Source organism: Corylus avellana, chromosome ca8, assembly GCF_901000735.1.
Source record: "Corylus avellana chromosome ca8, CavTom2PMs-1.0".
Lineage (NCBI taxonomy): Eukaryota > Viridiplantae > Streptophyta > Magnoliopsida > Fagales > Betulaceae > Corylus > Corylus avellana.
The window spans coordinates 25,434,670-25,571,245 of record NC_081548.1 but is presented as its reverse complement, the minus strand read 5'-3'; the positions used below and the strand labels follow the sequence as shown (position 1 = coordinate 25,571,245).

At 37.3% G+C, this 136,576-nt stretch overlaps 18 protein-coding genes across 30 annotated transcripts; 9 read left to right on the top strand and 9 right to left on the bottom strand.

Annotated features, from left to right (window-relative positions):
• The first annotated feature begins 1,655 nt into the window (after nt 1-1,655).
• LOC132190427 (uncharacterized) lies at nt 1,656-2,950 on the top strand. The gene is made up of 2 exons (XM_059605419.1): nt 1,656-2,078; nt 2,241-2,950. Exons 1-2 carry the CDS (start codon nt 1,718-1,720, stop codon nt 2,720-2,722), a joined length of 843 nt encoding a protein of 280 aa, XP_059461402.1. The 5' UTR covers nt 1,656-1,717; the 3' UTR covers nt 2,723-2,950.
• A 1,343-nt stretch (nt 2,951-4,293) lies between these two features.
• LOC132189104 (squamosa promoter-binding-like protein 14) lies at nt 4,294-10,397 on the bottom strand. Its single transcript, XM_059603628.1, has 11 exons — nt 9,881-10,397; nt 8,921-9,553; nt 8,599-8,795; nt 7,673-8,511; nt 7,475-7,549; nt 7,253-7,360; nt 7,051-7,168; nt 6,713-6,848; nt 6,480-6,624; nt 5,772-6,374; nt 4,294-5,417 (listed from the first exon to the last, which is right to left on the bottom strand). The coding sequence occupies exons 2-11, from the start codon at nt 9,505-9,507 to the stop codon at nt 4,989-4,991; spliced, it is 3,237 nt and encodes a 1,078-aa protein (XP_059459611.1). The 5' UTR covers nt 9,508-9,553; nt 9,881-10,397; the 3' UTR covers nt 4,294-4,988.
• A 7,611-nt stretch (nt 10,398-18,008) lies between these two features.
• LOC132189163 (uncharacterized) lies at nt 18,009-25,090 on the bottom strand. 2 transcript variants are annotated; one of them, XM_059603747.1, is made up of 8 exons: nt 24,868-25,090; nt 21,879-24,721; nt 21,633-21,791; nt 21,337-21,516; nt 20,899-21,093; nt 19,486-19,584; nt 18,816-19,406; nt 18,009-18,679 (listed from the first exon to the last, which is right to left on the bottom strand). In XM_059603747.1, exons 2-8 carry the CDS (start codon nt 24,705-24,707, stop codon nt 18,320-18,322), a joined length of 4,413 nt encoding a protein of 1,470 aa, XP_059459730.1. In that variant the 5' UTR covers nt 24,708-24,721; nt 24,868-25,090; the 3' UTR covers nt 18,009-18,319. The 2 variants fall into 2 exon arrangements, with proteins under 2 accessions (XP_059459730.1, XP_059459731.1); XM_059603748.1 differs by having other exon boundaries at nt 21,879-25,090.
• A 9,500-nt stretch (nt 25,091-34,590) lies between these two features.
• LOC132190607 (chlorophyll a-b binding protein 7, chloroplastic) lies at nt 34,591-38,864 on the bottom strand. Its single transcript, XM_059605642.1, has 6 exons — nt 38,653-38,864; nt 38,408-38,574; nt 37,247-37,393; nt 36,307-36,439; nt 35,477-35,569; nt 34,591-35,039 (listed from the first exon to the last, which is right to left on the bottom strand). Exons 1-6 carry the CDS (start codon nt 38,806-38,808, stop codon nt 34,737-34,739), a joined length of 999 nt encoding a protein of 332 aa, XP_059461625.1. The 5' UTR covers nt 38,809-38,864; the 3' UTR covers nt 34,591-34,736.
• Nucleotides 38,865-39,271: 407 nt separating this feature from the next.
• LOC132189362 (DExH-box ATP-dependent RNA helicase DExH12) lies at nt 39,272-47,487 on the top strand. 2 transcript variants are annotated; one of them, XM_059604076.1, is made up of 4 exons: nt 39,272-39,363; nt 39,554-42,559; nt 43,142-43,531; nt 44,117-47,487. In XM_059604076.1, the coding sequence occupies exons 2-4, from the start codon at nt 39,605-39,607 to the stop codon at nt 47,303-47,305; spliced, it is 6,534 nt and encodes a 2,177-aa protein (XP_059460059.1). In that variant the 5' UTR covers nt 39,272-39,363; nt 39,554-39,604; the 3' UTR covers nt 47,306-47,487. The 2 variants fall into 2 exon arrangements, with proteins under 2 accessions (XP_059460059.1, XP_059460058.1); XM_059604075.1 differs by having other exon boundaries at nt 39,273-39,363; nt 39,557-42,559.
• Nucleotides 47,488-47,772: 285 nt separating this feature from the next.
• On the bottom strand, nt 47,773-48,486 carry LOC132189361 (calvin cycle protein CP12-3, chloroplastic). The gene has a single exon (XM_059604074.1). The coding sequence runs from the start codon at nt 48,365-48,367 to the stop codon at nt 47,987-47,989; it is 381 nt and encodes a 126-aa protein (XP_059460057.1). The 5' UTR covers nt 48,368-48,486; the 3' UTR covers nt 47,773-47,986.
• A 1,072-nt stretch (nt 48,487-49,558) lies between these two features.
• Nucleotides 49,559-53,856, top strand: LOC132189360 (mitotic spindle checkpoint protein BUBR1). The gene is made up of 11 exons (XM_059604073.1): nt 49,559-49,877; nt 49,961-50,020; nt 50,533-50,677; nt 50,785-50,942; nt 51,735-51,816; nt 51,903-51,969; nt 52,037-52,091; nt 52,765-52,927; nt 53,068-53,153; nt 53,389-53,466; nt 53,570-53,856. The coding sequence occupies exons 1-11, from the start codon at nt 49,672-49,674 to the stop codon at nt 53,631-53,633; spliced, it is 1,164 nt and encodes a 387-aa protein (XP_059460056.1). The 5' UTR covers nt 49,559-49,671; the 3' UTR covers nt 53,634-53,856.
• A 430-nt stretch (nt 53,857-54,286) lies between these two features.
• LOC132189506 (splicing factor U2af small subunit A-like) lies at nt 54,287-58,091 on the top strand. Of its 4 annotated transcripts, none has more exons than XR_009441045.1 (3): nt 54,287-55,449; nt 56,885-56,963; nt 57,677-58,091. XR_009441045.1 is itself a non-coding variant. In XM_059604248.1 (2 exons), exon 1 carries the CDS (start codon nt 54,577-54,579, stop codon nt 55,411-55,413), a length of 837 nt encoding a protein of 278 aa, XP_059460231.1. In that variant the 5' UTR covers nt 54,287-54,576; the 3' UTR covers nt 55,414-55,449; nt 57,677-58,091. The 4 variants fall into 4 exon arrangements, 2 of the variants coding, with proteins under 2 accessions (XP_059460231.1, XP_059460230.1); XR_009441044.1 differs by having other exon boundaries at nt 57,033-58,091; XM_059604248.1 differs by lacking the exon at nt 56,885-56,963.
• Nucleotides 58,092-59,596: 1,505 nt separating this feature from the next.
• Nucleotides 59,597-62,997, top strand: LOC132190534 (bZIP transcription factor 60). Its single transcript, XM_059605553.1, has 3 exons — nt 59,597-60,237; nt 60,754-60,977; nt 62,572-62,997. Exons 1-3 carry the CDS (start codon nt 59,795-59,797, stop codon nt 62,808-62,810), a joined length of 906 nt encoding a protein of 301 aa, XP_059461536.1. The 5' UTR covers nt 59,597-59,794; the 3' UTR covers nt 62,811-62,997.
• A 2,761-nt stretch (nt 62,998-65,758) lies between these two features.
• On the top strand, nt 65,759-72,711 carry LOC132189385 (pyrophosphate--fructose 6-phosphate 1-phosphotransferase subunit alpha). Its single transcript, XM_059604117.1, has 19 exons — nt 65,759-65,987; nt 66,581-66,753; nt 66,845-66,957; nt 67,329-67,403; nt 67,497-67,610; nt 67,694-67,761; nt 67,946-68,029; nt 68,265-68,318; nt 68,518-68,598; nt 68,715-68,808; nt 68,905-68,978; nt 69,150-69,260; nt 69,383-69,427; nt 69,513-69,569; nt 70,129-70,233; nt 70,325-70,441; nt 70,610-70,713; nt 71,009-71,174; nt 72,347-72,711. Exons 1-19 carry the CDS (start codon nt 65,898-65,900, stop codon nt 72,467-72,469), a joined length of 1,848 nt encoding a protein of 615 aa, XP_059460100.1. The 5' UTR covers nt 65,759-65,897; the 3' UTR covers nt 72,470-72,711.
• Nucleotides 72,712-74,609: 1,898 nt separating this feature from the next.
• LOC132190504 (protein FAR1-RELATED SEQUENCE 5-like) lies at nt 74,610-79,424 on the top strand. Its single transcript, XM_059605513.1, has 2 exons — nt 74,610-77,055; nt 78,818-79,424. The coding sequence occupies exons 1-2, from the start codon at nt 74,923-74,925 to the stop codon at nt 78,980-78,982; spliced, it is 2,298 nt and encodes a 765-aa protein (XP_059461496.1). The 5' UTR covers nt 74,610-74,922; the 3' UTR covers nt 78,983-79,424.
• Nucleotides 79,425-80,052: 628 nt separating this feature from the next.
• LOC132189280 (cell division control protein 2 homolog D-like) lies at nt 80,053-82,683 on the top strand. Its single transcript, XM_059603947.1, has 8 exons — nt 80,053-80,363; nt 81,192-81,333; nt 81,422-81,483; nt 81,601-81,712; nt 81,820-81,913; nt 82,023-82,092; nt 82,187-82,325; nt 82,406-82,683. Exons 1-8 carry the CDS (start codon nt 80,119-80,121, stop codon nt 82,496-82,498), a joined length of 957 nt encoding a protein of 318 aa, XP_059459930.1. The 5' UTR covers nt 80,053-80,118; the 3' UTR covers nt 82,499-82,683.
• A 113-nt stretch (nt 82,684-82,796) lies between these two features.
• Nucleotides 82,797-87,740, bottom strand: LOC132189279 (protein PIN-LIKES 3-like). Of its 4 annotated transcripts, XM_059603945.1 has the most exons (12): nt 87,586-87,740; nt 87,209-87,323; nt 86,784-86,956; nt 86,443-86,522; nt 86,221-86,345; nt 85,252-85,373; nt 84,638-84,832; nt 84,417-84,509; nt 83,786-83,886; nt 83,425-83,477; nt 83,118-83,303; nt 82,797-83,005 (listed from the first exon to the last, which is right to left on the bottom strand). In XM_059603945.1, the coding sequence occupies exons 3-12, from the start codon at nt 86,916-86,918 to the stop codon at nt 82,881-82,883; spliced, it is 1,215 nt and encodes a 404-aa protein (XP_059459928.1). In that variant the 5' UTR covers nt 86,919-86,956; nt 87,209-87,323; nt 87,586-87,740; the 3' UTR covers nt 82,797-82,880. The 4 variants fall into 4 exon arrangements, with proteins under 4 accessions (XP_059459928.1, XP_059459926.1, XP_059459929.1 ...); XM_059603943.1 differs by lacking the exon at nt 87,209-87,323; XM_059603946.1 differs by lacking the exon at nt 87,586-87,740 and having other exon boundaries at nt 87,199-87,374.
• A 2,973-nt stretch (nt 87,741-90,713) lies between these two features.
• Nucleotides 90,714-96,468, bottom strand: LOC132189107 (DEAD-box ATP-dependent RNA helicase 42). 4 transcript variants are annotated; one of them, XR_009441007.1, is made up of 4 exons: nt 96,294-96,468; nt 92,630-96,081; nt 91,267-91,634; nt 90,714-91,029 (listed from the first exon to the last, which is right to left on the bottom strand). XR_009441007.1 is itself a non-coding variant. In XM_059603632.1 (3 exons), the coding sequence occupies exon 2, from the start codon at nt 96,070-96,072 to the stop codon at nt 92,632-92,634; it is 3,441 nt and encodes a 1,146-aa protein (XP_059459615.1). In that variant the 5' UTR covers nt 96,073-96,081; nt 96,294-96,468; the 3' UTR covers nt 90,714-91,634; nt 92,630-92,631. The 4 variants fall into 4 exon arrangements, 3 of the variants coding, with proteins under 3 accessions (XP_059459615.1, XP_059459616.1, XP_059459617.1); XM_059603632.1 differs by having other exon boundaries at nt 90,714-91,634; XM_059603633.1 differs by having other exon boundaries at nt 90,714-91,395.
• A 1,929-nt stretch (nt 96,469-98,397) lies between these two features.
• Nucleotides 98,398-107,284, top strand: LOC132189318 (AT-rich interactive domain-containing protein 6). The gene is made up of 14 exons (XM_059603999.1): nt 98,398-98,733; nt 99,216-99,652; nt 99,760-99,893; nt 100,004-100,043; nt 102,288-102,340; nt 102,540-102,585; nt 103,088-103,177; nt 103,865-103,987; nt 104,118-104,169; nt 104,258-104,330; nt 105,065-105,131; nt 105,250-105,300; nt 106,159-106,251; nt 106,928-107,284. Exons 2-14 carry the CDS (start codon nt 99,239-99,241, stop codon nt 107,021-107,023), a joined length of 1,332 nt encoding a protein of 443 aa, XP_059459982.1. The 5' UTR covers nt 98,398-98,733; nt 99,216-99,238; the 3' UTR covers nt 107,024-107,284.
• Nucleotides 107,285-114,022: 6,738 nt separating this feature from the next.
• Nucleotides 114,023-116,161, bottom strand: LOC132190700 (AT-hook motif nuclear-localized protein 27). Its single transcript, XM_059605745.1, has one exon. It carries the CDS (start codon nt 115,408-115,410, stop codon nt 114,511-114,513), a length of 900 nt encoding a protein of 299 aa, XP_059461728.1. The 5' UTR covers nt 115,411-116,161; the 3' UTR covers nt 114,023-114,510.
• Nucleotides 116,162-124,741: 8,580 nt separating this feature from the next.
• On the bottom strand, nt 124,742-127,903 carry LOC132189663 (uncharacterized). Of its 2 annotated transcripts, none has more exons than XM_059604425.1 (4): nt 127,543-127,903; nt 127,377-127,448; nt 127,183-127,260; nt 124,742-125,049 (listed from the first exon to the last, which is right to left on the bottom strand). In XM_059604425.1, exons 1-3 carry the CDS (start codon nt 127,705-127,707, stop codon nt 127,204-127,206), a joined length of 294 nt encoding a protein of 97 aa, XP_059460408.1. In that variant the 5' UTR covers nt 127,708-127,903; the 3' UTR covers nt 124,742-125,049; nt 127,183-127,203. The 2 variants fall into 2 exon arrangements, with proteins under 2 accessions (XP_059460408.1, XP_059460407.1); XM_059604424.1 differs by having other exon boundaries at nt 124,742-125,046.
• A 1,349-nt stretch (nt 127,904-129,252) lies between these two features.
• Nucleotides 129,253-133,911, bottom strand: LOC132189614 (3-hydroxy-3-methylglutaryl-coenzyme A reductase 1). Its single transcript, XM_059604361.1, has 4 exons — nt 132,781-133,911; nt 131,826-132,007; nt 130,270-130,616; nt 129,253-130,180 (listed from the first exon to the last, which is right to left on the bottom strand). Exons 1-4 carry the CDS (start codon nt 133,764-133,766, stop codon nt 129,938-129,940), a joined length of 1,758 nt encoding a protein of 585 aa, XP_059460344.1. The 5' UTR covers nt 133,767-133,911; the 3' UTR covers nt 129,253-129,937.
• Between the last annotated feature and the right edge of the window lie 2,665 nt (nt 133,912-136,576).

Here is a 136,576-nt window from a genome sequence, read left to right as displayed (position 1 = left end):
CTTGTTATATATATATATTAATGATCAAATCACATGCCACATTGGACATATATATATATATATAAAGCTAAAAGAAAACATTGACTTGGGGTGCAAGGGTATCTTCCAATTTTCTCTTTGAGTGTGCACCAAGTTGTGTATTTACTTCCGGAATTATCTTTCTATCAGAATCTACACTGTTTTTGCTACACTGTTTTTGGGCTATATATATATATATATATATATATATATATAACCATTGGGCTTCTGAAGAGACACTCCTCAAATTATAAGAACTCTGTTTTTTAAATAATAACAATAATAATTTTCTTTGTTCATTGTACACATGTTTCTTATGGGTTCATATAAGCTACTCATCGGGTCTGCAGTAATTAAGAACCTCACCCAATAAAGGTATACACCATAAATTAACTAATTAGAACAAAAAAAATAGGCCTCTTTCATATAAAACACAGAAATTTGGAGTAATTTTAGGAGATCTGCTTGTATCCTACTAAGAATGATGTTGCTATTAAAATCATCATTGGGCTTGTGATTGATCATTATTAAGTTTTTATCTAAAAGTGATTTTAATAGTCACATCATTCTTAATAAGACATAAGTAGGCCATTTAAAATTACTCAAAAATTTGCCATTGTGTTTAACTATTTGGTGAATGGTGAGTTTCATTTTTTTTTTTCCTACAAATAGCAATATTTAGAGCATTTACTTCAGTCTCAGTAATTTTTAGTTAAAAAATCACACTTTTTTTTTTCCTAATTTTTTTATTTATTTTATATATGCATATATATTTTATTTACCAACTTTTCTAAATCACCTAAATTTCATTCTCTATTTTATCTATAAACTTTTAAGTATTTCATTTAAAATATTTTCTTTTTATCCACTTTCACCATTTCCAAAGCGTAAAGATAATCAAATTATTTTTTTATTATTTTATTTATGCATTGCTAAGCTACAAAGCTCAACAAATTTGTTAAGTACTGTTGCAACTAGTCATTTTTTAAAAAAAAGTTAAAATGACTAGTAGGATGGAATTATTTTTTTACCCATTTTTACTATGGGGCAAGCCAAAATAACCTTTGATTAGCCCAATGAGAATACTCTTGAGCATTCACTCGAATTTTTTTAAAGAACATATTTTTTAAAGTTGTTTTTTTTTTTAACGGTCATATTTTTATATTTTTCAACAATATATGAAACATAGTGAGTTTTATTATATTCATTAACTTAACCACAAGAATAAATAAATAAAAATAGTCATCCATGGACTTGCTTGGGAAAAAAGGTCAGGAAGTTTCCATTTTTTATAAAAAAAAAATAAAAAAAATTGGACACTCAATTTTTTGAGACCATTGTAGCTAGCTAGCTGATTTATTAACCAAAGTGGCTAGTAGCTAGCTAGGATATATATGTTTTTTTTTTTTTTTTTTTGGACTATTTTGTTTATCCCATGAATGCTGAGCATGCATGCACTGATACTATTGCACATGCAATATATTCAAGATGTTGGCATCTTCTTTCTGCAGTTTCCACATGGTCTGCGAAATAGTAGGTGTCAACTTTTTGTTCCTGGGCCAAACAGTATCTCGCTTTCTACGATAAATAGCTGCCATTTGTTTCTTAGTTTTGTATACCAAACGAAGGAGGTCGTACATAGGAGAGATCTATAGTAAACAAAAAAGACCCCCTGAAGATCGAGCAAAAGAATTGAAGCATGAAGCAGACAAGATCATATGCCCTAATGAGGTCTTCTTCAATGGATGTCCCTCAAATTCCCACATCATCACTTATCCCAAAAAAGCCTCCTCTTCCCCCTCTCATCGACTTCCCCACTTCTCCTCAACTTATCATGGGGCAAGAGATGATTCATTTCAGTCACCCACAACATCCTCTGTCGCAACTAGACCTGCGCGACCAATTTTGCTGCATCGGCTGCAAGGAATATGGTGCAGGCTTGAGGTTCAGCTGCCAACAATGTGATTTTCAGCTACATGATTTTTGTGCCCTCGCTCCTCCTGGACTTAAGGGCCACCCTTTCCACACCCAGCACCAACTCGCTTTCTATTCTAAGCCAGGTGAGGTGATCATATTATATATATATATATTTGCATCAAACCATTTCTATTCTAAGCCAGGTGAGGTGATCATGAGGACACGTCTTTTAAAAATTGTAAATGATCATGTGATGTCATGATGAATACTAATTAAGTAATTGTTTTGTGGTTAATATGTTTTAGCAAAATCGACGTGTGATGTTTGTGCGAAGCCCAGCAAAGGGTATGTTTTCCGATGCGGTGTGTGTAGTTTCCAGATGCACCCTTGCTGCGCTATGCTAGATTCAGAAGCACACTTCCCCTGCCATGCCCCACAGTCACATACCCTTAGGCTTTTACCTGCAAATATAACATCAAATGGCGACCCTGCTAATATTGTGTGTGGTGAGTGCAAGAGGAGGAGGGCAGGGAGAGTATACAGTTGCAGAGCTTGCGATTACTATCTCCATGCGGTTTGTGCTAAGAATATGGTTAATGGGTTCCATGCCAACGGCATCAACGACCTCGAAAAACCACGGAAGTTACGGGGTTGGCATTTTGCATCTCAAGTTGTCGGAAAAATCATTGGAGGGCTTCTTGAGGGTATTGCGGAAGGTTTGGGAGAAGGCTTGGTTCAAAATATTAGCAAAGGAAAGGGCACCAGTACTACTACAAGAACAATTTAATTAGTAAATTAGCTAGGTATATAACCTGTTTTAATTAGCTTCTTCTTGGAACAGGCTCCTATTTAATTATGCACATGTAAGTTGTTGGTATCTAAGATGGATCCACTAGTGTACGTGTGGTGTTCTTCAATTCTCATCGTTTGATTTGTCTATACCAGTGTACGTATGTGTAGCTGATGTACGTGGGTGTGTTTGCTTCGCAAATATGTATTTAAGAAAAATATTTCAATAAAGAGTATATATATGGTTGTAGACTAACAGAAATTTTGGAAGAACGATGTTCTTTCAATTTTTGCTCTCCTGATATATATATGCATTCCAACCAGATTAAAGGTCTAACATATAAAATATTTAACTGAAATTGAGTAAACTGCCACGGCAAATCTATTCATTCTATTTCAAAAAATCTATTTCCTGTACAAAATCAGCCCTAAGATCCCAAACAGAAGTGTAATATAGATGAGTGGGCTGCAATTTAAATTGGCATTTGATTATTAAGTTGTGCCATGAAACGAGATTTCACGTGCCACTCCTTAGACATTAACATTTCTGAGAGGTATTTATTGGTTATAATGCATTTGGTACCAAAGATTTTTGTATTCTTATAATGTTTCAAGTATAAAATAACTAAAAGCCTAAAATCAAAGGAATCGAAATGCTGTTGGAAATAACGTCCGTTTTCAAAAGATATAGAGAAAGAGAAAAAAAAATATCTTCTTTTTATTTTTATCTTTAAGAGGCCGGAATCCCATTACCTTTTTCGATCGAGAACGAAGACATCCATTCTTTTTCTTTCTTGACAAGAAACCTTATATTACTAGAAAAAACCTAACAATTAAACAAAATAAAACACGGGGAAGAAGAAAAAAAACCCGCTACTCCTCTTAATTGGGCCAGCTATTGCATTCGGGGCGTGGCCGCAGTAAAATCACAGGATTGCCACACTGAAACAAAATGAAGCAGCAAATTAAACGAATAAGAACGAAACTCGAGGGGTCTGGTCCGGTCCGGTCCGCTTTAACAAACCAAGCGCACTTCATTCTTCCTCTCGTGTTCGGAAATGATAACGATTCATTGCCAGAAGATGTTGGATATAATAAGAGTTTCAAAGGGCAATCATCTCTTCTTTATCTTCAGAAGATGTTGGAGATAATTCCGAAAGAAAATGGAATCCATCTCCAATTCATCCTAGAGATCGATGTTCTTTGTTATCAAACTCTGTTTTAATCTCTTATACACGCAATTGATATTGGGTAAGAATCTGTAATCTCTTATATGCACCTATTTATGGCAAAGTTCTATGAATAGAAAGGCATATTATTTTGCAAGAGGCCTAGAATCCTCTAATAGGAAACAAGAAGAGGTTAGATCCTTGCTTCTTTTCCTATTGAAAGTAAAGTGGCCCAGCCCAATCCGTTAATATGTTCTTCCCAAAGAAGAAAAAACCAATGATTATCAATACGTATTGCATTACAAGGCCTTCCAAGTCAAAACAGTAGAGGTATATTTGGGCAAGTAAGTTTGCATGATGCTCTACGTTTACAAATGCAGTCGTATTTAGCAACAAGTCGGAGGCAAATTAGAGCTACACCCACATGCTTCTTATTTTAAAATATACTTGAACAAATATTTCAGTATTCAATCATATGATATTGTCACTTGTGTGATTGACCCAACTCATCACCTTAGTGACAAAATGTACATGGTAAAACCTACAATTATGATTCCATCACTTGTAAAGGAATTTAAAAAAAAAAAGAAAAAAAGAGGGGGTACATAAACCACATAATATAACCAAATTAAACCTCTAATAACACTATACATGCCCACATTCTCTCAGCTCCTCTTTCTTCCTCCGTCTGGATGTGCGCAACACCTTGCCATAATAAGAGCTGAAGATTTCTAAATTCCAAAGTAAAATTAAAAAAAAAAAAAAAAAAAAAAAAAAAAATCACCTATTTTCCGGCTCAACTTCAGCTAAAAGTAAGTCCACAATCTATGACATCACAAATCTTAGACTTGTTAGGAAGAAATACACAAGCATTTGAACCATGGCATACCTGAGCCTGCTGTGATTTCCTTGCTTCCAAGGTCTGCCCCATGCAGCTCCTGTCCAACCCTTGGTCCCATTTCCAATAAGTAATCTGTAGACGGTTTTTCCCTACCAAAATCAAGACAAAAAAGTAGATATATGAATCTTGTCTGACCCTCCGTTGTCACTTCCTTTGTTCTCTCTTCCTTCTCCAAAATTCTTTTCCCTTTAACACTACATTGTGCCATAATGCAAATTCTCCCACTTAAACGGGGCAACTGAGCCAATGTTTGGGGACCCTCGCAAGAATAGGCAGACACAAACGCAGACAGCAGCTATGGCAAGCATTGAGTGAATGAAGGGGCGCTGAAGCAATCCTTGTGAACCTGGCACCCTCATATTGTACTTTTTTCCTGCGACCGCACACCTGGCACAAGATCTGGACCCTTGATTTAATTGGGTGCTTATCCTACGCTCTTGCTCCATTGTCAACTGTGGTTGCCCTATCTCACTCCTTATCGTCACTGAAACTTGACCATTCTTTCTGTCAGCAAGTTTTCGAGCCACCAGCTTGTTGTAAGAGTCATTACTCCTTGTCATAGCATAGCCATAAGGTGACTGTCCATTTGCATCCAAAAGGGTCGTCCAGTAGTTCAATCCAATCTACAAGACACGGAAAAATAAAAAAAAGTTCATAGGAGTTCAAAAGGCAAAATGTACATCCAATAAATGCATTACTGGTTTTTTTTTTTTTTGGTTCAAAATATGATTTTGCTCCCTGAATTGCGTTCCTAAACTACAGTTTTAATTTAGTTCTTAATTATCGTCTACGTAGTAATTGTAAGGTCGGTAAGTATACCATTTGGTAGAAATTTCAGGTCATCCTGTTATCAACCCACTGTAAACCACCCCCCCTGGCGCCCACTCCCCATAGTTGTGGCAGTAGTAATAAAAACAATAACAAGAACAATGACAACAACAATAATAACAATAGTAGTGGAAATAGAAGAAGAATACCTCCTGTGGGTCACTTGTCAAAGCATCTACTATATCATCCGAACCTGACATACTAGCAGCCAAATGTAGTGGTGTAATACCACCAGGTCCCACAAAATTTGGTGGAAAAATGTATTTTTTGGAGGCATCGTTCCCGCTAACAACAGAATAATTGATAAGCACATCAATCATCTTCCTGCACCTCCTTTTTACTGCCCTGTTCAAGAGCTGAATCTCAGAGAGTGTCTCCAATGACTCCCTTGACAGCCCATCCCTATCCAAGTTACTTTCAATCATTATGTCTAGGAGTGTTTTGACCAAAACACAGCAGTCCCTTTCAACAGAGAATGTGAGTAAAAATCTGAGCCGGCTAAGTGAATAATCCAGACCCCCAAGCATGGAAGAGTTCCCTTTCCTTTGGAATAACCATCCAAGTTCATTCAAGAAGTGCAGAACTTCCTCCCATGACCTTGGCCGCCCAAAATCATAATTGTTCTCTTCTGAAATGGCATCACATTGTTTTGCCTCCAAGTCAAACTCAGACTCTAGGAGCCTCAATTCTTTACAAATGGTAGAATCAGCTATTATCACAGGAAAACTGTTGCCCTTGAAACCATTTTCCACCTGTTCATAATATTGGTGAAGGTCAAGTACAGCACAGATTTTAAAAGGATTCTATTCAGAGGAACAGCAAACTAACATAAACAGAAAAATTTCCCAAAGTACTACCTCAATGAAACAGCGACCAACAACCCCAGGAGATGCAGGGTGAATATTATAACTGACCAAGTTTATCTCATCATTTGTGGTTCCTTGATAGCTAGGTTCCGTGATTTCCTTTGATGTGTAACCACCCATATTAGTGCAATGAATCCTGCACAATTTGTAAACAAACATTCCTGAAAACAGAAACAAAATTAACAGAACATTTCTTCACACAATAATAAGCACATTGTCCTTACTTGGTGCCAGGAAGAGACAAATTTCTACCCTTTAATAGAAAAGATGTTTCTTGTCCACCCACAACTGCAAACGGGGACACCAAAATCAACTCTGGGGAACTCCATGAACTCCAGGATTTGCATAGACGGATCTTTCCTGAAGAACAATATAAAGATCAAGAAGTTATTATCAAAGAGAGAGAATCCAAATTTTCAAATATGAACCATCTAAAAGTAAAAACCATATTCTCTTTTATGTTTAAATACCATACTTTTTTATAAAATATCCGGATTGTATGACATCACTGGACAAGAGAGAAAAGGAAACAATTGAATCCATGAACTCTATTAGTACTCACCATCTTTATGTGAAGCTAATTGCTTGCCCGTGTGAACTATAAACCTCCCACTTCGCCAAAAATCAGAATCTGAGGATTGAACCAAACCATTGATGCGCTCAAGAAGATTTTGTTCAAGCTGCAAAGAACACATACACCCTGCAAGTGGTCAGCACAGTGGCTAGATAAATGCTGCTAACCAGCATTACAGCAGTTCACTCACTTGTTCCCAGGCAGCAGATGACATGGACACATAAACTGATAGAACCACACAACCAGGTCTAATGTAGCTCTCCATTTCTGATGGACGGTTCGCAAGCCAATTGAATATCTAAACAAGAAAAACCATTTAGACTATCAACAATCACCAAAAATATCATTAGGTCTCCATTTCAGTCCAATAATAACACTAAAAAAGTGAAAAGATAAGCCATAAACTACTTACCTGTGTCCGCAGTGTCCCTGGAAAATGACTGGGATCCTTGTCAAATAGTTTAAAAATTATTCGACCCGTGCGATCCTGATGAGAGGAACCACACAATTATTCCATTCCCATGTGAAATTTCATAATACCAAACTCCCCACCCCCAAAACAAAAAACAAAAACAAAAACAAAAAGTAATAAAATGCAGTGCCAAGCTACCTGGGCATCAGAATTTAGACTAGAAGGGGAATGATCAGATCCAGAAGACGTATACCCAGCTGGATAGGGAAAACTTTGAAACGAACCAGGTTCAGCTCCTGTATTTGATCCTCTAAAAAGATCCAAGGACCTGTTTTCACGGGTTCTGCTAGCCAAGACATTTGCATTAAACCCTCTACCGATTGACATTTTTTCAGGCTTCATAGGTTCTGTTTTGCTCTGTATCGGGAACAGCTTATGAACAGCAGGTGGAGAAGACGAAGGAGACCTCTCTTCAACCGGGTTGCTGCTGTCAGATGAGAAATACTTCCTTGAAGATGCCAGATTTGGCGGGCTGTCATCCCCAAGTGAGGAGCCAAATAGCTGTAAGGGTAACTTAACATGGGTTTCTAGAACCTGGCAATCAGAATCTTCCATAGGAGACTGGTAACTGCTACTACTTCTCTCTCCTCCAACAGAGGGAAACTCCAGGGGAGATCTCCTTCGCAAATTGGGACCAGTAGCTTGGTCAGGGCAAGTGATCTTAGTTTTCTCACTGTCACTGCTCTGGCTGCTCTTTTGAGATAGTGTTGTGAGAGCATCAGGAGCAGATGTAGCTAGAGTAGACGAAAGAACAGCAAGCAAATCCACTGTTGAAGGAGAAGATGCGTTTCCATTCAATTTCATTTGATGTTCCGAAGAAGTATGATCTGGGACTTTCCTATTCAAACCTCCTAAATTGGGCAGCTTAGCCGCAAGGTCTACCGGCAAAGGCAATGAGTTTATCTTACTAAGAATCTGAATAAGCTGTTCTTTTTCCGGTACTGATGAGCAATTGATATGTTTGTCCTCATTTTTCCCTATGATTATGAATACATGATAAAATTAGCAAAACGTCAAGTGGGCAAGAGAAAAGCCAAACATACATTTTAGCCAGTCTCGTTTACCTTGTGTACGAGCTATAGCAGTCAACAAATTGACGATATCCAAATTTGCAGTGGCAGCGTTATTATCCCGGTTTCCAGCGAGCAACAGCCGTGAGGTAACATCCTCCGGTTGAGTTTTCCTTCTTCGGCGGTTATGCCCCGCAAGTCTACGCCTACAACTCCTCTTACCCTCATCAAACTCCGAAAGGGGATGAAACCTGGAAAGAGGTGAACCAAGATATTTTTTTGATAAGAGGTGAACCAAGATATTGATATGAGTAAAACAAATTCAAAGAAAAAAGCCCAAAATAGTTGTACAAAAAAAGAAAATCTAGATGATAACCTGCTGCACTGCTGGCAGAACCTCTGCATCTGGTTGGCAACAAGAGCTTTACTAGATTTGCTGTGAAGCTCGCACACTTTGTGTCGGCGGTGATAGTCTTTTGCATTCGACAGATCCTCCTTACAGTTGTCTACCTGACACATAGGATAGTTGCCGCCACCGGGAGATCCGGACCTGACCCTTTTGTTGGGCCTGGACGCTTGCTCTGGCTCAGGCTCCGGCTCGGGCCCCTCCTCAACAGACTTCAAGCCGCCCCCAAGATTGAGCCGAAGCCTGTCGTCCTCTTCGTCGGGCCCAGACACACCCATATGGTTCTCTTTCATTTTCTGCTCCGCTGCTATCGTTGTAGGAGTACCCAACATCAGGTCGACCGGTTTAGCGACGAATCTGACGTTGTCCCAGTCCCAGCCCTTATGGCTCCAGGTGTCCCTTACAGGATATTGAAGGGCGGGGGTTGGTGTCATCAACCGCTGCGCCTGACCCTGAAAGTTAGGCAGATCACGCTTCTTGGCCATCGAAAACCGACTCGAGAGCGTCTGCTGGTGGATGAATATGGGTGAAGCCACCTGCGTACCTGCCTCCTCCATTTCTCTTCTCTCGTCCCAAGAATCCCTCCACAGAACTCAGATATATCTGCATAAAGGGAAAGAGTGAAATAACAGATAGACTTTTGATAGTCCTGCTACAAGTATTTTGTTCTTGTCAACTATACCCCAAAAAAGGAAAATAAATATCAAAAAACGGATGGAAAATATCCAACGGAGATAACAAAGACCAAAGCTTTTCGACTTCACATTTCCATTTCACGGCAATTAACATGGTCACACAAAGATTTAAGTCCTCGATTCGACTATATATTATAGGCGATGCGAATATATAGCAAAACCTAACCATTTGAGATGCAAACAAAATAAAAACAAAAATAGAATTACATAAATAGATAAACTTACAAACACATACCTTCACGGAATTGTCAAGTGCACCCACATGTCCTCCGCCGGAATCAAACAAAACCCAAAAACCAGGCCTTTACTTCAACTCAGATCTAAAGTTTTCAGATTTGAAACACAAGAAAAGATAAAAAAACCCCTCCCCACAAACCGCATACAAGTTATGAACCCAAAACCAGTAACCATCCGAATCTAAAAAAATCCAAGAGTGATGGTCAGCCAAACCCCCAAGACCCACTTCGATCGACGACCAACCGATCTAGGAACCTAAAACCACACAAGTCAGCCTCTCCGCAACTATGTTTTACTTTTTTGTGTTCCAACCTTTTTTCCCCCCCCTGTCTTCTTCACCTTCTAAGAAAAAACTCTCTTTTCTTTCGGTGTTGGCAGAAACCGTAAATTGAAGCAAGATTGGGGTTTAGTAGGGGCCGCCCTAGTACCAACGAAGAATCTGTGACTTTTCCGTATTAAACTTCCTTTTGGAAAATCAAAAATGAAATAGTCTTCTTTTCCTTTTTGTTTAAACAAAGACATGGGCGTTAAGAACAACAGATTTTTTTTTTTTTTTTTTGGTACGATAGTTACACTTTACTGCACTCTCTGTTTGGCTTCGCCTCCGATAAATTTTACGACCCTAAATCGCTTTCCGTCCGGCACGCATCGCACGCCCACTCCACCATTTTATCGCCACAACATACGACTTTTACCACTTCTCAATCTACCCGACGCAACAGAGTTTATTACTTTTCTTTTTACATTTATCACGCAGATTGACGTCAAATTATAAGATTAAAAGCTATAACACAAATAGTAATCATTTCTTTTCTTCAGGGTATCTTAATGTTATATAGCATCATTATAGCATTTCAATGACATACTTCTCAAAAATTTATGCACCTAGAGAGAGCGCTAACTTTATTCGGATAATCTAAACTCCGTTTGGCAGCTAATTATCAGATATTCTTAGGTGTTGCAAGAAGAAAAGCTATCTCTTTAATTTCTTAGCAGGCAGGTTTTGGTATCTTGCTATATGCCTTGAACTGTGGGGGAAAAAAACGAGTTTGACTGAAATAGTAAAATACATGGTGATTCTAGTGTTGGACTCAAATCCTGCACCAAAGACAAAAAAAAATTAATTAATTAATTATAGAGTTATTTGGCAATTACTTTGCTTTTGTAACTCTCGATCGGTTATTTTCAGTACATTTGTTAAGTATAATTAGATTGGAGCCGGCGTTGAAAATGGGACGCCAATGGCTATGAAATGACTCTGTCTATTTTTTTTTCAATAAATATTAGTTAGATGAGGGTAATTTTTTACCTATAACTCTATTTTTAACCTTTTTAATTTGTTTAGTGTGAAATTGGAGCAACACTCGTCATATTTCCGTAAAATTAAACAGTGACACGTATTAACAAATTATTAAAAGAAAAAGTATTATAGTGGAATTTCCTCATTAAAAATACCGTTTGACTTATACGATACGAGCTTTTCCTTTCCTTTCTGTTCTTTTCTTTTCTAATGAATAACACCATCATCAAGAATTAAGTAATCTGGTCTGTTTCTAACCATACGATACACACAGTTTTCTTGATGAAGATCCAACTAAGAGTGGATGTAAAATTATTATTAAATAACCATTGTCGTACAGATTCTTCATATAGTCGATATTTTTTTTTATTATAAAAAATGACAAAATTGCCATTATGGTACAGATTCTTGGTATTGTTTATCACACCACCGTTGTTCCCACCTGCACACTATTCTTTAGATGAACCAATGGGCAAAGGTCCCTACGAGGACTGCTATTCGTGGATCTTATGCAGTGTTATTACATTAGTGGGCACAAGTGGATTCAAACTTTATTAAAAGCGGATGTAGGATTAATTTTGTCATTTCCTTGGCCCCCCCGATTCTCTTTTATTTCTTCTAGCTTTAAGATTTGATGTTGCTCAATTCCTGTCTTTCCGTCTAGCATAACATTTTAGCCGTTTATCGTCCAGTAAATTTAAAAAAAAAAAATGCAGCGGGGTCAACAGAGCGCATGTGAAATGAATTCACGGAATTTCAAGGAAAGAGAAGAGATGGGCAGTTTGGTAAACCACCAGATGGCGCGAAAAGAAAGGACAAAAGTTGGTCGATGTCACGGTTAAATAGTAGTTGCCTGTTTTTTCTCATTCAATCTGGGCATTAGGCTTTGGGCTTTCACCACAGTACAAAAGTAGAAAACCGCGTTGGTTTTGTGTCGTCGGCTTCACGTAAATGCCGCCCAATTTCGGAGACTTACACACAACGCCTGCCTTGCTTTTCCCATTCACAATTCATTTAACCGAACCTCATGCGCCACACGCTTCTTCATCCTTCCGATTATTTCCTCTGTGAATAAATAAAAAAAAAAAATGTAAAAAACAAAACTAGAGCCCATGGGCTCTAAATTGAAAGAACAAAAAGTTCTAGATTAACAATATCAAAAATATAAGTTAAGAACTCTTTCATCCAAATTTAATCACTTGCTTGTCGTGACGCTGCGCTTCTTCGCTTCTTAATTATTACATGTTATAGAAAAAGGTAAATTATAAGAAACAAGAGAGCTAGAAGTCTCAAGCCTTGTGAAACCCTAAGCCCCCTTTAGAGCGCCGTCGCCTCAGGGGAGGAGGGATGTCCGTTGCCTGCATCCCTCCTCCCTTCCTTGCTTCTCGGTTTTTGTTTTAGGTTTTGTTTCTGTCTTTGGTGTTTTCTGTTCTGTTGTACTTGTGTTCTCTTTCGGTGGGTACTGCTTTTGGGGTTTTCACTTAAACTCTCCCCCTCCCTGTTTGTTTGTGTGTGCCGCCGATCTCCTCCGCGCTCGCTTCGCTGCTCACCGCTTGCTGTTGGGTCTTTTCACGCACCCCTCCCGTGCCAAGCTTTTTGTGCCACCTTCCGCGGCGGTTTCCAGCTAGCTCGCGATCGGCCTCCTCCGGCTGCCATGACCCGCTTTGAGTGTTTGTCGCATTTATTTTCCTGTTTTGTTGTTTTTCTGTTTTGTATTTCCTTTGAGTTTCCCTGTATTTGGTTTTATTTACTGTAATTTATTTTCCTGCATTAATTTTATTCTTCCCTTTATTTTCCTGTATGGTTTTATTTATGCTTGTAATAAGGATTTCTCCTCCTGCTTTGTTACGCCTGGTTGTTGCCCGATATTACTGGTTTAAACCTTTGGGTTGTAGATGTGAAATTTATCCTGACTTTCGAGTCGAGGAGGATGAGTATCGGCTTGGGGGTTTTGTTCTCAAGGTAGAGGAATAAGCGCTACTTATGCATTAGATAGTGTTTGTTTGATACAAATATAAGTTTTCAACCTGATATTTAGTCATAGGTTAGCGGATGCTGTGTTTTGGTTGATTTGGTCTGTTATTGATGATTGTATTTTTAGCTTCGGCTATGATTTACTTCTGAGCTTTTTGCTCTATTTGTAAGAGCTTTAGGCTCGCAACTTTTATCAATGAATGAGTATGATATGTTTTAAAAAAAAAAAAAAAAATTATTACATGTTATTATTGGACAAATGTCAATTTTATAAATAAAAATAAAATAAAAATTATTCTATTAGAAAAACCTTATCTTTTTTTTAAAAAAAATTAAATGAACGGATATAAATGAGAATAAAATTGTCATTCCTTATTTAAAACTGTTATAATTGAAATAGGCAAAACAGGGCGCGCGTGCGGGGATGATACGTGTGTGAATGATTCTGGTGCACTAAAAGGAAAGCGCAACAGATCGTACGGAGGGACACTAATGCGTGGGAACCAGCTGTATTCAAGTACGATGCATCTGGTCGGATGCTATGACTTCTTCCAATTGCCAACCCATTCACTGTGTAATCTTTGTACGTTTGCATTCTGGGCCTATGGATTGTAGGTTAGGTTTCGTACTACTTTTTTCTTTTTTCTTTTTTCTTCCTGATAAGCTCTTATTATTGTACTTTTATTTATTTCTTTTCGTCTTTTACTTAAACCGCAAAAAATAATAATAATAATAAAAAAGACTCTTTCAACTTTTGGAAGTGGTCCTCCTCCTCCTCGACTCCTTTGTTTTCTGCCGATCGATGCAAATTGGTTTACTTTTTTTTCCCTGGGCAAAATCGGAAGATGGTACTCATTATACTCCTGACTCCTCAATTCTCGTTTAAAAAAAATAAAAAAGAGGGATGAATCTAACACTTGATTTTAGGTTTAATTAATTAATATTTTAGTATGTTAATTTTTTATCTTTTTCTTTCAAATATAAAAAATAATATTAATACTAAGATAAATATTAGAAACTATATATATATATATATAACATGTCTTCTAAAAGAGGCATAATATTCAATAGATTGAATTATCTATTGAGGACAACTGCATGTAATATTTTTTTGAGAGAATTGCATGCAGTAGGGAGGTGGTAACCCCTAAAATTTAAAATTCTTTTATTTTTTTATTTTTTATAAATAAAACATAGACCCTTTAAAATTAATTAATTGTTTAGTTTAGTCGCAGCACTTATATGCCAAAATCTTAAATGTTGATTTTGAAAAACAGAATTCCATATTTTTCTTACAACTAATCAATTAAAGGGCTTCAAAGTTGATCGATTTATATAAGTGCTGTCCAATGCAAAATCTATATATGATTTTCCTACTTTTTATAACATCTTTTCAATGGGACAGTTGAAACCCACTTAATATGATTATCCTTTTTGGGTATAGCATGCGAAAATTATTGTCCACAAGACCTTCCAGCAGCGGGCTGGCCTTGGAAAATGGGAAGGACGATTTATAATGTATAAAAACATTTCCGTAGATGTTTTAAAACTTTTATATTACATATATATATATATATATATATATATTTAATTAATACGAGGTAAATATTATGTCAGTCAGTTTGTCTTTTCTTTATCTTAAAAATATATTTTACTTTTTGTCTCTTTTTTTTTTTTCTATTACTAATTAATTTTTTTTTTGGGTTGGGTTTAAGAAAGTAAGAAAATAAAAATATTTAGAGAAAATAAAAAATTGGTTTAAATTTATATTGAAAAAATAATAAATTAAGTAAAAACGTATGCTAGTTGATGAGCTAATTAAAATGGTAGATAAGTTGATTAGAAAGAAAAAAATAATAATAATAATAATAAATGGTAGATAAGTATAAAAGTCCAAGGACGATGGTATGATCTACGTGGCCACTTATAATGCAGCCCGGGTGCCTCGGGACACGAAGCACAGCGTAGCGCCAGCTGTAACTGTGTGGTTTCACTGAAAAACGAGCTTCTTTTTATTTTCTTTTCATATTTGTTTTGTTTGAAAGAGCATTTAAGAGCTTTTATGAGAGAGTGAACCGTACAAGTGCACGTACACCGCGATCAGTGAGCAGTCCCATCATCATCCTATAATCCTTTCTTTCTTCCCGTATCTCTCTCTCTCTCTCTCTTATCTTTCTTTCTTTTGCTGATAGTTATCCTTAGTTTTTAAAGAATTGTCTTTTCTTTTTATTTTTAAATTATGATGAATATATATAAATTTCATATTTTAAAATTACTCATCTTTCTTTCATAATACTGATTTGAATTAATATTTAATTAGCATAATAAAATAAAAATTCTTGTGAAGATTAAATTATAAGAAAAGTTGCGCCTAGTGTTCTAAATAATAAGTCAAAAGGAAAAAATAATGGATCCACATAATAATAACTCTCTCATGGCCACGTAGCACTCAATTATTACACTAAAAAGATGAATAGCATACCTAAATTAGATAAATTATAAAAGCATTTATAAGTATTAATTAAGTTTGATATTAGTTTCTTATTAAATAAGATTAAGTTTTTTTAAAAAAATATATTTAAAATGATTCATCTTTTTAAAGCTGCAGTAATACTGATATAATAACTAAGCTTTTTCATCTCTATTAATAATTCAATCCATTAGGAATCGTGCTTCATAAAGCAATGAAAATAACTTTTTTTTTTTATTTATTTTTTATGCAGGAGGACTTTTCCTAAGTTGTTAGGCAGCCACAATCGATGAGATGCAAAGGCCATCCACTTGCTCGAGAATTGTACAATTTTTTTTTTTTTTTGTTTTTTTTGAAACAGTTGACCATGACTCGTAATTGTCCCAACAGAAGGCACTTCGCTCACTCAAAGATGCCTCTCATTCCTGTCGTCATTGTAGCGAGTATGGGTGGTTCAAGTGGGCTACAACCCAAGCAACCATGTGCTGCAGCCCACGTACGTGAATGAATTTAACGGTGAAGATCACTCTACGGAGACAAATTTTAGATCACGTTCTGATTTTTGCACTTCACTCCGTACCCGATTGCATGTGAACCACGTGAATTCTGAGTGCAAGGAAGCCCCTTCGAACTTTCCTGGGTATTGTCTCACTTCAAGAACCAGTTTTATTTTTTGTGGAGGGAGGTGGAGGGTTTCACGAACCTCACGGTCACCAATTATGAATTGTCAGATTCATTTGTAAAGGACTGTATCTTGTATTAAAAGTCAACATCTTATTGGACTAGTTTTGCAATCACCATCTCTTCACCTTTCTTATTTTCGCACAAAAAAAAAAAAAAAAAATCATCATCTTTTTAAAAAAATTATATGTTTTCTTGCAAAATCATTTTCTTATTTTATTTTTATATCACATCAATCAATTCGTTTTTTATTATTATTTAAACATAAAATTCACAATAAACGAATTTTCCAAATACGGCTCCAACTTATAAGATGGTAGCCCAATCAGCGGTTAGATTGTCCAAGTGAAGTGGGCACATTCATATTGTAATAGCTTTTACTTATTGTCCTTACAGAAGAAAATGTGCAGCTTTTAAGACTTTTAAGGCAAACAATGGTTCAAGCTCGATGTCCATTGGTTGACAGTTTTTAAGGCTTCAAACTGTCCATTTTCCTCATCCAATTCCATATTTTGATTGATTTGGCAGATACATTACAATATTTACTACGACTGTGGACGATATCGACTTTTTCAAAACATTGAATTTTAGGTATCTTATGACCAAATGAAAGAGACTATATACTAGTTTTATTTATTTATTTTAAAGATGAATTTGAAGTTGGTGGTAGCTAAAATGAAATGTCAAAAGGATCAAGTTAAATAAATTAAAAAAAAAAAACCAAAAACAAAAAATATTGATGAATAGGAAACGAGTAATACTACATACTACATCCCATTCTACTTGATTGATGTAACAATACCCATTAACCCTAATGAGATGGAGGGGGGATGAGATGCCTAATGGGATGGAGGTGGGATGAGATGAGATGGCACTGTAATATCTAGCATTTCTCATATTCCAGAAAAATACTATATGCAACACCACTATTTCACTATGCTAATGTGACATTATCAATTTATTATGATTTTTTTTTTATTTTAATAAAATTTAATCTAAAAATAAATTAACATTATCATGTCAAACATAATAGAATACTAGAATGGTATATAACATTACTTTATTGGAGGAAAAATAAACATAAAAGTAAAAGATATATGAGTTAGTGGATGTCTTGATCCACATAGAATTTCCAAAAGCACGATAACGGGTTTGGTATGCTTTTTTAAACCTAGCCATGCTCGGATTTGCATATACCGATAAATTGATTCACATTTAATCTTTTGTTTAATAATAAGATTCAATAAATGGAAGATAGTTGAAGGGCATGTGATTTGCTTGGTGAATTTTGTCCTTTTCCCCTCCACTTTTGGTCAAGAGTGAGGTACTAGCACGTTCTTTAAACCTGACTTGAGGGAATATGTTTAAAACTACATTTTCTGCAAAAACTTTCACCATTTCAAAAAGGGATAAAATATAAATATAAAACACGAAGGTAAACGAAATTGCCCTGCACCCTGTACCCTGCACATATGAAGAGATTTCAACTATGTTTGTCAAAATTTTTGTTTTATGTTCTCAAAATAAATCATTAACAAACAATCTAAAACACAAAAATAAAGTCTTGAGGTTTTCATTGGGCGGGGCCAAACGGCCACTACCCGAAGGTCAGTTACCAGACAGAAGTGAGGAGCATTGTTCTCCTGCTCGGAAAAAGGCGGCATCACAGAGAGAGAGAGAGAGAGAGAGAGAGAAGCAAACTAAAGCTAAAATCACCATATTTATTATTATTATATTAATGGAAACAACACTCGAAAAGTTTCTTGTTCTTAACAAACGCAATTAACAGGAAGCCAAATCTATTGTGGTGTGTGTGAAAGAAAAAAGCCACTTATAGTTAACTCAATAGAACTAGAGGAAAACAAATCCTGGGAAGAGCAAGAAAGAATTGCTTATATATATATATATATATATATATATATATATATAGATAGATAGATATATATCTACGAAATACCTCACCAAACCTCTCTATAGCGGTACCTAGTTAATATGATGTATTGAGATTGTATTCAGAAACCAGACCATTGCAGCAGCCCAAAATCAAAAGAGAAGCCGCTGTTCCCCACCAAAAATAAGGCAAAAACAACCAATGCAGCAAGGAGGACCCACATCCATGGCTGCATCCTTCTCTTATTGCGGCTGCGAAGGGGCGGAGGAATAGCTTTTGCCTTCGTCTGCGGCTTAATAAATTGTGACGGTCTTTGGGACCTCTTTGTTACTAGCAAGGGCTTCTCCCCAGTTTCAGACTCGCTGGGAGTTTCAGTTGTAGTTTCAGAGCTTGGAGCAGATTCTCCTTCATTAGCACCATCAATGGCCTCTACTGCGGCAACCTTCTTTTTTTCCTTCTTCCTTGCTTTCTTTTCCCTTTCCTGCATATAGACCACATGCCATACTGAGTCACCACAGAAAGACAGAAGAAAAGTGGAGAGGCATATGCACATATAGTTGGGCTACCGCTAAAATGACAATTGAAGTAATGGAATTAGGAGCATTAGTGGAATTTACCTTCTCTTTCTGTTCAGCCTCCCTCTGTGCTTTTAACAAAGCCCTGGCTTGGGCCTTTTCTGCATTTCGCTTTTTCCTCTCCAGGGCCTCCTTGGCCTTGGCCTTCTCCTCCAACAACTGTTGCTCCCTCAACTTGGCTGCTTCCTCTTCCCTTCTCAGTTCCTCCGCTTTTCTGGCCAACTCCTCTTCCTCCTTTGTCAGCTTATGCTCTTCTTCTCTTGCTTCCTTAATCTCATCTCTGCCAGAAATAGTTGCTAATCCATTCCCCAAAGGTGCAGGTTTCACAGGCTTTTTAGATTTGGTTGCCTCATTCTTTTGTTCCACAGCTTTTGCGATGGGTTTTTCCATTACTTTTTCAGCTTCCACTTGTACATTTTGTTTTTCTTGTACAACAGCCGACTGCAGGGACAGAGAGTTATCCTTGGCCACCCTGTCATTGACAAAATAGGGAATTTGAGGTGGCTCCTCGTCAGGACCAAGTGAACGGCCATCCAGTGTCCTCAGTCTCCTCAATGTACTCCTAGTGTTGCACCTGATGTATTCTTTCCGGAACTCATCGTCTTTGTTCCATAGTTCCATAACTTTCCCTACCTAAACAGTATATCTCAGTGAGTGCAAAATTAAAGCTGAATTGCTAGAGAAGAGCAACAAAAGACTGCATGTAAGTTACCTGGTTAACACAAAGCCGTTGCAGTTCCTCCCGATTTCCCTTTGATGCAAAATCAGTCGCTGCCGTAATGTCATCCTTGTACTTCCTAAAGTATTTGGTCTGCAGATTTGAAGGAATAAGAAATAGGGTCAATCTCTCTGTTTCAAAAATTTGCCTCTGAATGTTGACATTTTTGTTGGCCTTATATGCCCTCCAAGAGGTAAATATGTGCTAAGTTTGTTATGATTCCATGGCTTCTTCTTTTTTTGATAAATATTATTAAAAACACAAAATACAACTCAGGTACTCATGAAGTATACAAAAGAAACATCTAAATAGGAGTAGAGAAAAGTACAAGAAAATCATTAAAATTAATCACCAAGCAAGCTGAAAATGCAGCTGTCCAAGTAAAAAGAGAATAAAACTAATCACCAATACACTTTGTTTTTTTCTTTTCTTTTCTTAACCAGAATATCTAAAAATACATGGTGCAAACTGATTATTAGTTCTGCAACATAAATAAGCTAGTGGAGTCAGCACATAATGGGAGAAAAATTCCTCTCTAAAACTATCAATAAAACAAAATGAAGTACCATCCACATGTCCTCAGGCTTTTTTATAAGTAAATCAGTCTTACTAGAAAAAGTAGAGGGGCAACACTCAAGAACACAGAGAGTATACAAGAGAAACACCTAATTAGGAAGAAGAAAAAAAACACATCTCCTCATGCTTAAAAAAATAGTTACACTGACACAATATTCACAGTGCAATATAATCTAATTGGAAAATAGCTTTGTGCCTTATCATCTAGTTATATAGATTATCAAATCCGAATAAATTTTCCCATGTATTCTTCTAGTCAAAAGGCCTTGTCTGCACAATTTGGAGTTGCCTACATGTAAATTCATTTCAACTTTCTCCATCAATTTAGATGCTTATTAACAACATTTCACAAGGTAGACCGTCCTGCCAGAGTTCGCCTTGGAGCACTTGCTTTAGAACCCTCCACTTTTGTGTGTGTGTGTGTGAGAGACTATGTAGTTAAAAATAACTCTCCAGGAGATACAGTTCCACTGTAATTAAAAATAACTGAAATACATTTGAAGTCAAATTTAGTTGAGACTATGTAGCTATCTTCTTAAATGTGGCAGTAAAAGCTTCAAGAAGTTATAAAACATATGATGTTTCTACAATTAAAATCCTAGGATATTCACTAGTTGATTTTGACATGGCATGGATGCCGCCACATTTTGGCAAGACTTTCTATTCTGTGGTCTGATATCTTCGGAAATACCGAAGGGCCAAAAAAAAGTTACTTTATATGTTGACAAAGTCCAGCTAAGTATCCCCTAAAGGAAAATTCGTACGTGCATACTATACATATTACTCGGACATCAAACAAAAGGATTCTACGCAAATATCAAAACAACATACCTTCTCATACAATTGTTTTCTCAAGCTCTGTAAATGTGCATATGCTTCTTGGCGAATATCATCTGCAGCTTTAAACCGAGCTTGTATTTCATTCAATTTTTCACTTTCCTCGTTGTACTTCTTTTTTGCAGCTTTAGTGACAGCTTCAGCTTTCAGAACATTGTCTCTGAGTATATCCAGCTCCTTCCTCAGAAACTGCAAATGCCGGAAAATCAGATTAGCCATTCAACGCCTAAACTGTAATACTGGAAAATAAGATTTAGCAATTGCACGCCGCTCTGTAAAACTATTAAACGAGTAGTTATCCTAATAGATTATTACATAAATTTTTTATAAGTATTGAGACACAAGGTGTAAAAACTTAAAAGATAAATGTGCTCAAGTCACCTGCTAGTTACATAAATATTAAAACATAATGAGAACAACCAGAAACTGTACCTTCAATCGCTCTTCAATCTGCCCCTTCTGATCTAAAGCCTGCTGCACATCATCCTGCCCACCCATAGTAGAAGAAATCTGTTCACGATGTTGCTTCAATTGCTTGATTTCACGAATCAACTGCTTTTCTTCTCGCAGAGGCAGGGTCTCATGTTGAATAGCGTGTTCCATATTGCGTATCTGCATACAAGCAATAAATTGAAAAGATAAGCATATTTGCTTACAAGAAAACAAAATAAAATAGATCATAGAAATTCCCCCATTCAGATATCTGTAGAAAAAAGAGAAGTGCGTACCCTGACATCAATATCCTCTACAGAGATTGCATTCTTCACTCTGTTAATCTCAGATTGAGCAGAATCCATCTCCTGGCGTTTGGACCTAAGCAAGTTTCTTGCAGCTTTCTCTTCCGACACGGCAGCTTCAAAATTATCACCATACTCCTTCCAAGTGGCCTAATCATACAAGCATCGCAACAATAATATAAGAAGAAAAATCTTAGTCTACAAAAATATTGTAAATAGATTGTAAGGATTCCTCACCCTTTTCATTTGGATTTCAGCTCGAATAGCATCCCGACTTCGAGTCTTCTCATCAACTTGTAACTGAGCATGTTTGATCTGTTCTCTTATGTTTCCATCATCATATCTTGGGATCCTGATTAAAAAGTACGGTCCTTCCAAAGCATCAATGGTGGAATCTTCTGGGGAAGTTATTGAGGTTTCAGCACCGTGAACCACAGCAGTGCCCTCAGTTCCTTGAAATGTTGGTTTGTCACCACTATCTATACCCGTGAACTGATCAACTCCATCTTCAACATCTACAGCATCTGGCACGCTGACTACTGCACTTTCAATCAAATTAGCCGAGGCATCTGGAACCTTGGATTCAGATTCAGTACCATCATCACGGGGTATATCCCTGCTACTTGGTGCGGGCATATTTTCAACTTCAGACTCTGATTTCACGTCAGCACCTAGAATAGTAGAGGATTCATTTTCAACCAAACCATTTACATGAGGTTCTACAATTGTAGCAGAAACAGAATGAGACTGGCCATCAGCACAGTCAATGACCCCATTTGAAATCCCAGATTCTATCTTCGCGTCAACACTTGAAAAGTCGGATACTTTTTCTTCAGAATCAATGGCAACAGAACCAGCCTCAGTTTCTGATCTTGCATCATCAGCATGGTAACTTAAATTGGTATAATCAGGGCCATTCTGAGCTTTAATAGTTTCATCAGGGCCATTCTCACCTTCAATGGTTTCATCAGGGCCATTCGCACATTCAATGGTTTCATCAGGGCCATTCTCAGCTTTAATAGTTTCTCCAGGGCCATTCACGCCTTCAATGGTTTCGTCAGGGCCATTCTCGCCTTCAATGGTTTCGTCAGGGCCATTCTCAGCTTTAATAGTTTCATCAAGGGCATGCTCAGCTTTAACAGTTTCACCAGGGCCATTCTCGCCTTCAATGGTTTCGTCAGGACCATTCTCGCCTTCAATGGTTTCGTCAGGACCATTCTCGCCTTCAATGGTTTCGTCAGGGCCATTCTCGCCTTCAATGGTTTTGTCAGGTTCATTCTCACCTTCAATTGTTTCATCAGGGCCATTCTCAGCTTTAATAGTTTCACCAGGGCCATTCTCGCCTTCAATGGTTTCGTCAGGGCCATTCTCACCTTTGATTGTTTCATCAGGGCCATTCGCACAATCAGTGGTTTTGTCAGGGCCATTCTCACCTTCAATGGATTCATCAGGGCCTTTCTTACCTCCAATGGTTTCATCAGGGCCATTCACACCTGCAATGGTTTCATCAGGGCCATGCTCGGCTTTAATAGTTTCATCTGGGCCATTCTCATTTTTAATAGCTTCATCAGGGCTATTCTCAACCTGGATTTCTAATTTTGTATAATCAGCGGGACAAGAATCAGTGCTTTTGCTTCTCTCTGCATCTAAGTTTCCAACTTCAGTCTCTGGACTCTCATCATCGGCAACACAAGTTGGAAACTCCGTAATTGGAGAAGCCTCATTCCCAGCATCATCATCTGTATGATTGTCGGGAGCACTAGGGAAACTTTTGCCACTTTCAACAGGAACACCCTCACATGCAACAGGGGAGGGCAAGCATTGCACATTTTGAGCAGACCCATTTTGTTCGGGCGTGTTTTGACTGGAATCAACCAAGTCATTCTCAAAAAAATTCTCTGAAATGCCATCCTGAGCATGATCGGTAGGCAAGCGATCTCCATTTTCATCAGGCACAACTTCTGTTTCAAACTGTGTATCAGCTACTTGAAATGAAGCTGTTTTTGAAGTCTGTTCCAAGTCCACCTCATGTTCCCTCAAGTCCTCTTCTACAGGAATCTCATTAGCAGCTGCATTCCCACAAACAAATCGGGAGGGCAAGCTTTCGGCGTTTTCAGAAGATCCATTTTGTTCAACTGCCTTTTGATGGCCATCAACGGTTTCTGAAGGGCTGTCTTGAGCATGACTGGCCGGTGAGCCATCGCCTTTTTCATCAGAGACAACACCCCTATTACCAAATTCTCTTTCTAACTCTGTATCATTAACAGGACAAGGAGCAGTAGTTGCCTGGTTGTTCTGCTCCAAGTCTCCCACAAGGGCCCCTGGTGCACCACCTTCCACAGGAACCTCATTGGTCTCCATTTCCGGTTCCCTCTCCTGATCCAAATCATTTTGAATATCTACGTTAACTATATTATGAAATTCGTAGTTATCTTTCCTGTCCGTTGACGAATCTGATTTCCTTTCCTCCTCTTCAACCTTCTTCTCTTGGCCATCAATCTCTAGAGGCTCAGATGCAGCAGCTGAGTTTGAATTATTATCCTCCGCCTTGCCATCATCGACCTGCGTCGATGATTCATATAATTCAGACTCAGCAGCACCCGAAACCACAGGTTGTGATATGTTAATCTCTTCGGCATCCCCAGAAGACTCCTCAACATTACCCTTGATTTGCTGTTCAACCTGGAGCAGCTGTGGCTCAGATTCCACAACAGCCTCCGCCCCATTCTCCTCCTTAATACCATCGCCCTCTCCCTCTTTAATTCCACAATCCGACCCCTCCAAACCACCGTCATTCTCAACCACCTTCAACTCGGAAACTCCACCAGCACCGACATTCTCCACGTGCTCCCCATCCCCATTGAGATCCGACAGCTCAACGTGACCGTCAGAAACGGCGTCGCTTCCGCTTACGAACACGTAAGAGCCGTCGGCGTCGTCCTTAGTACTCGCACTGTTCCCATTAACCATCTCAACCCCGTTGTTTTCTCTCTGCGGATTACACTTCTCCTCAACTTCGACCTTTGGAACCTCACCAATTCCACGAGCATCCACCTCCGCCGTCATTGTCACGGGCAAGACTAATTCCCAAATCCCACGCAATCGTAGACAATAAATATAAATTAATGAAATGGCCGACAATTTGTTTGATTACTGAATTTCCTAACTGGGAGAACAAAAATGAGAAGAATTGAAGATCTTACGGGATCAGGGAGATTAAACTTACAGGAAATGAGGCCGGAGATTCAGATCCAGCGGTTGCAGAAACGAACGGATCGGGAGCGAGATCACTGAAAGAGCAACGCCAATGTGGGGAATTCCTCGCGTGGATCTAAGGGGCTCCGAGGAATGAGTACAGACAGAATGGCGTTAATGGCCTAGAGGGACAGGCGGAGATGAAACAGCTGGCGAGGGAAAGAGAGAGAGAGAGAGAGAGAACTGAATGTGGCTCTTTGATTGATCTGAACTCACATACCTCCATCAAGTTTTCTCTTTATATTCTATTTATTATTTATTTTATTTCTCATGTTATTTTCACTAATCATCAAATTTGTTTTTAACCATTGCATTTAGTTCTAATTATAAAATGGATTAACGTTACTTACTGGCTACTACCACTGGTTTTAGTTTTGGTATTTCATTTGATTTGGGTCCCCAAACAACAAAGACCCTTAATTATAGGTTTCCCAGGGGTCCGCCACCTCATGCGCCGTAGAGATCTGCCTTTCATTAAGGAAAACAAGTCCTAAATTTGATGCGATCATGTCAAATGACCAAACCCAACACGGTTTTTGTGTTTGTTTCCTCATTTCGGAATGGGAACGCGCGGGATTGTGATGACTCTGGACGTGACGTCACCGTCGCATCCACATCGCAGGATCTTTATCATCCTTGCTCTTTAAGATTTTTGTTCTCTTTTTTTTTTTTTTTTAGCAGATTTGTGTTCTATTTAATGGAAATAAATATTATATACCACTCTAATTTTTTTTTTTCTCATTATACTCATTACTTAGGAGAAATTACATTTTTCTCCCATGAACTACAACGCCTTGGCATTTTGCCTCTATGAACTATCAAATGTGACATTCGACCTCATGAACTATTATTTTGTGCCCAAAACTTCTATTCTGTTAGTCAAAGACGTTAATTCAGACAGTCTATCCGTCACTTTGCTCTCATAAACTACAATTTATTATCACTTTGCCCCATCAACTACAATGCATTGTCACTTTGCCCCCATAAACTACAACATATTGTCACTTTTACCGTTTGAGTTAACACTTTTAACTGACGGAATTGAGGTTTTGAGCACAAAATTATAGTTTATGGGAGTCGGGTATCATAATTGGTAGTTCATGGGGACAAAATGAAAATACATTGTAGTTTATAGGGAGAAAAATTAATTTCCCCTTATAATTACCTGGAAGGGTCTAATAGTTTAGGAGTGTACAAGCAGTGGTTATTAGCCGGCTAATAACCGCTTAAGGCGGTTGCCTACTCTTTTATACATATATCTTGTGTGTATCTTTAATTCAAAGAATTACTATTTTTTTTCATGTAAGTTTCATAGCAAATACTTTAATTCTTCTATTTATTTGGAAAATTCTTGAAACCATTTAAAAATACGCCTTAAAAAGTGACAAAAAGAAATCACAAAACGAGTAATTTTATAAGTTATTATTGTGTTTCTCTTGTGTCATTTTAAGAATAAGGTGGCTTTTAAAATCATAATTTGATTAAAATTAAATAATAATTAATCACAAGGTCAATAGTGATTTTATAAGCCACATCATTTTTAAGTGACACATAAGTGACTTCTATAATTATTGACACAAAACCGTAAAATATGTCCACAATGCTCGAACCTAAAAAATAGTTATGGAGTGCGGTTATGAGTTTTAATAATCGTTAACCAGCGGTAATTTTAAAACCATTATCTACCTAAGGCAGAGCGGTTACAATTACGAAAATATGATAATCACCTAAGGCAATTACGGTTTAAGACAATAATTGCTAACCACAACGTTTGTACACCCCATATAGCAGTTATAGGTTATAATAAGAATTGATCCAAATGCTAGTAGACTATGTATGTCAACATAATATGATAAAAGTAGGATAAATGTATGGTGTATAATATTACTTATTTTTTTAAAAAAATAATGTTATATATCACATTTTTATCCTATAATTATTTTACAATACTGACTTGGCCATCCAAGTAATCCTTATATATATTTTAACGATGACTAATATAATGGTTGGGATTGCTATATTAGCATTATGTAATAATTGTGGAATAAAAATGCGATTTTTAGCATTATTTAAAAATAAATTAAAAAAAAAAAACTAATACAATGACTACTATTCATGTCATATCAGCATAGAGATAGAAAAAAAAAAGAATAAAGATATGAGATAAAAAAAATCCAATGCACGTTGGGATAAATGTGCAACATAACATTTCCCTTCTATAATAGGATATCGAAACTAATAATGCTACAAATTTAAGACTAATAACATTATCAAGTAATGCTATACATCACCATCAATTTCCAATGTGTGCGCGGTGTGGTCCACATAATATTTGATGCATAAAGATTAGTTTTTTGATTGAGAGGACCACACCATATAGGCATTGAGAAATGAGTGGTGATTAATAGAATTACTTAACCTCATCATTCATGTTACAAAGAAAAATAATAGACCTATAACTCTTTTATAATTCGGTGACACATGTCAACATATGATTTGAGGGTGTTAATTTTTTTTTTTTTTTTTAATGACTAACTTAGATTCAACCACATGTTGTAATTTCTTTTCACAAAGCCTATTTCGGAATATGAAAAATACATATTTTTTTAATAGCGTATGCTTCTCGCATGTTTTTTAATAGTTTAAATGATACATGTTGCTTTTAAAAACTAATTTATAAGAATTTCCTACAAATTGATTGGTAAGAAATTTGTATCCGATGTAATGATACAAACAAATGGTTTTACGTGTAAAGCAAATTCTCTAAGGTTTTTGCACACAAAATTATATATAGGCGTTTTTTTTTTTTAAAAAAAAAAAGTATTTGATATAAGAACAAATTGATGTATATTCCTATGGGCCGACACTAGAGTCCTAAACTTCCTTTTGTCTTGTTGAAGTTTACATGTGGAATCAAACAAAAGCCATGCATGAATGATATGTAAATAACGAAACGACATGAGATATTTTTCTCAAATTCCCAATGACCTATAATTTATTTTATAAGTTAATGGTTTGCAATCAATCCGCACGGCGGCACGGGCTTAAGCATGTGAGAATGGAACTAGAAGGTCATGATTGAAAGGTCAACATTGTTCTAGAGACTATAAAGACGCTTAGGGCTTAGGAGGGCCTAAATGCTAAATCCAACCAAATGTGGGGGCCATTATCAAAGTTTCCCAAACGCGTGAAATAGAAAGATGGAGCCCTTTAGGAACACGTCATACAGATACAATGAAGCGAAACGTTGTGGAGCATCGGGATTACAACATTTTAATTTCATTTAATTTGATTGACAAACATCGTGACAGAGAGCGGGTCCTTAAATCCAAAACAAACAGCCTTTCCTTTCAACGATGGCCCCAAAAACGACGCGGTTTTTTAAACATGCAAAATTATCATGTGTTTTTTAAACATGTGAATTAAAAAAAAAACAAAAAAAAGTATTTCTAGATACTACTAAAAAAAAAAAAAAAAAAATTTTACAAGTTAAAAAACACACAAATTTTACAAGTTGAATTAAACTCGATCCAATTTAGAAGAAAAGTCTATTCTCTATAAACAAATATATATATTTAGTGCAAAAGGATTGCCGACACTCCTTACCAGATGTTCCGGATCCGGATTGAAATAGAGAAGAACCAGTAGAATAGAATATAGAAGGCAAGGTGACCTTAGCTACTTGCCAAATAAAAAAATGACCTTTACCTGCCTTTGACTATCTCATCTAAGAATAGTCGCTACTCACTCTATAAAGCCTTGATCTATTCTTCATTTTTTTATCACGGGCTTTTACAGTCAAAGTACTACAGGGCAAACACAAGTAATTTCTATGTACAATATATTTTTAAAAATTGCTAGAGAAACTCTTATTTCATTCACACCCTTGCATTCCCAGCAAACTTCTTTATATAGGGAGTTTGTTACCTAAATTTAAGGAATATGTCTAAAAATTTGCAAAAAATATTTCATAGCAGACTCTCTAAATGAATCATAAATATTATGACTAGTACAGTGAAACTCAATGTTTTGGGTTCCACTATTGCAATCCTTATGATTATTAAAATAAAAAAATGATTATCTCTCATCTCTCCTCTCATATATATAATATAATTAAAAAAATAAATATTTTAATAATATAGAAAATGATTAAGGAAAGCTATTGATGTGTATTTTGACATAAGAAAATAAAAAGTAATTTCAATCCTTAAATATAGAAAAAATGACAAGGAAACAGTTGGGAATGCTCTTATACTCTCTCCTACCCTATTGACATGACACTATTAGGCTATTAGCTAGTTCAAAAAAATTGTCTAGCCCCTTTCATAGGGAGTGATTCACTAAACTCTTTAGGATATATAGTCAGATCAGGATCCCCAACAATAGTTGGGAAATTGCCCATCAAGTTTTCTTCAAATCCTAGCCATTCAATGCTATCCAACGGCCACCAGCTTGACACGTGTCCCACTCAAGATAAATAATAAAAAATTATTTATTTTTTTAAAAGAAAATGTAAAATAAAATATTAAAATATTAAAATTACAAAAATAAAACATTGGGGTGGCCTAGCCACTAGCTGGCTCCCAGGGTGGCAGGCCTGGGGGGCCTGAATTGGATGAACCACCCACCAGAGACCCTGAGGGGTGGCCGGCCACTGTGAGACGCTAATTACCCCGACCATCCCATATGTTTTGTTTTTATAATTTTATTTTATATTTATTTTTAAAAATTTAAATAATATTTTATTATTGCTGGGACACATGGCATGTTGATGGCCGTTTGATGAAATCTAACAATTCAGATTAGCAAAAAAAAATTCCTTGGGCAATTCCCCAGCTATTGTTGGGGATCCCGATCAATATATAGTCACACGACTCCCAACTCATCATATCTCTCTAATCTGATGGCTGCAGGTGGTGCGAACTAGGAGATGAGAGGACAATTTTTTTTTATTTTTTTAGGAGTGTCACGTAAGAGAAAAGAGAAGAGCTAGTGAAATAAGAGTGTCGGTAGCATTCCTTGTATATTTTTGTGATTCTAATTTTTGTTTATATATATATATAGTCTCTATTATTTTTGGTAAGTGATGTGAGTCTGACCTTCTCAATTTTTATCATTGTTGCATCTCCATCACTTTATTAAAATTAAGCTAACAAAATTGACATAAAATATTGATATAGTAATCACGTAATATGCAAGGTTGCTTAAATCATTTTAGTCGTGTGTTTTTTAATTATTACACAAGACTATATTTTTTCCAATTTAATTTTAAGTTTTTAACTATGAAATGATTCCATTCCATCTGTCGGTAGTTTTAATTGGTGTGATCTTCCTTTGCATTGATGACCCTCGTTAATTGTAAATTTGCAATCTCAATTTGGGCATGGAAAAAAACATATTCCATGATGGGATCTAAGTTCCCCACAAGTACCATGCACGACTGGAATTATAATGCCAGCAATGATTTGAAAAAACAAAACACACGTGCCTCCTAAGTTAAAGTTTGTGGCTTTCACTTTTTACATTCCCCCACGTGTCAAGTGTTGGAGATCCCTTGTTAGCTAAGTACCTTATAAGTATTTGTAGAGATATTATTGAAATGAAAACTTGAATTCATATTATCTTATGGCAGCTTCCTAATAACAGGTGAGGAGTGGGGGGTCCAATCACGACACCTTATGCCAGCTAGCTGTCATGCAAAGTGGCGTGTACCCATTTAATGGATGTCAATTTAGTTCATTAGCTACACAACACTAGGCATCTTCTTCTTCCTTTTTTCCCCCCACCTTTATGACAGCTAAAGCACACAGAAGATGGCTCCTTAATGTATGTTTTATATATCTTCACAAAGTCAAATGTAGTAATGGTTGTTGAGTGTAAATAATCACTTATATAAAGGATTTGTGGGCATGCCATTTTTTGGCCTTATTTGCCAAGAACTCAAATGCCTTTTGGATAAGCTCGAGGATGATTATGGTTGTTGCCCAAAAAGAAGAGGGTTGTTTAGGGTTGTCTCAAATCAATGAGAGTCAAAAAAAAAAAAACAAAAAAAAAAATTTGTCAAAGTGGCTGTGGCATGTGATAAGGTTTCTAATTGTTGACAATTTAATCTTGTGATAGCACATTGCAAGGATAGTTGCGTGTTCCTATTGCATGCCTTCTGACATTAACCGCTCGTACTTGCTTAAAACAGGTGACAAGAGATATGGACCACAAAGCAAATACAAAATATCAAGCTTTTATGGTAAGAAATCGTAGTAAAGTTAAAAGAGAATTGCTACACCTACAAAGGATTTTTACAAAAAATCCTTACAAACACATGTGGCAAGAAGAAGGACAAAAAAGGCCCAAAAAAAAACAAGCATATTTTTTTGAGGAGTGTTAGGCTTATAAACAAATTTTACAAAATTTTTTTTACAAACTTATGTGGCACAATATGATTAGGTTTTTCAAAATTTGAACTTATCTTATATCTAATAATGTTGTGTCACATCAGCTTGTAAAAACTTTTTCTGTAAAATTTGTTTGTAAGACTAGCATTCCTCCTTTTTTTTTTTTTTGTTGTCATTTTCCTTTTCACATGTGTTTGTAAGGATTTTTTTTTGTAAAAATCCTTTGTAAGTGTAGCAATTCTTAAAGTTAAAAATGCCCTTATGGTAATAAACTATATACAAAAGGTTTAAATGTGATGAGTGATAATGAAAAAGAAGAAACAATAATTTCTTTTATTATTATTGTGTGTTGTTTTATTTCTTTGTTGGAAATGTTTTTACCTAAGGATCAAAGATATTCAACAAATGTAACCGTAAGTCAAGATTTGAGCAAATACTTAACGGAAGGTTTATAGAGCTTTAACAGCTTTTAGTACTTCTAGAGGATATTTCTACTGAAATGTGATGCCATTTGATGTAATTGCTATAGCTCCTCAAAGTTTGAATTACAAAATTTATTCCATCTTATCATTATTATATGATATCATTCTAAATTACTTTGTTCTCCGACTTATTATAACATGAGATTTTAATATATTTGGAACATATCCATATGAATGTGGGAAACTATTCAGTACTGACAATTCGAGAACCCATAAGAAAACAGGCATATGTTCTGTTTCTAAGTTTATAACATAAAATCCAAGGTAAAACTCGGGACCATGGAATCCTGAGCGTGGCCATTGACCTGGACCAATCGGTAATGGCTTTACTTGATTTTTGGGGTTCTAACCTTTTATTTATTTTTATTTTTTTAAATTTTTTTTGCTTAGCCAATGATTTGGTTGGAACACTTTGCATCCAGAATGGACCCAGGAAAGCATGTTTTATAGCCATGACCTCAATAGGACGATTGAGACGCATAATGATTCCATAGAGACCACATGATGTTCTTGGAAAGCACCACCGGCCGGGGCGGGACCAACGTCGGTGTCCATCACTCCTGGATTTTATTTCTACATCCACTTCACACACTGAGCATCATCACTTTATATATGCATACCAGATTAGGACACAGAGATCGGGTCCAATTAGCTCTCTGTATCATACCAAAATATATATATATCCTTCATTGCACCCGATTGAAATCCAGAAAACTACGGGTAAGAGATATTTTCCTTTTAATGTTGCATGTGCGAATTTGCTAAAAGATATGAATTTCAATTTTTGGAGCCATTTAATTTAGGGTAAAAGGTGTAGCGGTTTATCAATTAAGAGCTCTTGGTTACTTTAATCACAGGTTGAGGGTATCTTTTATTGAATCCTATGTTATTTTGATAATTCGTGATGTCGAGCGACATAGTACGTACCTCTCAACAACAAAAATTAGAGCCATTTAATTTACTTAAGAAAAATGCTAGAAAAACTCTTCACTTTTCTTAATATTTTTCAGCTTATAATATGAATAAAAAATGAAATTTATAATTAGTCGATCTCTTTCAGGGTTAGATCTGAAGCACCAGTCCTTTCTTCCACTTGTATCGTTTTAGTCGTCACATATCACTGTACAACAAAACAAAGCGGATACGCAACATATATGGTTGTTTTTATTATTATTAAAAGAAGAAGAAGCAAGTAGCTAGTTAAGCTTGCTCCCCACATGAAGCCACATGGACATTAATCCCGGCCACATAAATGGATTAAATCTCTCTACAACATGTGCATTTTTTCTAATAAGGAGTCTAATCTTGTTTTTCAAAGGATAATGGTTAGGCTGTCCGCTTTCTTATTGCTAGTGACGCTTTAAAATGATTCGACCGAATATCCCATTATTCTAAAGATGTTTTTAACTTTATAGGGCCGAGGCTTCAAACTGGACCTTCGAAAGAACACGGTGCAATGTATATATAAGGAGGACAAGACATGGCCCAATTGTCTCTACCACCTCAAACAAACATACATATTTCATTTATTTGTTTGTTTTTTGCTTTCTTCGTCCATGTTTATCATTAAAAGATAAGTATGGCGCTCCATCATCCATGTGGTTTCTTTAAAGACGAGTGGCTCAATGGAAATTGAGGTGTTTCGTGGTGTGAGACAAAGATGATGAAGGAAGGAGGGACAGAGATAGAGAGAGGGGGGCAGAGAAAAACGATTAAACAAACCAATAAGGGAAACTACACTGTTTCTCTAGATATGGGTAATCACTGTAACAAAGTGTTGGTTTGATGAATTTATAAATAATTTGTTGTTAGGAGTGGTGTTTTGGGATTTTATTAGCTAAATTTTAGAAAATAGTGGGGTTTACAATGTGTTGGAGATGTACTTAAGGTTTATAATGCTTCAAAATATTACTTAAGATATGCATCGTTAATTCGTTATCAAATCATTTCATCGATTAAATTTTTTAAAGGTGAGCAATAACATATAAGCTGAATAAGCACATCATATCCAACATTTTTTTTTTTTTTTTTTGTTTTATACATGTATGTGTTTTGAGTCCCTACCACAACATTATTTTAAAAATGTCACATCAAAAGAAATAAAAAAGAAAAAGAAAAAGAAAAAGAAAAATGAAAAATAGAAAAAGAAAAGATGGAGAAATAGAGAGAGAGAGGCCGTTGTTTGAAGACAATAAACCACCCTTAAAGACTATCCCTGTAACTTCTAAGTTAATTTAGTTATTCCTGACTTAGCCCATGTTGGTGGGGTTGCCGAACCACCCTATCCGACCCCAAAGCCCACCCCCTTATTGGTGGTTTGACCACTCCCTTTGGAGTTTGAAGCTTGTTCAATCACTTCAAAGGCCAAGTTAGAGACAACAAAATCACTTCAAAGGCTATTGAGTATAGTTGAACCACCCCCCCCTCTCTCTCTCTCTCTCTCTCTCATTCCCTCTATTTTTTATTTTATTTTTATCTTACATTTTTAAAATGACGTGATGGTACTAACTAAAACATATGTACATGTGTCAAAATTTGATTGAATATGACATGATTGTCAGCTTACTTGTCATTGACTCATTGCTCACCGTTAATAAATCTAACTGAGAGGGTGATTTAATAACGAATTTGGCTCGAGTCCAATTCTAGTTAAAATTAGACCCGTTGAGATTAGAACACATGTCACTTGTGACTTGTTATGGGATGCGTTCCAATCTCTTCCTTTTTCTAGTAAAGGCAAAATACAAGATCTTAGGTCGTACCCTTCTTTTATAAGAGAAGGTCTTAAGGTTCCATCACAAAGAGAGGAGAGATCTTCAGTGGAGGGAGGAAACGAAGGTTACTTTTACACTCCAGTCATAATTTTGTGAAGCAAGAAAAACTGAGTGTGTTATTTACATGACCTTGCAATTTGCATGGAACAAAGCTTTCGAATAGGAGTAGAGGACGCATTTAAAAAGATATTTTTACATGGATTTGAGAAGGGTAAGCAGGTTATTATGGAAAGGATCTGAGATGTGCTCAAGAAGGTTCTCTACAGGACCCTTGCCAGTCAAAGCTGCTTGCGTGTAAAAGCCTAACCATGCAACCATCGCCAACCGCCCATTTTTTATTTCTTTCACCTTCAGCTCCTCAAAAGCTACAGGGTCTTTGGAGAGGTTCAAGGGATCAAATAGTGCTCCTCCTGGATAATTGATATCACCTGGCAGGTAAATTCCAAGAGGCTCCAATGCCTCGATCCCACAAAATCTTGCATATTCGGGTCCAACCTATTTATGCAAAAAAAAAAAAACACAAGTTTTAGAACCTACTAATACTATAAGTTGCAGTATTCATTTACTTTCAACCTTCATACGACAGATTGAGAAAGAATATAGACATCAGCAGTAGGACAAGGAATATTTAAGAATACTTTTAGTTTCTGCTGCAATGACAACATGAAAAGAAATTATCCTTTTGTACAAGGCTCATGAACAACAGGGTGAGGCTATGGAGGAAGCTCCAGTTCAGAGAACGCATCAAGATCCAAGCTTGATTAGGTTAGTTGAATTTGAGCTTGATCAAGTTTTACCCAGTTAAAACTATGGAATTGCTAATAGCAAACTCCTTACATGGGCATAAAGTAGAATGCACGATTCTGGAGGATAAGATTGGCCATAGTCTTATGAGAGGACAAAGGGAAAAGAAAGCTGCATAGAGTTGTTACCATCAGGAGTACTTGGCAAATGGCAATGACGATCACTCCTTGGCTTCCAGCTAAGTGGAGTCCTGGGATGCCAAGATAGTCGAGAGTATCTCCCTGGTGAAATTGTAGAAGTGTAGAAAAAAAAATCAGCAACATTGCTTATTTAAGGTAACATTCCCACAAGTTCGATCAGCTTATATTCATCATATGGCTGAGCCCAGAACGGTTGATAACAGAACAAGATGAGGAAATATCCGAGTGAAATCCAAAATTTTGTTCCAACAAACAAGCGCGACATAAAAGCCCACAAAAATCATTGTCCAACCAGTTCACACCAGTCATATAACAAGATGGACATTTAGAAATTCCAACTATTGATAACCTAAACATTAGTATCAGAGGAGTAACTTGATTAGACATAACAGAAACTAGCACGCTGAAGACTTCTATATTATTATCCGAGCACTGATAACCAACCATATATCAATCAAGTAAATGGAATAATTGCTTTGCAAATCATGAACCTCTCCACCCTCCTCAACATTTCTTTTGAAAAGGGTTCCAACAGGCCTCGATAAATGGCTGAAAAGAATCCATAGTCTCAAGCAGACGAGCAATTGGGTCATCAAAGAGCCGTTTATAGCCATAGATTGACATATGAACTCGTAAGATTAGTCTTGATCTCTTTAAGCAAATTAAGTATGCCATGGTCGAAGGATATCTACTTCATAGTTGAATGCAGACTAGTGGACAATGTAGAACATAAATTCCTAGGAAGAAAATCAACCAGCGAGGAAACAACTAGAAAAATATCTCTACAGGATGGTATATGCAACGGGGCAGAAGATTACCTTAAGCTTTGAATAGCCAACTCGCCACCAGACAGGCTCAACAAAGTGAAAGGCTCCTAATATGTCTAATACTTCGGGAACCAGAGCACCTAGCGATGCAAGCATAGCCCAGCGAGCATGCAGTATCTCAAAGCTGGATATAGATTAAATTCATCATTTGGCAAATAAATCACAAAACCAGCACATTTACCTACTATGCAAGTCTTAATAGACATTCTCAACCCAACGGAAGCCAATAAAACTGGCATGTATTGAAGTATCTCTTTGCATATGAGAAGCATATGACTTTTTAATAGCTCTATTAAAAAGTCATGTGCTTCTCACATGCAAAGGAACACATAACAGTTTTTTTTTCTTCTATTGATCTGACTTATAGTCATATTAAACATAGCAAAACACTACGAAATAAATCACCCTTGCATCTTCATAGAGTTGGGTAAATAGCATGGGGAGTAATATCCAAAAGCGTTGGTAAAACATTTACAAAGTATTGACTCCAAGAGATAATAAAAAATCATTTCATTGCCAGGTTCTAAGGGGGCTACTCTTCTTTTTTGTCGATAGAGCCACTTTCCCTCATCCCTTTACCTTCTAAATCTCAAGCGGAGGGGAGCCAACATTATATTTAATGGTTGATTGGTTTAGTCAGATAGTTGGGTAGGTAATGTTCACATAACACAGTTCCAGAGCCCCTCTTCTGACTACGCAGACCCATCACCCCAATCTTATTCCAAAGTTCAAAAGGTTGACCTATTGAATCCATATTGAAATTGTAAGGAAGCAGCAGGAGAAACTTTGACATTTTGAATCCAAATGCCAACATTTGAGAGGAAATATAGTGCAATATGATCTATGGAAGTATCAATTTACTTTAGAAGATTATTTTTCTAAACACACATTATTGAGGCAGCAATGGCCAAAAGTAACAATTACAACATACTTAAAGTACTTCTGGAAAGCTGCAGGATCCTTGCTCAGACCTGCAACATCAAAGCCGTAATCTCCAGGTAGTTCACCATTTAAATATGCAGGATAGTCATATGGAAGTGGACCAAGCCAGCGTGGGCGCTCTTCTCCATACCATACACTATAACCTCACAGAATATAGTATAAAGTGAATAATATACCCATGATAATTTACAAGCAAAAATAATGTGGGCCATGTAGATAAGTATTTAAATATGTCATGCATTCAGGTATACCGGCATATCTGCCACCTTGGTATAATGGCAATATGATCCAAACACAGGTCATTCACATGATTGCGTCAATGCATGTGTAGAAGTGGCACATAAGTGTTAAGGTATTAATAGACAAATCCTATAGAGGGTTCTCTACAACCCAAAGAATACAACAAATACTACTTATCATGCCTTTGATAAGACATGGTTAATAAGATTGTTCTTTATAACTAAACTTCATGAGATTTCAGAGCATTCAATGGTACTTTAACGATGCATAAACTCTTGCTTTCACGAGTATCAATGCAAAGACTACAACTTTGCTAATCCACAAATATTAAAGTTCGCATGGAGGCCGCGTGGGAAACAAGTTCCCACTCTAATTTGCATCAACAACTAGCAATGCCATAGCTAGCTTCTTTAAATTGCATGTTGAATAAACAAATAAATAGGATCAATATTCATCCAAAGACTGCTTTGTCTTTTCATTGAGCATTTTTCACATAGCAGAAGCCAAAGAAAACTGAAGAGAGAAACTTAAAATCTTATTATCTCCAAAAATGCGAACTTCTGTACATCCATTCAATTCAAATAACATTGGTTACAACTCCTAAAAGGCAAGAAAATATTGCATAAGACGGAAAATGTAGAATAGGATAGAAACTAATAATGCTAGAATTAAGCCAGAATAGAAGAGAAAATCGAATTGGGATCGTTGCTAATCCGAGAAATCTTTCCATGTGCGTCTGATTGCAAGGGACCCGCTTGAGCAGTCTATCAAGCACCATCAAGCGGATCTCCCTGCCCCTGGTGGACCGCCGCTCGAGCGGTGTCATCTGGTTGTCCTGCATGAATTTAAAAAAAAATTCCACATAGCCCCATTTCCAATCGGATACTGAAAAACGCTTACCCGGAATTACCTCTCTTTTCTTGCCTTCTCTGCCAAGGCCTTGAACTTGGATGAATTTTCAACCGCGAACTTCTTGGTCTGCTCCATTCTCCTTTGAAGCGACTCTCCGAGTGGGCTATTAGCAATGGCTTTCACAGCAGTGAAAGGAATCGCGGAGAATATTAAAACTCCCGCAAGCTTCATCCAAAGAGCACAAAGTAAAGTGTGAGTATATTTTCAAGAAACCCAAGCGAAGATGAAATGGTTCGGACGGACCTCTTGCCATGAAGCCCTGCAGAGTGAACGAGACTTGGCAGTGAGGTGGGTTCGAGGTTTTGGGACCAAGTCCTTTACGACATTCGGGCACCCAAAGAAACATGAAGACGAAGAAGAAGATGATGGATTTATCGAATACGACAGAAGCAGAGCCATGGTGTTTAAGCTCTGCGATTTGCGTGGAGGTCCTTCTTCGTTAACATTTCATTGACAAAAAGGTTCTGAATGTGGAGCCCAATATCGCAGGCCTCCCTCTCTTTATATAAACAACCCAACTGTATTAACAGCTGCCCAGCTCACTTAACTGCCACTAAGCCCGGTCCATTACAAGAGGCACATGCGTTAGATCACCAGCTATAGATTAACTGTTGATCTTCTGCCACGTAGCCCTACAAATTGTTCCTTCTTGAACCCAGCAGCCGCCGCCTGCCGGCAGGATCTAAATTTTTCCTATGGGTTTGGATTGGGCTCCCGTGAAGGTATATAGGTTCAACCTCTTCGGGCCCAATTAGCGGGCTTGTGTATATAGTTCCTATGAAGCCCATAGCCCGTAGCCCACATGTCCCTTAAGGTCGGTTGCCGCTATGTAGGCCTAGCAGCAACCTCACGCTCACGCTTTTTATATTTATTTTGCGCATCTCAGTCCTTTTTCCCTAACATCTCACAGTCGAAGAGGAAGGCCTCCCGCGGATAACCCCAACAATAGCAAGGGTAAGTGTTTCCTCCTTTATCTTGTGATTGTATGAGATTAGGGTTCAGGGTTTATGTACCAAGTTATTGTTGTTCAAGAAAGCTAGGGTTTATTGTCTGCTCTTCTATTTAGATTCAGTCATTTCCTGTTTACTACAAAGTTTGAACCCTAGAGTTAGAGGCTGAGGTTGTTCTTAATTTGAATTTGAAGCAGGGGTTTTTCTGAGATTTGGAATTGAGAGAGGGAGTTATCTCGATTGAAATGGCGCATCTGGGCGGTGGTGCGGAAGCGCACGCCAGACACAAGCAGTACGAGTATAGAGCCAACTCGAGTCTGGTCCTGACCACTGACTCTCGCCCACGGGACACCCACGAGCCAACCGGCGAGCCTGAGTCCCTTTGGGGCAAGATCGACCCCAAGAGCTTCGGCGATAGGGCCTTCCGTGGGAAACCCCCTGAACTGGACGAGAAGCTTCAGAAAGCCAAGAGGAAGAAGAAGGAACGTGACCCGCTTGCCGAACCCCAACCTGGCCGCCAGAGCAAGCGGCGCCGCCTTCAAGAAGAGAGCGTCTTGACTTCATCCGAGGAAGGTGTATACCAGCCGAAGACGAAGGAGACGAGGGCTGCGTATGAGGCTATGCTGAGTGTCATTCAACAACAGTTGGGTGGCCAGCCCCTCAGTATCGTCAGTGGTGCCGCTGATGAGATCTTGGCCGTCCTTAAGAATGAGACAATTAAGAACCCCGACAAGAAGAAGGAGATTGAGAAGCTACTAAATCCGATCCCCAACCCTGTTTTTGATCAGTTGGTTTCGATTGGGAGGCTTATCACGGACTATCAAGATGGGGGTGATGCAGCTGGACCTGCTGCTGCCAATGGTGATGATGCTCTTGACGACGATGTGGGTGTGGCAGTCGAGTTTGAGGAGAATGAGGAGGACGATGAGGAGAGTGATCTTGATATGGTCCAGGAGGATGAAGAGGAGGATGATGATGTGGTGGAAGCCAATGGTGCTGGGGCTATGCAAATGGGGGGTGGGATTGACGACGATGATGATATGCGGGAAGCAAATGAGAGTATGAGCATTAATGCTCTGAGCATTGGTGCTTATTGGCTTCAGGGGAAGATCTCTGAAGCATTTGAAAAGCAGATTGATCCGCAACAGTGCCAGAAGCTTGCAGAAGAGGTCCTTAAGATACTTGCTGAAGGTGATGACAGGGAAGTCGAGTCGAAGCTGTTGGTGCTTCTCCAATTTGATAAGTTTAACCTTATTAAGTTTCTGTTGAGGAATCGACTGAAGATTGTGTGGTGTACCCGATTAGCAAGGGCCGAAGACGATGAACAGAAGAAGAAGATCGAGGAGGAGATGCTGGGTTTGGGTCCCGAATTGGAGGCAATTGTTGATCAGTTGCATGCCACTAGGGCTAGTGCAAAAGAAAGGCAGAAGAACTTGGAGAAGAGTATTCGAGAAGAGGCTCGCCGATTGAAGGATGAGAGCGGTGGAGATGGGGACAGAGGTAGGAGAGGGCTTGTTGATAGGGATGCAGACAGCGGTTGGGGCCAGCGCCAGTTGATTGATCTTGACAGTATTGCTTTTGAACAAGGTGGTCGTTTGGTGGCAGCAAAAAAGATTGAGCTTCCTGATGGGTCTTATAGGCATTCTAGCAAGGGATATGAAGAAATTCATGTGCCCGCATTGAAGCCAAAGCCACTTGATTCAAATGAGAAACTTATAAAAATATCTGACATGCCAGACTGGGCACAACCCGCTTTCAAAGGAATGAAGGAGTTGAACAGGGTACAGAGTAGAGTCTATGAGACTGCCCTTTTTAAAGCTGACAACATCCTCTTATGTGCTCCCACTGGTGCAGGGAAAACTAATGTTGCAGTGCTCACCATACTTCAGCAAATAGCATTGAACAGGAATTCAGATGGTTCATTCAACCACAGTAATTATAAGATTGTATATGTTGCACCTATGAAAGCTCTTGTCGCTGAAGTCGTCGGCAATTTGTCCAATCGATTGCAGTATTATGATGTCAAGGTCAGGGAGCTTAGTGGAGACCAGTCACTTACTCGCCAACAAATTGAAGAAACTCAAATTATTGTCACAACTCCTGAGAAGTGGGATATCATTACCAGGAAGTCAGGTGATCGTACTTATACACAGCTTGTGAAGCTTCTTATCATTGATGAGATTCATCTTCTTCATGATAACAGAGGACCTGTGCTTGAAAGTATTGTCGCCAGAACTGTTAGGCAGATTGAAACTACAAAAGAGCATATTCGGTTGGTTGGGTTGTCTGCTACACTCCCTAACTATGAAGACGTGGCTTTGTTCTTACGGGTTAATATGGGAAAAGGATTATTCCACTTTGACAATAGTTACAGACCTGTACCTCTCTCCCAACAGTATATTGGAATCACAGTAAAGAAGCCGCTGCAGAGGTTCCAGTTGATGAATGATGTCTGTTACGAAAAGGTTCTGGGTGTAGCAGGAAAACATCAAATCCTTATTTTTGTCCACTCGAGGAAAGAAACAGCCAAAACAGCTCGTGCCATAAGAGATACTGCTCTTGCTAATGATACTCTTGGTAGATTTTTAAAAGAGGATAGTGCAAGCCGTGAGATTCTCCATACTCATACAGATCTGGTCAAGAGCAATGAACTTAAAGACCTTCTGCCATATGGTTTTGCTATTCATCATGCTGGGTTGACAAGGGCTGATCGCCAGCTTGTTGAGGAGCTATTTGGTGATGGGCATGTGCAAGTTTTGGTTTCTACTGCAACTCTTGCTTGGGGTGTGAATTTGCCTGCTCACACTGTTATCATCAAAGGGACCCAAATTTACAATCCAGAAAAGGGTGCATGGACCGAACTAAGTCCTCTGGATGTTATGCAGATGCTGGGTCGTGCTGGAAGGCCCCAGTATGATTCATATGGGGAGGGCATAATCATTACTGGTCATAGTGAACTACAATATTATCTTTCTCTAATGAATCAGCAGCTTCCTATTGAAAGTCAGTTTGTGTCCAAATTGGCTGACCAATTGAATGCAGAAATTGTTCTTGGAACTGTTCAGAATGCTAGAGAAGCCTCCAATTGGATTGGGTACACTTACTTGTATGTCCGCATGTTGCGCAATCCTACACTTTATGGTTTAGCACCTGATGTTCTCACGAGAGATATAACATTGGAGGAGAGGAGGGCTGATTTGGTAAGAATCAAATTCTCTTGCTTTTATATTTCATTCTGTTTTGTACATTGCTTCTTTTTTTGTCATTCTCATTTTCTCTAGTTTCTGATGCTATCTCCTGATGCTTTTATTTCGTTTATGCTTAGTATAACAAGTGTTACTTAAAATTCTTTATACAAATGCATGCCTTTAATCTTATACTTGGGGCAAGGTCCAGTATATGTTCTCTAAGTTGATTTGTTCTGTTCTACATCTTACCAGTGGCCTGTGGGTATGTGGGGCATTCTTGTAGACCATATATCTTTGAGAAATGCTATACTTCTCAAATTTTTTCTCCAAAAGTTGGTTTTCAAATGATGTGTCACCATCTCATGAGTTGGTGACACATTTCCCAAAATAATAAAACTCATGGGATGGTGATATATCATTTGAGAACCAACTTTTAGAAAAAAAATTTGGGAAGTGTAGCACTTCTCGATATCTTTTAGATCCAACTGTTTTATTATGATGGCGTTCTGTCTCTCTTTTAGCCCTTATGGAAATTATTGATTGTTGTTAGTTTCCATGGTTTGTTGTCTCATGGTTTTTTGTGTGTGTGTACAGATCCATTCTGCTGCAACCATATTGGACAAAAATAATTTGGTTAAGTACGATAGAAAAAGTGGATATTTCCAGGTCACAGACTTGGGTCGCATTGCTAGTTACTATTATATAACTCATGGGACGATCTCAACGTATAATGAGCATTTGAAGCCCACTATGGGAGATATTGAGCTTTGTCGGTTGTTTTCACTCAGTGAAGAATTCAAGTATGTTACAGTGCGGCAGGATGAGAAGATGGAGCTAGCAAAGCTTTTGGATCGTGTTCCGATTCCCATCAAGGAAAGCTTGGAAGAGCCTAGTGCCAAGATTAATGTTTTGCTGCAAGCATATATTTCACAGTTGAAGCTTGAAGGCCTTTCATTAACATCTGACATGGTGTTCATAACTCAGGTTCGTTAATATCTTGTTTACTTGTTTTCTATTTTTTTCCCCTTTCGCTTATAGTTCAATTAGTATTGAGAACGTGATGAGGACACCAGATACATGCCAATGATTAAATGTGTGTTTGGACCCTGATATTGGAGGACGACTAGCCTTGAAAGCTGGAGATTTTACTTTTGGAACTTTTTGATTATGTTACATTTTATTGTGAAAGCTGGAGATGTTACGACTACCCTAGGCTATTTAAGCATAGTCTATATTGTGGTAATTAGCTTTTGATGAATTAAAAAAAAAGAAGAAGATGGATTGTTTGTCTTCTTCCTCCTGAATTTTCTCCTCTCATTATTCTGCTACTACTTCTTCTCTTACTTCTGTTCTCTGCTTCTTCTCCCTCTCAACTTTTCTTCTCAACTTCTTCTTGTCCCTTTATTCCTTTGTTCCTTCATTTTGTTGTCTGCTTTTGTTTGTTCTTTGGTCAAGTTCTTTGTCTGTGTCTTCAATAAACTTTTCATTACTTACCAAAAAAAAAAAAGTTCTTTGTCTGTGTTCGCTCACTTGTTTCCGCCGCTCACTTGTTTCCGCCTGTGTGTTCAGAGTGCAGGACGTCTTTTGCGAGCTCTTTTTGAGATAGTTTTGAAACGTGGATGGGCACAATTGGCTGAGAAGGCTTTGAACTTATGCAAAATGGTTAACAGGAGGATGTGGAGTGTCCAAACACCCCTTCGCCAATTCAATGGAATCTCAAATGATATTTTGATGAAGTTAGAGAAGAAGGATTTGGCCTGGGAAAGGTATTATGACCTTTCGTCTCAGGAAATAGGGGAGCTTATTCGCGGCCCAAAGGTGGGAAGGATGCTTCATAAATTCATCCACCAATTCCCCAAACTTAACCTTGCAGCACATGTTCAGCCAATTACTCGCACTGTTTTGAGGGTTGAGCTGACAATAACACCAGACTTTCAGTGGGAGGATAAAGTTCATGGATATGTGGAGCCATTTTGGGTGATTGTGGAGGATAATGATGGTGAATACATTCTTCATCATGAATATTTCATGCTGAAGAAGCAGTATATTGACGAGGATCACACTTTGAATTTCACAGTGCCAATTTATGAACCATTGCCACCACAGTACTTCATCCGTGTTGTGTCAGATAGATGGCTTGGGTCACAAACTGTTTTACCTGTTTCTTTCAGGCATCTCATCCTGCCAGAAAAATATCCTCCGCCGACGGAGCTATTGGACTTGCAACCACTGCCTGTGACTGCCTTAAGGAATCCATCATACGAAGCTCTTTATAAGGATTTTAAGCATTTTAATCCTGTTCAGACACAGGTATTCACCGTTTTGTATAACACAGATGACAATGTTTTAGTTGCTGCACCAACAGGGAGTGGGAAGACCATATGTGCAGAGTTTGCTATCTTAAGGAATCATCAAAAAGGGCCTCAGAGTGTCATGCGTGTTGTTTATATTGCACCCCTTGAAGCTCTGGCCAAGGAGCGATATCGTGACTGGGAGAAGAAGTTTGGAAAGGGTGGTCTTAAAATGCGGGTGGTTGAATTAACAGGGGAAACAGCTACCGATTTGAAACTCCTTGAGAAAGGTCAGATAATAATCAGTACCCCGGAGAAATGGGATGCTTTGTCCCGCCGCTGGAAACAAAGGAAACATGTTCAACAGGTTAGCCTTTTCATCGTTGATGAACTCCATTTGATTGGGGGTCGAGGTGGTCCCATCTTGGAGGTGATTGTTTCCAGGATGAGATACATTGCAAGTCAAGTAGAGGACAAGATTCGTATTGTGGCTCTGTCAACTTCACTTGCAAATGCAAAGGATCTTGGGGAATGGATAGGTGCTACCTCCCATGGCCTTTTCAATTTTCCTCCTGGTGTACGTCCTGTGCCATTGGAAATACACATTCAGGGAGTTGATATAGCTAATTTTGAAGCGAGGATGCAAGCTATGACGAAACCAACATACACCTCAATTGTTCAACATACCAAGAATGAGAAGCCTGCTCTTGTTTTCGTTCCGACAAGGAAGCATGTCCGACTCACTGCTGTGGATCTGATGACATACTCTGATGTGGACGGAGGAGCGAAGAAACCATTTTTATTGCAGACCCCTGAAGAAATCGAGCCTTTTATTGAAAAAATTAACGAGGAAATGTTGAAAGCCACTTTACGTCATGGAGTAGGCTACTTGCATGAGGGCTTAACTAATTTGGATCAAGAGGTTGTGTCACAGCTGTTTGAGGCTGGGTGGATTCAGGTTTGTGTTATGAGCAGTTCTATGTGTTGGGGTTTGTCATTATCAGCCCACTTGGTGGTTGTGATGGGAACACAATATTATGATGGTCGGGAAAATTCTCACACTGATTACCCTGTTACTGATCTGTTGCAAATGATGGGTCATGCAAGTCGACCTTTATTAGATAATTCTGGGAAATGTGTCATTCTTTGCCATGCTCCTCGTAAAGAATACTACAAGAAGTTCTTATATGAAGCATTCCCAGTTGAAAGCCATTTGCACCACTTTCTACACGATAATTTGAATGCAGAAGTTGTTGCTGGAATTATTGAGAACAAGCAAAATGCTGTGGATTATCTTACATGGACATTTATGTACAGGAGGCTCACACAAAATCCCAACTATTACAATCTTCAGGGAGTTAGTCACAGACACCTTTCTGATCACTTGTCAGAGCTTGTAGAGAATACATTGAGTGATTTGGAAGCAAGCAAGTGTGTTTCTGTCGAGGATGATATGGACCTCTCTCCTTCGAATCTTGGCTTGATAGCATCATATTATTACATCAGTTACACTACTATAGAGCGTTTCAGTTCTTCTTTGACTTCCAAAACGAAGATGAAGGGTCTTCTGGAGATCCTTGCTTCAGCTTCAGAGTATGCACAACTTCCAATACGACCTGGGGAGGAAGAGGCAGTGCGAAGGTTGATTAATCACCAGAGGTTTTCATTTGAGAATCCCAAATGCACGGACCCGCATGTGAAAGCAAATGCACTTCTTCAGGCCCACTTTGCGAGGCAAACTGTGGGTGGGAACCTATCATCAGACCAGCGAGAAGTGCTTCTTTCTGCGACTAGATTGCTTCAGGCAATGGTTGATGTTATTTCGAGCAATGGGTGGCTGAGCCTTGCTCTTCTTGCGATGGAAGTCTGCCAAATGGTGACACAGGGCATGTGGGAGCGCGATTCTATGCTTCTACAGCTTCCACACTTCACAAAGGAGTTGGCCAAAAGATGTCAAGAAAACCCTGGCAAGAATATAGAGACCGTATTCGATTTGGTGGAGATGGAAGATGATGAGAGGCGTGAGCTACTGCAGATGTCGGATGAACAGTTGCTGGATATAGCGAGGTTTTGCAACCGTTTTCCCAACATCGATATGACTTATGAAGTGGTGGATAATGACAGGGTGAGGGCTGGGAGGGATATGATGCTGCAAGTCACTCTTGAGCGGGATCTCGAGGGAAGGACAGAGGTGGGACACGTTGATGCTCCCAGGTACCCAAAGGCCAAAGAAGAAGGGTGGTGGCTTGTTGTTGGTGATACCAAAACTAACCAGTTGCTTGCCATCAAGAGGGTTTCCCTGCAAAGGAAATCAAAGGTTAAGCTGGAATTTACCCCTGCAGAAGTTGGAAAGAAGACGTATACGCTCTATTTCATGTGCGATTCGTATCTGGGTTGTGACCAGGAGTACACATTCACTATCGATGTCAAAGCAGCAGGCCCCGGTGAAGACAGTGGGGAAGATTAAAGAGATCCTCTTTTTTTTATTTGCTTTTGTTCCTCTGTGATCTTTGTTCGCTGCTATATTTAACAGTATGTGATAATAGCATGAGCTAGAAGTACGTCTCTCTTTAACATTGTTGATAGTGTATGCTCTAAAGGAACCTTGCATATTTTGATGAAATTCGTTGCGATCTATTAGTCTCTTTCTCTGTTAGATTGCACTCAATTCCTATGTTTGGATTAGCAAATTGATTTGATCTGATGCGTTAATGTTGAAGATGAATTCTAGGCTCCTCCAGTATTTTTGGTCATAGAACCTTTTATCCAGAAAAAAGTTTTTCCCAGTTTAAATATTTACTATTGAATTCTTTAGTTTATGGTACTTTAAATGCGTTATATATATATATATATATTTTGACCGAAAATATATATTAGTGGATCATCATTTTAGTTAATATGTGCGTATTTTAATCAGAACCCAAGACCACCGGCAAAAGAAAAAGACGAATTCTTTATTATACATAAAGAGTTACATACATTTCAACAAATTATTCAGCGATCTCATACTCACATGGTTCTAGACTCATCCCCAGCAGCCTAATAGTGAGAATATACACAAAACGACAGCGTAAATAATCATAAAAGCAGCTTAACAAGATCATCATCTGCCATGGATCGACGACGGTGGATGGTACAAGTTTACGAGTCAGTCTTCATATATTCGGCACTCGTCGGTCTCAGGATTCTCCTCGCAAAAGGACTCGAGAGGATCTTGTTTCTGCATCTTGAGCCTGAGATCGGCTTTGGCCTGGCTCACCTCTTCCACCTCGTCCCAAGCCACCCTGCACTCGTCGGAGGTCGCGTCCCCCTCGCACACCTCCTTCGCTTCCGTCACCTTCTTCTCGATCATCTCCGTCAGTTGCTTCTCTCTCCTCTGCGTTCCTTTGAACTTCGCCACTGCCATCGCTTTCACCGACAGTCCTCCCTTCTTCTTCTCATGCGTCCGCACTACTGCCATGGGAAACAAAGCGACGGATCTGAAACCCAACGGTGGGGATATGACGCCCGGGGTTGGTATTGAGGCCATCTTCACCGTCCGAATGAACTCAAAAGTGAAAGCAAAGTAAAGTGGCCCTGATCTTTCTTGTTTTGTTCGTCTTTTTCTTGGTTGCAAATGGGAAAATGAAATCCTGTGACTTGGATTTCGGATATAAAGGGCTTATCGACGTTATCGTCCCTCTAACTAGGGTTACTGTTTTCTTCGGTTAGCTTAACTCATGAGTCAGGTTCATTCTGTTGCAGGATGTGGCTCTGGACTAATTTACGTAAATACCCCTCACTTCAGTGTGGTCACATCAATTGGTCCGCCCTTATTTATGGCTCTTCACCAATTCAATAATTGTTGTATCCACTTGTGGAGATACTTCTCAAGCACCCATCTTTACATTTTGTGATGTGAACTTCCTTCCCAGCATTATCCACAAGTCCAAATTCAACAACCTTGTTTGGATAAACTACATAGTCTTCTGTGTTTGCTTGGCTTTTTTCCTGATGAGTCGAGACAGAGTACTTGTTTGCCGTCATCACCATTCATTGTAACCCGTGGGCCAAAGCCCATGGTGTGGACTTCGTGCACATTTTTCTTTTGTTTTTCCTTTATAGAAAGCCTAATTGGTTTTGAGTAATGTAAAATTTTAGAATTATAAAAGTATCTACTTCAAGGAGAATAAGGTGAGAAGGAGAATAGGATCTTGTACATTTAAATACCAATAATTAAAGTATCTATGGCCCCTACCAACCCCTCTTAGGTTTGTTTTTGCGGCTTTGCCGATGCTTTATATTTTACGTACGAGTCTTATGTATTTGCTTGTCACGACAGTCAATATATATTTTACAAAATTATTATAATTAGTGGTCAGTATTACTTCTAACCACCGTGTCAAAGTGGTTGTCATCACATCAGTGAAAGTGGTCGCAACTACATGAAAGTGGTTGAGGTGGCTATCTAGCGTAAAATGATATGTTTGTTCAATTATTATTATTTTTTTTTTTTAAGCCTTTTGCGCTAATAAATAAATAAATAATAATATACTGTCTTTCTCTTGGAATAAATAATTCTTTCTTTTGAAAATTTTCTTTTTAGAAAGTTGGGCTTTTCTTCTTGAGTGGACCGCTGAACTTGTACAGGTTTGGGGCCCAACCCAAATTCCCCATCCCCAATGGAGCGCAAAGTTCAATTTTCAAACGTGCATTTCTGTATAAAGACAGACAGTCCAACTCCAACGGTTAAGTGGTAGCATGAACCCTAACCTGTTTTCAAAATTTTGAATCTTGTGTGTCCGTACAGAGCAAGAAGAAGAAGAAGAAGAAGAAGAAGCAAAGTAGCAGTCGATGGAGGAGGAGACCCACACCGAGGTTCAGAGTTTGGATCCAGAGACGGATTTTCTGCTCTCCAATAGAAAGACTGGGACCGAGTGGGAGCTTTTCAAGGAGAACGTCAGGCCCTTGAAGCGGGGCAGAAAGGTTGAGATCCTGAACGATTCTCTCAAATCCCACAACGACAATCGGCTCAAGAAATCCCTTCTTGAGCACCGGAGGTCCATTTTCCTTCTTTGCTTGAATTCTTTAACCAAACTTTAGTATTTATGATTTCTTATTAACTTCTTTAACTGGGGTTTAGGAGGTTGATTGAGGCGATCGATGAGTATAAAGGAGATGATCCTCTCCAGCCATGGCTCGAGTGAGCACTCTCACCTTTAGTTGATTTTATTGTTTCATTTCTTTAGATTTTTTTTTTTTTTTTAATTATTATTATTAATTCAGATCTTTGTCTCCTTGTTCCTGCGGACGGAAATTTTAATATGCCTTATACTTTGTGGTATAGTACTAGCTCAACAGATTAAATTGTGTGTTAAGGAAAACCCAATGTAATAAGGAGAGTATAATTTAATTTTTTCCCCTCAATCTTTCTTCGTTTTTGCAATTTCACAAACTTAGATGGTGAAATTAGAATGAGCATTTATTAAACATGTTTTACCATATTTCTTCCCGCATGATGGCTTCCTTCTCCTGAACTTGTAAATTTTTTACTGCTAGAAATGGTATATACTCGTCTGTTTTGCATAAGTTGAACAACGGCCTTTTCAAATGCTGTCACACATGTTCCATGCTGATTCATCTTCTGAGAGGAACTTGTTATGGAGATTAATGGCAATATTTGCTTCTTCTTCTTCTTTTTTCTTCATTTGGAAGGTGTATTAAGTGGGTTCAGGAAGCATTCCCTCCTGGTGGAGACCACTCAGGGCTGGTTGTGATATATGAACAATGTGTCCGCACTTTTTGGCACTCAGACATCTATAAAGATGATCTACGCTACTTGAAAGTGTGGCTCGAATATGTACGTTCTTTTAATCTTATTTACTTGTTCTCTTTTAGTATAAATACACGTGTCCCACTGGTGTTACCTATTCTTCATTGATTTTTGAAAATAAAATGCTATTGCAGGCTGAAAATTGTGTTGATGCGGAAACCATATACAGTTTTCTAGATGCAAATGAAATTGGGAAGTCACATGCTGTATACTATATATCATACGCTTTGCACATTGAATCCAAGAATAAGGTGAAACGTGCTGACGAAATTTATAATCTTGGGATATCTAGGTAAGACTTTTTTTTTTAATATCGCTCTGTTTTGTTGCATTTTGTTAAATCACTAGTTATACTAAAAGCTTAAGTTTCTAGGAAATGGTAAATTTAATGATTTAATTAATTTTCTTACACATTTGATCAACTCATGAGACTTGAAAATGGTCATTTGGTCAGCTGACATATTTGGTTACTATAATATGAAAATTTGTAATCTATTGATACTTTTTAAAAGAAGAAAGTACATGAAGAAGAAGAAAAACGTGGGTGCTGCTAGTCTGCTAGTATGAGGGTAAAAGAGAATCTGTACATTATTGTGAGTGTGGTTCTTAATAGTATTTAAATGCTCTAATTTTTCAGGAAAAAATATGCTCTCTCTCATATTTGTTTTAGTACATTGTTCTTTGGGTTTGTGTTTTAAATGCGTCACAGTAGTATTTCTATGCTTGGAATTTTGCTGTTCTGGTCCAGTAGAAGAATAAAAACTACTAGACTCTTTGGATTGCATTAAAGTAGCATGTTGAATTAAGAAGGAAAAAAAAAAAAAAAAACTGACAACCTTGCAACTTAGTCAAGAAATTTGCATTTTGAAGTACACGCAGAAAACCCTACTACAGAAACGGATCCAACAGTTCGCACATATTGGGCAACCTTATGCATTTATAAGTTATTAACATATGTTCTGACCCAGGTTTTATGCTGTTTCTTTTTTCTAAATTTCTGTGTTTGATCTTTATTCAGCTTTTATTTTATTTTATTTTCATGCATTGCAGAAATACATCTCTCATTAATTTTTCAATTAAATAGGAATGCTCAACCAGTCGAAAAACTGAAGGATGCCTACAGGAAATTTTTTGCCCGCTCAATGAGGAAACCAAACGCAACAGATGTATGCATGTGACTTTTTGTTAATGACTTAATATTTGATATAACTTTTATACAAACCATTTACTATTCTATTTATTCAAATATTAGGAAGATTCAATGGAGAAGTGTTTACCAACACGGAGTTTTGGAACTGTCCTCTCTAGGGGAGACAATCGTAAGTTCCATTTCTCTTATCTGCCTTCTTGAGTTTCTGCTTTCTAAAACTCTTTCTAATTGTGCAGGAATGCATACTACTGAGAACTCTGATCTTGTCAAGAAAAATTTGAAGCCAAATAGGTGAGCATGTGGTGCTATTTATTTTAATATCCTCTAAATAGGAATTTTAGATATTTATTGAGATCTTGGATGAAAGTTGCTTTAGAAACTCTAAACCATTGTAGAAATGGGCCTTTCATAAAAAGTTTGTGATGAATGGAAGTTGATATGCTTAACTTCTGGTCATTGAAATACAATTTTGTATTACAGGTTCAAACACAAAGTTGGTGTTTCTTGTGTGTGTGTGTTTTTCTTTTCTTTTTTCTCTCTTTAAAAATGCACAAAACCAACCGCTTTTATTTAGGTTGAAACCTATTCCTCCCACATTGAAATGGGGGAGATTCAATCACAGGATGTTAAAACATAAGTTTTATTTTATTTTATTTTATTTTATTTTTTTGATGTGTAAAGGAGTTTGAGTATTTCTATTTAGTAAACTGCTATGGGCCTATGGCAATCGTTTTGCAGTCTGCTAAATAACGTTATTCAAATGAGTTTTCTTTAATATGTTTGATATTATCAGGATTATTTGGCCCATTTATTTTTTTCCCCTTCCCTTCAAGTTAGGTTAGATAATGTTGTTCATTGTCAGTAATTGGGTGTTCAGGCGTACTAATATGATGGATGACACTTCATGAGATCTGATCTATATATTTTCTTATTCTAATTCTTTTGTTGTGATCCCTTTTTATAGGTCTCGTCCACTTGCTATTTTAAATGATAATGTTGTTGATGTCCCATTGCATCATGAGCCAGATACATCAAAGACACACTTGAACCCTTGGCGCGCTCTTGGAAGTCGAGCAGAGAGAATTAAAGAAAATAATCCAATCCCTACCAAGTGGACGTCATACAAGGTTTACCATTCATCCCCTTGCCACCCTTTCTTTCCAAATCATACAGCGTCTAACTATTGATACCACCTTGGATTTTGTTTCCTTGCATCGTTCTTCATCAACATCTAAATTCTAAAAGGATTTAAGTCTGCTTCTTTCAGGTTCCCCAAAGAAGACTTGGTTCTACAACTGGAGGTGCAACTCCAAGTTCCTGTATTGAGGTGTTTGTTGATGAAGACTGTGAAGAGTGAGTATTAGAACTTGTTTTAACAAGTGAGATTGTTATTATATTTTTTAAAAAATTATTTCATTGCACTGTCCAATATACTTAGTTGAACAGACTAAATGTTGTTATCACATAATTTCGTTCTGGCTTCTTTATTGACATATTAATCAAATTGTGAATACATACTAGATCTTATTCTCATTCTTGATAATTCAGTCCGATTGTTTAGTAATTTGTTATTAAGTGCTTTTTTCAGAATGAATGAGACGAAAGTTGAGGGTGGTAAGTCTTCAGCTTTGCAAGCTAGGCATGGGGATGGCCGAGACCTTAAAAAGTAAGCAATACTTTAGAAAATTTGCTTTCCATTCCAGTATATGCAGGCTGTTCTGTTTTTGAAGTGATACTTATGAGCCTTTTACTGTTCTTAATTTTTGCAGGGAAACAGAGCTACTGAGGGAGAATCCTTTACGTAATTTCCCTCTAAACAGCCTTCCTAGATGATTAAATATCTCCAATGTGTTGCATGGTTTCATGCGTGGGTCAGCTTTTATCTCTAAAGCCTGATCCATATCTATCCATTTGTTTCTTCAAGTTTTGTATTGACGATTTTTTTTGTTTCTTTTTTCTGAAACATTGATGGATTGTTGAGCAGGCAAACCATCGTTCTGCCTTTTGCTCTATGTTTAAGTTGTGTGTGATATATCAATACGATGGCAATCTTTCTTTGTTGCTCTCCTAAAACCCAAATTCCCAATTGCTCCAATTTTTTATCCGATGTGGTAATACAACACCAAGGAACAAGGCTATGCGGCACTCCCAACTAACTATTCGATTAATCTTTGTTAAATAAATAAAAAATCAATAATTAATTTAGAGTAATATAGAATAAATTAATAATACATTTTTAAAACAACCTAAATAAATTCGGCCTTGGGGGCTTTTTTTTCTAAACGAGCTTGAACGAGACTCGCATTGGGCTTTTCAAAATCAAAAGAACGAGCCTTTATGAGCCAAGCCCGAGAGCAGCTCAGCCCATATACAAATTCATATTCAGTACGTAGTCCAGCCAAAAAAAAAAAAATGAATATAGCTATTAGCTATAGGTGAAAGGCTTCAAAAGTAAACCCATTTAACGCCCACGATGCGACGTACGATGCTAATAGCCTAATAGATGAAGGTTCCACCTTGGCGGGTCTACTAGCTCCATGAATCTTAACCGGCGATAGGCGAGTTAGGCTCACTTTGCTCCCGTAGCTAGAAGCTTCCAAACCAGAACCCAATTCCTATATTAGGGCCCTTTTTTTTTTTTCTTGTGTTTTTTTTTCTCTCCCCGCCAAGAATTAGGGCTTTTCACACATCTCCATTTCCACCTTCAATTTGCTATCCACTGGGTCTCCTAAAAAACCCTAATAACGATCCATCCCCTTAATCGAAGAAAGCTTCCATGGCGGAGCACTTGGCATCGATCTTCGGCACCGAGAAGGACCGCGTCAACTGCCCGTTCTACTTCAAAATTGGCGCATGTCGCCACGGAGATCGGTGCTCTCGCCTCCACAACCGGCCCACGATCTCGCCGACGCTCCTCCTCTCCAACATGTACCAGCGGCCGGACATGATCACCCCCGGCGTGGACGCGCAGGGCCAGCCCATCGACCCGCGCAAGATCCAAGAGCACTTCGAGGACTTCTACGAGGACATCTTCGAGGAGCTTAACAAGTTCGGCGAGATCGAGAGCCTCAACGTCTGCGACAATCTCGCCGACCACATGATCGGTAACGTCTACGTTCAGTTCAAAGAGGAGGACCAGGCCGCCGCCGCCCTGCAGGCTTTGCAGGGCCGGTTCTACTCCGGCCGGCCGATTATCGCCGATTTCTCGCCGGTCACAGATTTTCGCGAGGCCACGTGCCGGCAGTTCGAGGAGAACAACTGCAACCGAGGTGGGTACTGCAATTTCATGCACGTGAAGCTGATTGGGAGGGAGCTGAGGAGGAAGCTCTTTGGGAGGTACCGTGGGTATAGGGTCAGCCGGAGCCGGAGCCGGAGTTTGAGCCCGAGGCATAGGCGAGATCATAGGGATTATTTGGACCGTGATTATCGTGGGAATGGGAAGCGATCGAGTAGGGACAGGTATGAGAGAGACGGTAGTAGTGGGAGGAGAAGGCACGGGAGTCCTAGGCGTAGCGGGAGCAGGAGCCGGACCCCCGTGCCAGGGAGGGAAGGGAGCGAGGAGCGGCGAGCGAGAATTGAGCTGTGGAACCGAGAGAAGGAGGAGAGGCAGTGAGATGTCTGGAGGCGGTTTCCCTTTCCATTTGTTACGGTACAGTACTTGAAATTTGGTTCATTCGGTAGGCTCGGTTGGGTTTTCGTTGTTGCTACTTTGAGAGAGATTGAAATTGGTCTTCGTTAGAATTATTGCTCCTGATTGTAGTGTGTCGATTAAGAACATAGTTTAGCTGTGGTATGCTCAAACTTCTTTGCTAGTCTTATGAGCCTTTTGTAGTTTATCTTTGCTGATACTGGGTTATTGTTAATCATCCTTCTAATTTCTACTTGTGTTGAGCTTCACTTGTTCGATTAACGCACTGGCTGTAACGGGTTTTAGGTTTAGTTCAGAATCTATTGGTGGTGCATAAGGCAATCATACTGGAGGCTTTTGGCTTGTAACAAGTGAGACTTAATCTCACTCAAACCACTCCTTTATATGATTTCTGCATTTATTTAAGTCCATTGGCTCAGTTTGAGTGTTGCCAATGCAAACCACTGATTTTAAATCTCTGTTACTGTGATCAGTGGATTTGGAAACGGTCTGCTTTTTTGGAGCCTTAGCCATTTGCTTCCCAAATAGTAAACAGGCGCTATGTTTGTCTTGTGGTCATTTCTGGTTTTCAATAGGCCTCGTTCTAACTTTGATATGATAATTAGGCTACTTTCTAATTATTTCTTCTTGATCTCTTTAATTGGACGATTATCTCTCACCATATATTAGGGATATTCAATTGTTGAACAATAATTTTTTCCCACGTCATCTATCACTGAGTGGATATTACTTGTTTTCAAAAAAATTAATATTGCATGATAGTCACGAGTATTAATTGAGATGTTTGGTCAAGTTGTTGGTGTTCATCTGGTCTTGACTTGATTTTAGAATTGCAACTTAAATTATTTGAACTACTTTGGAAGTTGTCAATTGAGGTGTGCTTTTAAGGTGATGGTTGAATCTTGCTGAGATTATGTTGAATTTGTGTCTAATAGAAACTATAATATCCACGGGGATTGCTCCAAACAAATTGATGCTTACCTACCAGCCCCAAATCTCACCTAGTTCAGAGAAAATTGGTAGGTTCCATGAATATATGGTGCTCAATTCATGATAAAACATTTTAGGCATTGTATTTGGAAGATGGTGTGAGATTATAACGTAGGTTTACAACTTTACATGGATGGTTATACAGGCTTTGGTCAATTATAACGTATTATAGGACCTCAGCAAACTTGTTGTGTGGTAGGTTAGGAAGTTCATGTTTCAGATTTTGACTGGGCCTGCTGTTATAAGCCCACATCCATTGTAGGTCACTAGTTGCGATTGGTACTACCATCATAGATGTCACTGCAATTTGTTGGCATTTCCTGAAGGGTCCGGAGATTAGTTGATTGAGATCATTTTCTTATATTTCTGCTCCTGGTCTTATTTTCAAGTGAGAAGCTTAATCCTTTTTTTCTTTCTCTAATGATTTTTCCATTTATGCTTTTAGGGCCAGATCTGGTAGCCTGAAAACTGGGCTTGCCGAGCTCAAAGTTGTTCAGAAAACGGCTTCCTGGTTTTATTTTCTAGTCAGAAACTTTTCCCTCTCTCTCTCTCTCTCTCTCTCTCTCTAATGATTTTTCCATTTATGCTTTTAGGGCCAGATCTGGTAGCCCTGAATATTGGGCTTGCCGAGCTCAAAGTTCCTCAGAAAATGGCTTCCTGGTTTTATTTTCTAGTCAGAAACTTATACCTATTTTGCTTTCTTGCTAATGATTTTTCCATTTATGCTTTTAGGGTCAGATCCTGAAAATTGGGCTCGCCGAGCTCAAAGTTGGTCAGAAAACGGGTTCCTGGTTTCATTTTTTAGTCAAAAGCTTAATTGTTTTTTTTTTTTTTTTTTTTTTTTATCTATTGATATTTCCATTTATGCTTTTAGGGCCAGGTCTGGTACCCTTAAAAACTCTAAAGTTTGTCAGAAAACAGGGAAAGTTGTCTGGTTAATGTATCAAGCATGTATCTTAGTTTTGTTTTTCTTCTAACCAAAAGAAACATGTTTATCAGGGAACAACATTATGCTTTTCTGCCTCTAGGAAGAGCCAAAAAAAAAGGTTATGTGTTTCCCTTCTTGATAACTTAGGGACATACTTATGTGTCCAAAACAAATTGAGTTGGTGCCTCTCTGTGTGTTTTAGTGGCTTTATAGGAAATTTGTTTGACCCGTTCTGTTAGAAACATAAACACCCTTTTACCCCGTTATTCTTTTGAATCCAAAATTGACCTCCTTCCTCCTTTGCACTAGTGCTGCAGATATAGGGTTTTATCCATGATCATCTGGTCAAGACCGTTGTTTTGGAGGGACAAGGTATTACTTCTTGAAGCGTTCATTCAAAAAATGTCTGAGGATTAAGGCGCCATAACTTCAGCAGCTCCAACCTTGACATGTCTTCAAGCTTTCATGAGGTTTGGCAGAGTGCGATTACTAGTGACAGGTCCTTGACTAATTTTTACAAGAAATGGTGAAGTTTCACCCGTGCAGAATTATGTCGTTTGAGGAAGAAATGGGAGTTAGTGACCGCTTTCTTATTATATATATATGTACACACGCTCGCGATAGAAATTCCAGGCTAGATTATCTGCGCGTGTTACCATTGCAGTTCTCGTGTTATATATATATATATATACACGTTTGAATGAGAATTGCGCCTATTAATGGACTGAATTGCACCTATAACTCTATAAGTGGACCTGGCTGCGCCATTTCTTTCAATGTTTTCGCTAAACCCCGTCCTTGTGTCAATACTCGCTGTGCATCTTTTGTGAGTTTATATAACTCGAGTATCGGCTGCCTGTGGGTGTGTTGCCTGAAGGCCGAAAGGAAATGTGGAAAAGAGCTCGTCGATATTGTAACACGCAAGGGTATCTCCATAAGTCGAGACTGAAAAAGGAAAGGATGCTTGTGTGGACATGTACGTAGATAAAAGGAAGAGGATATTTTCATTCATGTCGAATTAACTAAACGTCGTTCTAATCTGAGCTTTTAGAAGGGAGGTCAACTTTGCTGCCAATGCTTAGTTAAAAGCAGCTGTTAAACAAGTCATAGATTAGGTTTAGGTTTAGATGAAAGAAATTTTTAACTGTATTTGTGATATTGTCCTGTGAGAGCAACTTGCTCTATTTCAATGAAATCAGTATAATTTTCCAGCGGAACAGAAGGTGTCATCGAGATTGCATGGTATATCTAAATGTTGGGTTCAGCCATTAAGGTTTGGTTGGCTACCCACTGGATTTGGATAGTCTTTTTCATATTTTATATATTATCTAATAATTAATTTCGAACCGAATCATCTAAAAAAACGCCTCTTTCATCGTTGGAATCCAATTATTCTCAGGGGAAAAAAAAAAGCATTAAACTTTTTAGATTTTTTAAATTAATGGCTTTAAAATTGTGTAACAATTAACAAACATGTAAAGAAGGTTAATTTCTTTATAAACCAGATGGGCTTCATGTAAGGCCACAAACCGCTCGAATTCAATTACTAACAGCAGTCAGTGAGTTATTTTGGTTAATTATTTTAACAAAAAATTTGGTGAGTTATTATCGTGTTCACCAATATTAAATGTAATTTTTATTTATTTAAAAAAATTATCATTCTCTAAAATAGTAAAAGTAAATGGTTAGGTGCTTTAATAAAGTAGATATTTTAAAATAATAATTTTTTAATTAAAATAGAGACAAAAAATGCTCTAACTGTTTGGTATTATAACATTGAAAATGAGATCCTCTTTATTTTAAAGGAAATGGAGAGGAATTGGTTGTTGCACCATTTTTGCCGCCTTCTTTTCCTCTCCATTTCCTTTGAAATAGAGAGATCCTTTTGGATAATTATTGGCCTTGGGATCCAGGCGGTGTTTGAAAAGGAAAAAGAATTAAAAAAGGAAAATCAATATCCCTCTCCACGTTTCTCCTAGCTTGTATGCCACATCCTCCGATAAGCGCGATTCTATTGGTTGAGTGACAGCATCGCGCACATCTTGAGATCCTCTGCGAACCGATTGGTTTTCACCCCATGCAACCTAACTTCAACGCGTCCATGTCATCATATTACAATCCGATTCTCTCTGCCCACCACACGTGGCGGGACAACCGCGCGAGTCCACGGGAACCAAGTCTCCAGTCTTTTGGTTTTCCTTGCACACGAAGGAAACCAGCCCACCACGCGTTTTTAGATGCGAACATAAATACTCGGAACATGTTTTTCACAATAAACAGCCTTCCCCTTCCATGAATTCCCTCTCCCTCCTTTTTTATTAGTTATTTTTCCTTCTTTTCTTTTCTTTTTTTGGTTCGTTTTTCTGTGAATAATTCGTTTCGCTTAGATTTTAGTGTTCCTCTTTTTATCTAAGTAATTTTTCGGTTATGGAAGATCCTGATTTTCTAGGGGACGCGGACGTTATTGGAAGTATCGATTGGGGGAGCCTTTTCGATGAACTACCGGAGGGCACGAATTCTCTTTTCCCGGTCGAATCCCCTGTTCTCACTGACTCATCATCCGCCGAGGACTTGTCGAACCCTTCCGCGGGTCCGGTCTCGTCGTGGATCGACGAGGTCGAGACCATCCTGATGAATGACGATGACGACGAGAAGGTCGCGGTGGAGCCCACCAAGGAGTTCTGTGATAGCTTTTTGGCGGAAGTGCTTTTGGACTCGCCTGGGGAGGTTTCCGGTGAGGTCGACAAGGACTCTTCCACTGCTTCAGATGACGGAAATGGTGATTGGGGGAAAGAGAACGTGCTCAACAATGATAACGATGGTCAAAGTCAAGATGATGATGATCATCCCCTCTCCAAGAAACGAAAAAGGTACCACTAGTTCATTGAAATTTTATCTAAATCCGAGAAGAAAAAGGGACTTCTTAAAACCTAAATTATAGGGTTTTGAGCTAGATTTATCGACACTTTATTAGACTATAAGTTTTTGTGTTGTTATCAAAATTAAACATTGTTTTATTGTATGATCCTCTGAAGAAAATTATCTCTAATTTGGTGTGATCGTTGTTTTCAGGAATTAATATATTGGTGTTTTTCGTTAGCCTTGTGTGGTTGCTATCAGGAAAATTAATTTATAATTAAAGTTTTCGTTAGTGCTGTAATCTCTAATTAAAGTTTTCCAAGATGGGTGCCTGATCTTTCACATCCTCCGCTGACATGTTCTGATTCTCGTTGGTCCTTTGTAGACTTTGTCGCAATGGACTTAAAGTAATAAGGAGCTGTATAGAGTTTTATTTCTTTCATGTATCCCATTTGAACTTTATATGCGTCTCATAGAGAGTTTTCAAGAGTTGTATGTGATGATGGGTGGACCCGACGTTTTTTCAGGCAGCTGAGAAATAGGGATGCGGCGGTGAGATCGAGGGAGAGGAAAAAGATGTACGTGAGGGATCTTGAGACGAAGAGTAGGTATCTGGAAGGGGAATGCAGGAGACTGGGGCGTCTGCTTCAGTGTTGTCATGCTGAGAATCAAGCTTTACGGCTTAGTTTGCAATCGGTCAATGCATTTGGTGCTCCCATGACCAAGCAGGAGTCTGCTGTGCTCTTGTTGGGTATGAATCTTGAACCATCTTTTGCTGCTTCTTTTTTTTTTTTTTCTCTCCCTCTCTCTCTCTCTCTCTCTTATATATTGTCGTTGATTTTACTTCCAACCCTTTGAGGACCACAATTGGAATTCGGGCGTGTATAACTGCTTAGTGAATTGGGCCGCTAAACTAATTGTATAGACTGGGTTGAGCTAAGTAGTGCTGTTTGAGCTTGGTTGCTTTGTACTTGTAATTGCTTGTGTGTGGCTTTGGAGTTGACCAACTCGACTTAAACATCTTAATTTCACTTCTCTCTCAAGAGATATGTAATACTGAAAACTGAAATAACTTCTGTCTATTTCTTATTTTCTGTTATTAAACAAAAAATAGACTAAAATCCAGTTAGCTCACTTCATCTTCAATATGCCTTCTTTACCTTTTGCAAATTTCATCGAATTGACCGGGTACGCCACACCCTTCAGTGCACCTGTCTTAATACGAGCTTCAAATGAGTTCTTTTTTACTATCTCAATTGTTTGAGTAATCTATTTCTGAGTGGGGGAAATAGAAATCTTAGTGCTATATAAGGAAGGAAATTTTTTTTTCCTATTAATAAGAGCTGGCCTATAGTAACATGATACCGGATATTTGTTACCCCTAAATTTACCACCTTAGTTGCAATGTCCTCTCAAACTCTTGCAATGTTCTTTTAAACTTTAAAAAGTTACGATGTCTCCCAAACTACTTCGCCCTTTCACTTATCTCCTTTCATTATGGGTTTTTTTTTGGTTAAATCAGGTCCTTTCACTTATCCCCTTTCATTAGGGTTTTTTTTGTTAAATTTGATGGAAAATGGGTCACATGCTTATACGAGATCTAAAATGACAATAATTCATAAATAAATAAAAAGAAATAAAAAGAAAAAGGGAGACCCACGGCCCACAAAGGTAGTCTCCTCCAAATGTAGAAAGTATTTTTTAGTTTTTGCTTAGCAACTTGTAACATGTAGAAAGTATATCTTATTAACTTCGTCATTGCAAATTTGCAATATGCTGGATGTAAATTGAGCCAAGTAGTGGTCTACTCTAGGTTGTTCTGAAGTCTCAATATTCCTTCACAGCACTTCATCTTCACCAAATTACTCTCACCCCTAGCTGTTTTTTTTTTTTTTTTGAACGAGAAATTTATATCCTTGCTGAGCATTTCTTCCATTCCTAATTCAGAAGTCTGAGTTGTTTGTTTCCCAGTTGTAAGAATTCAGGTTATTTGATCTAGCTATCATTCACTTCTCTCATGGGTTGGCTATGTACTATAAGTTTGGACTGCACATGGGCGTGTATAAACTAGTTGGACATTCTTTGTCCATCTAGATCATGCGACTAACACATATGTTGGGTCGATTATTCAGGCTCTTTTTATGCTTTAATACTACTAATTTTAAATTCCTTGTAAGAGGCTGCTGTGCTTGCGCTTGCAAGTTTAGTGAATTACCATACTCTAGGCCTGGTAATTATGAAAATGGGTTATCAATTTATTGTTTTGATTATGCTTTGACAAAGTTGGTTTATGTACCTATTTGATGGCCTTCAATATATGTTCTGGTCTCTCTTTTTTTTTGCAGAATCCCTGCTGTTGGGTTCCCTGCTTTGGTTCCTGGGCATCATTTGCCTGTTCACTCTGCCCACAATGCCCGAGGTAATTCTGGGAAGAGTTCCAATGGAAAACGTGGGAAAGAAAAATCAAGGAGTAAGAGGGGCAAGAAGTAAGATGTTTGGATACTTAATGGCCCAATCTTTTGTAAAGACTAGGAGATGCAAAGCTTCAAGGACCAAGATGAAACCGAGTTTCCTTGTTCTTTGAGTTTTTGGGAAAGACTTTCATCTTCTCTTATATGTTCAATCCCTTTCTCTATTTTGGTGTTTAGGTGTTGAGTGTAATGGAGTTATGATAAAAAATTAAAAGGACATGCTGGTTTCCCAGTTGAACAATTAGAAGTATGATATGTTACTATTTTTACTTTTTCAAATGGGACATCATTTTGCTCGCATATTTCTTAGTGATTGTTTTGTGTTGGGAGTTGCGAATTTCTTGTTTGCGTTTCTTCTGTTGGACCACAAGTAAAATGGATCTTTCCTTCAACAGAAACCAATTTTATGTGGCCTTTTATGGGTTTTCATTGCTGATTTTGTTCTCCTACACTTTGTTCACATGTTGAAGGTTCAAACTTCAAAATCATGATAGAATTCTCGATGAATATTACCATGATCTCTGTGACGGCATGGAGTGGGCGCTCTCTCCCGCTTAACCAAATATATTACCGTCTTCTTTGCGTCATATTCTCTTCATTAACGCCTCCCCACCTCTAAATCCTAGATTCTAACATACAAGGAGCCTCTTTTGGCTGGGAACTATTTTTTTTTTTTTCCCTTAATTTCCCTTGCGGTATTTGTATTACTGTCGAAATCTTTGTTCTTCTGAAAGCTACGAACTTTGCTTCATCCCCTGCCAATATGGATTGGGTGTGATTTCATTTTCTTAACTGTCGGTTGAAAATATGCTTCTACCAGTACCAGGTTAGGTAAGCTGGACCAACTTAGACAGATCTAAACCAAAGTGTGATTTGGCATTGGGATTTTGTAGACAAAAAAAACACACAATTTTAAAGGCTAAATTATGATTTTAAAGTCTAAATTATGATTTTGTCAAACGTTTAACCATATATTTTAAAATTATTATTTTTAAATCACAAATCCAACGGATCCTAATTATAGCTACCCGCACAATGGAAGTTGTTGATTAAAATAGAAGCAGCGATAAGTCTTTTAACTAAAAAAAGTTACAGGCCTTTGTGATTGTGAGAAAGCAATGAGGGTGGAGCGTTAGGTGAGGAATACAGCCAGCGTTTTTTAAGTTACGTTGTTTGGTAAGTCAGTTGGCTTTCTTTTAATTTACAACCATGTCCTTGCGCAGCATATTCCAACGTTGGAATGTGCACATGAAGCTTCGCTCTCTCATCCTTCGCTCAGCTGCCTATTTGTATTTTAATTAGGATCCTCTCCATCACTCTATATTTTGAATTCTAATACACCCTGGTCCATTTTCCTAGATCCTGATTCACTTACAGCTATTACCTGTGAAAATTTGATTGTCAAAAGTCACAATTGACTTTTCAAATGCACTAGAAGCCGCATGGACGAAACAATTGAAACAAGTTGTTGTCAATTTCGAGGAAGGGATTGATCTCCCTTAAACCACCATATGATTCAATGAGCCAATCTTCAAATCCACGCCCACAGTAATTGCTTAATTTTTGTTGAACATAAATTGTTAACCTTTGATTAGTACATGGGAAAGAGTAACAAATGGGAACCTTCAGTGAGAAAATTTCTTAATATTCTTTCCATATTATAGAACCAAAGTCAATGATGTTCCCCGTATGTAGAATATTTAAAGAGATGCAATATTATTGTATCTATGTTATTTTATATATTTATTTATTTTTATCCCAAGGATTTTTATTTATTTTAAAAAAAATCCAGTCTCATTGAAGAATGATCACGAGCATAATGTTCTTACATCACAGAGCAAAAAGTTCTGAAAAATCATAGAAGAAGTTACGAGGTTACAAATCATAGATGTTTACATAAAAATCAAATATTCACAACCTATCTATAACATCAATATCCGCTAACCTATGATTATTTTTCAGTTGTAACACTATATATGTTATAAACATACTCAACTCAATGCATAGGTAACTTATCTTCCTCGCTCTAAAAACAGATCACATCCACAACCAAAAGGCTGGACAATCCTTATTCAAACAAAAATACAGACAAAAAAAAAAAAAACCAGCCCTAACAAAAAAACTAGTCATAAAAGCACATATCTACTATTGAGAAGACTATATATACTCCTCATTGACCCAAAACAGTTGGAAAACTATACTATTTCTTCGTAGATCGCTCACAATAGTAGATCTAAAGAGAAAACTATTATTCAAAACAAACAAAACAAGCAACACAGCCAACAAATTAGCAGCGACCAGAGTGGAGTAGATGATGGGCACTGGCCAGGGAGGAGAAGGGAGGCACAACACCTTGGAGGGCAGGCAGTAGCGGCTAGAGTTGCTGATTTCTGGCCCAAAAACAAAGAAAATCAAGAAAAAATGCGCAGAAGGGGAGGGGGATTAGGAGGACAGGAGAGGGGGAAGGGGGAGAGGAGGAGGGAGCTAAATTACGGGAGGTACCCTACTAATTTAGTACCCTTTTCATTTTGTTTAAAAGGGTACTGAAGATTTGCTTTTACGATTAATATTTTGTTTCGTTATATTTAATGGTGTATTTTACTATATTTTTGTAAACTTCAATTTAAACTATAGAATTTATTTTCTCTATTTTTTTTTCAATTCTCAACATTTCAAGTGAACATGTTTGGATTGCTATGGTAATTGAATGTGAATTTGGATAGAGAATAAAAAAGCTAATTCAAAGTGTTTTTAAGAGAAAAAAAGGGACAAATATGGTGAAAAATCTTTGACGATGGCAATAAAATAATAGTAACTATGAAAAGAATATTCCATAAAAATAAATAAAAATAAAAACTATGAAAAGGATACGTGAACTTCTGTTGGTACCTGTTGAAAAGGATCTGGAGGAATAAATACAAAAGATCCAATCCAGAACAAGAGGGCAAATCCGTCATGCCAAAAAGAATCCATGGCAGTTACGTAAATAACAAGCGAGAGAAGGTGAACTAGGAGCGATGCCACGGGAGACCAAACCGGCTGCACTTTGGTTGGTTGTATCGCCCAGTCTTTTACCTTTCCCCGCTATATAAACGGTCTCTTGAAGCGCACCCACCCCACTCACAGTAGTAGTTGTTCAAAGCAGCAGCAGCAGCAACAACAACGACGACGACGCAAACACACAGCACAAGAAATTGTCGATGGATTCAGACTATGGTATTCCCAGAGAACTCTCTGACCTCCAAAAAATCCGATCTCACTACGAACCTGAAATCCCTCCTTGTCTCCAGGTCCCTCTCTACTCTTTCTCCCTCTCTTACCTACACTTTCTCGAATATTGGTGAGTTAATTGAGATTGTTGTTTAATTCAACGGGTTGTTCTATGTGTTCGAAAAAATCTGGGATCCGATTGTTGCCCGGATCTGCTATCGTGCAAAAGAATTGATTGGGTGTTGTTCGATTGGATCTGTTGTTGTTCACTGCCACACTGTTTTGGTTCATGTTTGTTTGGTTGTTAATCTATCGTGCAAAAAGCATTTGCAATTGTTTTGCGACTTTTACTTATGTAGTTGAGATGACTTTGGAATTTCTGATCAAATGCTTTTGTTCCCCTCCGCAAACTGCTGTTTTCTTATGCGACACAAGGGAATTTTTTGATTAAAAAAAATACTCTTATTGGTTGGGCGTGAACATTCAGAATGTTCCTTCGAGACTTTGTAAATTTAAATGGGTGTTTTTTTTTTTTTTTGCCACTCTTTTCCACAAATATTTTCCAATATAAATGGGATATGCGTTATATGAAAGATTAAAGTGTGGTTCATAATTTAGTTTTTAGAAGGGTTGGAATTATAACTGAGGTAATCAAACATTTGTCATTATACAGGGAACTACTGTCAGGGTTGAATTTGGTGATACAACCACAGCGGTAGACCCCAATGATTTCCACATCATAAGCCGATATTTCCCACACACTTATGGTCAGCCTTTGGCTCACTTTCTCAGGAAAACTGCAAAAGTCTCAGATGCTCAGATTATCACTGAGCATCCGGCTAAGAGGTGCACATCTGATTTTAATTCATAGTCGTTTCATTTACGTTTGTTCTATTATCATTACATCTTATTCGTCTAATGTGTTTTCTTTTTACAGGGTGGGAATAGTCTTTTGTGGGAGACAATCTCCTGGAGGACATAATGTTATTTGGGGTCTTCACAATGCTCTTAAAATTCACAACCCCAATAGTACTTTACTCGGATTTCTAGGTAATCTGCATTTTCTATTATCTTTTTTTTTATTTTTTTATTTTGGGTTTTGTAAATTGGTATGCGTGTTCGTGATTGCGTCAGAAATGTGTTTTTATCCACCTATGTATATGTGCACCTGGATATATATAATCAGGTCCGATTTAATTTTTTTTTTTTTTGGAAGTTCATTCTCTATGAAGTTTTCAAGGTGTTTGGTTGTATAAATTCTTCGTATTAAAACATAGATTTTTTAGAAAGCTGTGCTTTTGTTGCCTGTCTGTAATATGTTTTGTTGTCACTTTGGTTCACATATGAGAGTATGTTGTGTGCATTTTCTGGTTAAATAAAATGTTAGTTACTTAAGCCAATGCCTTTGCAACTGTAAACAGGTGGTTCAGAAGGTTTATTTGCAAAGAAAACTCTTGAGATAACAGAAGACATTCTTTCAACCTACAAAAATCAAGGTAGGCGATGGTACAAGGAAATTGTCATGTACAGATAATAAATTATCATGCTTTGAAGCTCATGAACTGTATAATTTGGTTCTGCTTCACTAGGTGGTTATGATTTGCTGGGACGGACAAAAGATCAAATTAGAACAACCGAGCAAGTTAATGCTGCCCTAAATACGTGCAAAGATTTGAAATTGGATGGCCTTGTCATTATTGGAGGTAAAGGAAGTGATGATTTTTAAAGTTCGCATATATATTTTTAACTGGAAGTTAGTGAATATGAATGTTTGTTATTCTTGAAGGGGTGACATCAAACACAGATGCTGCTCAGCTTGCAGAAACATTTGCTGAAGCAAAATGCACAACAAAGGTACTATGCATGTGAATTTTTATGAAATACTCGAGTGATATTTATAGGTATTTGTCTCCATATAATTGAATTTTAACGCTTCGCTTCTGTTGCAATTCTATACGTTGTAGCTTGTGTAAATTTATTTAACTATAAAGCTTTGTCCTACCACAGTCTATCGATTAAACTTTTATGAATTTCACAGGTGGTTGGTGTACCTGTTACTCTGAATGGAGATCTTAAGAACCAGTTCTTGGAAACTAATGTTGGTTTTGATACAATATGTAAGGTATCAGTCAGATGAAGTTGACGGTATATTTGTAATTTTAAGAATGTTCTCCATGTTGTGCATGGAGATTTGATAATTGCAGATGATGACAATTTTGCTTCCCTTTCCTTTTTTAGTTTTGTTTCTTATTGCTTTGAGATTACATGCAACTAGAGCCTAGGCACATGATGTGTGAGCGTGCAGTGCAGCACATTGTTTGATGTGCGATTTGCTTATTGATATTATTTCTTTTCAGGTCAATTCCCAGCTCATCAGCAATGTTTGCACTGATGCACTCTCCGCAGAGAAGGTAATGGATCTAGTTCCCTTATTCTGATTCCTCATGAACGAACTGGTTGTTTCAATTTAATTTTGATCATAGTTTATTAGAGTATGATTATTGATCTTGCTGTGCATTTCTTGGTTTGAAAAAAGATCCTGTCTTTACTCTGGTTTCTGTTTTGATCTTGTTCAATTGAAAAGTCTCCGTAATTTCTTTTCTGTTCCAGTATTATTATTTTATCCGACTTATGGGTCGGAAGGCATCACATGTTGCTTTGGAGTGCACTCTCCAGTCCCATCCCAATTTGGTAAGTATTTCTTTTCTGCTGTTATTTAAATTGATGTTGTCATCAAGAATTTGTCAATACACCTTTATGTTTTTCTAGATCTTTTTTCTATGTATAACTTGATATGCACTTTGAAGGTAATTCTTGGGGAGGAGGTGGCTGCATTAAAGCTTACACTTTTTGATATCACAAAACAAATTTGTGATGCAGTTCAAGCCAGGGCAGGACAAGGTCTGAAACAGTTTAAGTTGCTTTTACTGTCATTGATGGTGATAGTTTCAGTTTTTTTTTTTTTATTATTAATCTGACATATTTTATGTGGACCAGACAAGAACCATGGAGTCATCTTATTACCAGAAGGGCTTATAGAAAGCATTCCTGAAGTTTATGCCCTTTTGAAGGTAACTTATGCAGTTAAACAGTAATTCCTTTTGCAGCACCTCTCTCCGGCTTCTATACGCAAGCAAACTAGAACTAGTGGTTGCAATTTTATTTTTACTTTTGTATCTTCATTTGATATTAATAAGTTTCTTAATGTGTTCTTGCTCTAATATTAATGTTTGGTTCCTCAGGAAATTCATAATTTGCTCAGGCAAGGTGTTTCTTCTGATAACATTTCTTCTCAACTTTCACCCTGGGCATCTGCTTTGTTTGAATTTTTGCCACCCTTTATTAAGAAACAGGTACCAATTTTCCATAGACTCCCCTTGGGGCCAATTACTTAAAAAAAAAAAAATGAAAAAAAAAATCTAGTGTTAAATGAGTTTATAGGGCCCATCTGAGATTGAGATTTTGAATGTTACAGCTGCTCCTTTACCCTGAATCAGATGACTCTGCACAATTGTCACAGGTAATTAGGCTTTAGACACGTCTGTTTTGAAAAAGGATACATCAAATTTTAAGATCTTTAATATCCTTTTTGCTTTATTTTACAGATTGAGACAGAAAAACTTTTTGCACATCTTGTGGAGACTGAAATGAACAAGCGCCTGGTACACAGATTTTGTTTCTTTTGTTGTTTCCCTTTCCCCCCGTAGTTTTTTTTTACACTCTTTGTTCTTTTCCTGGTTGGAAGATCTCAGATGGTGTTCCCCGTGTGTGTGTTTACTTCAATCTCTATTTACTCGCAAAAGAAGTTTTACATGATTGAAAGTGCAAAGTGCAAAATGCAAAATTCCATTGAGTTCTTTGCCTGATATTCTTGCCTCTCTTCTTTTATGCTGGTATCAGATTTTGCTGTCATTCCTCAAACATTTTGTTCCTATTGAAGTTTGCATTGCTTAATCACTAATATGCTGAAGAATTGTTCTTGTTTGATGTCTATTCTATCCCTTTCTTTTTTTTCTCTCTGAGCAACTTATATTCTATCCTGTACTCTTGTTTGTTTGATGCTTAACGAATATGATTCATGATTCTTTGTTAGAAGTTAATTGCCGTTTAAGATAAGAAAATTAGAACTGACATATCATTGGTTTCAGTTAACTGTATATGCTGAGTTGTTTTTAATAGAACAAGACCCTTAGTGGCTAATGTCTTTGGTGTTTTGAACAGAAAGAAGGCACATACAAAGGGAAGAAGTTTAATGCTATCTGCCACTTTTTCGGTTATCAGGCTCGGGGATCACTACCATCAAAATTTGATTGTGACTATGCCTATGTACGGAAAAGCTAGCTGTTGCTCTATCTCCTCAGACTTTTAGCTATTAATATTTTCCTGTCATGTTAATATTGAGGTCATATTCTTTCAGGTTCTTGGCCATATCTGCTACCATATTTTAGCAGCTGGTTTGAATGGTTACATGGCAACTGTAACCAACCTGAAGAATCCAGTGAACAAATGGCGTTGTGGTGCTGCTCCAATTACAGTAGGGTTTTCTTTATTTCTGCCATAATAATTGACAAATATGGGTTTTGTAATTTTCCTTCATGTCTTTTAGTTCAAGTTCAGTGCATTCCAGTGTTTTCTTCTCTTTGGTAATACTTGCAATTGGTGAGAATGTTGACTATGGTTATGACTATTTGATGAACATCAGGCAATGATGACTGTGAAGCATTGGTCTCAAAATCCAGGTGCCACATCGATAGGAAAACCTGCCATTCATCCAGCTACTGTTGACTTGAGAGGCAAAGCATATGAGTAAGTCTCCTAGTGATTGCATGCAAGATGCCTGATTGATATAGTGTTAGTATTTAGTATAATGGAAGAGAAATAAAGAATAAAAAGTTATAAATGATATTTGATTTTCTTCAAATTGATTTATTTATATTTTATATTTTAGGATTATTTTTGGTCTCTCTCTTTCTCTCTCTTTCTCTCACACTCACGCACAAAATTTGGCCACAAAACTTCGCTTGAATTATGCATTGATTTACTGTGCCACTAGATTTTATTTTAACACTGGTTCTACACTCGTGTGTGGCTTTGGTTACAGTCTGTTGAGGCAAAATGCAGCAAAATTTTTGATGGATGACCTCTACAGAAATCCAGGACCCCTTCAGTTTGATGGTCCTGGTGCTGATTCTAAGGCTCTATCTCTGTGTGTTGAAGACCAGGATTATATGGGCCGCATCAAGAAACTGCAGGAATATCTTGACCAGGTGCTTACAATTCTATTGTCTCGAATTTTTAGTTTTACTCGTGCATTGTATGAACATTGCTATGAAAATAAGAAAGCACAAAACCATTCAGTTTGCAAGGTTTTGTAATCCATCACTTTCTGTTGATGGATTCGATTCTTTGGGATGTTCAAACATGATAGTTTTTTGTGTTGCTACCTTACATTCTCTTGTGATATGACAATTTGTTATGGTATATAGACTGTTATCACATTTATTCTCAATTTGATTCATAAATTTCATGAATCTATGGTGTTGCATCACACCATATTTTTACACCTTCTATTAAGGTTGTGTCACACAAACCTCAGAGACCTTATTAGCTGAAAATATTAGCTTTAACCTTTGTTCTTTCTATTGAAAGAATTGCATCCACATACATAGACAGCTATTTTCCCTAGTTCTAATTGGGCTCAAAACATCTTATATGGGAAGTAACACAGCTTGACCTTTGGGCCATGATGGAAATTCTGGAAATTCTGGAAATTACATTTACCCCCAACAAGTTTAAGTTGAGGAAACTTATATGAAACAAAACTATCGACTGCAAGTATTGCTTTGGTTGGGGTTCTGTTCCCAGCCAGTCTCCCCTGTGTTGGAGGGGTCAGCTTGGAGACTTCTCATTTTCAGGGAAATTTTACAACAAGACTCGAATACTGGAGTAGCCTATGGAGGGATCCGGTTTAAGCCTCATGCCTGCCCCATCTCCTGCTACATGCATTCCTGTTGGGTGGGATATGCCACCATTGAAATATGAACCTAATTTCATGATTTATTTGGCATTTGAGCTTGTTTTGTTGAGTTCTTTTAGGCTTTTAGCCTGCATCATCTATGCCTTGTCGATCTTGGTTTTTGTCCTTTTTGTGTATATGACTAAAGAGGATGATCTCAAAGTGCACAATCATGTGGTCATAACATACGATGTTGCTGCTTCTGCTGATTTAGTATCCTGGAGGGGTGGAGGGGTGGATGTGTTTAGATTTGATTGTGAACCATGGAAGGAGAAGATAGTAAATTTTTTCTGTAATGCTATCCTTCTCTAACTTGCACTTTTGCTGATCAACATCTAGTAGTATAAGATGAATATCAGATTTTGGCTTGCATTTTCCTTTGGTTGCAATTAATTTCTCATTGAATTCCTCTTTTCTCTTCAGGTGCGCACCATCGTAAAGCCAGGGTGTTCACAGGATGTTCTGAAAGCAGCTTTGAGCGTCATGGCTTCCGTGACAGACGTTCTCTCAGTGATGGCTTCACCTACATCCAACTTATCCCTCTAAACGTTGTTATTATCATTCTGGTTCTGATGACCATGGTACCTAAATTCCAAAATAATTGTCATCTTCCTTCCTACCCCCAAGATATTTATCATGAAATTGTAGGTGCAGAACTGAGTTTCATTTTTTGACGTCACTTCTTTTCTTTTTCTTTTTTTTGTGCAAGATAATTGAGGATTGTATTGCAAGTTATGGAAGAGATGAAATTTTGTTTATGTTATGATAGAAAGGTAGGTTATGTTTTCTGTTGGTTTGAAGCTTCCATGAGATCAATAGCGTCAAGGCGTTTTACTAGTTTGATACTTTTCTATGTGTCTGCAAATGGCATAGTGAGTTAATAATACCGCATTCTGTTGGTCCAGTGACAATTCATGAATGAGATGTAAAATTGAACTTTCCCCGCATGCTCTCTTTCATAGCTATAAACATCGCTCTTCTCCTGTAAAACATGCGTCGGTGGCATGTGGGGTGCACTAGTTAGTGAATCTTTCTGAAGGCTCGTGAACATGCCTGAATTGTCTATATAGCTTCATTGCAGCGGGGTTTGGTTTCTTGACATATGAAAATGCCACAAAAAAAGTGCCTCTAATATCATATTAATATGTAAATAAAAATAAAATAATAGTAAAGCAAAATCATAATTTGAGAAAATAGGAAGAAAAGAAGGGGGTTACATTGTTATTTTATTGACTTGAATTTCATTGAATTACAAGAGGTCCTAGTATATAGAGCCATATGGTTGGTGGGCAAAGAAGCAATCAGCTCCTCTAATGACATGTTTCCATTTCTCATGAATGATCTCAATCATTTCTTCTCCATCTCGCCTAATTCATGAATGATTTGCAGGATATATTATATATATATATATATATATATAATAAAAATGTTTAGATTAGTATTTCCAAAATTAGAGGATCATTAGCAAACTTGCCTAAAGATGGAATGGAGGAAAAAGAGAGAGACTAATATAACCTTTAAGAAGCAGTAAGTATTGTTAAGGACATTACATTTTTTTCCTGTGAAGCCATAATATAACATATTGGGACACATGACCCAATTATGTTATATTAACCCGAAGAAAGTACACATAGCCCTCTCTAGCTACTAGACAATTTGCAATGTTTCTCCCAAACACATTTTAATTGTAATGTACCCCCTCCGTACAAAAAAAGACAAAAATACCCTATATATATATAGTTTAAAAATGAAAAATGGATAGAAAACATTTTTCCTGATTTTTTGTTCCTTGGCTACTTCTCCCGAGTCCCGAATTGCTTCCCAAGTTTCCCTGCCTTTTTTTTTTTTTTTGGTATTTTTATTTTCATATTTTAGTTATATCATTAGATTGGGTTTAGTCTCGAACAAAATCATAAAAAGCTTCCATTTGAAAATGCGTTTGAAAGAGTTTAAAAATAAAATTATTTTTTCAAAAGCAAGCAATGAAATATATTTTTAAAAACACACTATTTTTTTTTTTTTTTTTAAATGAAGTTTAAGACATTATTTTTTTAAAACCACAAATTTTACTAAATATTCGATTATGGTCTTAAAAATTATATTTTTAATATCTATATTTTGAAATCGCTACTTTTAAAAATTATAGGTTCTAAAATCACTAAATCAAACGGACACTTATAGACTTACAGGTTTAAAAATACTACGATTGTAAACAAAATTTACCAAATAAAAATTTATAGTCCTGAAAATAGTTCTATCTGAGTTTATAAGTATTCGCTACATATATTTAAATGAGAAATGCTAAAGAGTCAAATAAATAAACTCAGAAAAAATTTTAAACTGACGTAACAATGATTTTTAAATTAAAAAAATGCAATTATCTCTTCCTTATCTGCAACTCACGGTCTGTCACGTTAGTTTGAAAATTTTTTAAAATTCATTTGTTTGACTCCCTAACATTTTTTTTATTTAAATAGATTAAATATTTCAATTTTAACTCGTTAATATTTATATGTTGGCATCAAAACTTGGAACCCAATCATCAGCCGCTCTCAAAAGTCAAAACAAACAAAAGAGTGTAAGCTGTGGCGCGCAGCACCTGATCACTGCTAGTCCAATGGAACAACGAAGTTCCCATCTCTTTCTTTAACACCCAAAAGTTTTCCCCAAACTGAAAACCCTCCAAACCCCAAATTCCCTCCCCAACTGGAAGTAGGAAGTAGGAAGTAGAGCAGAGCTTCTCTCACAGTCCCGCCAAGAACCCCCCCACCCCCACTACTCTCTGCAGGTCGCCTGCTCAAAGATCACACTTCATTTTCTCTCTGAGGTCTCTCTACGCTCCTGATCTCCCGGTCAGTTGGCTCCTCTCTCCCTCTTCCTCTGTTTTACTCTCCATTAATTGCTGTAATTTCGACGCAATGAAACCCTTACCCACAGTTTATTGCAATGAATGCGTCAATTTGATCAAATTTGGGAGCTAATGGGATAATTGGCCAGCCATGGATATTGAACCTCTGAACATCGAAAATGAGGTTATGGAGTTTGACATGGGTAGTGCTGTGGAAGATGAAACTACCACCCTCGACTTAGAACACCCTGATGATGACTATGATAGAGATTACAATGACGAATTAGTTGAAGGTTCTAATCCTTCTACGTCTCTTGGCTTTTTAACCTCAAATGGAGAACCGGATCTTGAACCGTATGAAGGTATGGAATTCGACTCCGAACAGGCTGCGCGTATTTTTTATAATTCGTATGCCCGCCGTGTTGGCTTTAGTACCCGGGTCAGTGTGTACCAGCGGTCACGGCGTGATGGGTCCATCATATGCCGTCAAATTGTGTGTTCCCGTGAAGGATTTCGTCGTGAGGGAGCTGAAAATAGGTCTAAGAGACAGCGGACGATCACTAGAGTTGGGTGTAAGGCGCAGATGACGGTGAAGAAGCAGAGTTCTGGGAAATGGGCAGTGTCCAAACTTGTGAAGGAACATAATCACGAGCTTGTACCGCCTGATAAGGTGCATTGCCTCCGGTCACATAGGCATGTATCAGGTCCTGCTCGAAGCCTGATTGATACCCTTCAAGCGGCTGGGATGGGCCCTAGTGGGGTAATGTCCGTGTTGATCAAAGAATCTGGTGGAATTAACAATGTTGGATTTACTAAAGTTGATTGCCAGAATTATATGAGTAGTAGTAGGCAGAGGACTCTAGGGAGTGGGGGTCAGATTATTTTTGACTATTTGAAGCGAATGCAGGCTGAGGATCCTCGTTTTTTTTATGCAGTCCAGGGTGATTTTGATAATTCCACAGGAAACATTTTCTGGGCTGATGCGAATTCAAGAATGAATTATAACTACTTCGGAGAAACAGTTACATTTGATACGACATACAGAATGAATCGTTATCGAGTCCCCTTTGCTCCATTTACAGGGTGGAACCATCATGGACAACCTGTATTGTTTGGATGTGCATTACTCCTAAACGAGTCAGAGTCCTCGTTTGTTTGGCTATTCCAGACTTGGCTAGAGGCAATGTCTGGTCGCCATCCCATCTCAATCACAACAGACCAAGATAGAATCATACGAGCAGCTGTTGTGCAAGTGTTTCCAGGAACCCGTCACCGATTTTGTAAATGGAATGTGTTTAGGGAAGCTCAAGAGAAATTATCTGAAGTATATCGCTCACACCCTTCTTTTGAAGCGGAGTTCCAGAAGTGCATCAATTTGACAGAGACAATCAATGAGTTTGACTCATGTTGGGAGTCTCTTCTTCAAAGATATGGTCTTGGGGATCATGAGTGGCTTCAGTCTATGTACAATGCTCGCCAACAATGGGTACCAGTTTATCTACGGGATACATTCTTTGGGGAGATGTCCATAACCCAAGGAAGTGATAGCATAAACTCTTACTTTGATGGGTATATAAACGCGTCAACTAATATTCAGGTGCTGATTAAGCAGTATGAAAAAGCAATTGCCACTCGGTATGAAAAGGAAGTAAAGGCAGACTATGATACAATTAATACTTCACCAGTTCTAAGAACACCGTCCCCCATGGAAAAACAAGCAGCAAATCTTTATACAAGGAAAATATTTATGAAATTCCAAGAAGAATTGGTTGAGACTCTTGCTTATCCTGCGACTATGACTGATGATACTGGATCAGAAACCATTTATCGGGTGGCAAAGTTTGGGGAAGACCACAAAGCGCACTCTGTTAGATTCAGTGTTTTTGAAAAGAAAGCTAGTTGTAGCTGTCAAATGTTTGAATTTTCAGGTATTATATGTAGACACATATTAGCTGTATTTAGAGTAACGAATGTTCTGACATTTCCATCTCATTATCTCTTGAAACGCTGGACAAGAAATGCAAAAAGTGGGGTTTTGTTGGATGAGCGGACTCTTGGGTTGCCAAGTGATTCTCAAGAGTCTTCTGCTGCGCGATATGACAGTCTACGACAGGAAGCTATCAAGTATGTAGAAGAAGGGGCCAAAACTGTACAGGTTTATAATGTGGCGATGGATGCTCTTCATGAGGCTGCGAAGAAGGTTGCTGCAGCCAAGAAACATGGTTCTGGGGCCATTCAAAGTGCACTGGATAATGGGAGTCAACAGCTTCAGTCTTGCTCCATGGTATGTTCTTTCCTCATAAAAGATATTCTCCCCGATGGCCTCTGTATCGTATTATCTTTCTGAATTTATTTTCCCTGTAAACATGCTCTACTTGGTGCTCTGGGTCTTTGCTCAGTAATCTTCCTCTTCTGAACTCCCACAGAAATGAGGGTTTGATTCATTGCTAGATGAAAATGCATAACAATTGCTGCTATATCAGCCTGAACCTGTGGGTATATTCCAACACTAAATTATATTGTATGGGGCCTTTTTTCTCTACTTTAGGTTCAGGGTTTATGTCTGTTGCTATTTACGGTTTATATAAATGGCTTTGTGTTGGTTGATGAAATGAGAAGGGGTACAAGCATGGATCTTGAGGGTTTAGAGATGAGATAAACTAAAACTAGAAGTCATTGAGAGCGATACGTTGTCACATATTCAACTAAATATTTGGATGCAATCTTTTGACTTGCAAAGCTGGATTATGATGTTAGAGAATAACTTTTTAAGGCATCAAGGCAGTCATTGATGCTTTACTAAGATCGGTACCGGGCAATCAAGAGATTTTGTATTTTTGGAATTCCAGATACAGCTACCTTTACTTAGCTGTTTCTAAGTCTCTACCTATTGTGGCTTGCTTCTGCCTATTACAGACAAAACAGCAGATTTTCTTTTCTTTTCTTTTCTTTTTTTTTTTTTTTTTTTTTTGTATTGGGCAGATTTGAAACCACATTATTGTATAAAGCTTTTCTTTTGCTTATCAATGCCGGAATGTCCATGTATAATAATGCATTTCTTCTTGTATTGTAGTATCTTTACATGTAACTCTTGGTTCCTTTGAAGGACTCCTTTGCCTTTCTGTTGCACTACACAATTTACTCTCAGGGGAAAATGTGTTTGCTGCTTGATCTTCTTCTCCGTGGGTGGGGTTGATGTGGTCCTATGAATCTTTTCCCTACCCTATGCGCTGCAAAGGCATGGCTCACTAAACCTTAGGGCATTATTGAATAGGATCAAATCTAAACATGTGGCATACTGCCCATGTCTAGTTGTGCAGCTAAGACATTAGGCATGCTGGTGCTGTGCCCACGGTAAAAATGCCGCCATGGCTTTGAACTGATGGCTGCCTGGTGTTTATTTACTTTTTTCTTTTCTTGCGACTGTTTGCCATTCATTTATTATCTCTATTTTAAAGACCAACTGCTGCATAGAATCTATCTTATTGCATTGTAAAATTTGAGTCATATGAAAATTTTGACATAATTGGTAGGACCGCAGTAACTGATTGTATTCATTCAACTGTCAAATGGGATTGTCATGATTGGCATAGAATTTGAGTACCATTATTTTGATACTCAAAATGAACTCAACAAGGTATAAACCGGAAGAAAAAGAAATAAAATAAAAAATCAACCAAAAAAAAGAAACAAAATCTTTTGTCCCAAGTCCCAATTATTTGGGATTGGCATTAATGAATAGGAATCTAGAAGAAATATTTTGTAGTTATAATTGAATGCTACATTTTGCCATTGAGAGCTTAGCAGAAAAGAATGTCGCTTACAGGACTTTTGAAGATTGTCTAGTTAAGCATCCGTAGTGAATGTTCAAAGATCACCCCAAATTATACCTCTAAAATAATCTGGATTTTGGAGCTCTTGGGGTACAAGAAATGGATTTCTTATTCATTTGGTTATTTTATGCATTTAATACGCACAACGTTTTTCTTGTATGTGCAGCTGCATCTCAATTTCGATTAATTGTAGTCTTGTTTTCACTTTTGTAGGATCAGGACAAGAAAATTCAGGATTTAACTGCTGAATTGGAGAACGCAAGTCAGCAATGTGAAGCGTACCGAGCAAAACTGTTCGCTGTTTTGAAAAACATGGAAGAACAGAAGTTAAAGATATCAGTCAAGGTTCAGAATGTGAGGCTCCATCAAAGAAGTTAAATTTGAGGGGCCTGGCAGCGGCAACATTTTCATCATCTTCATGAATACTAAAAAATAGCGACCGGAAGGGTGAGAGTAATTGGGTGCTTACTATCCCATTACTGCCGATTGTAGCATATGTGTTTAGTTACTGGAAGAGGTATAAATTTGTTCTAGTTTAGGGCAGTTGTAAACTATGTCCACTACTACTTGAATGTAACCATAGAATAGGTTGTCTGTAGTGGATGGAGAGGTGGTGGCAAAGTGAAATAAAACTTTGATGAGCTTCTATTTGATCTATTCCTTTTTCATGTACATTTGGTGCAGTTTTCACCAGTGAGGAATTTCAGATGGAGTTGACTAACTGAAGGATAGGAATGCCCAACATTTGTTACATTGAGATGGGTGTATGTTGTTCTATGATGTGTTTTTGTGGACCAATATCGATTACCAATTCTCCGACTGAACTGTGACCAAATTGAATGACCTTTTTTTTTCTTTTCTTTTTTTTTTTTTAAAAAAAAGAATGACCTTTTTTGTTTTGTAAGAAAGGATAGATAAGATCGTCAACAAAGTGTGGGCTACGACTGGATCCATTGCAATTGAGACCAATTGATTGTCTGGCAATTGAAAGAAGCTCTTGATGAGACTCATGTATACGAGTACGTCTTGAGTTGTCTGAACATGTGTTCGGACATATGAGGGCCTTGTATAAGTAGCAATTCATAGAAGAAATTGCAGCCAATCCCTAATTAAAAACTATCCCAATTCCCATGTCTCGTTTTCATTCATATTCACAAAAAAAATAATAAAAAATAAGTAAGTCTCGTTTTCATTCATCAATTTGATTAAGAAGATGATGGGCCGATGTCCAGTTGGACCAAGCCCATTTGATGATAAAATATCTGTGACGGGTGCTTGCTTTATATGGAAAAGAAATAGGAGCGAGGGATATATTTTGATGTCTACGAATTTGAATTTCAAAAAATGTGGCCGTTGCAGCAACGGATCAAAAACAACACAAAAGAAGCCCACGCGCCTCCCCACTCTCCCAAGTCACAATCTTTTATATAAATAAATATGGTGGCTTCATTTCCTCACACACAGAAAGCAATTTGAAAAGCGAGAGAGAGAGAGAGAGAGAGATTTGAGAGAAAATGGAGAAAGCAGAGTTAGGAGGAGGAAACAGAAAGGTGGCGTCAGCAATGGAGGCGTACGAGAAGCTAGAGAAGGTCGGAGAAGGGACGTACGGGAAGGTGTACAGGGCGAGAGAGAGGGCGACGGGGAAGATCGTGGCCCTCAAGAAGACTCGCCTCCATGAGGACGACGAGGGCGTCCCTCCCACCACTCTACGCGAGGTCTCCATCCTCCGCATGCTCTCCTGCGATCCCCACGTCGTCAGGTCTACTCATTACTCTCCATTGATCTCTTCTCTTCTCTGTTTGGTTTTGGTTCTTCTTCATCTTTGCTTCTTTAATTTCTCCACTTTATTTAAATCCCACTGAGTTTGGTCGGTTCTTGATTGGGCTTCAAAAAGTTTCCCCATTTCTTTAAATCCCACTTCTCTGTTTGGATGCATCTTGGTTGGGCTTCATAATTGGTTCTTGTGATGGGTCTCTATATTTTCATTTCTACAGGGGCTTTGGTGGGTTTTTTACATTTTTGTTAGAGGGTTTATTATGTTGGTTAATTGTTGGGGTTTCAACCTCTTTGTCCTCTCCTGGGGTTTTGTTTCTATGGATTTTTGAATTTATTTCTTGTGATGCAATCTTCATTTCTATGGGGTTTTCAGGTTTTTACTTTGTTGTTAGAGGGTTTATTATGCTTGTTAATTCTTGGGATTTCAACCTCTTTGTTGGCTGTGATTGATCTGCCCTTCATTGGGGTTTGGTTGTAGGATTCTTGACCCTGTTTCTTGTGGGATTGTTAGACTCGATCTCGTTTCTTGAGCCTATTCCTTGTTTTTCTAGGTTTTTGTCTGGTTTTCGTTCATTGAGGTTGGCAGGTTTCTTGGGTTTGCACTTCCAATCTTATCTATCTTGAAAACACTATCTTTATCTTGATTTGTATCTAAACGCTAACATGATATAATTGGCGTAGTTAAAGATGAGATTTATTTTACTTATGGTTTATTTGCCCCTCTTCTCTGTAGGATCGTCTATTTCTTTTTTATTGAAAGTTTTTAATCTTGTGGTAAATTTTATTAAAAAAAAAAAAAAAATCCCAACAGGTTGATGGATGTCAAACAAGGCCAGAATAAAGAAGGAAAAACAGTACTCTACTTGGTTTTTGAGTACATGGACACCGATCTCAAGAAATTCATTCGGACCTTCCGTCAAACTGGAGAGAATATGCCTGCTAATGTTGTTAAGGTATAGACGAATGAATTATTCTGGACCACTTTATTATGGTTGTTCTCCCTCAATTCCAGTTACAAATGTTTGGTGGCTTTTCATGCAGAGTTTGATGTTCCAACTTTGCAAAGGTGTAGCCTTTTGCCACGGTCATGGCATCTTACACAGGTAATTTTCTAACATTTTCCTCCAAAATGACTCATTCTCTCAGATAGTCTGGTGTTTTGTGATTGATGGTCATCAACTATTTTTTAAACTGGGTTTTTTTTTAAAAAATTTTATCAGGGATCTTAAACCTCACAATCTGTTGATGGACCGAAAAACAATGATGCTTAAAATAGCAGATCTTGGACTAGCTCGAGCATTTACCGTGCCAATCAAAAAGTACACTCATGAGGTAACTCATGCTTTTTCATTGCTTTTTCATATATATATATATATATACTCTTTGTTCTTAATAACAAGTTATTAAAAGTACAAAACTTTTTGTCTTCGCCATTCCAGATATTAACTCTGTGGTATAGAGCTCCTGAAGTCCTTTTAGGGTGTACCCATTACTCAACTGCTGTTGATATTTGGTCTGTTGCCTGTATATTTGGTACAGATCTTACTCCCATGACTTTGGTTTGATCTTCAATTGAATTTTTTTGGTTACCAAATTATACGTTTGCTTTCAAGGGTGTAATTTTATTTCATCTGAATTGTAGCTGAACTTGTCACAAAGCAAGCACTCTTCCCAGGAGATTCTGAACTGCAACAGCTCCTCCACATATTCAGGTTTAGTGAGACAGAATCCTTTTTTCTAATTTTTCCCCCCTCTGCTTTCTAAAATCAAATGCGCTCATAATTTCTCTATGGACTTGTGATGCAGATTATTAGGCACTCCTAATGAAGAAGTGTGGCCAGGCGTAAGCAAACTCATGAATTGGCATGAGTACCCGCAGTGGAAAGCTCAAAATCTGTCGAAGGCTGTTCCTAATTTGGATGAGGATGGGCTGGATCTGCTATATGTAAGTTGTTGAATCTACAAAATGAATCTTTGGCTATGTTTAATAAATTGACACTCACTCAAAACTGTTGCGTTTTGTAGCAAATGTTGCAGTATGAACCCTCAAAGCGGATCTCAGCAAAGAAGGCTATGGAACATCCTTACTTCGATGATCTGAACAAGGCCTCTCTCTAGACAAAAGCTACGTTGATGGGGGAAATCTTCTTTTGGCTGCTAACAGTTGTTATATATAGCTTTTGCGAATTTCATCTGCTTCCCTCAAGCATACTCCATGTTAAATTTGTTTTAGGACGAAAATTTGTTTAGATGTAATTTCTCAACCTTGCTTTTCAAATTTTAATGATAATATGGTTTGCTGATGCTTGTATTTCTAATTACAATTATATTTCCCTCTAATCTATCATGAGGAAGATCGGATTAAGATTCTGTGGTACAAAATGGACACAAAACTATATGCCTTTTATGGAGCTACTACTACTGCTCTGAGTTTAGTCGCGCATTCCCATGCCTACTCTCTGAGCTAAAAAAAAAATATTGAATGTAGGGTAGATAGAGTTCAAGCCACAAGCCACATGAAGAAGGTTGACCAAAGAGTAAGTGAAATTGAAGCCAAGGCGTAAGTCCAAAGCATGATTACAGAACATTCACTCTCTCCTGCTCCAAACAATTGAGTGATGGTTCCTGCCAAAAAAAAAAAAAAAAGATCAGAGGATGCAAACAATTTTGAGATTTTAGACAAGCCCAAAAGCTTTTTAACGGATCAAATTTTAGAAAGTACTATATATATAAGTACCTATGTTCATAGCAGGGGGGACTGCATACTGCAGCAAAAGAATAAACCGATATAATGGATCTGAGTGCACCAAACCCAATCGATGTGCACCTTTAATGATCAAAATCCCCGACAATGGCAGCGCAATATAACGAACAACTACAATGCCAACGATGATGGATTTCTGAAGTCCTGACCCTTTCAAACCTGAAAGACATTCAACAATTATAACTTTCCTATGGCCAGAGTGAAAAATAAAAAATAAAATTCCAAGGAAAAGTTGGGCTAAGAAGGAAAAAAAGATAAGAGCCTGGGTATTAGTTATCACCTTTGACAAGGTTTCCACCTACTATAAGAGTGAGAACTGGGATGGCTCCGTCACTGCAGTTGTCAGAGAAAGTATTGGGAAACTTAGCAGCAAGAATTAGAACAGGAAAATTTCTCATCATGTAATGTAAAACAATGAGAAAATAATAAAATCCAAGTTAATGTGTGATATTTATTGAGGCAGAATAAAGTTAGTGTAGTAAGTATATTGTGCAGCAAGAGTGCTTATGATGGTCATTCACCCTTTGAAATGAGCTAAAACACCATTATATTTGAGTTGAAAGTACCATAAAGTAATATTGTGAGTAAACAAAACTATGACCAAATCATTTAGAGTTGAACAGATTTTGTAAGCTTTATACCCCAACAAGGAAGCAGAGTCTTCGATTACACGAAGAGGAGCACTTTCACCAATCAGTGACTTTCGGATCACGGGGATGAGTCCAATTGCAAACCCAACAATCTACGCAAGAAAAGAGCATGAGGTTAGCTAATGTGTCAATACAACCAGCAAAAGCTTGGATTTAGTGTACAAGCCACCTCACCAAGAAAGTTAACCAAACATGAACCAAATCAGAAAGAAGTCATGCCCAGCATGGACATGCTTGGACACTTCACATTCTGAGGGGTTTGGAGGCACAGTGGCTTCAGACATGAAACACATGCTTGCACATCAGGTTAGGATCTGATCACAGTGCAAATCCAAAACTCCAGTTTAAGTTAAATACATTCAATTTAGCACTAGGACATTGCACATACATTGTTTCTCCTATAGAGTTGAAAGTTTATTCCATGTAGACGATGGATGTATAATAATCTCCTTCATCAAGTTTTACAACTCATTCTGGTGCACAATGATAAGGACATCTTCCAAGGTGGATAAAATAAGTTTTGATCATATGACAAGTTAATTTAGGACAATGCCTACTTATGAAACAGTGCTAAAAGCGCATCAAAGGGATGAGATGACAATGATGAGCTGAGTGATCATACCACTCCAATAGTTGAAGGGGCAAAGACTGCCTTCAGATTAATCTTTTTAGACAGCATCACTAAATGTTGCTTTATTTTATCCGAAACAGCAACCTGTAATGGAATTCAATAAAGGTTGAAATCTCAGAATGTTGCTTTCACTGAAGAGATGTGGTAATATAAGTCAATACAGAGAAAACAAAAAGCTCATCACAAATTGATGTTGGAAACAGTCAAACAACCTCAGATTTCGTAACAGATCTAGTGCAGGGTAGTGCACATTGATCTTCAGGGTCCTCTGATATCAAGCAATGTTTCGTGGAAGAAAGTAATGGCTCTGTGCAACTTCCTACGTCAGATACGGAGGATTCTTTTGTGGTTCTCGAAGATAACCGGACAATATTATACACATAAGACCACAAATAAATGGCCCCTACCTGAAAGTGTCACAGCAGGAAATTACAATAGTAGAAATATGCTTGGAAATTGTCTATCATAAAATGAAGTAAGATGTAATGAAACAAATTCACTCATTACACAGACATTAGGATAAGCAAATTTTAGACCAAAGGAGAAATTGAATACATAATACATATCATTATTTACAACGGAATTTAAATAAAATTTCTCAGAGGAGATACCAACCAAACCCAAACACACATACAAAGTGATTCTCAATTTATCAGGTCAGAGTTCTAACTGAGACAAATTCACGATTACAACCCATCAAAGAGCTGGCCTATATACACTGAACTTAAAGATGGTTACTGTAAAGTAAAAGTTCTTACTAACACCTTATACTTCACAAGAAGCAAGACAAAAAAAAAAAACAAAAAACAAAAGAAGAGGTACATACCGCCATTGAAAGTGAAACATAAGCCATTCCATATGTATGGCAGACATCAGGAGCTCCAAATGGCCCTCCTTTTTCTTTACAAACAGCTGGGATTATAACGAGAAGAATGTTCCCCAAATTTCCTGGTCACATTTACAAAAATAGTCCACATTTAGTTTGATAACATTAGAAAAGTCTCTGAAGATGAAATTATACAGAATGCTTTTAGAAGCAACTGATTCAGCAATGTTTTGTACCAAAGAAACGAAATTCAGGAAACAAAGAATTTATCAGAAATGCCTAGAATAAAACATCCTGTTCATTGCTTGTTTTCAAGGTAAGCAGCCTGCAGGATCCCAATAACTGCTATCCTTGGTCAAACTAACCCGTCATTGATGCAATTAGCCAATGGCGAGTGAAGTTCATAAGCCTTCACAGGCCTCCAATATAATTAACTGACTTAACTTCTGATAGCAAGAATGAGTTAGCAGGCGGAACAGTATGAGTAAAACATCCAACTTTTGTTATGATGAAGAAATGCCTGAAGTCCCCTCCCTTTAATTGAGAGCCAATGTGCACGCCAAGTAGTAACATCAAGACTTACTTGAGAATTACATTTTGTCACCATCATCAATTACTAAAATAAGTGTGTTTCTTTCACTCTTGCCTTTTGCATGAAAGACACTGTTGCATTTCTTATCATCTACAGAAAAAATGATTGTGATAGATAATTTTTTTCTTCAGTGAAAACACTAACTCTCAGATTTCTGGGTGAAAGAAACATCAAGTGGTTGTCAGTCTTCTCCTTTTTATCTTTCAACATTCAGTAGCGGAAATAGCAAACTTTTAATGAATCATCCATGAGAAAATGAATAATCAGCTTGTTGTCTACTCTGTTTTCAGGACATGTAACATTCTGTCCGGTTGCATTTTACAAAGCAGTTGAAGCAATGTTTTATAAGTAAAGGAAGGACCTACACATATGTTTACCTGCAGCACAGCAACCCACTATGAGGCCTCTCAGGTGCGGTGGAGGTCTTGTAATTAGAATAACCACCCATCCAAGAACTGAGCCGATAATAAATGTGATGAGGATATTGATTGGCATGAACCACCTACACATTCAAACAAATTCACTTCAAAATACTATAAATCTCATTCAAAAAGTCGATTGGTTAAATGGGCTGATGCAGTGACCAGAGTTGAACTCACAACTTAACCATGCTGTCTTTAGTTATTGTTTGGCTAAGGTTGGTGGCCACTAGGGCTGGATTAAATACATAAAATACAACCTGTTAAACAAAAAAAAAAAAAAAGAATGCTCGATTAAGAGACTTAACAGTGCACCAGATAAATTAACAATTTGCATAACTCAATGAAACAACCTTTTTTTTTTCTTTTTTTCTTTTTTTTTCTTTTTTTATCCCAAAACAAAAGGCAAAGAAAAGAATACTTTTGCTCTCTTAAAATGTTCAGATGAATACATTTCAGGAACAATTCTTCCATCTTTAACAAGTAAATCTAACATGAAAATGACTAAATAAAAAACTCACAGTATTTAAATGCTTCCTAGCATCTTCCCCCAAGATATCAACACTATCTAGTGCAAGATACGACCCGAGAGCAGTAACCAATAGCACTTTCAAGACTGGAATTGATGCCGTGATGAAGAGCTCCAAAAGCCCCATCTTGAGATCCCTTCACGACTCTGAAAATGATCTTCAGCCTATTATATATAAAATGCCAATATTGTGAAAATATGCCTAAAGAAAGACAGCTTAGACAGTTTAAAACTGTGGCAGAGCATGAGTTGGTACTGCTATATTAAGACATCATCACAACAGAAATAAACCAAAACAAAAGCTTATTTACACAAATACCAAATGGTAACATCTAAAGCACGTGCAAAGGAAAACAAATGAGATTAATGAAATGCCATAACAGACAAATTAGGTTCAGAAGAATCACATGGAATTACCCGAGGGACTATTTCAAAGTTTTCTGAGTCTAGCTTTTATACAACAAAACTGTATACTTCGTTCAACCATCACAGAACATGTATTTGAAATAGCCGTGGAAGATTTATTGAAGCGCTGTCAAAGATTCCCACCCAAAAGCATGGTCTAATGATTAGAAAGGAAAAATATTACAGACATACAGTATACAGAAAGTCATGCATTGATTGAAAGGGAATCCATATTCAGCTCAGGAGCTTAAATTAAATTTTGACTAAACAAACCAAAAGGCTGGCACTTGAATCGAGAACTTTCTCGATTCCCAAACAAGAAAAAAAAAACAAATCTTTGTCTTATTAAGCAGAAAGAGAGAAAACGTGAAAAGACGAACTGAACCAACCGCTCAAACGAAAATATCAGAGAATTAGACCCCTCAGAATCTCTGGACCCTCCGCTCTCCTCTGCGCCAATGAGACCCTTTTCCCATGCAATGATTCGCACGGCCACGTGCGAAAAAATCAACCAAGGCAATTTCTGAGGCTGTTTTACTTTCATCACGAATATCGTTTCTCAGTTTTAAATAGGGAAGATAGAAGATAAAGACGAAAAAACAAAATCGACAACGACATCGTAGAATCCAAAACAAAGAGGAATTCCGGAAAGAAGGTTAAGATGAATGAATGTGTGCGTTCTAACGTAAATTAATAGCAATTGTGACAAAAACGACAAGAAACACGTAACTAGCGGTGCAAAATAATCGCGCAGTTGTCGTCAACATTAGGGAGTGACGAATCAGCATACGGTTTTCATCAAAATGGGGACACGGCAGCCTCTGACTTCAAAAGAGAACGAAGACACACGTGGACAATAGTTTCGACGTGACCGTGACACGCTTCCGCAACCATTCAATTCTCAGTACTAGTAGCGACAACACTTGTCGAGGCGCCTCCGATCGCTGGAGGTTGTCGTTACACTTGCACACTACGAGTCTGATTCTATGAAAAGTTATGAAGCTTCTTTTTTAATATATAGTTTTTGTGAATTACACAAGGTGGTTTGGTTTTTATATACCTTATACTAATAGAAATGTGTATTATCTAAATTATAATTCGTTTTGTGCCAACCAAATTTTTTAAAATATTATTACTTACAAAAATAATCAAGATCATGCTACCCCCAACCACCGCACGAGGTTGGTCAAGTTGGGCGGTGTGACCACTAGATGACATGCCGGGAACTACCTTAAGAGGTTTTAGGGGTGATACAATCACTTCCAAAAATTATGTTAACTCATTATTTTTTGATATTTCTTTTTATCTCGTTTTCAACTATTTCATTTAAAAAAAAAATAAAATTATTTCGAGCTTTTTAAGAAGAAATAGTTATTCTTAAGGAATAATTATTTTTAATAATTATGATGCCACCAAATAACATAATAGATATTCCATAAAGATAATTATTTGATTCTTTAAGTCTATTACTCCATGCCAGCCCTATATACATAGATTTCTAACTACTAATAATTTGCACTTTCATCATTAATTCAATAAGAAAATAAGAAACTTGTTATATTTACTGCCCAATTTTTATCCCGTTTGATGGGAGTGCCTTAATCCAATCCAAGTTTAAGAAGTTGACCGTGCTGCGCTTGCGCGCCTTGCGTTAGATTTCAAGGTCTTTGTTACGCGCTTGGCTTTGGTGCCTTTCTGAAGACGGATTGCAGCCCCACAAAAAATGTAAAGGCCGAAGAAGAGGAGGAAAACAAATTACATTTTGCAAAAGAGACGTATCCCACTAGCACTTGTCCGCTAGGTTGACCTTTACGAGGACAGGAAAAGAAGAAAAAGCCCACTTGTTTTTCCTTAAGTGGTGGATACATGATTAATATAAGTGGAAAAAATGCCCCAAACTCCCGAGTACATTTTATATCATAACATCATCATTAAGTTTTACTGCCACGTTTTAGATACATCACTAATGAATTTTAAATTCAACAAGTTTTACTGCCACGTTTTAAAAGCTTGAAACTGTTATTCATAGTTGACCCAACTACTTTTTGTTCAATAAAATTCTTCACTTCAATTGGTATTTTCTACCAAAAGAAAAACAAAACAGAAAGAGGTTAATAGTAATACATCATGTCTTTCACTAAGATTTTCAATAGCTGTCATGATTATGTTTAGTCTCCTCGAAAGGAGGAGTAAACAATTCTCAATCATGGTCCCTAAGTTGATGGGTGAAGATAAATAGCACTTCAGCGTCCTAAGCATGCTAACAAATTTTATTTTATTTTATCTTTTTTTTTGGCATTAAAATATTAAAAAAAATATATTTCCTGCCTGGCGTGCTCTGAATCACGATTCCTAAGTTGATTATGTTTAGCCTCCTCAAAAGAAGGATTAAACAAGTCTCCGTCATGGTCCTTGCAGATTAGATTGTCAAAACAATCAGTTAAAAAAACTCAGTATTTTATATTTTTCTTTTTGAATGAGATCTCAATTTCAATGACAGTGATATGAGAAAATTACAGTTTACCTCCCCAAAGTTGACAACATTTTTTAATTTGAACATCAAAGTTTCAATTTTTGCAATCCACCCCCCCAAAGTTCCAATTTTTTGCAATTTAACCAATTGTATCCAAAATTTCTCATATTGCCCCTAATTTTTATTTTTTTATTTTTTTATTTTTTATAAAAAAAATTTTAAAAAAAATTCGGGATGGTCGTAGCCACCCCTTGGCCATCTGGCCATTTTTGCACCTCCAAATTTATTTATTTTTTCATTAAAAAAAAAAATCAGGGACAATATGAAAATATTGGGATAATATTGGTCGAATTGAAATAAATTGGAACTTTGTGGGGGGGTGAATTGCAAAAATTGAAACTTTGATGTTGAAATTGAAAAACGCTGTCAACTTTAAGGGGGTAAACTGTAATTTTCCCAAATATCTTAAGGATGGAATAACTTGTGTCCAAATGATAACTTAATTGACAAAAAATTACACCTTATAAAATAAGTATTACTAATTCAAATCCATATTTCGAAAATAAACTTCTATGAGTAATGCTATATACCATAATTTTATCTCTTAAAATTGATGTAACTTTCAAAATCACAATTAAATCAAAACCAATAGTAATCCATTCTAAATCTAATGTCACATCGACTTTGGGGAGATAAAATGAAGAGAAAATAATGATATATAGTATTACTCAATGCTATACCCCACTTTTATTCCACCTTGCAGATGTCTTAATTTTTTTTTTTTTTTTAATAGAATAAGGACTGATCAAAAACCGACCGGAGACAAGAGTGTGGATATAGCATTTCTCAATTCCTATTTCGCCTCGTTGCAAACTTCCCGCCGGCGAAACATGTATCAATGTACTACCCACTACTAGGCGGAAACGGTCACGTGAGACAAAAGAGGCTCACATTTCCAGCACCACCTAACATTTTGTACCCTAAAATGATACCTAACCGTTACCTCCACAACCCTATCACCTTTCCATTGATAAAAAAAGAACAGAGGAAAAAAAACCAGGAATCTCGTGTAAATAAAACGAAGGAAGCGGGCCTTCTGAGACGAGCAGACTGCTCTATAGAATTCCAGCACCAAGTGAAACAATTCCTTCATTGGATAGATACAACTTCAGAATATAAAGAACCTTCTGAAAATCTTCTACAGAAAGCATACCAGACCGTCAACAAGCTATACCTAAAATACGGTGATCTATGCCTCTTCTGGTTCTTCCCAACCTCCTGTTTCGGTTTCTCCCTCCTAGCTTCTCATGTGGTATGAATGGTTTCCCAGATTGACAGTCCTGGAAGGAAGGCTCGGTGCCTGCTGTACCAATATCAAGTGATCAAATCAAAATTTGATGAATGAAAATTAAAATAACCATCAGAAACTGTTCTCTTGCTATTTCAGGCTGAAACAGAGAAACAAAGCATTAGCAAAACTTCAATAACAATATTATGCATGATGACAATCATTTTTATAGAAAATATGGAAACAGAAAAAGTTCATCACACCAACTGGCTATTTTATAAGAATATCCAGAAAGGAAAAAAGAATCACCCCAAAAGCATCCTTGACAATAGGCGTCATAGGTTACATCCCCAAAGTTCATCAATATATGAAACACATTCTGGGTATGAGGTACTGACTACTGGAGATTAAACACTTCTGGAAATGAGGTGCTGATTACTGTAAAGAGATCAAACAACTTGTTATAAAGTATGTATTATATAGACATCCATTTTAAGGTCAGCCAAGCCAATTAAATCTGAAGATCACTTCTAAGCAACCCCATGCAAAACCAACAAATGAAGATCCTCTTACTAGGAGGCGACCTGATTAGGTCTAGCACTCCTGTGGATATCTAACCATAACAAAATTTGCCAATATAGCAACAATTTGGCTCCTGGAATTTCCCAACTGTGAACCTGAAAAATACAAAAGAATAAAAAATTAAATACGACACATAAACATAATATCAGAGATCCCAAAACTCATGCAAAGAGAACAATATAAAGTATAGAAAACAGAGATCAAGACACATAACTCTAAATGAAACAACAGGAACATGAGGAAAAAGCATCGCACCATAATCTCCATCCCTTTCACAGCCACGATAGCAAAGGTAAGTGGCAGAGACAATATTGGACATGCGAGCATAGGCTTAAAACATCCCTCGCGCCATAAGAAAAGAAAAAATCAAAAGGGTCGGGAGAATGCGGAAATCAAAAAAAGAATTCATAACATTTTACAGCACATCCAATACAACTACAAGATATTACGATGGTGAGGGGGGGAAAATCAGAAATATATATATAGATGCTTTCAGCTCCTCATCCACAAGTACTAGTTCAAGCTATGAACAGAAAAGGAGGGAATAAAAGAGGAGTTTGGCAAACTTTTTGGAAACTCTTTCCTCTTTTCAAACAATAAAAAAACACTTCCTAAAAAATGAGGCCCCACCAATAACATACTTTCCAAAACAAACTACAGAAAACTTTTCAAAGAGCAAAACAAATCTAAAAAACTTCTCACACCTTCCTATAGGAGTAAATTTAAAACACTGCTTATTTTTTCAGCTGTAGAAACTGACTTGATACTTATAAAAAATTATTTTCAAAACACAACCTAAAACAATTTTCAAAATGGTTGAATAATCATACCTAAAGCTTGATCCACATACTTCAACAAAAGATGCAAATAATTTTAATTTTAGATACAAGATTAGATACCTTGTGCTACACCCAAACTAAAGTTCACCAGAAAAATATAGCCCACGTCCCAACCAATAGTGAATAGAAATTCATCCAACTTATTAACTGAGCAAGAAATAACGACTAGAAGTTGAAACTGAATTTAAATCCAACAGAAGCAAGTAACGTTATGCCTACAATGGCTGTATGAATAGGAATCGTGTTCTTACACTTATAAAACTTGGTATCTGCCTGGCTGGGCTCCACCTGGCAGTTGTAATGCCTGGTTCGTGATGTCTTCCAAAACACGTTTTAATTCTGATTTAGCTTTCTTGACGGATTGCTCAGTAGGGCCCTCAATGAACAAGTAAAGCTTTCGTTCTCCAGGTCCTGCAATCCGACCTGGAGGGAAATACTGGCCCCTGGTAGTAATAGCAGCTCCAGTCCACTCCGAAATTGGGCCCAAAGTTTCCTTGTGGGTAACCTTCCATCGAGCGTTCTGGGGAAAATCATTTATCTCCAACTCCGCTTCATAATGTTCAGGCAATGCATCAGCTTGAATCTTCGCCAAATTTTGCTGTAAGTTGAAAGCAGCTGCAATTGCTGCTGCTCGAGCCGCCCCTGCCGCCTCATTGGCAGCTGGCAAACCAGACCCAGGCACTACTGGCGCTGTTCCGGGTATTGTTAGACCAATAACGCCTGGTAACGTAACAGGTAGTCCACCATTGGGAAGCAGTTGGGAAGCAGAGACGGGGGTTTGCATAGAAGGTGTACTGACTTTAGAGGCAGCAGCAATTATCTGAGCTAAGGCAGCCTGCTGTGATATGTCTCCACCTGCCTTCCGTATACCTTCATTGTCATCGTCCGAATCTGATTTGTCCTCCTCAAAACCATATTCTTTGGCCTGTGCTTTCTTTGCTGCTCTCCTCACTTCATCTTCCTCTTCATTAAATTTAAAACCACTTCCACCATAGCCAGTCCCATGGGCTTGCTCAAGTCCCTGATTCACTTTTGTCATAAAACTATCAGCTACAGCTTTCAGATCATCAGGAACAGCTTGCTTAGAGAGCTCTAATGCTTTTACAAGGTCAGGTGCATATCTAGCATCTTCCTCAGAGATAAATGTGATAGCACAGCCTTTCCTGCCAGCTCGACCTGTACGACCAACGCGGTGAACATAATCTTCATAGTGGTTTGGAACATCAAAGTTGATCACCAATTCAAGCTCCTTGACATCTAATCCCCTGGCAGCAACACTAGTTGCAATCAGCAAATTGCAGACATTGCTCTTAAAATCAGAAATGGTGGATTCGCGATCTGTCTGATCCTTGGCCCCATGAAGAGATAGGCAAGCATAACCATGCCTGAGAAGATCCCTGAACAAAGCATCGCACTTCTCCTGCGAGTGGACAAATATCAAAATTTTTCCTTTCTCATACCATTCCCCCAGTAATTCCAACAATCTAAAGAACCTATCACTTTCCGGCCTCACCTCAACCAACTGTGTTATGTCCGTGTTCACAACACTTCTCCCACCAACTTGTATCTCCACAGGTCTGTTTAACACCTTACGCGCCAAAACTTCAACCTGACGAGGGAAAGTGGCAGAGAAGAGAACTGTTTGGCGATCTGGCCGAATATTTTGAACAATTCGAGTAATTTGAGGTTCAAAACCCATGTCAAACATTCGATCAGCTTCGTCCATGACCAAATAAGTGACTCTACGCAGATTTGTAATTTTCCCCCCACTTGTGCAAAGTATGTCAATCATCCTGCCTGGAGTACAGACAACAATCTCAGTGCCCCGCTTCAATTCACTAATTTGTTGGGCAACACCGGAACCTCCATACACAGGCACACACCTGATACCAAGCACCTTGGCAAACTTCTTTATATCACTGTGGATCTGCTGTACAAGCTCCCTCGTCGGTGCCATTATAAGCCCAATAGGCCCATCTCCAGCTACCACCTCTGGCTGGTCCTTGATATGCCTCAACATTGGCAGCACAAATGCAAGGGTTTTGCCCGAGCCAGTTTTCGCAACACCTATGCAGTCTCGACCACTCATAATTATAGGCAAAGCCTGGGCTTGAATTGGCATTGGCTTTTCAAAGTTATGTTTCTTTATTGTCTCCAAGATTTTACTTGTAAGTCCAGTTTGGTGCCAGGTTTTGATCGGCTTTGGCACATCCTTACCATGTAGCTTCAATTCCAATTCTTTCCTGTAAGCAACAACCTCTTCAGAAGTCATCTTTGCAATATCTTTCACTTCGATGTAGAAATTTTTTCTGAACGGTATATAATCAATCTTTGAGTGGTCAACTATAGAAAGCTTCTCAGCTTTTGTCTTCTTCACCCTTTTCATGAACTCATCATCATCTTCATCTTCTAAAGGATCCTCATCCTTCTCAAGGTCACCATAATCTGACTCTGAATCTTCACCCTGCATTATTCTCCCCATAGATTTTTTTGGACCCTTCCGGGGCTGTTCGCTGTTACTTCCTTCATGCTTCTTATCTTTGTTCTTCGAGTCCACATTCTTATCCTCAACAGTTGAGGGCGCCAAAGTATTGTTTAGCTTCTCAACTTCAGGCATCACCATAGAATTCATGAAAGCGTCCAATGGATCAATTTCCTCATCATCTCCAGCAGCACCATTGCCCACATTTGCCAAAGTGGATGCAACCGTTCCATTCTCGGAATCAACAAACACTGAATCCTGATCACCCTCTTTTTCATTGGTAGGCTTGGCCTCTTCATCCACATCCATTTCTGTCTCTGATTTTCCTGTATGCGGTACTTCTTCGTCGTCAGACTCTCCTTCAAGAGTCCAGGCCTTACCAGACTTTGGTTCATCAGCAGTAGCTTCCCCATGATTCTCTCTCTCAGCTTCTTCCTTGGCTCTCCTCAACTCTTGCCACTCCTGCACTCTCCTCCTCCTCTTTTCCATTTCCTCATCCAATCTCCGCTGCTCATCCTCTAACTCCTCTTCCCGTGTTTGTTTCTTCTCTATCTTATCCGAATCATCGTCACCACTCTTTTTCCTCTCTTCACTGTCATCCCTGTGCTTGCGAGGCCTGCTGCTGCTCCGTTCACGATCTCTCTCCTTGTAATCATCATTGTCTCTCCTTCGCCGCTTCCTATCACGCTCCCTGTGCTCATCACCACCATCGCTGCCATCACTGTCGGCTTCTCTTCGCCTCCTCCTCTCCTTCTCTTTTTCCTTCTCCCTTTCTTTTTCTCGCTCCTTCCTCTCCCTTTCCTTCTCCCTTTCCCTCTCCTCTCTCTCCCTCTCCCTCTCCTCTCTCTCCCTTTCCCTCTTCTCTCTCTCTCTCTCCCTCTCTCTGTCCTTCTCCCTCGCCCTCTCTCTCTTCTCTTTCTCTCTCTCTTTCTCCCTCTCCCTCTCTTCCCTCTCTCTTTCCCTCTTCTTCTCTCTGGCTCTTTCCCTCTCTCTCTGCTTCTCCTTCTCCCTCTCCTTCTCATACTTGTCATCGGAATCACTGCTCCTCTCTCTCTCCGATCGCCGACTATCTCTGCTCCTCTTCTCCCTGTGCCTCTCTCCATTCCTCTCCTTCTCTCTTTCTCTCTCGCGATCGCGGTGGTGGCTCCGCTTCACATCCTCCTCACTCTTCTCCGATTCCTCTCGCCTAGATTTATGTTTTCCCTCATCCATTGCTTCCTCCTGTTGGATTCACAGATCAAACCAAACAAGAACCAAACCAAAAATCATATAATACAATAAACTACACCAGAAATTGAATAAACAAATCAGTCCCTTCGGAACCTCTAAGACCTTATGGATTTCTTGAGTTTATAATGGACCTGAATCAACGATTAAAATTGATTGGAAACTGATAACTGTATACTTAAATTCATAAGGGAACATAAAATTACCGCGAAATTAAGCTCTCAAGCAACAAAATCGAGTCGACAATGGATCCAGAGACAGAAGTTTCCGGAACCCTAACTTCTTCGTCTTTGGTCGAAGAAATAAGCGGCTAGCGTGATTAAGGAGACCCCCACGTCGCGTTAAGAGTTCCTTCTCTAGAATCTCTACAGCGTGTCGTCACTGCAATGGGTGCGTATTCTTTTTAACCAACGCCAAATGGGCCATCGCTCTGCAGCCCAAACAAATTTGGAGGACTTAGTTTGAGACTATATATAATTGCCAATCTTTTTATGCAAATTAGTGCCATTAGTCGCATTTAATCCTTCATTAGTGGGGAATAGCAGTTGTGCACTTGATTAATGACAAACATGAACATTGTTGAATATTCCTAATATGCTATATATATATATATATATATATATATATATTGGATCGAGATATTCAACAATTCATTGTCCAAAATTATATAAAACTCACATATTTAAATAAATTTTGAAATGATTGGCCACCTATTTAGACAAGTGAATTCTTTGTAAGCTTTATTACATATGCTGCCCGAATTGCTAGTTGTGGATTTAAATCCCCGTATACTCTCAACTAGCCACGTTAAGAATAGAGACTCGAGAGCCTATGAGTTTGGTATGGATAATAAAGTTTCAAATTATTGACCGGCATGACCTAGTAAGCTAAGGTCCATTGCAAACTCTTGATACATTTCTAAAACTCTCACTGATATATTCACCAATCATTCAATAAAATCATAGGACTCTTTTAAGACCTAAGAATCATCTTTAAGCCCACGGCATATAAAAGGGCCTTAATAGACCAAGGAACCTAGAGCTATGACTCCATAAGACTTTGAAATGTTCTACATGCTTGTATATATGACTCAAGGTACACAATTTCAATATTATGCACATTATCACTGATTCTTGCATTACCAGAGAAAGCTCTCCCTTTCACTCCTTATTGACTTTGGCATCAGAATCCCTTCGGTCCTCTAAGGTCGGTGATTTTCTAACATCTTCTACATTTTTTTTCTTCTGCAAATTGATCACCTCCTTGAAAGATGACATGAAGTCACTATGGTGATTCAAACACCATTTGTTACAAACTTTCTGTTTCAAATATATTGATTTAATTCTTCACAATAACACCTCATGAATAAGTTTGTTTGGATTTACACTTTTAAAATGTGCGATTTAAAAAATAACAATTTAAAAAATGTAATTTTTTTTTTTAAAAATGTAGTTAAACGTTTAGTAAAATCGTGATTTGACTTTTAAACTCACAGTTTAACCTTTAAAATTATATATACATTTTTTTTAAAAGCATCCGATTGTAATAGATTTGAATGAACTCTTAATTAATATTTCTCTTAGATACGATTTAGATTCAATTTTAATTGAAATTAAATTCGTTGGGATTGAAACATGTATTCTTTATGTTCAATTATAGAACTCACGCCCAAACGCAATGGGTCTAATTATAACCAAACAAACAAATGAAAGCCATTTTATTTTGATAAATACTAAGGTACTAACTCTTTTACTAACAAAAGCTTACTAAAACTGATGTGTAGATAATTCATTGTTATTCGTTACATTTATCTTAATTAATTATTTTATTTTCTTCTAATGATTGAGCTACACATTATTTTAGTAAACCTTTGTTAATAAATGAGTTAGTACCCATAGCATTTTTTTTTTTTTTTTAATTTCCCTCCAAATCTCTCAAAACTAAACGCAGCATTCACCTTATCCCTACATGAGAATGTACATCGCCTAAGAGACATTTGTGCCCATTTGGTAAAGAGTTTTATTGTAAATTTGTGTTTAATAGTAATAAAAAATTATTAATATGATATAAAAGTGAAACACGATTTGAATTTTTTGCAAGATAAAAGTAAATGAAGTTGTTTGGTAATAAAATAAATAAATATTGATTTTATTAAAAAAGAAAAAAAAATTAGAGAAGTATCTTGCCAAACAAACACGGTCGAAACACAGCCAAAAGCCAAAAATGGTAATGCAGGCTGTAAAACGAATTAATTTGGGAATTACGCTCTAATTAAACGGGTCCAGGTGTTAACCCCGTGTTGAGTCAAAGGTGCGTTTTTTGAGCTCCAAAACGAGCAGAGGACGCTCTGACCGCCGTGGGTTTCCTCTGGCTGGATTCGTCTTTTATCCACAGGAGTCAGTGCCCCTCTCTCTATCTCTACCCACTCCGGCCTTCAAGTGCTCCTCTCTTTAACAAAATCCACCTCTACATGCCATGAACGACACTTTCTATGTATTCTGGATAAGAAATCGCTCCCTTCCGCTCTCTACATTTATTTCCTAACGCACTCTTCCCCTGCATTCTCTAACCGAAAGCTCCAAGACGACGCGGTTGTGGTCTTCTTTCTCGGCAGGCCTTTCACTATTCACTCCCTCGCAGCCGCAGGTAAGCTTCACACACATCGCAGTTTCTCTAAGACCCGTTTTCGTGGTATTTTCTCGTGAACTTCAACAAAGAGTCTTTGGTGCTTTATCTTCTCGCCTTTTTATTTTTTTAACACATTCGCAGAGAAGCTTTCGGCTCTGTTTGGTTATCGAGAAAAATACGAGGGAAGCGAAGTTAAAAAAAAAAAAAAAAAAACTCTTAGACACTTCTCTTTATGTTTCCCTCGTTCTCTCAGAGACCAAACGGGGAGTTAGGGTTTCGATTTCTCCAAAAAAAAAAAAAAAAAGAAAAAAAAAAAAGAGGAGGCGAAATTGTCAAACATTTAAGCTTTTTTTATTTTATTTTTAATTTTTGGTGGATCAACGGCACTGAGTATCGTTTTCTTGATTTTTGCGTTTATTTTATCATGTGCTAAGAACAGTACAACAATGCATTATAATATATAGTAAAATATATAATGCAGTATATAATATAACATTCAGACTGTAGAACCAATATAAGCGAGATGGAGGTAGATAAAGAAAAGTTGGGACAGGATTCGCCCAAAGGTTCCGATATCGACCTTGTTGATGCGAGTGTTCTACACCAAGAAGATCCTACTACTATCTCAAAGGAGGACGATCAAATTCAAAACCCTAGTAGTGAAAATGGGAAATCGGCGACCAATGAGGAGGATAAGACTCTCGTATCGGCGGTTGAAGATCAGGTTATGATTGATGCTCATGATGATAAGGCTACCATTGATGATGGAAAAATCGATGGTGCCGATGTTAAGGTTAATGAAAAATCGCTAGAAAGTAAAAGCAATGGCACCGATGGCCGCATTGAAATTCATCTTGAAGCTACCACAACTCTTGACGCTGTGGGGTATTCGTCCCCGGTAGCTCAAAATAAGAATGTATGGTTGAGTGATGTTGAGGTACTTCAAGTGAAAACCCGGCGGAAATTTGTTTTTTCTGTAACTTAACGAATGGGGGTACAAGTAAAAATGTCATGTTACTCAAAGTTTTCATGCTTAATGTGCAGATGTCCGAGGCCGATGAATGGGGGACGCCACAGGAGCAAGCTGCATTCATGAAGGAGCTGGAGCGTTTCTACAGGGAGAAGGCTCTGGAATTTAAGCCCCCTAAGTTTTATGGAGAGCCACTAAACTGCCTTAAGTAAGTTTCTGATGATGATGATGATGATGATACTGATTGTTTTGAATCTGGGGATTTCCTTGTCTGGTTTTATGTAGGGGCTAACTTATGCGTGCCTTCTTGGGGTGTAGGTTATGGAGAGCTGTTATTAGATTGGGTGGCTATGATCTGGTATGCTTTTAGCATCCTATGTTAGTAATTATTTATATTTCAGGCTCTGTTACAGCTATTATTTGTTATTTCCTGCTTTATTAGGTATCAGCAAGTAACTTGCACGATTATTATTTTTTAACTTCAATTTTCTGGTTATAATTATAAACCACTTAAGAAAATGAAATGGTTTTAATGCATGAGGCCCTATATTTTGTAATACACAAACTTAAAAATTGCACGTTGACTAGAACGTGGAGTAATATTATATATGAAATGGATGAGCAGTTGTTGTTGCAACTTAAACTGAAGTGTGGTGTGATAGGCATATATTGAATTGGTTATATAATTGATATTTGTTTAGCTTATTTGATAGACTAATTGCTTCTGGATGGTCAAATCAAATCTGGTAAACTAGGGGTGCTTTGCAAGTTGGATATTGAGAAAACCTATGATCATGTCAATTGGGAGTGCTTACTGTTTTTGTTGAGAATATTAGGGAAATGTTCAATTGTGCTCTTTTAGTGAAATGGTTGTGACGACATGTGCATAAGAGAGGCATGGTGGAGAGTTGTTGTGGCTTCCAAATTTGGTAGTGCTTGGGAGTGGGTGATGTTCTATTGATCTTCCTGGGCTGTATGGGGTATGGAAGAATATTAGGAGGGGTGGAGGACGTTTTATAGCCGTACCAGATTTGAGCTGGGAGATGGTTCCCAAGATTAGATTCTAAAATGATATTGTGTGGTGTAGAGAGATGACCCTTAAGGAAGCGTTCCGGGATTTATATACCATTGCTTGTGTGAAGGATGCTTTTGTTGTAGCTCATTTGGATCTTTATAGCGGTTCCCTTCAATGGAATGTAAGCTTTAGCAACTCATGATTGGGAGGTGGATGTCTTGGCTTCATTCTTCACTTTGTTGTATTCCCATAGAGTGAGTCGGGAAGGGGAAGATAAGTTTTGGTGGGCCCCTTCACACAAATAGATGTTCGATGTTAGCTCTTTTACAGGGTCCTTGCATGTAAAGATGGCTTTCCTTATCTTCGGAAAAGCGCGGACCAAGGTTTTTTTGAGAGTGGCTTTTTTCGCTTTAGTCGGCGGCCTTAAGAAAGATTCTTACCGCGTTCAATCTTATGAAATGGCATGTCATTGAGGTCGATAGATGTTGCATGTGCAAGTGGAATGGAGAGTCTGTAGATCATCTTCTTCTTCATTGTGAGCTTGCCTATGCCTTATGAAATGCTTTTTTCAGTTGATTTGTGTTGTCTTGCATTATGCCTAGTGTGGTGGTTGATTTGTTTGCTTGCTGGTGGACGGGTGAACACTCTCAAAGTGTTAGTCGTGTGGAAGATGGTACCCTCTTGCCCCTTTTGTAGTGCCTTTGGGAGGGAAAGAAACGATCAAAAATTTTGAGAACCGAGAGAGGACGTTGAAGGAGGTCAAGTGCCTTTTTTTGTTCTTTTTATACTTGGACAGCTGCGATTCTAGCTCCCTTTGTGATTAGTTTTAATGATTTTTTTTAGTAAGCATTTATCCTGTATACTACCTATATACCTGAGTTGTTCGTTCCACTTTTTATGATTTTTTGATTACTTACAAAAAATAAAAATAAAAGCCTGTATAAGAACAAAGCTGCCGCAATCAATTATCAAAGCATGTTGCTCTGGCTCTTCATTATCAGTTTTCGTTGGAGTTGGTATTCGGGATTGGCGGGTGCAGGGTTGACGAACCTTTTTAGGATTGTTGTTACGTTCCTAAAATGTGCATGAGCAAGAAGAGCAACATGGAATTAGTGAGAGAGTATTTAGGGGTTTTTGACAGCAGATGATAGGCTCGCACAGAGTGGGAGGCCAGGGAATGTGATAAGGATTACTATGGCTTCAGTGCCCACATAGCCTACCACCACTGCATTCTGACGCAGGCTTGCAAACTGTTATGACGCTTGAGTGCTTGGTGGCAGGAATGTTGGAGGAAGTTTTTAATGAAGAAGAAAAAGTGGATGGTGGTAATTTGGATCTAACATGTTCATATCACTTGCAATTGATGCACCCCGATTACTTTTCTTTCTCCCATTTTAACTGAGTCCTGGTCTCTAAGAATGTTCAAAACTTAGGCAAAGACTTGATTGAGTTGAAATATCATAGATTGGATGTACAAAATTCAACCTTTGCTGGATCGACTCATGTGCTGACTGAGGGTTTTGTGATTAAATGTTGTAATACTATAAAAACATGACAAATCTACTTTTACTTTATGGGTATCTGCAGGTGACTTCATCCAAGTTATGGCGGCAAGTAGGAGAGTCTTTCCATCCCCCCAAGTAAGAAATTGGTTGGACGATTGTTTTTTTTAATCATTTATAACATGCATGGCTTTGACATATGGAAGTTTAGCTGTTCTGCTGTAGCAATTGTTTAAATTTTTGGGCTTGCTTCACAGAAGATAATATTTTGTCATAATTTGTTCAATGAACTTACTTACCTCTCTCTCTCTCTCTTTCTCTCTCTCTCTCTCTACAGGACCTGTACAACTGTCTCTTGGACATTTCGCATTTTCTATGAGAAGGTAATGTGTGTACTTATGGGGTGCTTAATTGTATGGATTGAAGTTGAAATAATCAATCATGCATCTTCTTTCTTTTGGCAATCCAAAAGTTGGTGGATAGGCCTTAACTAGTAATGACTGTGGTATTGGTTATTTTTGTTTTTTCCACGCATGGGGGCTTTTAAATTAGGAAGTTTTAAGTGTAGGCACCATTTAAATTGGAACGTCTCATTTATGATGTTCGTTTCATTTTTTGTAGGTGTTTGAATAAAGTGGCTATTTAACGGCATGTGCCTTTTTTCGGGTTTATTATTTTTCGGGGGTTGGGGGGTTACTGGAACATGGATTAAAGTGTTGTAACCGGGCATTTTGACATCAATGAAATTAAAGCCATTGTCACTCTATTTCTCAGCTTTATATTCTGCTGTGTCTCAGTCATCGTATCAAATCACTACCTTTCAAGAATAGTCTGTTTGATTTTATTTTTGTCTTTCTCTTCCCTGATTATTTTCAGTTTGTGCAGGCACTTTTGGAATATGAGAAGCATAAGAGGGAAACTGGTGAGCTTCAACTCCCTGGATCCGTCCCTGTGTCTACAAGAGTTGAAAAGGAGGTAGAATTTAGTTTATATTTTAGTTTTGATTGAATCTGATTTTTCTTTTGGTCTCAGATAGAGGAATATTTATGTTCAGATTGATGGTATGTGATGTAGGATAATGACTATGATTAACAGTGTTATGCTTAAAATTGTGTGATAGGACTTAGAAGAGGCTATATATGCAAATGTAGGGTTTGCTAAAAATGTCATTAAATTCTGGTGGGGGGCAACGGATGGCTTTTCATTTGAAGTGAGAATCTACTGTATGAAGCAAGTCTCCATGAAATCATATTGTTGTGTCCAAGAGGAAAATGACACCCCAAAGAACCTGCAGCCTGTGCCAGTGTATGGCTTGAGGGCATGTAGCACCAGTCTTTTCTTACTTATTAGGAAATCATAAGCTTAAATGATAATTGCTTACTCACAATAGAGAATGCGTGATTTAAAAAAAAGACAAACTTTCCCCAGAAAATTACCAAGAATCATAGTCATCCTTAATCTGAATTGGATTTTGAAGTCATTCCTCAGCTAACTTATATAGTGAAGATCGGACCTATTTGAATAGTTAATTGCTTATATTCATAGTTCTTTGTCCCATATCCGTCTATGTATGTAGATGTGTTGTTTGGTCTACTGTTGCATAAATTAGATTTAAGCCATTCCTCTCTCTCCATGAATTAAACTCTATGAGTTTCTTTGCAGGGAAGTGGCTACCAAGCTCCAGGATCAGGTAGGGCACGGCGGGATGCTGCAGCTCGTGCAATGCAGGGTTGGCACTCCCAGCGACTTCTTGGATATGGTGAGGTTGCTGAGCCTATTATTAAGGTCTGTTAAAACCTTCAAACCTAATTATCATTATTATTGTTAAACTCCCTATTTTTTTGCACGTACCAAATTTCTGTGTCCTCCAATTCAGTACAATAATGGCTCTTTATTTTTTAATTTTTCTGGACAGGACAAGAACTTAAATTCTACACAAAAGCGTGAAAAGAATCTCAAAAGTATTGGTATGCTCTCCACTAATAAAGATATTTCTTGCCAATCTTTATTTTATGCCAAAATGTATTCTCAATTTCTATTGATCTTCTGAGTCAGGTTTGCTCAAACACAAGTCACCGACCAGTCTGGAGCATGGTGAGAAACTTGCAATTATTGAAGCAGATAAGCAGTTAAGTCTCTGTAATTTTTTTTGTTCTCTTTATAATTGTTGGTTTCTCCTTTTATGTCTAAGACTGTTTGTAGGTGGGGCAGTTTATTTGAGGATGTTGACAGTTTTTTACTGGATCATTTAAGTTTTTTTTTAAAAAAATTAATTAGAATACTCTTGTGTCTTTTAGAGTGTTTTGTTTTTTTTTTTTACACTCTTCTGTCCCCTTTTTTTTGTACTTGTAAAAAAATGAGCGTCAATATAGAGTACGAAAGTTTGAATTTATCTCGTCCTTTTAAAGTAATGATTAAATGATTAAATTTACTTCTTCCTATCAGCTTAAGCTTTTGAGATAATTAGTTATTTAACATAGTATCAGAGCCAAAAGTCCTGGGATCAAACCTTGATTCCGCCAATTCAACCCTATTTAAATTAAATTAAATATTCTATGTGTTGGGTTTCACCTATTAAAAGAGAGTTTGAGCTCACACATGAGGGAGAATGTTAAATTAATAATCAAGTGATTAAATTTATCTCTTTCTATCAGCTTAAGCTTTTGAGATAACTTGTAATTTAATATGCCCAAAAGTATGCAAGGAAACACAAATTTTGTGTGTTGGCCCCAAGTCCTTAATAATCAGTTTGGAGCCCTTCTCATATATGTATATAAAGTGAAGCATGCACAATTAAGTTTCATAGGAATCTTCTTTTCTATTTTCTGATGGAATCGAGGCTAAATTGTTTTCATCTGGTAGACTGGTCACAACAGTTGCTGATGTTGGACCCCCAGCTGATTGGGTGAAGATTAATGTGCGGGAAACTGTAAGTGTGTTTTGTTTTATCTTTTCTATTATGTTTTTTCTTCCCAAGAACAATACTGCTGGATGTGACAAGTAGCTTTTGTTGGGATCCTGACTACTTGGAATGTTTTTGTGCTCAGAAAGATTGCTTCGAGGTATATGCACTAGTCCCTGGGCTACTGCGTGAGGAGGTAAGCACTCTTTGTGATGCACTATTTTTCTTACCCTTCTACTTGTTGATTCGTTCATTATGGACCTAATTTTAATGGCAAACAGCCTGTTGTGACCAATGATATTCATGTAGAAAGCAGCTGCAGATTTTGGTGATGTTTTGAATTTTGGATGACCTCACACTAGTGACACTCGTTCATTTTTCCAACTTCAAATCTATTTTATTTTGCATGCACACACAGGAACACCTGTAAAAGAAAGCAACAGAAAGAATTGCACAAATACCAGAAAGTGAGGCTTATTTAGGTCGTGTTATAAATGACCTAGTTAAACCTATTGATGGTGGAGGGGAAATTTAACCCTTCGAATCTCAGTTAATTGAATCTCCTGCTCCCGGTATTATTTTGAGACATTCCACACTTGTTGAGGAGAAATTGATCCAATTTGGAGCTGTTGACACACACACACAGATATCCATAAAGGTGAAAACTAAGTGATGAGGATTTTGTGAAGTTATATACCTTGTAGGTGCGACTAATTCCCCATGGGGTTAGTGTATGTTCTCCGAGGTGAAACAGTACCTAACCAATTTGAAACAAAAATCAATAGAAACAAAGTTCCAATGAAGAGAACCCATGAACCATATACTTTTCCATTCTGTTTTTGCTCGTGTCTTGAGTGAATTCAAGAACATATTTGAAGAAATTCTGATTGTTAGTAGGAATGTTTTGTGGATTACAAACAGAATTCAGACCTGTATTCCCTTATTTGTGTTTCTTTATAATTCAGAGTTCTATTTTCCTTCATTGTATTGTGGGATCACATTAACTACTCAGTCCTTGGTGCTTATGGCCAGCCTTGTTTTTTGGTGCACCCAGGTGCGAGTTCAATCAGATCCAGCTGGACGTTTGGTTATAACTGGTCAACCAGAGCAGCTTGATAATCCTTGGGGTATCACACCCTTTAAAAAGGTATGTCTTTGACATTGATTGAAGCGACTCCCTTTTTGGCTTCTCCAGATCTCCCTTCTACCTGTGCTTCTCTTCATTCTTGTGTGCTCTTCCTTTTTAATTTTAAGCCTTTTTTCTATTCGTGTGTGATTCTCTTTGGTATTTTATTATTTTTGGTTCTCAAAACTTGGTGGAGAGAGAAGATCCAACAATCTGAAGAGGAACTTCTTTTTTTTTTTTTTTTGATAAGTATCTGAAGAGGAACTTCTAAACCACTACAATCACAACCACCAGGGTCTCCAACCATCTCCAAAGCACAACCTCCATGCCTTTCTCTAGTTTCCCTCTCTTTTCTTTCTGTTAGACACAGCTTTCTTTTGAGCTGAGCTGATCTCATGCTGTTCAAATTCTCATCTTGTGTCTCTCTCTAACTCTGATTTGTTTCTTCATTTTTATCCTATATTTATATCTAGTTTTTGAAATAAGTAAATACATGTGAAAAGAACTCACTATATATGGCAAGGATGGGCATTGCCCAGCAATATAGTTGGATCTTAGTAGAATTTGTTGTGTCATGAGTATTTGATCGCGTTATACTTTTAGGAGCTAATTATTTATTACCTTCAGTATTAATCTTTTAAAATCTGCAAGAATTTATAACTGATCCTTTAAATTATTTTATTGGTGTGGTTTTCAGGTCGTTAGCTTACCTGCGAGAATCGATCCACTTCAGACATCTGCCGTTGTTAGCCTGCATGGCCGGCTCTTTGTACGTGTCCCTTTTGAGCAATGATCAATTTGAATCTGAACCTTATGGCCAGCTAATCCATTTTCTTGGAAGGAATGCAATTTAGGGCATTGAGGCAGGAAGGTTTAGCTTAGAACTAATTTTGTCTTTATTAGATCAGTCATTCGTCCAAAATACCAAATTACTATTTAATGCAAGCTTTGGCTAATTGTTTTCCATGTAAATTTCTCAGATTAGTTTAGAGGACAAATGAATTGATGAAATCGAAGTATGTTTAGTTGGTTTATTTTATTCTTTCCAGCTGTAGTTTTCCAAATTTCTTTTGGCAATGACAATGTTAGGATATTTAAAAGATCAGCGCAAATGAAATGCAATAGCTGTTGGCCCGTTGGTAGCTGTTGGGTTGGACTTTACAAGTTTCTCTATCTGGGCACTTAACATGGGCGGGATCCATTTCACGCTCGAGATTAAAATTTTATAAATTTAATGATGTATATGTTGTCAGGTCAATTAAAAATTTTATAGATCTGATTTGTAATAGGCTGGTTTTGAGATGCTAATTGCATATGATATATGAGAATCTTCTGCCTCTGCATTTGTTAATCAGGACAGGAGGCCGGGGGGAGAAGCTCAGAACGTTGGGGGGATTGTGATGGTGCCTTACACGTGATGACCTCCATGATGATGAAATTAGGCAGAGGCAGAGGACTCTCATTTCCTACCACTAGTGTCAGTGAGTGTTGGGGTGGATATAACCCACCTAGTTATGCCACTGCAATTTTTTCTACCACAAAGAAAAAATAAGAAGATATTGCAATTAGAATTTAGAATAGAAAACCACTAAATAGGAGGGTTTTGTGGGCAGCCACTTGGGAGATGCAGACAGTAGCTTATCACTATCCTTCCACTCTTGATCTATGGGCTGGAATTGCTCTTTATACCTTTTTAAGGAGAACATTCAAACCACTAACAACCTCTCTGAATTATTTCTTTGATAACAACATTTTAGGCTTGTGATTCCCTGTCACCCACTTAACTTTATTGACCCCCATTATTGGCATACACGAAGTTTTCATGATCAACTTTTGATCTGATTAGGATGATGAAAACTGGAACCCCTCGTACACGCGATGACGTGGTCAAGGGAGAATTTGATCAAAGAGAAGCAAGCTAGTTCCTAATTGAGGACCTTGACTGAGCCCTGTGCAACCAATGAACCAACCTTCATTGACTTTGAACCATCTTCTCTAGGCCTGTGACGATTGAATTTTTAATAATTTACTAACAAAATTATTAACAAGTGTAAGAGAGTCTATATGAGACTTACTGATCCAAAATTTTTTTACAATTATCTTAATCCTTCCGAACAACTCACACAAAAAAGAGTTGCGTGCTCACATCTGTCTTTTTTTCATAAAATTGCTCAAATTGCGTGTAATTCAGCCAATTATATTATAGAATCCTCCTACACAGCTCTTATTTACTTATAAAAAAGATGTCGTGATTAGAATATTGTTGATGTTGAGAAGCAGGGGCAGTTCATGTTTTTCTCAAAAATTTTAAGAAGTCTTTAAATTTTTTTTATAATTAAAATTTTATCCTTAAATTTTTTTAATTTTGCCTCTCCTAATTAAACTCCAAATGCTAGTTTCGTCCCGTATAGAAGGGTATAAATATTAATATCAGTTACCTTAAGGAGCCAAAGGTCCCAATTCCAAAGAGGCCAATAGGAGTTTGGACTTGTTCGTTCGATTTTGCCTATGTACTAGCACCATTTAGTTCCTTCTTCTTCTTTTTCCATATATTCACGTGGCGACCGAGAGAAAAAGACGGGGGTTAAGGGCGAGTCAATATATATAAGAAAATTTTAGTGCGCGCCACGAGTCTAAGGAAATGAATTGCTTCCTCACCTCATATATATATATATACTCGTTCCTCGTATGACTGATCTCCGCTTTTATGGAAACTTGGTCCTACAGCTACACCATTGAAGTCGTGACCAAATGGGTCATGATATGAGCTACGACTGGATAAGTGGTCGGAGACGGCGTCCGTCAAGAGGTTTCCGGCTGCACAAAAGGCGGTTTTCAGTTCTGCGGGTGAGGTTCTTTTACTTCATCAGGTTCTTCTGTAAGTGGAAGTTTCCATATGAGCAAGCTTTGAAATTGCTGACGAAAAAATGTAGAACCAAGAGAAGCATCGCGAGCGGCAATATTAATATTAACGAAAATAGTTCTCATCGGGAAATATTGGTGTTAGAGGGACGACGACGAAGCACATCTGCTTGCAACTCAAATTCATTTTATTCCGAAGCGATTTCAGATTGCTTGGAGTTCATCAAAACGTCTGCACTTTCAGCGGATGTCCCTTCTGTGGCCCATGGGCCATAGACTAGATGGATAGGTTCTTTCCTTTTCTTTCATTTCATTGTGGTTGTGGTGTCTGTTGAAATTGAAGGTGAAGCTCCGTTCGTTGAATGCATGCACAAACGTTTCTGCTGAACCCGACTCAACTTTTTTCAAAAAAAAATTATTATTATTGGAAATTAATTGCTATCATTTACTGTTTTTACAACACAAGCAAAACCATCAATGGTTGTTTGCACAGTTCTCTGGTACGATCCAATTTTTTTTAATGAATTAAGTTTAATCTTAATCATGTGTATATAAATATAAGTTTTTGGGCACCATTTTCTTGTAAGCCGATTTTCAATGGTGAGTTCTTTTGTAACATTTAGTATCAGAACTAGCTACTATGTCAAGGAGTTCGAGTCACAAAAGGGGCAACCTATAGACTAGATTAAAATATTGATAGATGAGTGGATCCACCAAAAGAGAAATGACTATCATCAGGTCAGTATCAATAGAGTAGACTGCCGTGAACTTAACTATATATATATATATATATATATATATATATAAGCTCTTTTGACACCCTTTCATATAAGCAGATTTTCAAATGTGAGTTTAACACTTCTACCCAAGTTTTGTACTTTTGATGCCGGTAGGTTGGGTTTGTACTTTGTGCGTGGATTTCACGTCTTGCGGTTTTCTAGTAAAAGAATACCCCTAACAATTTTGTCGTCGTCACAACTCACAAGAACCCTGGTAATTGACTTGTGCTCCTTTTCTAATGTTTATTTTATAAAGAGTACTAAGGCTATAAATCTTTATTCTATTTTTATCTTGTTTTGATGATGTGTAATTATCTTATTTTTACCTTAGAATATACATGTGCAAGTGAAACAAAATTGAATGGTACGTTAGAAAGATGCAATCAGCACTGGAATTATATAATAAGGTTCTTATTTTTTTATTTTTTTGGCCTAAATGTTCTTATTAAATATGAATAGTAGTCAATGTATTAATTTGAACTTTTTTTTTTCTTTTTTTTTTTCAGTTAATTCGCACCATGAATAGGGTCCAATCGTGTATTTCAGACCAAAAATAAAAATGACGGGCCTTGGGCTTAAGCTAGGGTTTAGGGCTTGCTACTAATTAGCGTGTGTAGGCATTAACCAAGGCTTAGGCCTTGGGCTCCATAACCTATGAGAATTGGGCCTGTGGCCCTGTCACATAATTGGACAAGTGCAACTTCTATTTTTCAACTTTTCTTTTTTCTTAATAAATTCGTGCATTTTTCATGAGTATACTGCTAGTTATAAAGAAAATGAGAAAGGCTATAAACCATACTTTTATCCAATTTTTTTAATTAGCCTTTATTTAAACAAAAAATATCAAAAAGCTTTTTCGCAATGCGAGGTTAATGATGTAAGATAAAAGTTTGGTATATATTATTACTTAAAGAAAATTCATGCGGTCATTTTTTCTGATTGTCTCGTGGCAGGCAATGTCTCACAACATGGAAAACGTTCTCTTCATTTCATTTGAAATGGAAGTGATTTATTTCAAGGTTTAGCTTTTATTTTATTACATTTAACTGTGTATATGGTGTCACGTCGTTTAAAAATTTTAAATAACGTAGTAACATATTCACCATTAAATTTATAAAATCTAATCTAAATTATGAAATTGATCATCTCCATTTTATTTGAAATATTGGAAAGGATATTATCCTAATCCCTTAGAACATATGGTTTTCTTAATAAGCAGCACATGGTTATTCGTGGTAATATATATATATATATCAGAAACTAGGGTTTGAGTTTTCATGAGGTGAATCCCGTTTGTTTAAATTCTTATGAAACTTGCACGCGGTCTTCACTTTCTTACTACTCCTTACCTTCTCCCCTTCTGTGTATATATATATGAAACAAAAAATTAAAATAAAAAAAGAGACGAACGTTAACTAGAAACTCCCAATTAATTAAAGAGGAGAAGTATGAACAAGAAAGTGGAAGTTCAGAAGAAATAATCATAAACATGGAGCTCAGCTCAGGTCATGATATCTTCACAGCATTTTTGTTTTCCTTTTAGCAAGCTTTATACTTTTGCAACATGCATGGTGATGGACATTAGTGGTGATTGTCCAGTGGACTCTCTCTCTCTCTCTCTCTCTCTCTGTCTCTCGAGTAGACAGTTGAGACTCGGCACAGTACAAAATGGATCTCTCAGTGCCCGAAAAACCTAACAATTAAGGATCTTCATGATTCCATGATGTCGTACGCACCATCATCTTTTATAATTTTCTCCTATATATATATATATATATATATATATATATATTCTAATTCTCCCCAATTGATTATAGATATGAAAAAGGAAGAAGAATTGATATATAAAAGATTAAAATATAAGATTTTCTTCATATAATTTAGGTAAAAGTGTCTTCATTTTGTAAGCTCTTTCGGAATCAGGAATATATATATATATATATATATATATATATAATTTAGAAACAACATGTACTACACCAAGGTAGAAAAAAAAGCACAAAAAAAAAAAAAAAAAGCCACAAAACAATTTGCACAATTTTTTAATAGATGAGATGGGTTAGCATTTTCATATATAATATTTTCATGGGTTTTGCCTTTTTTCAGTTTCTTTATCCACTTCATCAGAGATTAATCACTTATTTATTTGTGAAAAGAATATTCCATAAACATATGGCTCAATACATCCAACTATCAAAGAGCTTCCTTATGTTTTGGCCAAATTTAGAATATTAGGAAAATAAATAATACGATGCTAGATTTTCAAGGGTTTATACATAAGGCTACTATTGATTATCTATCCCCTTTCATCTAGTTGCACCATTAGCTAGGAAAGGTCCAGTCACATCTCGCATGACCTCAAAATCATGCATATGTTAGTTACTCTTAGATCTTGCTCTAATTGATAAGAAACTGATTGATTTAATTAATATTTTAATACTTCATAAGTCAATATGAAATGCCACTGAAGAAATTTCACATTATCCAACCATGATTGTGAAACAAACAAATGAGACTGAAGAGTTTTTCGTGGAATTGCAAAGGAAAATACTACTCTCTTTCACAATATTGGACAAATCAGCATCAATGTTTCTGATCTTACCTCCTGTAAATCCAGTTAATATCATGAATTCTTTTTCTTCTGCATGCAACAATGTGGCACATGCAGCCTTAAGTATCTTGCATGAAACTTTCATGAGGAGCTAGAAGTAATACATCTCAATATTGTTTACACATCAATCATAAAATTAATCAAACAACTTTCATGTTAAATGCTCAGCATGCATGTTAATTAACTAATTAACTACTGCTGATCATGAGGCACTCGATGCAAAACATTATATCTCATCCATCGACTGTACTATATTAATTTTTCCCCAATCCATCTTTTGACTTTCTATAAGATGCAAGGAAAGATTTAATTCTATATCACAGATACACGTTTTCTACTGCTCTAACTGCATAAGGCCAATAGATATATTGCTGCATTGATTCTAGTTCTTGGTATTTCAAGAGCTAAAATGATTCATTTTAAATGATAAGTGTGCTACCTAATTATTAAGCAATCCTTAAGAGAAGAACACTTAATGCCTCTTGGGTTTCGGTGTTAATTGCATGATATACACACGTTTTTCAAAACATGACAAGTTAATTACGAAATAAAATTATCTACCATTTCAAGAACCAATCAAAAAGAGAAGAAAAAAAATTAGTGAAAGTTTCAAGAACATCTTTTCCCCTTTGTCAAGTTTCAAAGTCACGAAGTTCCTCAAAATTTTCACCCCTTCTTTTGGGTTCTCTCAATAATAGTCGAGCAAAAGTTGTTTGGATCGAGCTTAAGAATATTATTTATTTATTTATTTATTCTGTTCTTTATCTTTTTTGGGTCGTGGGACAACAAGGTCAGGTTTCCACTCTTTCAAAATAGAAAAGTGAAGACAAGCTAGTCTTCATCAGATGTCGTAGCTAGGAATCACTTAACTACATAAAATATTTTTCTCTCTCCAACACTGTAAACGGTTATAAGTTTTTATAACTGACAAGAGAACGTTCTTTTTCTAGTTTCTACTGCTATAACGTTTGGTCAGACAACTGTGTAATTATAAGTTTGGCAGAAGAGAAAAAGAAAGCCTGGCATGGTTTCTCCAAGTTCAGAACTAGGGTTTCCACTGCTAGAGAAACAAGCTTTTGTTATTCTTCACGCTGCCTCTTCCATATTGGGTAAGCAGGAAAAGAATTAAAGCTACAAAGATGGAGAACACATGGATTCATGCAACACAAGCAAAGACCATTTTCAGCAGGGTGTTTTATTAATTAGCGAGAAAAAAAAACAAAGGACACTATTATATATACTATTCAGCTAAAGCAAAATGGACATATATTATATATGTTCATATAAAATAATATGAATTATTATCTAGCTAGGTTCATGTATATATATATATATATTACAAAAGGTTACATACATAAATTATTAAAAAGATGGACCATTAAGTTCCCATTTGTGTAAATTTCATGTGTTAGAAATTCACAAACTGGATCGAGCAACTTCTTTAATTTCTACATTCAGTAATTGAAAAGAAAGGCATATATATATATATATATATATATAGTGATAAATAAATTATAAAGTGCTGCGCAAGAGATGGAAATTAACACAAAAATAAGGCCCCGATATGTCCATTAATTATAGCAGTTTCCGCAATACAACTATTATGTATAAACTAGCTGAAATAAGTAGAGAAATTCAAAAAAAAAAAAAACAAGAAAAGAGGGTAAAAGGCAAGGAATATTAAAGAACCCGAATGGTTTTAGCCATGAAGTTGTAGTTATAACACTGACCTTTTGAGAAGTCTGCAATCCTTGGTTTACTTCCAAACTGGGTTAATTTCTTCGACAAGACGCCAAGCCTTGATAAATTTACAAGATGGGATTCAAGAAACCCTTTTCTTGTTCTCTCTTCTTAGTGCAAAGATGAGACGACTAATTTGTTGATCAGTATATGTCACAAGACATTTTATCATACATCAATCTCCTCCACCAATTATTTAGATTAAGCTGAGAAAAATGGATTTCATTGACAGTGAGAATCAATTCAATCAAACCCGGCCCATACCAAAATCTAGCATTAATTTCCAGCTTAAAATGGAGGCCTTGCAGCACTCCCACTCCACCCAAACAGATCACCCGAAAATGGAAAGTTCCCCATATTCCCTCCCACACCAAAAAGAGAAACCCCACCGCCGCTTCCACTTCCACTTCCACCTCCACCTCCTCCACCCTCACCAAGTTGTCCACCACCACCGCCGCCTCCACCGCCACCAGTCACACCGGAAGACTGTGACGCCGTGGATTGGACATGCACTGGCGCTTCCTCCTCATCCAACGGCAGCCTTTCAAACACAGCATTTGCAAACGAGGCAGCCATCAAAACAACCGGACCCGATGCCACCAACGGGCCCACCACACTTCCCCCCACCACCTGTCCCTGTCCTCCAGACAAAAATATCGACAACCCCCCCGCACCAGGCGGAGCCGGAGGCGGGAGAACAGTCCCCGTAAGAGAGAGAATCTCGAAGCGGCCGTGCAGCGTGACCACCGTCCCAGCAGGAGCGCCAGGTTGTCGCAGCGTGACATTGACTACCGTACCGCTTCCGCTGAGGATGCAGACCCCTCTCCCTCTCCTCCTGGCGTAGCTGGACACGCTCTCGACGATGTCGGCGGCGTTGGAGACCTCGAGCACGTGGGATCGGAGGGCGTTGGGGCTGTCCCGCGTGACGATTATGGGCGGCTTGGGTTTGTTCTTGGATCCGGGAGGACGGCCACGTGGGCGGCGGTTGGAGTTGGTGGCTGCACCGGAGCTACTAGTGGCTTGGGCATCGGAATCGGGCTTGTGATCTCTGTCAGAGGAGTCCTTGGAATCGGAGGGTTGGTGTTGTGGGTTAATATTAGAAGGATGTCTCTGCAGGTGCAGCTCCGGCCCCAGGAGGTGGTGGAAGTAGCGAGAACCAGCTTGGTTTTCTTCATTGTACCCCGCCATCGCCACATCTACTCTCTCCCACCACTTATTTTCCACCCTCTTTTTCTCGATCGGAAGCAAATTAAGTCTTGTGCTCGCAGAGTGACGAGAAGGAAAAAGGGTTTTCAAAGAATTTGAGATCCGAGGTTAATATATAGTAGTGGGGGGTTAATATGGGAGTAGTGATCCGTTACAACTTGGAGCGAGGGATCTCTTGAGCACGGTCTTCTGTACTATTCAACAAAAACTGCAACCTGCAGTTACATAAAGACCCAACAAAAAGCCTTATTATTCCAACTACTCCGCTATTCCGCTATTCCTTAGAGCTTTTCTACTTTCTACCGCCAATCAAACCCAATACTTGGTTTTTTTCTTTCTTCGCAAGTAATCAAACCAAAAACAATCAAAAGGCAGCTCACGATTCCCATGTAGCTGTTTCTGGACCATATAGATGTTGCCGTATTCGGAATCAGATCGTACAAAGAAGAAAAAGGAAGAGATGGGTAGTGATATATATATGTGGTATATATAAGAAATTACTTCTAAAAATTCTATATATATGTGTGTGTACTCTGAAAGCGGAAAGCGCACTCCGATGAAGCTTCTCGGCTAAGTTTGCCGCTGTCGAGATGTTTATAGAAGAGGAAAAGGAAAAGGAAAAGAGAGCAGCAGTATGAAATTCTTCTGAGAAATCCACGCGCTAGCTCCAGTGACTGGAACGGAGTTGTATGAATGGAAAAGAGAAAAATAGTTCGCGAGAGTTTTGAGGAGGAAATGGTGGAAAAGCGTGCGGTAAAAGCAGAAGCCAAGCAATTACCAAGACAAAGACCTTGTCACGTGAGAACGTTTGCCAAACCCATTACTCTATTCCAACTCTCCCCTCTAGCGCGTGCATTTCTTCCACTCAATCTGTTTCCTTTCCTACACCTCCTGCTGCTAGGTTCGTTTGGGTTTACACAAAATTTTAAAATGTGAGAACGTAATTTTTAGAAGTATAATTAAATATTTGATAAAACTGTAGTTTAGCTTTTAAAATCACAGTTTATCGTTTAAAATTGTTTAAAAACACATACAACCCCTTGTTCGTAATTTGAAAACACATATTTTTCTTATTTTTAAATCGCGTTTTCTTTAAAAGCAATTCCAAACTATTAATTTTTTGTTCTTTATTTTAAAATCGTAATGCCAAATGCTCTTAGTCTCATATTTAAAAGAAAAGTTATTCACATAAAATAGGAGAATTATAAAGTAAGTTTCATATTGATTTTTATTAGGTTATATTGCATTTTATAAGCGATTTTACAAACTCCAACTGTATCTTAATTATTGACTAATCTTTTTAGAACGATAGTGTAATTGTGGTAAGTGTTTTTTTTAGACCATTACAAATGGTATCAGAGTAACTTAGTAGTAATAATATATTACTATGTGACAATGAGTTGTTCATGAGTACTAAGTCTAACATTGTTTCCTTATTAGGTAAAATTAAACAATATTTTAACTCTTTTTTATTTTATTTTATTTAAGTGATAATCGAAATGCAATTTAACGTATTTCCAAATATACGTTACATACTTAACTTTGTACTTGTTCATTTCAGGTTCTATTCACGAATTTGGATTCTCTCCTGTCCGAGGATCCAGCCTTTGTTAACATAAGGGCAAAATTGTCCAATAGAAAGTAAATTAACAAATTTGCCCCTGTGTTAAAGATGACCGGCTCCTCTCCCGTCAAAATGGATTGAAAATTTGGACCGAATAGGATACCAGTCTTATATTCACCCTACTTCAACTTTATTTAACAAAAAAAAGTAAAATGCATCTTTTTCATAAACTTTCATTCATATGGAAGGTCTATAAATGACTCTGTCCATCGACATATCACATTCGAATAATAAGTATTCATTCAATATAATCTTCAATCATAAAAAAATATTGTTAGATGACCTGCATGCTTGAAATGATAAATTGCTTTATATCTAAATTGCTCGTAGGTAATCGTTTGGGATTGGGAATAATATTGAGACTTTTGATGGATTGAAAGGCCATAGGTCTAATTCAAAACAAGAAAATGTTTTTTTTTTTTTTTTTTTTTTCGCTAATTTGTCTTTATGCGCCAATAACTTTTAATTAGTTCGACAATATTATATCATAAATTTAATAATAATTTTAAAAATCATATTAATTTTATAAAAACATAAAAATAACATGTAGCATTACTTTAAAAAGTATTATAAAATTGACATAAATATAAAACAACTTTGAGTATTTTATGAATATTATAGAATTTGCTTTGTTTGTTAACTTTTTGTTCTAAAGAGAAAAACAAAAAGGAAAAAGAAAAAGCTTTAACACACGAAGCCCTAGGCAGGATGAAGTGGATAGTTATAGTTAGGGGAATGCATAAGATGCAAATTACAAATTAGAGCAAGGCATATATTCCTTTAACCATGGTTAACTAACTTACCATTGAGTTTTTTTTTTTTCTTATTAAAAAAATTATTTCTGTATATTCATGAATACTGAAAGCTTATAAATCAAACGTCCGCTGCGTCTTTCAATTAATGGTTTAGAATTTGTTTGGTATTATGTTAGAGAGCTTAAAAAATACTTTTAATATCTAAAAAATTATGTCAAATAAAAGCTAGCACGTTTGGTAAAAATTTTTTAAAATACTTTTTTGACTTTTTTATTCTAAAAATAGTCAAAACACATTTTTAGTGCAAAAAAATATTTTTTAACTTAAAAACTCTATTTCTCAAACAAAATCCTTAAAATTGCTCTTAATTGTCTCTTGATAATTAAATATTAAATACTTTATGGAAAGAAAAATATTTTACAGGCTTCATGAGATGATAACGGATCACGCCTCAAAAAATTAAAAAATTAAAAATTAAAAATAATAATAATAATTGGTTGGAATTTTGTTCGTTCGGTACCTCTCACCCCCACCTAGCTTATAAAAGTTATTTAGTAGTATTTTTTATTTTTTTTTTAAAGTTCAAAACAAAAGTATGATAGGTGATATATGTTGATATATACAATGCACCAAGCACTATAAGGAGGCTAAAAAGAGGACAGAAGGTTAGAGGGGTCTGCCGAAGTCCTTGTAGAATTTACCTTTGTTGATGGCGTGGATAATAATTCCTCTCGCGAAAATTGGGAAGGTTTCCTTGCGTGACAAAGCGGTTATCTAACCTGGAGAGATGGGGAATTAGTTGTGATGCATTCTATCAAGCTATAGGTGTATCATAGTCCTGGAAGCAGGGTATGTTCTTGGGCCAAGTCAACGGACTTCTCTTCGGCTTGATGCCTCTAATGTCCTTGATAAGCCACTTCGAGCGTGATGGGATGGGCCCGCCCTAAGGAAGACGGGCATTGCAGGTCCTTCAGTGGTTAAGTAAATCAATAACTCCTCAATTCTTTAGGCTGACTTAAATGTATATGAGTCAGTTTATAAAAATTCTAGCGAGTAGGTGAACCTTTATCGAGCCTTGTGAGGGTTTTGAATTATGCTAGAGGTGGTTTCAAATTTTGACTTTGCAGCTTTTTTTCGATTGGGTCAAGTATGTGTAACATTTCAAAAGGGGAATAGGTTGAAATTCCAACAAATAAAGAGAGGGGGGGGAGTTGGTTCAATACCATATTGAGTCGTTGATTGGATATTTATTATTAAAATGACCTACCCACTTTTGTCATAATTGCTATTTCATTGGCTCCTACCTCCTATCTAGCCTCCCACAACTTAATTTGATTGGCAAAGACCCAAGTAAGAAACAAAACCAAATTATAAGTACCTTAATTGGCTAGCGGGATTAAGATATTTCGATTATCCATCCATCCACACTCGACAATTTTAATTTTATCCAACGGAGTTGATAAAAATTTCGGGAACGTGCATGCATGGGTATGGCGCACGTGCGAAAACAAACATGGTGGTAATGGTATAGGCTCCCCCAGTTTTGCTTGACAAATGACAATCAAAGGTGATGATGATGACGATGATCTCGTACGTTGAATAACTGGGACCCAAAAAAAACTTTGAGTAATCGAAGGGCTAGCTTGACATAGATTGAGAATCTTGATTTACACGTGCATATCTAGGCATGAAGCCAGCAGAGAGGTGACGTGCGGTGTTGAGGTCCGGGGCAGGGAGGTGGTCAGACCACGTGGAATGTGTCGGGACATCGGAACTTGGTCAACCTTATCCTTTGTGCGGCACATATCTCATATCCTATCTATATCATAAAGGTTCAGTGGATCAGATGGGTTGAAGCCTTGAAAGTCCCCAGCCACACAGTGTGAATCAGCGATAGAGTCCATGAGCCTTACGTTACATGGGACCCCAAAAGATAAACCCCACCACATGTCTCCATCAAAGGTTACTAAATTCTCATCGTGTGGTTCACAGCACTTCACTCACTGCAGTCTGCCGCTTGAATCATTTGATTTCTTTCTATAATTAGTCAAACTAGAGGCACACACGTAAATGGAAAATTACTTGCGATAGACAACCTGCAGGTCTTGTCTTGCCGAGAGGAGCTGAATCATAAGCGGACGACAACTATGAATTGTATTCGTCCTTCTCCAAATAATGACAATCTCTTATTCTTTCTACTTGACACCACCACTTCGGAAATAACATAAATAATTTTGAACAGCAACAATGACCTCAGATTTTAATGCTTTTTGCGTTTTTAGAGATGAACAGTAATGAAAATGATTAAGTTCGTCATGATGAAAATTTTTTACAAATCAATTTAAAAAATATATTTTTAATTTATTTAAAATAGTGTTAAGTGTTTTTAAATATTTAAAAAATACATTAAATTTAATTTAAATTAATAAATTAATATTAATGATATTAAAATATTTAACAGTATTTTAAATAAGTTGAAACATATTTTTTTCAGACTAATTTTTAAAAAATTTATGCCATGAATTTCATGATTTAAATTCAATTTTGCACACCATATGTTATTTACGTTTTGTTTGTGTTTTGAATGGTTGGCTTGCATATAATATAGGTCCTGTTTGCCAATGGCCCTAGGGTGGTACTGTACCAGGGCCGATACTGTAGTACTTTTTTTTTAGGTATATGTATTTGATTGGTTTTAGTGAAAATGTTTTGTGAGGAAAAGTGAAAAAATATATTTTATATGGAAAAAAGTAAAAAATTTATTTTGTAGTGATTTTTTTATTTGAATAATAAAAAAAAATGATTGATGTAATATAAAAAGTAAAGATGTTATAATTAATTTTGAGGTGAAATTTTTTTTTTTTTTTTTTTTGGGATCAAAGCTGACCTGGTACCGTTAGTTACAGACCAGGGCCATTGGCAACAGGGCCATAAATCTTAATGTGAATTATAAAATGTAATGATATATTGTGGGACCCTAATGTTAATAATAAAGAAAGAAAGAACAAGAAAAATGAAATAATTGGAAAGGTTCAATTAAGCACCAAGTCAGCATCCAATTTATTGTGATGGAGATGTGGGACCCAGAAACACAAGTGGGGGAGTGGGATTGACATGAGCTGACGTGTAATTGTTATGCCAAAGTCCATCACATACCAATTTAATCACACCCACTTGTATGAGTGTTGTCTCCCATTATAGACGCGCCGCCTTTGGCACAACGATTCCTTTCCTTCTCAGCACATTATTAATTTACCATGCAGCCTCGTCAAAATTAAACGAACCCATTGAAATGGTCTTCAAATTGTGTAATTCCACAATAATGATGTTATACTTTAAACTAACCTCTAATTATTATTTTTTTAACAAGAATAAATTCAATAATTAATTGAAATTATTATTATATATAAGTATCGTGAGATAATTAATTGTAAGCTATATCCAACAGATTTAACTCAAAGCAAAATCTCATCTTCAAGGGATCTCTAGCAATATTACACGTGAATTTCCTGTTTTTAATTTAGAGAGAGTCAGGACACTTAAAAAAAAAAAAAAAACTCCTTGTAAATGCACAGTGAACTTCCCATGATTTTGGAAATGATATAAGAATAAATAATATATATAGTTGACACACCGTGACTGATGGGTTCATAAAAGAGAGAGAGAGAGAGAGAGGGAGAAATTAAGAACTAAGAAAAAAGAGAGAAAAAAAAAAAAAGAAAAAGAATACAATTCTTATGCGATGTTCGCTCAGAACAATACAAAAACTAACAAGTTATCATTGTTTAATATGAATTTTTTTTTTTTTTTTAAAAAAAAAATTGTCATTGTTTGATGGTAGGGATTATTTTCTTATGTTTTAATCTATATATATGTATATAATAAAATTGGAAGACTAAAAAAATATTACAATCCTTTCCAATGATTACTTCAGGTGAGGTGACAAGCATATAGTTTATCCATATATATAATAGATATATATTATACCAAATTTTAATCCATTTTATAGTTCAGAGGTAGCTTGAGAACTGGTGTTCTTATGAAGTTTGTAGCCAATCATAATTGATAAGCTGGAACAAGATTCTTATTTTAATTTGATTATTTAGATATACTATATAAAAAAAAATAGTAAAATTTTCAGCATTGTCGGCGATTAAAAATACTAAGCAGAAATCACCTGACATGGGGAATCACTTTATATTCTAGGAACATGGGAATCACTTGAAAATTAATACAAGCATCAGGTTTTTGAAAATAAAATCTTCTTTATAAAGCCACTAGGAAAAAAGTTATCCTCGTTCTTTATATTGATAACTCTAGTTTAGTTCATAAAGTGGAGGATATAATAATGACCATCATACTTTCTGCGAAACCATTATCACTACTTCTACTGGGCTTTCAAAAGTTCAGTTAAACAACCACAATCTATTTATAAACATATCTTAAATATTGGAACACTTTTATTTTTGGTAACTTTTGATATTGGAGCATAATACTATGGTAGAGGTTCTTGTTCAAGTGCTCTAGTATATTATGAATGTGCAAATTGTCAAACCATTGAATACCGATAGAGAAATGGAGTTGTCATAAGAGAAAATGCTACCATCGAGTTAGTATCAATAGAATGAATCATTATAGATATTGGTTGTAGAGCATGAGAATATGTTACAATGCTGTGTATATAAGCTTTTAGTCACTCTCTCCTTACAAGCAGGTTTTCGAAGCTAAATTCGATCTAAGGTTTTGTATAAGTATATACATTTCTGGGATGTTCATTACTCATGATATATTAAACTTTAACGTGTTTTGGGGTTTTTTTTTAAAAAAAATTTAATTTAAAGTGTTGTTATGGGACATAAATCTCAAAACTGTTTTTGTGTGTTTATGAGTTTTTTTTTTTTTTTTTTGGTGGTTTGACTTGTTTGTTAATGTATTTGTCCGAAGAAAAGAAAAGAAAAGATAATAAATATGCCGCCAAAATTCGTTTGAAAGAAAATAAATAAATAAAGTGTAATTATTTAAAAGGAGGGACATTAGTGGTCCACATTTGATTAAGCAAAAATCAAAGTTGTTGAAAGTTTAGTAAGGAGCAGTGAGTAAATAATTAAAGGTAGGCATCAAGCTTGACAAATGGCCCTAAACGCCACTGAATGGCGTAATTATCAATTAAAAAGAATAAGCAAGTTGGAGACGCACTGCCTCCTCCTCAGCTCAAATGCCCATGTGGTCGGCACCAAACCCATTTGTCGTCTTTCCACCAATCCCATCCCCTGGAAATCTTCTTAATTTTGCCTAATCTCTAATCACTGCTAATCAACGTCCAATGGTTGGAATAAGCTTGCAAAATTAGATGATCATGTTAAGACGTTGGGTATGTTCATTGTTAGGCCAAGCCAAAAAAAACAAAAGTCTAAAAGTAACCTAAAGTCAGAAAGGGAAAAATACACCACAATATGATCACAGAAAGCCCAGTCATTTTTCAATCCAATACAATTACACACATTACCCTTTTGTCACATAAATTTGTAAGAAAATAACAGTAAAAACTTATGATACCCAATTGCTACTACTCGATCATCTCATAGTGGGCTATCAACAAAAAATTAAAAATTAAAAAAAAAAAAAAATAGTCATAGACTCATAGGGAGCTAGTAGCCTCAGCTCTGGATGCGCCCTTCGCCAGTTGGAACATCAAAATGTTGGTCGGAAAGAAAGCAAGTAGAGCTCAGCTTTGAACTTTCGACCCATCCGGCCCCACGGCCTTAAAGACAAAGTTTACATGGGACGAACACGTGGAAAAACACCTGTACCTGAACAGGCTCCATGTAGACACGTGAGTAGCGCATAGAGGGTCAAGTCGAAGCAATAGTTCGTGAGCGTATCTTGTGGATTTGAGGCCCGAGTTAGAGTGGGCCAATGTACATGTGAACTATCCATCCTGTTGTCTATGCCCACGGGGAAGGGACATAGGATGTCTGTCTATTGCACAGCTCTTCTCTTTTTGTTGTTAATCCTGCTGGGCTCCTGGTTCGTTCTTGCATTCAACCCCTCGAGACAGTAATTATATGCTCATTTGCTAACGTTTTTTATAACAGTTTTTTACTTTTTTTGGAAAAAAGGCAAAAAAAAACATTAACAAGCAACTCAACACACAAAATTACTTATTTTACTTTTATGTCATATCGCAACAATAAAAAACATAAAAGCAAAGCCGACCTCCTAAAAGGCATTAGCAAACGAGCTCACCAGCAATTTGTGAGTGCTGGAAAACTGGTTGTTTCGAATAGGTATAGCTCTTCGAACTTTATATTAGGTTACTCGCTCTAAGGGCTTTTAAGTATGTTATTCAACCTTGGTTTGTATTGTTGGAATATTTTCTTTATTGGGCTTAACATTGATAGTAGGTTTTGGTTGTGAAAACGGGATGGACACACAAGATAAAATAACATGCCCAAACATTATTGAGTTATCATTGATGAGTAGCAATATGCCCAAATATTATTATTATTATTATTTTTTTTTTTTTTGACATGATGCCCAAATATTATTGAGTTATCATTGATGAGTAGCAATTGCATTCCTATTGAATGTGGTAGCTTGGCAGCCCTCTTAACTCTATTTTTCCACTGTGCCTTAAAGCATATTTGAAATTGTGTTTGAAAAATAGAATTTTTAAATCAATAAACACTTCTTAGCAAAAACTTTATTTTTAATTTGTTGCCAAAAGTGCATTTCAGTCATTTTTAGGCTTTTTGAATCCTTAAAAGCGCTTTCAATTTTTTTTACCAAATTGATACTTTTTATTTTAAACGAACTTTTTGAGTATTAAACACATTTTTAAGTCACTCAAACGCAAACACAAACCCAAATAAGCTCTTAGTCCCATTTTCTCCTATATCTTTAATATACAATATAACCCTGATAATTTTTCAAGTAATCCAAAATAATTTATCATATACATGAATGTAATTCGTAAAACGTATCTTCTTCTGTGTGTAAATTTTTACTATATGCCAAAATAACACAACGATATGCGTGAGTTCATCGCCACTGACAAGCACACCCTGTGAAGAAAAGAAAAAGGAAATATACTAGGCAACATGCCCATTCCCCTGTTTGTCTCTAGAATTAATTAGAGAACAAAATAGAAATGGCAAAACCCAAAAAAAAAGAAAAGAAAAAGAAGAACATTTAGTAGATGTTTCCTTCGTGATGATCCAAAGAGAAGCACCTGCCCACCTGCTATCTCTCACATAAGCATAGCCATAAACAAATTCACAAAAATACTAATTGCAATTCAAAAACTGCATATTTACGCAACAAAATCATCCAAGTGTCTTGCGGATTACAATATTTCAACAGAAGTTGCATGTGCAATTAAAAGAAGATTCAGGATATTAAAATTTCAAAAGATCAGTCCAGGCGAACTCCTGGTACTAGAAGTATGAACTTAATTAGGGGGGTTCCTGGGGAAAAAAAAAAACTTCCCTTGCACTCAGGTGACCCGGCAAAGAAACAAAGGAACATACGTAGTAAATTAAACTGACCACTAGCACAACTCTAGCTAATTAATCATCAAACCCGTAAAAATGGGCATTTGACATATTTAGAAGGTACATAATACTATAAACTTTTGAGAACCAACCTGGACTGGACGGGAATTCCTAATTTGAAAATTCAATGCAGCAATCGGGGAATTTATGGCTCATCAAGGTCCTGAGGGTTCCACATGCGTAGGGGAACCTCATCAAGAATATTGATGCCACATTGGATTGAAACTTCATACCTCTTGAGCTAATTTCAATTTCAAAGATACACCATGAGCTATGGCCTCATCAAGTATGGTTGGGACTACTCCAAAAAGTGATCAAATTAGAGATTTAGTCAATTCAGAAAGGCTGCCAGCCCCACCGCACCTTCCTTTTCTCTTATTGATAATGTTACACACGCTTCATGTGGGTCTTGAATCAAGGACCTCACCCTCCACTGATTCTTATGGGGGAAAGTACTATTTGAGCCAAAATTTATTGGCAGGAGCTAGTAACTATTTGAGAACATGGTAATATTAAAATCGTCTATTTATCTGATAAAAAAGGCCTAAAGGGCCCCACTGCAGCCCTTAACTAAACACTTCTCTACCGTGATCTCCTCCATAATCCCTCAATGCTCTTTGAAAGGCATACTAGGACACAGTTTTTCAAAGTGATATTCATATATAAAAAATCTATAACCCTAGAGATTTTGCAAGCACTCTATAGTTTATATTTGCGAGGATTAGTGGTCTTGAGTATTCACTGCCATAATTCTTTTTCATTTTCATATAAAACTTTCTTTCTTTTTTTAAGATAAGTGAGTGACCCCAAGGGAATGAATGGGTGTGGAGCTTGGCCAGTTGTGCTACCCCCTGCAATTAGCTATAACACTTCTCGTCTCTCCAAGTATAAACAAAGTTGACAGAAGAGATGTTAAATTTTTGAACATAATTACACCAGAAGCCAGTCATCTTTACAACAACCTAACTATAAAACAAAACTTTTTTTTTTCTTTTTTCCTGGGCTAACTATAGAACAAAACTTAGCACCAATAAGTTCATGTATAGATGTGCATTGTCTACATTCAACAAATGTCTCCCTTACTATTTATTGATTGTACTTTTAGTAAGAATTGGACTAGCATCCTGTCTACACCCACACTTTGGCCACCTGAACCGCTGTTCAGGAGGCCTCTATGATGCCACATAAAACATCAAGTTATCACGCAGTTCCTATTTCATCATAGGATAACAAATAATCTGTGAAAGCCAATTGAATGAAGCTACTTGCCTCTAAAAAACACTAACAAAGAAATGCCATGCTATCAGAAACTTTAGATGGCTCAAAACAACATCAGAAGACAACACAGGTGTCATAGGGCTCGTGCACATATGTTTTGAGTAACAATATGTGAGACTCCGTTGCCAAATAATTCACTTCATAATCAGCACATGTTTCTTATTATTTGAAACAATAGACAAACACAGTGAGGAGAAAAAGGACAACCAGAGAGAAAATCTCCATAACTTCTTAATTTTATTTTGGCTAATCATAAAGTAAATAAATGCACCAAGGATACAGAATCGACCGCTTTTATTTCTTATCCCATTATTTAATAGTATAGATAACAATAAAGATCATCCCAACAAATGATTTCCAGAACTATATCAAAGCATGAACATTTCATTAAGGTGTCACCCAGAACTGGATATTCTATTACTTATTGCATATCCAAAAAAAAATTCCGATCAATAATCCCCCAATACCACAATATCTTAAAGACCAAAGTCATGAATCATCAGCTTATGGTCAAATTAACCATAACCCAACAAAGACAACTTACAAATTTGCGATGCCCAGCAGTTCATTCCTCCTGATTCCTAGTTACATTATTCTTCTTGCCGTATATCAAACCAGTTTGCTGAAGAAAAAAAATTCCCAAATCACAGAAATGAATAAAACCAGTAATATTAGTATAAGAAGAAGCTACAATTCGGTGATCTTTAGTTGCATATAAGGACAGGGTTTGAGCAACACCTGAGAGTCGGGAATTGGTTTTCGTTTCTCAACGTAGCGATTAGGATCCGAAGCTGCAAGCGCTGCCCTTTCCTGCAACCAAAAGAACACACCAAGCCTTCAGCCCAATCAAAAGCAGTTGAATTTGCTGTGCACGAATCGAGATAAAGAACTAACGGACAATCACCTCTTGTTCGCGCTTGAGGTCTCGGGAGGGCTTGACCCAAAGGTAGTAAGCTAGGGTTCCAGCCACGACCCACGAAGCCAGGTTGGTTCCTCCTCTAAGGCCTCCCATCGCATTGCCTACGAAGGACCTCGTATTTCCCAATGCTCTTCTCCAACTGCTCGCCATCGAACCGAAATTCAGAGCTTGTTAGGGCTTCTTCGCTAATAGAATTTCTAGGGTTTACGCCCAATTTAGGGTTTTGACCTTTGGTTTTATCTATTCTTTCGTTTATTGTCTGCTAATTTAATTGCAATGAATTTTACGAGCAGTGAGATGCGAGAACGAAGACGCGGACGATATATGGCCAACACCCAACAGGATTCAGATTTTTTTGTAAACGTGTCTCCAAATTACGGGGTAATTGAATGTTAATGATGAAGGAAGGAGAGGCCACGCCGCCCCTGCCCAATTCGGGTCGGGTAGGGGGCTTGTTTGGGAAATACATTTTTCCCAACTCAACTCAAAATTTTTTAATTTAACACAAAAATTTTCAACCCAATTAATAAAAAATTTAAAATAAATACATTTAGGAGTGGCTGGACCATCCCAACTCAATAACGTTCGCATTCCGTTGCACAAAAATGTTTAGCCACAATTTTAGTTAAAAAATTGTTTATATATATATATATATATATATATATAAAAGAACACCTAGAATTCCTTTTTTCTTAAAGTATATTACAACACTCGGTATTTTAAGGAAAATGCTAAGTGCTTTCTTAATGTTCTTTTTGTGTCTTCCTAATCTTATGTAAAAATTATTTTATAAAAAAAAACAAAAAATAAATAAATAAAATTGCTCTTATTTCTCACTTGGTTTTTATAAAATAATTTATACTTAGAATGAGAAGAACACCAACCGAGCACATAGCATTTCCCGTATTTTAACTATGAAAAATGATAGGTGCTATTCTTGTGTTATTATAGCATCCTTCTAATTCTAAGTGAATATTATTTTTTAAAAACCATGTGAGAGAAATAAGAGCTTGTTTTTATTTTGAAAGAGTATTTTGAGAGTCCTCCCTAACATTAATTAAGAATTTAAGAGAGTATTTCAGCAAATATTTTTGAAAACAATAATTTTGTCCGTTCTAAGTTTATTTTATTTCATTTTTGCATAATTTTCTCGAAGAATCATTCACTGATCCAGGTAAAGTTTTTAAAAATATTTTTCCTTTTGTCTTTTTTGAACTAAAAATTAGTTTTTTGAGCTCTTCACCATGTGAGCTATTTGGTAATGGATCCGACATTCCACGCCCAACCGACAAGCTCCCACATGCTCGCGCCCAACCCACAAGTCGTGCCCTCATCATCACCTCTCTGCCTTATGCCGACTGCATCATCGCCTCCGCCCCCTTTGCCTCCAAGGCCTCACCTCCAAACACCATCCTCAACTCATTAGCAAGCCTTGGTACTTTCTTTCAATATTTATCTAATTCACTTTAATAGATGTACAAACCAACCATTAAATCTGTAAAACCCACACGTAAGCCTCCCAAGTTCAATAATACTTTCATAAAAATAAATAAATAAATAAATTTGTAAGAGAATAACACGATATTTAAGTCTAATCTTTAAATCATGAGATTTTCTGGTGTGTTTCCGCATCTGACGCCATCATGAGAAATTCCGGTCATTTTGGTGACGAAACTTGCAATAAGTCAATATGCATGCAGTAACTAAACTTGCAATATCTTATCTGGGGAGGTGTCATTCTGGGGTACAAACTACAAACTACAAAGTGATAAGGAAAAACGCAAACCACCAGACCCTTAAACAAGTATTCTGGTCCCCTACTACAAACATATAAAACCAAATAACAACAATGAAGACAGAACAGATACTACAACGACAATTGACACCACAATATACTAGGGTGGGGGCGCTTCAAGCTCTCACAGGCAGCCAAGAATGCAGTCACACTGGCAGGAATAATGATAAATGTTACTTTTGTGTCTCTCTTGTATTCACCTAAAATTAATGTGACTTTTAAAATTATCATTGGATCAAAATTCAATAATAACTTATTACAAATCCAGTGATAATTTTAAAAATCACATTAATTTTGAATAGACACAAGAAAAACACAAAGATGACGTTTATCATTACTTTACTCAGAGAGAGAGAGAGAGAGAGAGAGAGAGAGAGAGATGGGAGAGGCAGGGAGACCAAACAACTAGCCACGTTTCATTTTCTCCCCCACTTTCCACAATTAACCAACTTTACAGATATGAAAGCAAAGCAACCTCACATGGGCACCAGCTGAATTAATTTGCTTTCCTCTCCATGATTCCCTCTCTCTCTCTCTCTTGGCCTCTTTTGCATTTTATTTTCATTGTTGGGGCCTCGTTTTTGTTCAAGATGCGAATTTGGTCACATCTTTGCTGGATCTGTTGTATTTCATGTGACTGTTGACAAGCTGCCCAGCTGCGATTGCAGACATCAGGGAGAGCTCCCCTGCCAAAACTGCACCAGCTACAATGGTGGCCAAAAGCCTAGAGTTTGACCCTGGTGACTCTTTGTTTGCACCCTTCACACCAATTAAATTCAAGCAAGCAGATTGAGAAGCAAGTTGAGTCCCGCCTCCAACAGTACCCACCTGACAGAAACAGAAATCAAACGAGCCATTAAGTTTTGAATCAGCAATTTAACAAATTATAACCATCACCATATGGAATTTCCAATTACCTCAATAGAAGGCATGGTCACAGAGACGTGAAGATCCTTCCCATCATTGACTGCTTCCATCATGGTGATGCAGTTAGAACTCTCCACATTTTGTGCTGGATCTTGGCCAGTGGCAATAAAGATTGCAGAAACAATGTTGCTGGCATGGGCATTATATCCACCAAGGGCACCAGCAATTGCAGATCCAGCGAGGTTTTTGAGCACGTTGAGCTCTACCAGGGCAGCTACGTTGGTCTTCAATACTTTCTTCACCACCTCTTCCTTGATTGTCGCCTCACAAACAACAGATTTCCCACGTCCTTCAATCCAATTTATGGCAGCCGGTTTCTTGTCCGAACAAAAATTACCTGCACAATTAAGTAAAACGTAAATACCAGGAAAATAAACTGATATTTACAAACCAACCTTAGAAAATTAACTCACATACATCCAAATGAAGACACGTCTAAAGAGTGAGCAGATGCAATAGTTTATCTTTCTTGTTTGTAATGTTAAATAATTCTAACATCCCAAAAACGACAACTGCTTATTAAAACGAGTAAACTACTAAAAATAATATGACTTGAAAGAGCAAATCTTTGAAAAATTGCTCACAGTTGAGGACCAGAGTTAGCTCTGACAATGATTTCTCAATAAGAATTAGGAATGCAGACGCAGTGATGTACAAACTACTCATAATGTTCTTTTCAAGATATAAATCAGTGCATCATCAAACAAAACTATAGCTGTCATGTGAGGAAATCTGCTAGTTGTACAAATTGACTACTTACATAGGAAACAAAGACCACATATGGTAATGGCTTTAAAAACATATTTTTTTTTTTCAAAACTAGAAATACACTTTTCTCATAAACATTACCAAACAATTCAAAATACAAAATACTTTTCAAACGCAAATTTGCCCAACAAAAAATAATTCTCACTTTTTCAAACCAAAACCAAACAAACACTTTTCAAAACCATTATCAAACATACCGGTGTTTTAACACAACTAAGGGGACGCCTCACTCTTTTAGCGGTAGAAAATGACTCACAAATTTCAAAATAATTAGAAAAAAGATAGAGGTCAAACTGTAAGCCAGTGTTAAAGTATCAAAATTTTAAATGACAGCAGTGCTATGAATAAATATAATAAACCCAAACCAACTGATTTTACTCCATCAAAAGATGTTGACATGTGCCATGTTAATGATATTGAAATACCATAAAAAAGGAAAGGCGGTCCATAATTGAGGGGAAACAAGGACAACAAGCTCAAAAGATGTTGACATGTGCCATGTTAATGATATTGAAATACCATAAAAAAGGAAAGGAGGTCCATAATTGAGGGAAAACAAGGACAACAAGCTCTAATACTTACAAGAGACAGTGAGGAAGGAATATGCTTCTCTAAATCAGTAAAAGATATAGGCTTGAATAAGATGAGTTTTTTTTTTTTAAAAAAAAAAAACTTCAAAATCAGTAGAATAAACCAAGACAGTCGGCTTAAATCAATTTCACTGGCCACTGAACAGGAAATTTTCAGCTACTATAGTAGCAAAGAACAAGGAACTAACCCGAGATGCCAATAACATCCATGTCAGGGAAATCACTTTGAAGGAAATCCAGGACGTTCTGAACCCCTTTCGACACCATGTTCATCCCCATCGCATCGCCAGTGCTGCAGCTAAATCTGATATAGAGATTCTTCCCTGCCATACCGCAATGGATACCTTGCAGCCTTGCGAATCTACTTGATCTGCAACCCGAAAGACAAATAGCACTATGACTAAAATTCCTTAAAACTAATACTCCCTTTAACTTCAATTAACCGCACTCTTCACTTCATAATATTAATTTGTTTCGGATTCGAAAAATCAAGAACCTCACCCATAGCATTATACAACTATACAACTCACTTGAACTGACCGTTTGATTTGTTTTCATTCCCTGTAGAGAGAAGTGCGTTGTTGATGAAATTTTCTAAATTGACAGTTTTTTTGTTTTCAAAACTATTACCAAACAATTCAAACACCAAACACTTTTCAAATTTTACCAAAAATACACTTTTTAAGGCCATTATCAAATATTCCCTAATTACTGATTTTCTTTTTCCCTCTTTCTTTTTGGAAACGAAACGTAAAATCTGATTTTCTAAACGTTGTTATCACTAGTTTTCTTTTTTCCTTTCTGGTTAGGCTCCTCTGAGGGCGTCTAACGTCACTTCCTCTTTCTAGCCTTGCTCAAGTATCTCAGAAAACAAGTAGAAAGTATATGCCCACTGACCAATCAACACCAACTAGACCAAAACAAATGTGTCCACAGTGTCAAAAATTTATCAACGTCAACAGCTTTCAATTGAGAGAGAAGGAAAAAAACAGACAAATCAAAACCCAAGTCAAACACAACAGAGAACCATAAATACAGACAAACCAATCAGAGGCATCAATTGAAAGTTTAAGCAACCAGTAAATCAACCCAAAAAAAACCCATAAACTCGGGAGAAAATGGAATCCTGAGAATAAACCTGACCTGTTGAAAACGACGGACAGAGTATCGAAATTGATTGGATCCTCCAAGAAGAACTTCAAATCCGAAGCCCTCTTGGCCGAGCCGAATCGGACCACCGGGGCTCTCGTCATCGCGTCCCTCAACAACATGCTGGCTGCGCCACCACAGGCGTGGATGGCCTTGCACCCTCGGTTGGTGCTGGCCACGAGGCACCCCTCGGTGGTGGCCATGGGCACCCAGTACTCGAACCCGTCGAGCAGCAACGGCCCGGCGATCCCCACCGGAATCTGCACGTAGCCCACCGGCATTTCGCAGCACTGCCCCAGAATCGACTCGTAATCGAACCCTTCCAGAGCCAAACCCTGCAGCGACCTCCCCGTCGTTCTCTGCACCGCTTCTCTCCGAATCGAAGCCGCTCGCTTGCAGTCCCCGAGCCTCGATTCCAGCGAGTACGACGGGATTGTACCGTCAACTACCGAATTGATAATCTCCTCGTCCTCTTCGGAGGACAAAGTTGGAATTACAACCTCAGGGTCGGGCAATTTGGGTAATGAAGGAGCAATGCAAGGGGTACGGTCGTCGACGAGGAAGTTCTGGTGGTGGGGGTCGTCGAGGTCCCACGCGTCGTGGGAGGCGCGTGAGATGAATGACTGGACGAAGTCGATGCCGAAGAAGCCAAGGAGGTAGATGAATGAGGCGATAAGGGAGACAATGGCGGCGATCTCGGAGAGCGTGACCACGTGGAGCGGCGTCGAGCTTCGGATCTTGTCGCGCCACCGGTGGAGCAGGAAGTACGCCACCGAGAAGAAGAGCGTGAAGAACACCGCGTTCGTCAGGTACAGCGGCAGAGGCAGCGCGTCCGATGCTCTCGGCGTTGGCGACGGAGACCGATCATCCACGGCTCCTGACGACGTTGATCTTCCGCTTTGTGCGTGATGGTGGGTCCCCGCGTTGTGTGCGGTGGTTCGCTGTGGCGGAGGCCTCGGTGGCCTCCTGCGAATGTCCATTGGCACTACGATTTTTATTTTTTTTTTTGGTTTTTTCTGTTTAATCCTTCTTCTTTCTTCTTCTTTTGTTTACCAAGTGGTAAATTGGGAAAAGTAACAAAAAATGAAAAATGACAAATATGAAAGGGCAGAGAGAGTGGGACGTTAGCGGACTGAGCGCAGTTTTAGGACCAAGAAGAGGCATTATATATAGCTGGAGTGCGGGGAATGCGGGTCAGTGTATACACGTGTATGATGCTGCCGTGGAGGATGCACACGTTTGGCCACTGACAACTCATTCCCCCCCGCTACCTCGCATGTGCTTGACCCATTTTTCTTTTTCTTAACCAAGTAAAAAGCATCTAAATTATGTTGAATTTTAAAAGTTATTTATAATTATAAAAACAAAGTTACTTATAAATTGCTGTTAATTAACTTGTCACCTTTCACCTTAATCGCCATAATGCAAACTGCCACATAGTAAGTTATGTGTGACCCTCATTTTTACAAAAAACAATAAATAAATAAATTCAAATCATGCTTTTATCTTATTACTTATTAACTTGTCACTTTTATCGTATTATTACCTTATTTTATTTTCAAACAAACCTTAAATCAATGCTTAACATTGTTACTTCACATCACCAAGATAAACTAATGGTAAGATGAAAGTGTTTTTTAATAATATTTTTTATAAAATAAGTAATGACTAATGTAACATGTTTATCTTTTTAGTAAAATTAATTATTGTAAAAAAAAAATATTAACTGATAAACACTGTCACATTAGCAACAAACTGTTTCATAAAAAAATTAAAAAAAAAAAAACAAAAAGCAACAAACTGTTAAATGAACGTCTAAAAAAATTATAATAAAATCAATAATAATCTGAGTAATTTTCAATTGAAATTCGGATAGTATAAACAAAAATATAATTTGGTTAGAGATATAGGTGGCACCCTCTCTTTGTTTTATATGCTGTACGATGCTTGGTCAAATGGAAAAACAGGCTGTGAATGGTCTGTGGCTGTGAAGGACTTGGGGTCTGCCATTGTTTGTCATGGTATGAGTCACTCTTTTGACAACGAATAATCATATAAAAACGATTATAGTGATTTCAAATGGTACGTGATTTTTAAAATTTATTGAATTTAAAATAATTATTATTAAATTTTGATATATTAATAATTTTTAATACTAAATTATATTTGAAAATACTTTAATTTTTCTTATATCATTATTCTTTGACCACGTAGCCGAGGACAAATATCGAGGTTCATCGTACATGTTGATAGAAACCGGATTTAGATTCATTTATATTTTTTAAAAATATTTAATTTTAAAATTTTAAAATTCCAGTCATTTCATCAAAAATCAAACACAAAATTATGTTTAATAAAATGAAAGTCATTAGATTGAATTATATTTTTTATTTTTTCTCATATTATACCATAAAAAATAAAAACTCAAGTTAAATAAATGATACGACTCCATAAATTATTGACACGAAAACTAAAAAACTTAACCACCAAGTAAAGTGTTTGACCAGATGCACAAGTGATGTCACAGCTAACGTTTGAAACCTTCCAAGCTTCCCGATCTCTATTTCTACTGACAACAATCTACAAGATAGAACTATATATAAAAACAGAAATAAAAAGACTAGTTCATCCCTCAAATAGTAATGGCTAGTGTCTGAAATTACGACACGCGTCGTGGTTTTCTGAGCCTCAATATCTAGGCAAATTGGAATTTACTTTCGCACTTTCGAGACAACGATTCAAAAGAAAAAGCAGTTAACGTATTGGGATGTACTGGATGCCGGCCACCGACGAGTTGGGCTGCGCTGCGGACAAAGGTCATCGTGCATTTGTATCTTCATTTAAGGATCCCGCTTAGGTGCCGTAGACCGTAGTACTGCACCATGCCGTAGTCTAAAATGACCCAGTTTGGGGTCGTTTTTTGGCAATAAAAAATTGAAATTTTATAGTAATTATATAAAATTAATTAAATATTTTAAAATTAATAATTAAAATATTAAAATATTAAAGTACTAAAATTATTAAAATAAAATAAAATAAAAATTATAGCCATCCTCCGGCTAAAATAGAGTGGTCGGACCATCTCGATTTAGCAAGGTAATAGTCGAACCACCCCCATGACGAAGGGGATGGTCTAGCCACCCTCAAAATACCCTAAACTATATATATAGGTTTTGGAGGTGGTCAAATCACCCCCAAAGACCTGAAAGTAGTTTTGGTCACTCCCACACAACCATATCGACTTTGTATAGATGTGCGGCATGTGCCGGCCACCTCGAAACCCTTTTTTTTTTTTTTTTTTTTTTGGCCTTTTGGGGGTGGCTGAACCGCCCCCTTGTCCATGGGGTGGTTAGTCCACCCCCAAACTGGTCATGGGGTGACTTTTAATTTTTTTTTTTTTCTCTTTTATTATTTTTAATAATTTTAGTTTTTTAATATTTTAATTTTTCTCTTAATTTTTTTTTTTTTTTTGGCCCAATGAAACTACAGCACCTAAGCCGAGCAAGATCCTTCCTTTAAAAACATTTATATATATATATATATTACATAAATTTAATGATTAAATTATTACGAATTTGAACAACTAATTAACGTGAGCGTGTTTATATAAAGTATACTTGTCTAATTGAATTATGAATTATCAGACCACTTATAGGTACAAGTGGACAGGTGGCTGGTGCAGATAAATCTTCCTTTAAAGCCATTAATATGCTGATAAGGATTCACAATTAATGTAAGAGAATAATAATTTCCGACATATTTGGATAAATTAAAAAAAAAAAAATTTCTT

What these genes read in the sequence shown, in the direction of transcription:
- LOC132190427 (XM_059605419.1), top strand. Translation starts at nt 1,718, where the DNA reads ATGAAGCAGACAAGATCATATGCCCTAATGAGGTCTTCTTCAATGGAT. An exon ending in CGCTTTCTATTCTAAGCCAG is followed by an intron (nt 2,079 to 2,240) that starts GTGAGGTGATCA and finishes AATATGTTTTAG; the next exon opens with CAAAATCGACGTGTGATGTT.
- LOC132189104 (XM_059603628.1), bottom strand. Translation starts at nt 9,507, where the DNA reads ATGGAGGAGGCAGGTACGCAGGTGGCTTCACCCATATTCATCCACCAG. An exon ending in GTCTAAATTCTGATGCCCAG is followed by an intron (nt 7,550 to 7,672) that starts GTAGCTTGGCAC and finishes TCCTCTCATCAG; the next exon opens with GATCGCACGGGTCGAATAAT. An exon ending in ATTAGCTTCACATAAAGATG is followed by an intron (nt 6,849 to 7,050) that starts GTGAGTACTAAT and finishes ATTGTTCTTCAG; the next exon opens with GAAAGATCCGTCTATGCAAA.
- LOC132189163 (XM_059603748.1), bottom strand. Translation starts at nt 24,707, where the DNA reads ATGACGGCGGAGGTGGATGCTCGTGGAATTGGTGAGGTTCCAAAGGTC. An exon ending in AACGGCTTTGTGTTAACCAG is followed by an intron (nt 19,407 to 19,485) that starts GTAACTTACATG and finishes TATACTGTTTAG; the next exon opens with GTAGGGAAAGTTATGGAACT. An exon ending in AGGCTGAACAGAAAGAGAAG is followed by an intron (nt 18,680 to 18,815) that starts GTAAATTCCACT and finishes GTCTATATGCAG; the next exon opens with GAAAGGGAAAAGAAAGCAAG.
- LOC132190607 (XM_059605642.1), bottom strand. Translation starts at nt 38,808, where the DNA reads ATGGCTCTGCTTCTGTCGTATTCGATAAATCCATCATCTTCTTCTTCG. An exon ending in GCAGGGCTTCATGGCAAGAG is followed by an intron (nt 38,575 to 38,652) that starts GTCCGTCCGAAC and finishes CTTTGGATGAAG; the next exon opens with CTTGCGGGAGTTTTAATATT. An exon ending in GCTTTCCAGAAGTACTTTAA is followed by an intron (nt 36,440 to 37,246) that starts GTATGTTGTAAT and finishes ATCTATATCCAG; the next exon opens with CTTTGAGATACTGCATGCTC.
- LOC132189362 (XM_059604076.1), top strand. Translation starts at nt 39,605, where the DNA reads ATGGCGCATCTGGGCGGTGGTGCGGAAGCGCACGCCAGACACAAGCAG. An exon ending in AGGAGAGGAGGGCTGATTTG is followed by an intron (nt 42,560 to 43,141) that starts GTAAGAATCAAA and finishes GTGTGTGTACAG; the next exon opens with ATCCATTCTGCTGCAACCAT. An exon ending in ACATGGTGTTCATAACTCAG is followed by an intron (nt 43,532 to 44,116) that starts GTTCGTTAATAT and finishes CTGTGTGTTCAG; the next exon opens with AGTGCAGGACGTCTTTTGCG.
- LOC132189361 (XM_059604074.1), bottom strand. Translation starts at nt 48,367, where the DNA reads ATGGCCTCAATACCAACCCCGGGCGTCATATCCCCACCGTTGGGTTTC.
- LOC132189360 (XM_059604073.1), top strand. Translation starts at nt 49,672, where the DNA reads ATGGAGGAGGAGACCCACACCGAGGTTCAGAGTTTGGATCCAGAGACG. An exon ending in CCTCTCCAGCCATGGCTCGA is followed by an intron (nt 50,021 to 50,532) that starts GTGAGCACTCTC and finishes TTCATTTGGAAG; the next exon opens with GTGTATTAAGTGGGTTCAGG. An exon ending in GGAAACCAAACGCAACAGAT is followed by an intron (nt 51,817 to 51,902) that starts GTATGCATGTGA and finishes TTCAAATATTAG; the next exon opens with GAAGATTCAATGGAGAAGTG.
- LOC132189506 (XM_059604248.1), top strand. Translation starts at nt 54,577, where the DNA reads ATGGCGGAGCACTTGGCATCGATCTTCGGCACCGAGAAGGACCGCGTC.
- LOC132190534 (XM_059605553.1), top strand. Translation starts at nt 59,795, where the DNA reads ATGGAAGATCCTGATTTTCTAGGGGACGCGGACGTTATTGGAAGTATC. An exon ending in CTCTCCAAGAAACGAAAAAG is followed by an intron (nt 60,238 to 60,753) that starts GTACCACTAGTT and finishes ACGTTTTTTCAG; the next exon opens with GCAGCTGAGAAATAGGGATG. An exon ending in GTCTGCTGTGCTCTTGTTGG is followed by an intron (nt 60,978 to 62,571) that starts GTATGAATCTTG and finishes TTTTTTTTGCAG; the next exon opens with AATCCCTGCTGTTGGGTTCC.
- LOC132189385 (XM_059604117.1), top strand. Translation starts at nt 65,898, where the DNA reads ATGGATTCAGACTATGGTATTCCCAGAGAACTCTCTGACCTCCAAAAA. An exon ending in ACTGAGCATCCGGCTAAGAG is followed by an intron (nt 66,754 to 66,844) that starts GTGCACATCTGA and finishes TTCTTTTTACAG; the next exon opens with GGTGGGAATAGTCTTTTGTG. An exon ending in ACTCTGCACAATTGTCACAG is followed by an intron (nt 69,428 to 69,512) that starts GTAATTAGGCTT and finishes TTTATTTTACAG; the next exon opens with ATTGAGACAGAAAAACTTTT.
- LOC132190504 (XM_059605513.1), top strand. Translation starts at nt 74,923, where the DNA reads ATGGATATTGAACCTCTGAACATCGAAAATGAGGTTATGGAGTTTGAC. An exon ending in AGCTTCAGTCTTGCTCCATG is followed by an intron (nt 77,056 to 78,817) that starts GTATGTTCTTTC and finishes TCACTTTTGTAG; the next exon opens with GATCAGGACAAGAAAATTCA.
- LOC132189280 (XM_059603947.1), top strand. Translation starts at nt 80,119, where the DNA reads ATGGAGAAAGCAGAGTTAGGAGGAGGAAACAGAAAGGTGGCGTCAGCA. An exon ending in TGCCTGCTAATGTTGTTAAG is followed by an intron (nt 81,334 to 81,421) that starts GTATAGACGAAT and finishes CTTTTCATGCAG; the next exon opens with AGTTTGATGTTCCAACTTTG. An exon ending in ATGGGCTGGATCTGCTATAT is followed by an intron (nt 82,326 to 82,405) that starts GTAAGTTGTTGA and finishes TGCGTTTTGTAG; the next exon opens with CAAATGTTGCAGTATGAACC.
- LOC132189279 (XM_059603945.1), bottom strand. Translation starts at nt 86,918, where the DNA reads ATGGGGCTTTTGGAGCTCTTCATCACGGCATCAATTCCAGTCTTGAAA. An exon ending in AAAGACAGCATGGTTAAGTT is followed by an intron (nt 86,346 to 86,442) that starts GTGAGTTCAACT and finishes TTGAATGTGTAG; the next exon opens with GTGGTTCATGCCAATCAATA. An exon ending in CCCCCCTGCTATGAACATAG is followed by an intron (nt 83,006 to 83,117) that starts GTACTTATATAT and finishes TTTTTTTGGCAG; the next exon opens with GAACCATCACTCAATTGTTT.
- LOC132189107 (XM_059603632.1), bottom strand. Translation starts at nt 96,072, where the DNA reads ATGGATGAGGGAAAACATAAATCTAGGCGAGAGGAATCGGAGAAGAGT.
- LOC132189318 (XM_059603999.1), top strand. Translation starts at nt 99,239, where the DNA reads ATGGAGGTAGATAAAGAAAAGTTGGGACAGGATTCGCCCAAAGGTTCC. An exon ending in TATGGTTGAGTGATGTTGAG is followed by an intron (nt 99,653 to 99,759) that starts GTACTTCAAGTG and finishes CTTAATGTGCAG; the next exon opens with ATGTCCGAGGCCGATGAATG. An exon ending in TTCGCATTTTCTATGAGAAG is followed by an intron (nt 102,586 to 103,087) that starts GTAATGTGTGTA and finishes CAGTTTGTGCAG; the next exon opens with GCACTTTTGGAATATGAGAA.
- LOC132190700 (XM_059605745.1), bottom strand. Translation starts at nt 115,410, where the DNA reads ATGGCGGGGTACAATGAAGAAAACCAAGCTGGTTCTCGCTACTTCCAC.
- LOC132189663 (XM_059604425.1), bottom strand. Translation starts at nt 127,707, where the DNA reads ATGGCGAGCAGTTGGAGAAGAGCATTGGGAAATACGAGGTCCTTCGTA. An exon ending in ACCTCAAGCGCGAACAAGAG is followed by an intron (nt 127,449 to 127,542) that starts GTGATTGTCCGT and finishes TTTTGGTTGCAG; the next exon opens with GAAAGGGCAGCGCTTGCAGC. An exon ending in AACCAATTCCCGACTCTCAG is followed by an intron (nt 127,261 to 127,376) that starts GTGTTGCTCAAA and finishes TTTTTTCTTCAG; the next exon opens with CAAACTGGTTTGATATACGG.
- LOC132189614 (XM_059604361.1), bottom strand. Translation starts at nt 133,766, where the DNA reads ATGGACATTCGCAGGAGGCCACCGAGGCCTCCGCCACAGCGAACCACC. An exon ending in CTGTCCGTCGTTTTCAACAG is followed by an intron (nt 132,008 to 132,780) that starts GTCAGGTTTATT and finishes TTCGGGTTGCAG; the next exon opens with ATCAAGTAGATTCGCAAGGC. An exon ending in GGATGTTATTGGCATCTCGG is followed by an intron (nt 130,617 to 131,825) that starts GTTAGTTCCTTG and finishes TTAATTGTGCAG; the next exon opens with GTAATTTTTGTTCGGACAAG.